Source organism: Trichosurus vulpecula, chromosome 3, assembly GCF_011100635.1.
Source record: "Trichosurus vulpecula isolate mTriVul1 chromosome 3, mTriVul1.pri, whole genome shotgun sequence".
Taxonomy (NCBI): domain Eukaryota; kingdom Metazoa; phylum Chordata; class Mammalia; order Diprotodontia; family Phalangeridae; genus Trichosurus; species Trichosurus vulpecula.
This window is the reverse complement of record NC_050575.1, coordinates 436096464-436238111: the sequence shown is the minus strand read 5'-3', so window position 1 is coordinate 436238111 and position 141648 is coordinate 436096464. Positions and strand designations below refer to the sequence as shown.

At 46.2% G+C, this 141648-nt stretch overlaps 5 protein-coding genes and 1 long non-coding RNA gene across 11 annotated transcripts; 1 reads left to right on the top strand and 5 right to left on the bottom strand.

Annotated features, from left to right (window-relative positions):
- The first annotated feature begins 3184 nt into the window (after positions 1–3184).
- RNF24 (ring finger protein 24) lies at positions 3185–28119 on the top strand. Its single transcript, XM_036748094.1, has 5 exons — positions 3185–3327; positions 9482–9524; positions 11843–11884; positions 23644–23723; positions 24897–28119. Exons 1-5 carry the CDS (start codon positions 3185–3187, stop codon positions 25033–25035), a joined length of 447 nt encoding a protein of 148 aa, XP_036603989.1. The 3' UTR covers positions 25036–28119.
- A 25819-nt stretch (positions 28120–53938) lies between these two features.
- LOC118841788 (pantothenate kinase 2, mitochondrial) lies at positions 53939–77337 on the bottom strand. 2 transcript variants are annotated; one of them, XM_036749409.1, is made up of 6 exons: positions 77253–77337; positions 64169–64422; positions 62927–63103; positions 61658–61781; positions 57050–57175; positions 53939–56672 (listed from the first exon to the last, which is right to left on the bottom strand). In XM_036749409.1, the coding sequence occupies exons 3-6, from the start codon at positions 63028–63030 to the stop codon at positions 56622–56624; spliced, it is 405 nt and encodes a 134-aa protein (XP_036605304.1). In that variant the 5' UTR covers positions 63031–63103; positions 64169–64422; positions 77253–77337; the 3' UTR covers positions 53939–56621. The 2 variants fall into 2 exon arrangements, with proteins under 2 accessions (XP_036605304.1, XP_036605303.1); XM_036749408.1 differs by lacking the exon at positions 77253–77337 and adding an exon at positions 67727–67867.
- Positions 68255–94515, bottom strand: PANK2 (pantothenate kinase 2). Its single transcript, XM_036750153.1, has 4 exons — positions 94502–94515; positions 79463–79564; positions 77722–78242; positions 68255–69775 (listed from the first exon to the last, which is right to left on the bottom strand). Exons 1-4 carry the CDS (start codon positions 94513–94515, stop codon positions 69384–69386), a joined length of 1029 nt encoding a protein of 342 aa, XP_036606048.1. The 3' UTR covers positions 68255–69383.
- A 7025-nt stretch (positions 94516–101540) lies between these two features.
- On the bottom strand, positions 101541–102630 carry LOC118844734. Its single transcript, XR_005009978.1, has 2 exons — positions 101989–102630; positions 101541–101646 (listed from the first exon to the last, which is right to left on the bottom strand). It is a non-coding gene; the product is annotated as an uncharacterized LOC118844734 (long non-coding RNA).
- A 3680-nt stretch (positions 102631–106310) lies between these two features.
- MAVS (mitochondrial antiviral signaling protein) lies at positions 106311–122241 on the bottom strand. Of its 3 annotated transcripts, none has more exons than XM_036749085.1 (8): positions 122108–122241; positions 121206–121255; positions 119700–119829; positions 119244–119418; positions 118023–118291; positions 116968–117118; positions 110320–110552; positions 106311–109352 (listed from the first exon to the last, which is right to left on the bottom strand). In XM_036749085.1, the coding sequence occupies exons 3-8, from the start codon at positions 119814–119816 to the stop codon at positions 108819–108821; spliced, it is 1479 nt and encodes a 492-aa protein (XP_036604980.1). In that variant the 5' UTR covers positions 119817–119829; positions 121206–121255; positions 122108–122241; the 3' UTR covers positions 106311–108818. The 3 variants fall into 3 exon arrangements, with proteins under 3 accessions (XP_036604980.1, XP_036604982.1, XP_036604981.1); XM_036749087.1 differs by having other exon boundaries at positions 118023–118288; positions 122108–122233; XM_036749086.1 differs by lacking the exon at positions 121206–121255.
- Positions 122242–124761: 2520 nt separating this feature from the next.
- Positions 124762–132599, bottom strand: AP5S1 (adaptor related protein complex 5 subunit sigma 1). Of its 3 annotated transcripts, XM_036749082.1 has the most exons (4): positions 132494–132599; positions 129484–129701; positions 127970–128357; positions 124762–126689 (listed from the first exon to the last, which is right to left on the bottom strand). In XM_036749082.1, the coding sequence occupies exons 2-4, from the start codon at positions 129657–129659 to the stop codon at positions 126528–126530; spliced, it is 726 nt and encodes a 241-aa protein (XP_036604977.1). In that variant the 5' UTR covers positions 129660–129701; positions 132494–132599; the 3' UTR covers positions 124762–126527. The 3 variants fall into 3 exon arrangements, with proteins under 3 accessions (XP_036604977.1, XP_036604979.1, XP_036604978.1); XM_036749084.1 differs by lacking the exon at positions 124762–126689 and having other exon boundaries at positions 126949–128357; XM_036749083.1 differs by lacking the exons at positions 124762–126689; positions 132494–132599 and adding an exon at positions 131694–132277 and having other exon boundaries at positions 126949–128357.
- Between the last annotated feature and the right edge of the window lie 9049 nt (positions 132600–141648).

The window sequence follows — 141648 nt, the reverse complement described above, 5'->3', positions numbered from 1 at the left end:
GTGAGGTAACCATTCAGTGAATAGGCCTCTTTAAGAAGTGAATGAAGGGATGGTCCCTTACTTAGAAAAAAGAAAAAAAAATCAAGCAGAGAGGGGAAGACCCTCAGGGTTGCTGTTCCAAAGAGAAACAGTCACCATTGATATTGACTGTAAGCCAAGGAGAGCCCAAATACAGCCATTAAGTGGAGCTTGGGCAGGGACCTACTGTGGTCCAATCTATGAGCTTCAAGGTGAAGTGGGAGAGAAAAAGAAGGAGAAAGGAAGAAGAAGGAGGGAAGAAAGGAAGAAGGAGGAGAGGAAGAAAGAAGAAGGAAAGGAGAGGAAGAAAGGAAGAAGGAAGGAGAGAGAAAGGAAGAAAGGAAGGAGGAAGAGGAGGAGGAAAAGAAAGAAGGAAGGAAGGAGGGAGAGGAAGAAAGAAGGAAGGAAGGAGGGAGAGGAAGAAAGAAGGAAGGAAGGAGGGAGAGGAAGAAAGAAGGAAGGAAGAGAGGAAGAAAGAAGGAAGGAAGGAGGGAGAGGAAGAAAGAAGGAAGGAAGGAGGAAGGAAAAGAAGAGGAAAGAGGAGAGGAAGGAAGAAGAGGGAAGGGGGAGAGGAAGAAAGAAAGAGGGAAGGAGGGAGAGGAAGAAGAGAGAAGGAGGGAGAGGAGAAAGTAGGAGAAGGGGGAGAGAAGAAAGATGGAGGAAGGAGGGAGAGGAGGAAGTAGGGAGGAAGGAGGGAGAGAAGAAAGAGGGAAGGGGAAGAGAAGGAGAAGAGGGAAGGAGGAAGGAAGGAAGAAGGAGGAGAGGGAGAGGAAGGAAGAAGGAGGGAAGGAGGGAAGAAGGAAGAAAGAGGAAGAGGGAGAGGAAGGAAGGAAGAGGAAGAGGGAGAGGAAGAGAGGAGGAAGAGGAAGAGGGAGAGGAAGGAAGGAAGAGGGAGAGGAAGGAAGGAAGAAGGAAGGAAGAGAAAGGAAGAAAAAGCAGAAGAAAAGGAAGGAAGGAAAGAAGAAAGAAGAAGACAAGAAAGAAAGAAACATCTAGCCAGTAACCTAAGTTAAACGGGCAGCTTCTGGCATCAAAATTTACCTTCTTTAGAGAGGAAAGACAAGAGGAGGGAGAGGGGAATGGATTAAACAATCTAATAAAACAAAATGTACTGATAGATTGGATAAGAAACAAAATCCTACAATCATTGCTTTAAAAGAAACATTTTAAAAATAAAGATATAATCAACATTAAAGGGACAGAAAAGAAATTTACTATTCATTAAGCAAATCCAAAAAAGCAGGAGTTATAATCATACTTTCTGACAAAGCAAAAGCAAAGATTCAAAAAATTAAAAAAGGAAAAATAAGGAAATCATATTTGGCTGAAAGGAACCCTAGAAAACAAAATTATATCAGTAAAATAATAGCAAGAGAAAAGAGAGGCCCAGGTCAGAGCATTGGGGGACACTCACAGTGTTTGTCACCTGAATGAAGATCCTGCAGGGGACACTTAGAAGGACAGATAGAAAGAGAACCACCTGAATCACAAACCAGCTGAATCACAAAAACCTGGAGAGAAGAGAATATCAAGGAAAAGAAATGATTGACAATGTCAAAGACTGCAGAGAGGTTACAGAGGATTAGGACTGAGAAAAGGCCATTAGATTTGACAAGAGGTCACCAGTAACTTTGGAGAGAGCAGCTTAAGCTGAATGCTGAGGCCTGATGCCAAGTTGGAGAGGGTTTAACAGAGAGTGGGAAGAAAAGTGGAGGTACCTATTGTAGATGGCTTTCTCAAGATTAGCCATGAAAGGGATGAAAAATATCGGATAATGTAGTTAGTGAGGACTGTTGGATCCAGTGAGGTTTTGTTTTTTTTTTGTTTTTTTTTTTTTTAAGGATGGGAAGGAGAGACATGAGCATGTTTGTCAGCAGCAAGGAAGCAGCAATAGTTGGGGAGAAACCAAAAACTCGTAAGAAGGAGGATGAGATAAGGGGCAATGCCCTGGAGAATTTGGATGAAACAGGATCACTTGTGCATATAGAACAGTTTGCCCTGGTAAGGAGAAGGACCATCTCTCAGGTGAAAAGAGTTGAAGGAAGAGATAGGGGCAAAAGGCATTTAAGTGATGGAAGATGAAGAGGTGAGGAGAGGAGGGATGGTCTCAATTTTTTCAGTAAAATATGTGGTGAGGTCCTCAGCTAAGAGGGTAGGGAGAAGGGATGCTATAAGGAGTTTGAGGAGGGATAAAGAGGTTTGGAAGAGCCACAGTGGTGATTGGGGTAATGAATCAGTTAGAGATATGTAAAAGAATTGCTTTGCTCCAGTGAGGGCCCACTTGAAATGTAACAAATTTGTAGTGGATCCAGTTAGCATGGTTTCCAGCTCTGTTCAACAGCAAATTAGTAGAAGCAAAAGCAGCAGATGGTGAGAAGAGTCTAGGGTTAATGCCTGACAAGAAAACGATTGGTGATAAGATAAGAGAGCAAGGGGATTGAGTACAAAGAATAGTGGAGAGTTGAACTGGTTTGCCAAGAGGTCAACATAGGGAAGAGAGGACAGTGTAGCCAGTGCCAAGGATGATGTCCTGGGAAAGAACTGAGGGGTAGAGGGAGTGGGGGTCACTGGGAGGGTGAAGAGTAAGAGTGAGGGTCATAAAGTAGAGGGAAAGATAGAAAGATAATTAAGTTTATAATCAGATAAAGGAATTTCAGAGTTCATGAAGTTAAAAGTGGAAGATTTGTGGGTGATGGCAAGATGAAGGGTATGCCCATCACTGTGTGTAGCCAAGGTGGACATGAGGAGTATTTTGTGGGAAAAGATTAATTTGAAGAACTGAGGAGTTCGTCATTTATTTAGTCATTCATTCATTTATAGTATCAAAAAGAAGATAAAAGATCTCTGGAGATAAGATGAATTTGTCTGTGATCCTTCCTATTTATTTACTCTCCGTATTATCCTCTCTTCCTGGTACATTACAGTCTCCCTCCCTCCCCTCTTCTTCTCTACTTCCCTTTCCAAAAACCCAGCCAAGCCTGGAGTCTATGTTATCAGTCTGTAACTACAGAAATGCCTAAAAAGAGTACACTAACGAGTAGTAGTTTGCCCTCCTCTCTTCTTTAATCTTCCTTACAAAGCTAATGCTGCTTGATTTTTGTCCTCTCCTTAATATACTGATGTTTTTCCCCCTTCCCTTCATTTTTCTTTTCCCTACAGCATGTCCATGAGCTCCGATTTCCAGCATTACAGTTTCAGAATGCCTAACATCGGGTTCCAGAATCTGCCTCTCAACATATACATTGTGGTTTTTGGCACTGCAATTTTTGTCTTCATACTTAGTTTACTCTTCTGTTGCTACTTAATCAGGTAAATCAACTTTGTGCTTCCTTTCCATGGCATTTCATCCTATTTTAAGCAATAAAATAAATACACTTTTAAGTGAAACCTTTTTATAGATAGAAGTAACACATTTTCAGAATTGATATTTGGTCACCAGTGTTTTCCATCTAGCAGTTCAGTTGTATTGAAGGATTAAGTGGTCTTTTATATGATATTCCTGTTAGAGACAGGGAGATCCATTCCCACAAGTTTCAAATTACCTACAGTCTTCATATGATAATTGAGAGTTACACAGAATCACTGTGCAGGAATGCGGGATATTGTCAGAGATCCAGAACTTCTGGAACTGCGTGGTGCACCTCAAAAATCACGTTTCTTTTCTCTAAAATATTTAATGTTTTGATTTCTTGCCTGACAGATTGAGTGTTTTCGACAGATCTCTCGCTAATTATAAGCCGCTGGATACCACGTAGACATTGTCCTTTCTGCAGCACCAGCTACAACTTAGTTATGTCTAGTTTTGAATTTCATTCAGTTGTTTCACCCTGGTGCCCTGGCTTAAAATAAAAAGTGAGTCCTAATTTCCAAATCCAAGAGCGAGAATATATGACACCATTAAAGTGTAATGAGTGAAAAGAGCTTTTTGTGGTAGGAGTGAAAAATGATCCACATGTTATTAAATAACCATACAATTAATATTTGTTTAATCGTAGCTTGGGATGGAGGGAAAAAATCACTATAAAATTGCTTTGATAATAATTTATTCTAACACTCAGTGGGTTCTTGTGGGTCCTTCTTAGGGCTGACTAGCACTCTTTGATGGTTCAAAACCAAAGAATCAATGGTACAATTTGGGCTTTTCTGGTAACAGTTCATACCATACAGAGAAAATCACAAAAATACTTGATTAGAAGCTGTGTGTAGTAAGTTAGTTGCTGCCCTCTCAAGTTCTAATTACACATAAACCCCTCTCTAAATGAATTTTTAGGCCTTGACTATAGATGTAACTGTGTTGTATTTTTCCAAAGTTAATTGTAGCTGTGCCGAGAGAAGATCCTTTGTGGTTTTTAAACCCATTTTTGGTAGAACCCTTGTTTTTCCAGGTTTCTTTAGTATAGTTCACAAATTGGGTCGTAATTGAGTTTATTGCAAAACAGTGTTTCTGAAAACTGCATGACACAGAAGTTGTAAGCCATCACATGGACGAGGCCTCAAAACAATTTGATTACCCAAAGCTGGTAGAGACTGCTAACACGTCTCCAGCAACATCATGACAGGCTGGACCATTGATCTGAATCTAATAAAATGAAGTGTAATAGGTATAACCATAAAGTCTTTCAGGGTGTCAAAATTAACTTCATAAGTACAAGATGGGGGAGTCATGGCTACAAAACAGTTTGAAAAGTATCTGGAGGTTTCTCCAGGCTGTGGCGCCTTGTTCTGGAGTGATACGTGTAAACCTAATCTGTAATGAGTCCAGGCAACACAGTTTTTTGCTTTTCTCCAGCTTAATTCACTAGCAAGCAGATAAAACAAGGGTAGTGAGTGCATGGTAGGAGTAATCCAAGGTTGGGGCTTGGCAAGGCATGGGCAGCGACAGCATAAGGGAACAAGGCTAGCACAGAGTGGGATGCCTGTTTCACCAGGGGCATTAGTTAGGGAAGGGAGTAGAGGAGAGCTAGTGTCTGCAGAATGGCCTGGGAAAGAACAGGGAGTGGAGGTCACCAGGAGGTCAGCGGAAGAATGGGTTTAGGAAAGATAGAATGAGAGACAGGCAATACAGCTTCATGTATGAGGAACATCAATCAGGCCCTTAGAGCAGAACCATAAATTTCATGGAGGGGAATAGTATCTAAGGAAATGGAAGAGACAGGATGGGGCCAGCCAGAACAGTTTGGATTTTCTCCTAGAGATAATAGGGGGGTAAGGAGCAGCTAGGTGGCACTGCAGTGGATAGAGCACCAGGTCTGGAGAACAAGAAAACTCATCTCCCTGAGTTCAAATCCAGCCTCAGGCACTTACTAGCTGTGTGACCCTGGGCAAGTCACTTAACCTTGTTTGCCTCAGTTTCTCATCTGTAAAATATGATGGAGAAGCAAATGGAAAACTACTCCAGTGTCTCTGCCAAGAAAACCCCAAATAGGGTCACAAAGAGTCAGACACAACTAAAACAACTGAATGACAAAAGAATATATTCAGCGGCGGCAGAAGAGGAATCTATGACCAGGCCTGTACCTTTTAGGAAAATCATTTTGTCATTTAGGAGGATGGACTTGGAGTGGGGAAAGGCCTGAAATTATAGACTGACTGTTTGAGTAGAGGGAAGGGGACATTTGTCCTGCATTTCTTCCTTTTGCAACCAGCCTCCTAGAAAAAGCCATCTATACTTTGTCACCTCCCTCTTGCTGTCCAGCTTCCTTCCTTAACTGTTGACTGAAACTACTCCTTCCAAGGTCACCTTTCTTTAGCTCCTTTCTTTAGTGGCCTTCACGGAAAGATTAGATGATGCTTGTGGGATACAGTTGAATACAGTTTGAACCAGATGGCCCCCGAGATCCCTTACAGCTAAGGTTTTGTGATCATTTAAATAGAACTACTTTCAGGACCACTGCAGTCAAAAGCAATATATGTTATAAATGGCAGTGTGTAGATTGTGGGCAGTTTGCCAATTTAATGTTTAAAATCAAAACTGTTAATAAAGATGACAGAATAAATTTCTCATGAAGCATAAGGAAAAGGAAACAATTATTAAGTGAGGCTTAGGAGAATAAAATATTTAACTTCACTCCAAAATGTATAAGGCCCTATTATAGGCTGTTGATTATTTTAAAAACCCACTAAGCCCTTAATCTTATTAAAAGAGTGGAAAAATCCTAATAACATCTACCGGTCTCTTCTATGTAAGTTCTTGAAAGCATGGATTTATGTGATGGCGGTGTACTTCATTGGATATTTTTTTAATGAGCCAACAAAGGAAAAAGAAAAACAAACAATTTTATTCATTTACTATGAAAACATAACCAGAGGAATAAAATCAGATTGTACACATGGATAATTTTTTTATTCTACAAATTAAACGCATTACATATGTAGGTTAGTTGATATTTTTAATTTTTCAGTTATGTAGAAACTGGAGGTTTTATTCCTTTTTAGCCTTTCAGATTCTAAATTTAAAAGAAACAAATGACACGTCAGTCTGGAGAGCTAAAATGCAATATCTTATAGTTTTAATGGAATACAGAAATTTCAGTTGTCTATTAAGGAATATGTGAGTGTTTGGGGAAATTTTGTGGTTTCATATTCATGTTTTTTCATTATTAGAAAAACTGTGTTTCTATTTATGGGCAGTAAACAAAAATTATATGAAATCTTCAAGCTAGAAAAAAGCTATTTCTTACTTGGTGGTGTGTCAAACATTACGTCTGAAAGCTCAGGGGGATTGTTAGATTTTTTAAATGTTATTACATGAAGAGTTATGGTCTGGAAATAAATATGGTTTGCCATAGCATTTATGTGATGAAGGCCTGCTCAGCTAGCACTTTAATTTTCAGTGTTCTGACCTTGAGACTGGCAGTTTTATTCATCCCTGTAAAATCTTTGGCACCTCATAAATGGAAATAACTTCGGGAAATAATATAGCTATTACTGAATACATGAACATTGACTATTTGCTTTTAAATAAATTCTTTGAGCATTAAGAGAGTTTTGGAGAGGCAAGTCATTCAGAATCATGGATCTCAGTTCTAAAACCCAGCCCTGCCCCTTACTATACCTATGTGTCTTTGGCCCTGATATCCTCACCTGTAAAATGAATTGGCTTGGCTTGCTTCTGAGGTCTCTTCCAGATCTAAATCTATGACCCCTTGTGATCAGTGTATTTTCAAGATTTCACAACCCTGAAAGATCCACATTTAGAAGAGGAAAAATGTAATGTTAGTAAAGCTACAGTTTATCCATTCAGCAACTTTCTTGCATAAAAGATGTCACTTTTTTAGAAGGCAGGTGTGAGCAGCTTCAGATCCCCCTGGAGGAAGCTACTATCAGTAGGTTCATTGAGATTATGATTAGAGATGCTGCATTTTTAGGTTGTGGTTCTTGCCACCAGTTTAATGATTATAAAGGGGGGGAGTTAGGAATTCAATGTAGCAAAAGTTTTTTTCCTTTTTTTCCCCTTTATAGCTTATTACCTTGATTCCTGAAATAAATCTTAGCGGTTTGCAGACTTTTAAAAAATGAAACACTTTTCTTATCCTTTTTTCTTTTTTAAAGAAAACTTAGTAGCACATTGTACAAAAAGTTCCATTTTAGCTAAAAGCTTACATGTGAAGTTACATATATTTGGCTTGTCATTACCCATGAAATACAAACTATACTTAGAATAAAATGTATTTAGGGTAAAAGCTGAATTCAGGATTTTGGGGCTTATCAATCTGTTCACCATTTTTCCCGGAAAAAAACATTGTGTGGTAAAAATTTTAAATCTAATTTAAATGTATTTATTTATCATTTTTGATTCTTATCCTACTAAGTAAATTTCATTGTCTCTAACTCCACAAGCATTTCCTAAAATACTTGTTGAGGTGAGAGGGTGATGTAATTCCAATGAAGCCAGTGCTAGGTGCTGACCATCGTAAGTCACAGTAGTACAGATACATCTTTACTTTAAGGAAATCCAGTCTCCAGAAATGCAGGCCAAACCAGCCCATTAAAGAGTGACTATTTGGATTCCAAAATGAGCCTTTGCCTTACAGAACAATTTCTTTCAATAGTGCATTTCAGGATTCACTGGATATTGCAGCTACAAGGAATCATAAAGACCTTTTAGTTCAACTGTTTCGTTTTACAGATGAGGAAACTGAGACCCAGAGAGAGGAAGTCATTTGCCTCAGGCCATACAACTAATAAAAATGATGATGATTCATATTTATGCAATATTAAGATTTACAAAGAAATTTCCTCCTAACAATCATGTACATAATACAAATATTGTACTCCCTAAGGAAACTGAGCTTCAGAGGGTCCCATGACTACTAAGGATCTGGGTCAGGCCACCACACCAAAGCTGCACTCCTAGTAGGTAGCAGAGCCAAGACTCTAGTGAGGGAGCTTCTCAGCTGGGAGCCTCACTTCTCCAGCGTGCTCTCTTGGTAAACTTATAGTCAGGTTGGTGTGTTTGGGACTCGACTCCCCACATATGGAATTTCAGGAATCTGGTGTGGATCTTATACTTTTAGAAAATTGTCAAGGAACACAGAAAAGCTCTACATTGAACCTGCAGTCAGGTTGATATAAGAGACATGTTCACAAAACAGCTAGAGTATTTACAGCACGTCAGAGCCAATAAATGGAGTCTCTCGGGCGCTCATTCTCCGTAAAGGGGCAGTCGGTTGTGTGAAATCAGTCGGGGAGGCTTTCTGGATTGGGGACATTTTTAGCCAAATTTGAAAGCAACGATAGGGTGATCCAGGGTACAGAAAATGAATGTAGTGTGTGTTCTGTGGGCAAAGAACTATCCATTGGCTGGAGAGTGTAGCGGGAGGAATATGAAGTCAGGCTGTAATGGTATTGATAGGCAGGGTGGGATCAAGTTATAGAAAGCCCTGAGTGATAGTCAAAGGTATTTGAACTTTACTCAAGAATCAGTAGTGAGCCACTGAAGATTATGTCTTTGTTACAAGGAACAGTCCCAACTTTTTTCTGTCGCATAGAAGAACCACCAGTAGGCACGCCCTTCCCCTTTGCCCTCCTTTTGTCCAGACCCCATCCTAGATCCTGGAGGAGAGACCTGGCTGCCCACATTGCTCGGAGGAGCTGGGGGTCATTACTGGAGCAATACATCCAGTGAGATAGAGGTCTACCAAGCCTTGCCATCTGCCTTGCTTGCTGCTCTGTCCAAAGGTCTTCTGAGCCTTCTAATCTGCACTGCCATTATGCCCTCCAGACCCTGAGGCACTGCCATCTGACCCCTGCTAATATACCCAAAGGGCCTTGAACCTTTCCATAGGCCCTGAAACTGAAATCTTTTCTTTGTGTTGTCTTTCCCACTTACAGGGTCAGTTTCTTAGGAGTAGGGACTATCTTGCTTTGGGGGTTTGTTTCCCCCACATTTAGCACAGTGCGTGTTTTGTTTTTTGTAATTCGAGACATGGAGAAGTCTCACCTTCTTCCTGTTTTCTTTTAGGCTAAGACACCAGGCCCACAAAGAATTTTATGCATACAAACAGGTAAGATAATAAAAGTAGTTTGTGTCTTTTCTTTCATTTGATTTCTTCCTTAAGAAGGAGAGCCAATCCTCTGAACTGCTGCTGGTGACTGTGCTGTCTTCACTGAAACTATAGAAAGTCATTGGGCTTCTCTCTTCCAGCGCTCAGCACTGAGGTCGAGGCCGAGGCTTCCATGGAGTAAGCCCCTTGTAAAGCCTGTCGATTGATTACTTTTATTTCTTTTAGCATTGAAGTTTTAGGCCACAGTTAGGAATAAATATATCCAGGCCAAGCCTTTTTACCTAGAACTTTGAGGCGACTGAAAACTAAGCCTAACATAGTGACATGACAGGAAATTTACCACAGCTTAGGATAAAAAAAATTGTTGTGCCAATTGGAGTGAGCTTTCTTTTCTGTTAAAGGTAAGGAATCCATTGTTCCTGCGTTTAATTTTTTTTACTGTTGCCATTTGTAGATGTTCCATAAATTTGAATCTGACAATAAAAATATACATTTCAAACAGATGTGAATATCTGTAATGAGAATAGTTAAATGTGGAAAGTTTGGGTTAAAAGCAAGAGGAGTTGAAGAAAGTATGAATAAACCAAGAAACTACTCACCTATAGCTGTTAATTTTATGTAGGTACATTTTAGATCTAATCTGAAAACATTTTTATCGAATGATTTATAAAGGCCACACAATATCATTTGTTACAGTATTCAGCTATCCCAATAAACTGCTTCTTCATAATCTTCCTATTTTATGATCACCCCCAAATCTAATGCATATGGATCAGTATCTGCCTTTAAATCCTTTTGAAGTTATTTGCAAGGAAGTATATAAATGCTGCTTTAAGTCTCTGTCATCCAAGAGTGAATTGACTAGCATTCGCCTGGATTTTTACATGGCACAGCATTTTCTGATTTTGTGAGTAGATATCAGCACCATAAAGAGTTGTTAGGCATCCCGTTAAGGAAAGCAGGGCAAAGGATGAGAGCTGAAGCTACTTAATGCGGACTCTGTGGTTTGCATTGATCATAATCACCCTAGAAGCTTCTCCGTTTGGAGTTAAAACGCCCCAGACTTTTAAATGGCAATTTTGCTAGTATCCATTCAATAAACCATAGTTTTGGCTTTGATTTCAGTGTAGCATCTCCTGGTAGGAGTGCTGTCTTCTCAGATGCCACACCCATTTATCCCCATATGTATCACTTGCCAGTGAAGTGACCTAGCCAAACACTAAACGGAAGTGTGTTAGTGATGACCTGTCCAAATGAGCCCCAAGCCCCAAGAAATCCAGTAGTTCTCAATTTTCTGTGTTAATGGTGATCACCAAATTTGGCCAAGTAAACCCAAAAAGCACTTTTGCCTTTGAGCAAGTCTCTTATGCCATCACCCATTCTCTTAAGGGTTCTTCAGAAATAGCCATTTTGAGTTCACAACTTTTCTTGTCTCATAAATGAGCAGTTAAAAGGCAGAAAGTGCAAGAAACATTAAGAGAGACTTCAGTAGCTGAACTGTTTCATTTAGGACTGGTTGCCCTTTACCTTTGGTGAGTAAGACAACACAGACATTGCATTTGGTTTGCCTCCTCCTGTATGGCTGGAACATCCACACACCAACCATATGTGGGCAGGCTCAGCTAGAAAGTGAAACCGGCCCCTGGCTAAGTCAGAAAGCAAAACTGCCTCCAAAGGGGAAAGTAAACTTGGCCTTGAGGGCGAGTTCAGTGATAGACTGCTGGAACATGAGCACAGTCTGAAGGCAGAGAATGGGAGGATGGAAGGATTACTTTTTTCATGTGACTTAGCACAAAAGTCATTTTGCTTCTGTGCTGGGAACAGGGAAGAGATCTACCTCAGTTCTAGAATTCTTATTCTTAAACGTGACTTCCTTGCTTTTTTGTTTGAAATTGAATTTTCATTCCTAAAACATAAAACCAGTTTTACCCCGGAAGACGTCCTTCCTGAACTTACTCTGCCCTTCTCTTTTGGCTTCTTGCAGGTAGAAAGGACTTCATCATTTTGACATTCCTTTTAACTGTTGTCCCTTTTATATATCCTCCAGTTAGAGAAGCATTCAGATTAATTTTTTTGATCAAACAGAGCATTAAATTGTCTTAGGACTGGGCAAAGGGTCTCTAAACATGACTCATAAAGTAATTAATCAAAATACCATGTGAGTTCATTTCAAACAAAAAATTCTGATAAACTTTAAACTTCCAGAGGAATGACCTACCTGTACAGAAGAAAAGCTGTTAAAAACTTATAAATAGAAGAACAACAAGGTCTGAAAACATAAACAGATCAGCATAAAAACTTCAGCTTTTGTTTTTCAGGTTATATTAAAAGAAAAAGTTAAAGAACTGAATTTGCATGAGGTGAGTAGTGAATCTAACGTGGCAGTTAACAATGAGCATTCTTGTTTTAAACAGAGCCCTGTTCTGGTGGCATGAATGGCAGTCTCTAATGGCTTCAGACAGCCGGGTCCCCTGACTTGCCTCTGAGAAAGCATTAGACAATTTGGGGGAGGTGTCCTCGAGGGCCAGTACCTTCACTGGGAGCCAGAGCTGAACTCAGATCTCTTCTCAGGCTTCTCATGGTTTGGTAGCGATTCCTTTGTGCAGTTTTGCCTGTGGCTGCTTATGAGCAAAGACAAATGTTGGGGTGGCGGACCTACACAAAGGGATGGATTTGGTGGCCATGGAACAGAGAGAGGTCAGCTGGCCCACGAGGGAATCCTCAGGCTTAAACTTATTAGCATTACAGTCCAACTACTCAATACACAGAGGAATTCCTGTCACTCCTGTATTCTACATCTGCTTTAAATCCTTGGTCCCTCAGGAGATAGCATGATGATGCACTCAACTAAAGAACTTTGTGAAGTTGACTGATTTGTGTTCAAGACGGGTAACAGCTGAGGATTTTCTCTATGCTTATTATACCAGAGATCTTTTTAAAAACACAAAGTAGTAGCTTTCTTCCCTGTGTAAACACTATAGAGCATAACTTACTTCTCTCATAACGGAAAGTTAGGCAGCCAAGTAGTACAATGCCCTGTCAGGATGCCCTGAGTCAGACACTGGCTGGACAGATCATGCAACATCTGTGGCCCCAAAATGGGGATAATGCTAGCGCCCGCCTCTCAGGATTACTGCGAAGTGACATCTGGAAAGTTATTTGCAAACCTTAAGATGTCGCAGAGACGTGACCTGTCACTGTCATCATCATCATCACCGTCGTTCTTGTCCTTGTCATTTTCCCAGAACTCTGCGCTCTCCTGCCCATCGTTGTAATGCAGGCGTATTCAGATAAACAACTGATTTTAAAAGCCCAGTTTGCACAATTCCAAAATTATCAAAGGTGGTCACTAGATACTTCTGGTGAGTGTGTTATCTCCTTTGAGATAAATTATTTTATATTAACAGAGAGCCCCTGGGGAATATAATAGCACCAGAGAAAGCATTTCAGTCAGTCAACATTAAGCGTTTCCTATGTGCCAGGCTCGGCGCTAAAGCATTTGGTACGGCTTTCTCATCACCCTAACTGGCGTGAATCACAGGGGGATTTCTAACTTTTTCTACTGTACACGTCTTGCTATTTTCCCATTATTTCATAACCAAATGTTACTGGTTTGGAAGCAAGATGGATCAAAAAGTAAATAAGGGGAAAGAGAATGGAAGAGAGAGATGGCTAAGAGAAGAGCCAATGAGAAAGAGAAAGGTAAATTCTCCAATTGACAAATGGTCAAAGGATCCGAACAGGCAGTCTTCAGAAGCAGAAATCAAAGCTATCGGTTGTCATATGAAAAAATACTGGAAATCTCTACTGATCGGAGAAATGCAGATTCACACCTCTCAGATTAGCTAACATCAAAAGGGAAATGACAGATGTTGGAGGGGATGTGAGAGCATTGGGACACTGATGTGCTGTTGGTGGATTGGTGAACTGAACCCGCCGTTCTGGAGAACAATTTGAAGCTGCGCCCAAAGGGCTATCAAACTGCGCATATCCTCTGACCCAGCAACACCACTATTAAGACTGTATCCTGAAGAGATCAAAGAAAAAGGACAAGGGCTTATTTGTACAAAAATATTTCTAGCAACTCCTTTTTGTGGTGGCAAAGAATTGGAAATTGAGGGGCTACCAGTCAATTGGGGAATAACTGAACAAGTTGTGACACGTGATTGATTTGGAATACTGTGGTGCTATAAGAAATGACAAGCAGGATGCTCTCAGAAAAACCTGGGAAGACTCGTATGAGCTGATGCAAAGCGAAGTGAGCAGAAGCAGGAGAACAACGTACACAATAACAACGTTACCTGATGATCAGCTGTGAATGACTTCGCTATTCTGATCGATGCAGTGATCTGTGACAATTCCAAATGATCCAGGATGAAAAACACTGTCCACTTCCAGGAAAGGAGCTGATGAATTCTGGGTACAGACCGAAGCACGTTTTCTTTCACTTTGGTGTTTTGTTTGTTTTTTCTTCTGCAACACAGCTAACATGGAAATGTTTTGCGTGACTTCTTCTGTATAATAGATGTCATATTTTTTGCCTTCTTAATGGGTTGGGTAGGGGGCTGAAGGAGGAGAGAATTCAGAACTGAAAATATTAAAAAGAAAGAGAAGGGAATGAATAAACTGATTTCAGTCACCTGGCATTCCATGGAGGGCCGTGTCACCTGATGGAATGAAAACACACCCAGGCAATGACCAGTCATCAAGAAACGGTTGTACAGGACAAGCTAGGGTTGCTTTTCAGCAAACCAGTTTGTGTCCTTCTACTAGCTAGAAAATCCCTGCCCATTACTTGTTTGATCCTAAATGTCTCAGTACTACCTCTGAAATCATAGAAGTTAGGAGATTCCAACATCATATTTTTTTTAAAATCTGTAACTCATTAGCTTCCTTCAAAGCACAGCTCTGGTGCCACCTCCTGTAGGAAGCCTTCTCTGATTTCCCAGTGGCATGCACTCTCCCTCAGCTCCAGAAAGTACTTTGTGTTTATGCTGCCTGTGTTCTCTATCTTGAGGACTTCATCCCCGGCAAGGACTCCTGCCTCAGGCTTGCTGCCGTGCTGCACTGGATCTCCTCCACAGTGGAGGTGAATACCTTCAGTAAGCTCGCATCTCACTGTTTTGTGCCTCATCTCATGTAAGAGTCATTCACGGGCTTCTTCTGTTGTTAGCTCTTCCGAGGGATGCTGAGTGATAACCCGTGTGGGTGTTTGCAGATGACATTTTGGCCCCCGGACATTGCAGATCCTCTTAGAAGAGATCTGTGAGCCCTCAGAGGAATTTGACCTGTCCCTCCCTACAGAACAGAACAAATGGATGAAGAATGTCTATTGCCCAGATGGTTTATGTATCTAGGACAGACCATACCGACAGACAATGAAGAGGAAGGAGATAGCAGCTGACCCCAAGCTGCTTACAAAACCAAGTTCTTCTATTCAACCCTGACATTTTACTAGTATTGCCTGTGTGGCAGTGGGACATGGTACACACTACCTCCAAAAACCCAGTGAGTATCCTGCACAAGGTAATGGAAGGAACCAATGAGAAACTCCAAAGAACAGTGAGCAGTTGAACTGGTCACATGACAAGAGGGAGGGGGGGCCAGTGGATAGCCAGAAAACTCCACCGGTCTCCTCCTGATGTCAGGAGAAAGCAAGGAAGTTTCTAGTTAGATGAATGATCTGCAGTGACCACTGGGCAGAACATGGGCAAGAGTCCCATAGCAGGGTTCTGATCTGCATCGTTGAGTCAAAGAAATCATAGGCCTTTTGGACCAGCTTGAGCGTGTCTTGTATAGCCTTAGCTGGGTACAGGGTGTTGTTTCCACACTGTGGTGTCTGGGCTCAGAGGGCAGGGACTTGTCTTAGCAAGACGCGGGCACCTGGCCCATGATGGACGGTCAGTGAATGCTTGTTGAAGTGAATCGTTAAATGAATGTAAAGAATTTACATGTTCTATTCAAATGCTTGTAGTCTGTGTTCAACTGAATTGTTTAACTTTGTAAAATGCAATTGATGGTTATTTCTTGAGGGTCAATTATGCGTCAGGCTCCACGTAGAATGAATGAATAAATGATTGTGCCAGGTACTCTGCCAAGTGTCTGAGGTGCAAAAATGCAAGCACAGTAACCCCTGCCCTCAAGAAGCTGACATTCTAATAGGGAAGACAGCACAGAAAAAAGTAAGAAGGGAGGAGAAAGAGGCTAGAGGCTGCTGCATGGCTTGAAGAATGGCCAGAGAGGCCCAATTCTGGCCTTGGAAGGAGTTGAGGACGAACGGAATCCAAATGGTCTCCACACTCCAGGAGTTTCCATCCGGCCCGTTGGGGGAAAAGGCACGTGGACCGAGCACCTGGAAGTGACTATGGGGTAGTTTTTGTGGAGAGGCGGTAGCACCTGGGAGGATTGAGGTGAGTGGAGGTGAGTGGGCAGGGCATGTCATGTCAGGCCTGAGGGGCAGTCGGTCAGAGACATGAGACAGGAGACGGAACATCAGGTGTAAGGATCGGTGAGTGACAAGTCTGCGAGACTAGCCTCAAATCCATGAAGGGCAGCTCCAGATCAGGTTGTGAAGAGCTTCAAAGACACCCAAGAGCTTGTATTTTATCCCAAGAAGCAACGAGGAGCCGCTGGAGCATATTCTAGGGTAGGGGAGGCTTGTTGGATCACTTTGGCAATTGTGGGGAAGAAGGATTAGCGAGGGGGAGACCTGAACCGGGGAAGCCAAGTAGGGGACGATTATGATAGTCCAGGGGAGGAGTGACAAGGGCTTGAGCCAGGCGGGTGGGCCATACAAATTGAGAGGAGGGGGCGCGTGGCAGAGATCATGGGGAATTCGAGCCAAGATTTGGCAACTGACTGGATATATGGGCTGAGGGAGGGGTCATACAAAAGCTCCTGGCTTGTTGGGTTGAGTTTTTTTAAGATAACCTATTTATGATACAATTTTGACCACAACTTCATGTTTGTAAAGATAAGTGAAATAACATTTGGAGACAGTTAATTTGATAATGCAGCTTATAAAATGGGCAGTCCAGATGACATGAGTGAGTTTTATAACTTTACAATGGGGTTTGGACTTTAAAAGAGTTATTACAAAGTGGCGGGATTATCTTCAGGATGTTTTGGGGGTTTGTATTTTGGGGTGGGGTCAGACCTGTGATTTTCGTTATGGTAAGAAGTTCTGGGGTGGGGAGGGGGAACTTTCCCTCCTAGCACAGATGGCTGATTCTTCCGCAGTTTCTATTTTTAGAGAGCTTTCAGGGCCTGGCATCACATAACCAGTAGGTGTCAGAAGCAGGATTTGAACCCAGTCCTTCCTGAGTCACCTAAACTTAGTCATGTGAACTCTGAAGTTGCCTTTTCCTTTACCCAGATTCCTTTCTCCAAGAGCTCTTCTTGCACAGTCATCTCCAGAACCTCAGACCTAATGCTGGGTAGAACCCATCCGGGTCTGAACACTGCACTGACCTTTGCCTGCGTGTGATGTTGGAGCCCTCTTTGAGACTGAGTTACAAGCTGTGATTTCAGACTTAGGCAGTCCCCAGGTTCTCTAGGAACGCCAAGAGGCTTGTTTCTTACAGCGCCTAGTGCTGTGCCCCGGATCCTGCTCAGGATCTGCCTTCCATTGCCTTCTGCCTGCCAACTACACCCCCCTTTCCTTTGCCCTACTGATGCTGCTGACCCATCTATGACTCAGAACTTGAAGCCCTAGCAGAGAAAAACCACCCTTGCTTTACAGTCTCTTCCCAGGGACCATTGTGCAGCTTCTTGACTTCCCTTGGCTCCATTCTCATTGGATTTCTTGGTGGCAGGGGTCTTGTACCAAAGTGTTTTTCTTTGTGCATTCCTGTAGCTTAACAAAACAATGCCTTGAACAGTGCTTGGCACCCTGTGGCTGATTAAATGCTTACCAACTGAGCAAAATAGTTACACATTGAATGTTGTTTTAATATTGATACTGAAACCAGTAAGCAGCTAAACCACAGTTCTGAAATGTCTGAGTCTGAGAGTCATCAGGTGACTTCAGCCCCAGGGCAGAGGAGAGCCGCCTTTACTCCATTTGGCTCACAAGGACAGTCTGTTTAGAATGCAGTTCTGTGGCATCTAGTGCACAGTTACCTAGGCTTTTTCTGGGTTCTCGTCTATGCCCACATTTTCATTTTTCACTAATATTTTCTACTGATTGCCTTTGAGCATTTCATTAAGGAGATGGCTGGTGAACACCCAGAAAGGGAATTAGTGGTTACACAGCCCAGCTTGGCTTCATCGAGAAGAGTTCAGGAAAAACTCAGCTCATCTCCCTTTTTGACAGAATTATTAAGCTTAATCAGACAAGTGGAATGCTGTGTATCACCTCAACTTCAGCAAAAGTTTGAGAAAGTATCTTATGCTTTTCTTTTGAAGAAGATTGGAAAATATGGATCCAAGATGGTAATACAGTCAGCTGGATTCAAAATGGGTTGGTTGGCCAGACTCTGGAGTCCCTGTTAATGGTTCAATGACCCCATGACAGGACGTCTCCAAGGGGGGCAGACCAAGGATCTGCGCTGGCCCCCCTGTGCAGCCTGACACTGTTATCAGTGACTTGGATAAAAGCACAGGTGTTACGATTCTCATGTTGGCAGAGACACAGAGCTGGGAGGGAGAACTAATACCATGCATTCTGACAAGCAGAAGCATGATGTGCGTGCAAGAAAATGAAGTTCGGTGGCATTAGATGTCAAGTTTTATACTTGGGCACAAAAAATCAACTTCATAACCATAAGATGGAGACATGGTTAGTTAAGAATTCTGAAAAAGATCTAGAGGTTTTAGTGGACTACAAGCTCCACAGGTGGCCAAGAAAGCATACTCGATCTTGGTCTGAATCAAGAGAGGCAGAGCTTCCGGAAAGAGGCAGGTGACTGTCCTACTGTTTCCTCACCTTATCAGACCTCACCTGGAGGGCTGCATTCAGTTCAGGGGCCTCTGTTAAAGAAGGCCATTGAAAAGCTGGAGGGCATCCAGAAAACACCGGCATGGGGAGAGAACTCGAGTCCACAACCTGAGAGGGTTGGTTGGAGGACTTGGGCACATCAGCCTGAAATCAAAGTGACACAGTGGGACGTAAAAGCTGTCCCTGAGCATTGTAAAGCCCACATTGTTGGGAGAAGTCACATTTGCCTTTACTCTCCATTCCCAACTGCCTTTCGGACATCTTGGACATCTCAGACTTGAATGACCCATAGTTGTCCAAAGCAGACATTATCTTTCTCACTAACCCTTCCCCCTCCTACCTCCCCTATAACTGTAGAAGGTACCGCCATCCTCCCAATGCCCCAGGCTAACAATCTGGGAGGCATCCCAGGCTCCTCACTATCTCCCCCCACCACCCCTGTCCATGTCCAAGCTGTTACCAGTGCCTGTTGATTTCACCCGTTCAACATCTCTCAAATATGTTCCCTTCTCTCCTCTTATCCTGCCCCTTCCCTGTGCAGACCCTCATCACCTCATGCCCAGACTGTTAAAAGGGTCTGGCTCCTTCAAGTCTCCCCCCCCCACTTCAATTCTTGCACCATTCAGCAGCCAAAGTGATGTTTTAAGGTGTAGGTCTCATCATGTCACACACTGCCCCCCCTCTGTTTGGGGTTTGAAACCCTTTAGAACCCAGCCCCCTTCTACCTTTCCAGTCCTCTTACACCGTACTCCCCAGTACATCTGCTTTGATCCAGTGACATGGGTCTCCCGGCCATTCCACAAACAAGACCCACCATCTCTCACCCTGGGCATTTTCTCTATCTGTCCCCCAGGCCTGGAATGCTCTCCCTCCTCTGCTCTACCGACTGTCCTCCCTGGAGTACTACCTAAAATTCCACCTTCTGCAGGAAGCCTCCCCCCTCCTTCTGTTAATTCTTTCCTAGTTATCTTATATATAGCTTGCTTTGTATAGATTTGTTTACACGTTGTCTCCACCATTGGATCATGAGCTCCTCGAGGGCAGGGAATGTTTTTGGACTTTTTTGTATCCCCAGCACTTAACACAATACCTGGCATTTAATAAATATCTGTTGACCCAGAAGGAGCAGGTAGAAGTTGCATAAGGGTACATTTCAACTTGATGTCAGGGAAAACTTGCACCCTCTGAGAGTTATCTCAAAGTGCACTGAGCTCCCCCTCTAGGCCTGCAGGCCTTCAAGCAGAGTCTGGATGACCACTTGTCAGGTGTGATATCGTGGGGATTCCTTCATGTCTGGCTTAGAACTGGCTGCTAAAGTCCTTTCCAACTCTGAAATGTATCCCTCACCTGCCAAAGGGGAGAGATCCTCGAAGTCTGGAAGACCTGGGTTCAAATCCTCGTTCAGGCACAAAAATAATGGGAAATGCCAGATAGCATGTGAGGGATTGCATGAAGGCCAGTTTGCCCGGGGCAACATTGAGTAAACTTTAAAAAGCTGTACACATGAGAGTGGGAAGTGGGAAGACAGCATGCCATGGGGCTGGCCTCAAAGCCAGGAAGACCTGGGTCTGGCCATGCTGGCAGCCGAAGGACCATTAGCACCAATGCTGTCCCCTCTGTGAGGGACCAGCCGCACTGGAAGTCCTCAGGGGGACTGGACTTGAGCTGTCTAGGCCAGCAGAGGGTGGAACCAATGGCCATACCCAAGAGGAATAAGGACACTGGGATGTCATTGGAAACCTGTCGTCTGTAGTAGACACATGCTGTGTTGACGTTGACTGCACACACAGACTTTCATCTTGTCATAGTCATTGGGAAAGACTTGTATTGGTTAAGAATACATTTATATCGGAAGCAGCATTTATAAGCCTGTGGGGTCATCTTTGATGAAGCCCACCACCCCTTGCTTTACTTGTGTTAGGCGTGTGAACGCTGTCTAACGCTGTTTGGGAGTTTGGGAGTGTTACTAGAGGAAGCCTTTCTGATCAGAAGTTGTTTAAATTCTTCAAGGGGAAGATCAGTTGGGGAATACAAACTGAGTGAATAATAAACATTTCATTTAAACCTTGCACCTTGTGATCTACTTAAATGTGGACTGAGCCTGGAGTCAGAGCGCATGCCTCTGGCACCGACTCTTTTGGACTGTGCCTCAGTTCCCTTAGCTGGCCTGTTCCAGTTCCCATCTATGACCCTGGGACCCTGTCACTTCAGCAGCTGTGGGCCTGACATGAGTCCTAAAGGAGGGAAGTTGTACATGCTCCAGGGTCAGGAGGAAACTAACCCTGTGTTAGGTCTGGGACTGAAGCCCCACAGGGGTGCTTTAGAAGCCCTTTGCCCCCTCTCACAGGCCAGAGGCAGCAAAGGAAGGATCCCTAGAGAACATCTGAGTGTTTGGGAGACTTGGGTTTTAGGGACAAAGAACTAGTTGAGGAACCAGAACTCCTCCAGGTGTGCGTAGAGTGTGGATGGATTCATTCCGATGTTGGGGCAGGTCTCTGAATCTCCCCACACCTTAGCATCCCAGTCAACAAAAAATTAGGGTTAGTAATAGCTGTCGTTTGACCCATCTGAAGTAACGTTTTCTCACAGGAAATAACTAACAAAATTGTTGTCAGTTTTATAAAAGGATTAGTCTATATGTCAGTAGTCCCGTGTACACATACATACATACATACATGTCCATACATGTACAGTGGAGGCCGCCTGGAAAGGTTTATGCCCTGCCTCTGATCCATCCTGGCTGTGAGTCTGGGAAAGTCTCTTCACCTCTGAGGGCTCTGAGCTGCAGAGAAAGGGCCTGCGTTGGGGAAGGAAATTCTTCATCTGGGAATTTTCTAGAGCAGTGATGTCATAGGTGCCATGCCACGTCCTGTAAATATAACAAGGGATTAGGAAGGTTCTCTCCCTTTCTTTTCAGTTGGAAAGGGTACTGTTATTATCATAAATCAGGATTAAGGTGAGCCGGAGTGTACCCAAAGAACAAGAAGAAAACCTGAAGTTAAAAAAGATTTATGCTTTTACCCCCAGAAACTTAAAATCCTCTTTGGTAGCAAACATGTTGCTGGTGTGATCAGGGCTTGGGGAAGCCGTCGAGTGGATGCCTCAATTAGAAGCTGGACATCTTTGATCTCATTCCTCGCCTTCCATTCATATCCTCCCCCTCCACCCAGTTTCACATGATCATAGCTCTAGAATTGGAAGGGACTCGGGAACTATCTAATCCAGTACTCCTCACTTTACAGATAAAGAAACTGAGGCCTGGTGAATGACTTGTCCAAGGTCACACAGGTCACAAGAGAGAGGTAGGATTTGAATCCAGGTCCTCTGACTCTGAAGTCAGCTACCTCATTCATGGAAGGTATATCCAAGCACTCACACTTCCTAACATGTTTCAGGGTATGTAAGGAGAATGTAGTTATCAGTACCTCTTCCTGGTCTATGATGTGAGCCTCTCCATAGCATCCCTCTGGGGCTGTAGGCCTTCAGACAGCAGAGTGGTTAGGGTTTATCCAGAACATGAAAGCCTCGCTTACTCTGAAAAGCCCTGGCATGAAAAAGCAGCAGCATGTGTGGCTGAAGATTTGACCCTTGCACGCGAACACTATTTTTAGAGGCCTGGGCCTCTTTCCTGACCTCGCAGTTGAGCTTTGGGGCCAGTCCTGACCCACAGAGAGGAGAGCCTCAGCCCCTGCTGGGCACAACCCAGGATGTTGCCTCTTCCTGAAACACATACTTCTGCAGAAACCTCCCATTTTCATGGTAGCCAGGCCTCACTTGGTGGGAGCTTTCCTGAGCATTAATTCAGCAACTTTTTCAAATACATTGGGGTTTTTTAAATGTCAAATGAAAATAGGTGCTGACAGCCCTTGAGTGATGCCAAGCTGGAGTGGCCAGTGTTATAAATAGCATTTTACTACAGGCTGACATGTTGTTTATAGTTTCCATGTCGCAGCAGAAGCAGCAGAAAGGAGAGACCGAGTCCATGTCCCTTCTGCATGAGCAGCCTTTTCCCATGAACCCTGTAAACCTCACATGCTGTCTTAAAATAGCACATGCTCCTGTGGCCTCAGCCAGCCTGCCCTCCATTGCATCCCCCGTGCCCGCTGCAGAGAGGTGCCACTGGCCTGCAGAGGAGCCCTTCCATGCAAGGCTCTCGGATAATCTTCAGTGGAAAGTTGGCATGTAAATTTAGAAGTTCTCTGCTGGGGCTTCTTGGCTGCCTTCCCCAGTGGGGCGAGAAGCTGAACTAAGGGGTCCGAGGAGGGGGATTGGGGATGGTGTGGGTCAGATTGGCACACTTAGCTTTTCTCCTCAGTGTATTTATGTAGCACCATCTCTTACGCCCCTGAGTGCCCCTGGTGAGGAAATGGAAGTGTAAAAAGGTGGCTTCACCAGGGGCCACAGTCGCAGGTGACAGAGCCTGGCTCTTTACTTCCCCATCAGAGAGCCTGACCCTCAAGGTTATCCCAAGAGAATGCCATAGACTTGCTGAGAAGGCAGCTAGTGGTCCAGACAGTTTGGCTTTTCCATTACCTTTTTCATGTTTTCAAAACTGCCTTAATCACAATGTATCTCAATTGAAGACTGTATAAATTAGCAGTTGGCACCATAGTGCCCAAGCACTGGGCCTGGAGTCAGGAAGGCCTGAGTTCAAATCTGGTTTTAGACACTTACTAGTCTGCCTCAGTTTCCCCATCTTACTAGTCTGCCTCAGTTTCCTCAATAGAAAAACAGGAGTACCTACACCTCACCAGATCATTGTGAGAATCAAATCACGCATCTGTAAAGTGCTTCGCCAATGTTCACAGAATCACGCTTTCAGGAGCCAAGAGGGGGTGCTCCTTGTTTCTGGGTCTCCCTGTAGTTAAGCTGTGGCATATGAACATCCTAGCCACGACCTCTCTAGGTACGCATGAGCAGGCCAGACACATCAAAGAATACAGCTCTGAGCCATCTCCTGGATGTTGTGTTCGCTGACCTGTGGGTGTCTGGGGTTTTGCTTTGCTTTCCCAAAACAACCACCCTGTTTGAAAGATGGTCACATGTGAAGGAGACGTGATGAGCTCCAACAGGTGTGAGGCCCTTGAGGGTATCACATCACCCCTGGCCTGGGCTTGGCTGTTTCACACGCTGGAGTGTTTCTAGCAATAGATTCCTCTCACTCAGGAATGTTTCTTTCAGATCTGCGCAGTTTGTTTAGAAGATTTCAAACCCAAAGATGAGTTGGGGATCTGTCCGTGTAAGCACGCCTTCCACAGGAAGTAAGTATGGAGCTATCTCAATGCCATGCTACATTTACCAGCTTACATTGGTGACAGGATAGACTGTTGTTCCATTGGAAATGAAGGTCCTGGGATGCCTATCTGTGTCCCTTCCACACTAAAGGCCTTGGCCAAGATCAGACACAGGTTGCCCCCTTTTAATCTGAGCTGTGTTTACTAAATCCCAGGAAACTCATTTACTATTAGAACCATCTTAATGGAGAATAAGGTGGGCATTGGAAGACTGACCAGCTCACTCCGTCTTGCCTCTAGTAACAAGACTTTTGTTTTCGTTGATTATCTCTTGCACTTGGAAAGGAAAGATTCCCAGCTCATAGTATTCCTCCCAATTAGAGTACAAAGTCAAGCTTCTAGTATGAGAGTGGACGGCAAGCATGTGTTGGCTAGTCTCCAGGAGCAGGTAATCAATCCAGCCACCAATGCCTCTGCCCTGCTTGGAGCCAGACCAGCAAAAAACCGTGTCGCTGGAGCTTTCCATTTTGAGGTCATATCTCCTAAAATAATCTTATAGTCAGAGTATGCTACATAATATGATTTTAAAGAAGAATCTGGAGTTTGTGCTTGGCAAGAAAGAATAATTTTCTTGCTACCCCCTTTCTTTCCTGGAAGCATCTCCCAGAGGTCCCTTTTATTAGTCCTAATAAAATTGTATTTGCTCCATTTTTCTGTAAGAAGAGTTAATTCTCCTACTTTCCCACCTTCCAAGACTGCATATCCCTTTAAGTAATGTTGACAAAGAACACCACCCACAGAGTATGGACTTTCACCAGAAGAGGTCCAGGGAAGGTGCCTCACTTACTGTCTGTGTGATGGAGCAGTCCTGGGCCTATCACTGGGGAAGCCACAGGGAATGTAGGGAGCTGACCTTGACCCCAAACTGCAGCCCTGAGAAGTCCTGCTCTTTGGCAGAGACAAGCTCAACTTCAGCGCTGCTGAGGTTGGGTTGTTACCTGTCGAATTCCAATAAGCCAAGACTCATACATTGTTCATTGTTCTCTTCAATGTAAACACTGTAAGGAAGAAATGTCTGGATTCTGAAGGGGGTCACCTGGACATCAAGGCAAAGACCCCCTCCAGAAATGGGCAGTGAGCTCCTTGGCATGATGACAGGTGACTGATGCCCCCCTTCCTTCTTTGTCTTTAACTTGCCAGGTGCCTCATTAAGTGGTTGGAGGTTCGCAAAGTGTGCCCCCTCTGCAACATGCCTGTTCTACAGTTGGCCCAACTGCACAGTAAGCAGGACCATGGTCCCCCACAGGGACCCCTCCCTGGAGCAGAGAACATAGTATAGCTCTTCCAGTGAATAGACTCTTGCACACACGATATCAGAATGAACCCCAGGCAGAGATTCTCCAGTCTCTGAATTGGCCGCTTCCTGCAGTGATGCACCAGTGATCCCTATGTCTCCCAATAAGCTCCTTGATGAGCTTGGAGCCCAGATGTTTGGATCTCGTCACCACCAGAACCCTCTGCGACCACCAGATGCCCTGGCGCCAAGGGCCCAGCAGTGCCTGAGCCTGCAGATGTGGGTGTCAGAGAGCACTGGTTTCAGGAGGGTCACCTGTGAGCTTTGTCACCCTACGTGTAGCCCAAGCACTTATGTCCAAGTAGAGTTTGGCTTTGCTAAGCAAGAGTGGATGATGGTAAGTGTGATAGAAAGGAGTATGGGCTGAGCCCTGGAGACTTGCCCCCCAACCCCTGGGCAAAGACATGTGTAGGCTATGCATGAAACTTTGTAGCAGCAGAATGCTTCCTGTGGTCCCCGAGCCAAGTCAGCCAACAGTTACCTCATGATGAACCAGTGGTTGGTGAGGCCAGCGGTACCAGCTCGAGGCTCACTGACATTCTGTTCCTTGAGGGAGGCTTTCTTGGAATCCTGTGGTTCTAATGAAAAATCATGAGCATCTGTGGGCCTCACGCCCAGTGGGCAGGGTGCATTTTCACCTGGAAACATGGCATATGCAACATGAAGCAAGGGCAAAAGGAATTTGTGACTCTATGTTCTGTAGCACTTCACACTGGATTTTTGCATCTGTTCAACCTCCAGGCATCAAATAATATGAAACAGATAAAGAATAGGCCTGGACAGAAATATTCATGTTCTCATCAGCACTTCCAGCCTGCCAGAACTGAGTAACCAGACATCTTCAGAAGTGACGGTGGGAGCCAGGAGACCCAGGTGGATGAGGGAGCTTCTGGACTGGGTCATCGTTACCCCGAATGACTCAAAGTGGGTCATAATCACACATCGTTCATGGGCTGGACCGCCAATGGATATACCAATGACCGTGTAGTCAGATTGGACACAAACTCCCCTGAAAATCAGCACCCTTAAAAGAACCACATACCCAAGACCGGCTGAGCCAACCTGGCAAAGTGAGGAATGTTGATCCCACAACGTTTTCCTTCCTTCTGTTCTCCAAAAACCTTTCTATTCAGCCCCAGTTCTACCCTTTGCTTCTTGTATCTCCTCTCTCCATCTCTTGTTATTAGAACAAAATGTCTGTTGTTGAGTTTCAAGTTAGTTCCAAGGCATTGTACTTAAAACATCCCATGGAGGGGACACTCAGTATTTAAAAAAATATTTGAACTTGTAAATATTGTCTTCAGCAGCACAGGGTTAAGGACCCATTGGTTGTGTGTTTAGTTGTACTTGGATCTGGAACAGTTTAAAGCATATTTATAGAAGAACCTTGATGGCTTTTTTCTCCTCAGCACTCACAAACTTTTGTAGAAAGTGATTCAAAAGCATCTGATACTTGGGGATGCCAGAAATTTTGTAAATTAATTCTCATAAAGAAGCAAATGATCTAATTAGCTATTTTCCAGAATCCATCCTACCTGCTTGGCATAATTTCCTGACTGCCCTCTTCATGTCCACATAGGCTGCTATGCCTTTAAGATGTCTCCCACCTGTGGGTGTGGGGCCTTTTCACTTTGGAAATGGCAGGTGCAAGATTGAACTAAAAGGAAGATTTCATCTTCAAGTGCTTCAAACTTTGTACCCCAATCCCCACCATCCATTAGAGATAAAAAAGGGAGGATTCAGTTGATTGAAGTGGTTAAGAGGTTAGAGAAGGAAAATTATTATTAGCTTGAAAAAACATTGAAGGCTGAGTTCGCTTTAGAAACTGCTGCCCTGGAGAGCCGTGATCGTTTCCTACATATGGCCTGTGTTATCGCAAGCTGTACTGTTTCCTTAACAAGGTAGTGGAAGTGAAGCTTGTTTTCATATTAGAGCTTTCACTTGTTCAGCTCCATGCTTGTTTCCTGAGCCAGTAATGGAAAGGATATGAGTTACAAGCACTCCCACCTCCCCTCTGACGTAGAATGTCTTTCCTTGTTCTGTATTTGTGGCAGTCGTTAAATGTTGGGAAACCAATAGATTTGCCTGAGCTTTGATGAAACAGGTTTACAGTAAAATATTTTTAGCGACCAATGTCAAGAGAGAAGGTTTGGCTTGTCTCTGGATCTTTACAGATCAGTTATATTGTTTACAGCCAGATCCTAGAATTTTCCAGGAACATGGAACTGCTTTGGAGTAAGTGCCATTTCTTCCACATAGGACTACAATCAAAATAGAAATCAAAAATCTGGGGCCTGGTGAAGCTTTTAGCTTGGGCTTCTCCTTCCCCTCCAAAGTGGTTTCTTCCACCCCAGCTGTCTATGGAACTGCATCCTTTGGGGCATGCTGTCTGACTACCCTGCTTCATTGGCTGGGGGACCTCACCAAGTGACTTTATTTTTTAAGGGCAAAACATTTTAGTCCAATATCCTGAATACTATTTTCAACTGCAAGCTTGTTCAGATGTTTACTATGTAATACCAACTGAACTCCTGTCCACTGAAGGCCAAAGCAGCAAAACCCAAATGTCTTAGTATTTGCAGATCAGAAAGTATCTGAACTTGGTGTCACAGATGTCCATCTCACATCTACGCTGTGGATATGTAGTTAGTTTCTAAGCAGAAAGTCGAAGCTGGCACCACAAATCCATCTTGACCCTTGTTAATATGCAGTGTGCACTAAGATTAAAAGAGAAGTTGATTGGTAGAATTGAGTTGGGGAATTACAGAAATCTGTGCTTTTCATTCTACTTAGTCATCAGCTCCTCTAACATAATATAAAGACACCATGCCAAAAGCCAGTCACATCTCTCAGTCTCTTAAGTCTTATGAATCCAGTGACCCTGACCCAATCAATAACAGAGGTATAGATTCCACAGAGTCCATGCCCTCCGGGAGGGCCTGGAGAGATCCCCTCGACCAAGCCAACAGGGCCTTGAAAGACCTTCACCAGCTGGATTCTTTGCTCTTTCCCAGCCTGATTCTTCACTGATGTAAACATCAAATGGGCTGTGTTTGTGTATTCCTTGAACTCTGGCCAAAACAATACAGAACTGTTCAGTTATTTGTAGTTACAGATTTAACACCAGTATTAAATCCAAGACAGAGAAAGAAGGAATGAGGAAGAAATCCCTTTGATACTTGCATCAAGCCGAAAGCCCTGATAAAGTCTCTGGTACCACCTGATCTTTCACTCTCCCTTGGTGAAGAGCCAGGGAGAGCTGAGCTGTTTGTTTAGATGTTTGGGGACCTTTGCTCACTTGCTGAAAGGTGATTTTTGTGCTCTTAACTGAAATGTGAAGAAGGAAGCTGAAAAGTTGGACTATATCAGCAGGCTCCTGGGTCATTAGAAAGACACTTTGCTGGCCATTCATTTACCTTCTCCAGCTGCTGAACTGGAATCTGTCGTATTCATTGGGATTCAGGGATAGAACACAGAAACCAGGGTGCTTGGATTCCAGGCCTGGAAGGCAGCACAGGCCTTCCCGGCTTTCTTAGCTGCTCTGCTTCCTGTTATGGAGTCATTTCCATAGCAGAGTCTGTTGCATTTTTTACTTCCTCAGACGTGTTGAAGGTAGAAAGGCTACCTGCTGGGAGGTGTTTAGGGATAATGAATAAACAAACAAGTGAAAAAGTACCCAGTACTTCCTACTCTGTGCCCGGCCAGCCATACTGTACTAGGCGCTGGGGACACAAGGCAAAAGTGAGATAGATGATCCCTGCCCTCAGAGAGCTTACCTTCTAATAACGAGACAATACTTGTAGAATCAGATTTTGAACAAGAAGCAAGCTGTGCTTGCATTTTCCTACTCCATTTGCTGGATCCCTCATACCTAGCACTAGCCTGTATCACTTGGCAGTGGTAATATCATTGGCATGATGCCATATTACCGCATCATAATACACTAACATGATCAGACCAGTGGGTGACCACCAGGGAAATGCTTTTCAGGCCAGCACCGCTTTAGTTACAATATGGAGCTCACAGAGTAGGGAGACTTCCCTGGGGCACTGGATTCCCTTCAGGCTTTGATTGGTTATTAACCCAGCAGCATTCAAAGGGCTGCCCAGGAACCAGTGGCCCCTGTATCTTCTCTTTAGGAACAGAGACCTCAGGCTATCCTCTGATCTTCTGGGGCTGAAGCCTCTCCCTGCTTCAGATGGCTTGCCCATTCATCGCTTTCTTGTCCTGCAGTGTTCATGACTACCTCAGATGCACTATCGCCTACAGCTGGGGTCGGGGAGAGGGGTGTCCCCCCTCAGAGCGCTCACCAGCTGCATCTTCACACATTACCCCAGCACAGTGATGGGTCCCCAGAGCTCATCCCTGGGGATGGCTGACTGGGGACAAACATTTCAGAGGGGAGCCCTCAGCCCTTCCATTGGTCACAGTTCATCTGGAAATACTGATTTCAGAATCACAGAACAAATGGACTTAACATTTTTTAAACACATTCCTTTCCAGTAAGGCATATGGTTGGCTTGGTTGCAACATAATGGAATTCTTTGTTTCTATACAAATGAGAAACTTTCCATTCCCTCCCTCACCCCTGCCACAGATGCCCTTGATTTGACCTTTTAAGTGCCCAACCAAACAGCGATCAGATCTAGGCCTCGTCAGAGTGTTCCTGGTGGCCTGAGCCAAATACGTGGGAGTGGCAGGTGCAGTCCCTGTTCTTAACTTCCCTTGGTTTAGCCAGATCTTTTCCATTGATTGTTAGAGCTCACTGAAACATTTCCCTCATCCTCAGCAATTCCCTAGTAGAGATGAAGACTCAGATGTGACAGAAGGTGGGTGAAAGGGAAGGAACTGCAAGAAGCTTCTTAGACAGCCTGGAAGCTCTCTGCTCCCCCCACCCCCGCCCCTTCCCCATCCAGATGAGGGTGGCTTGGATGGGGAGGGTTGTGGTAAGTTGGAAAGGCCCAGGGTCCTAGTGGCAGCTAAACTGGCTTGTAACCGTCCTTGGAATTAGCCATGTGTATTATTATGTGCACCGTGTTAATTCGTTTATTTTCCTTTCTCCCTGTATTGCTTTGAAGAGAAAACAAGAATTCCTTCCCTACGCAGCCTTTTATCCTGCTTTGAAACAAACTGCTGGGAGTAGAGTCTTCACTGAGCCAAATATGGCCCACCCTGGCCGGGAAAGGGGGACTTCTATTGTGAATTTTGGGGATCACTGATGCATTAGATCAAATTATCTTGATCCGGGTGTGGTTATATGGGAACACTGTCATAGTATCCATTTTTATTTTCATATTTGTTCATTGGTCAGAGGAAAGCATTATGTTAAAACAGAAAGAGCACTGAATTTGGAACCAAAAGAGCTGGGTTCAAATCCTGACTTGCTACTGGCAAAAACCTGGGCAAGTCCTTTCTTGTCTCGGGACTTGTGTGTGCTCCTTTGTAACCCAAGGGGCCTGCACCTCCATTCTAAATCTGCATATAGAAAAATGTGGGGTGGTGCACCACCCTCCCATGGGGCGGTCTCTGGTAGGGTCAGTAAATGAGCCCTCTCCAATGAACTCGGGACCACATCTCGCCTCCCCACACCCTAATACATCAGGTTGAAGGTTTGAAAGCCCTTTGCTCACAACTGTGAGGCAGGGATCCCAAGTATAATATCCCCATTTTACAGCTAAGTAAGACTGACACCCAGAGAAGTTGTTACTTGCCCTGGATCACAGAGCCAGTAATTATGGAGTTAGGATTTGAACCCAGATATATTTTGACACCAAGTCTAGTGCATGTCCCACTAGGTCTGGCTGCCTGTCCATTCACCCACAAATTGCACAGAGCTATGCACCATTTCTCCCCCTTGTCTCTTCTCACTCCTGGGCTGGGCCACAAGGCATTGGTTCCTCATGGCCTGCCAGTAAACTCGGGCTATCCTAACCTTGGGCCAAAAGCACTTGACTCCTGAGCCTTGGAACTGAAACTTGAAAGAAAAAACAATTCTAAGCAGAAGCACTTTTCGAATCTCCTCAGACTTTCTCCTCTCCATCGGTCTTTTTCAGATCCGCAGCCTGACTCTAAACATTTCTTTACCCAAACTGCAAGGGCTTGAGGAAAGGAAGGAATGTTGTGCCCTTAATTGCAATGAGCTTTGCCACTGACTGCTGTGTGGCTCTCTGGGTGAGGAAATCACTGTGTTTTTAATAAACAAAGATAAAAGTCTCAAAGATAAGTATAGATTGCCGAGGGGGCAAGAGAGCGGCACTCTGATGCTCACTCCCACTTAGAGGATGTAAAATGTCTTGAAAACTCAGTATTTTGAAGTTCAAATTTAGAACCTAGGTTTGTAGAGAAAGGTTGTTCTAGGCAGCATTATTTGCCAGATCACACTTTGAGTGGCCAAGGATCCCCAAATCTGAACTGTGTACCCTTCCCCCCAACCCCCTGTGAAGTATGAGCTCTTGATGCTGGAACAGATTTCTTCTAGAACTACATCCCTACAAATGTCAAGAGAACTAATTTCTAAGTGCACTAGGGCTACCTGCACCTGGGCCCCAGAATCAGCGCCCTCTCGTTAGCTGGGGATGAGGCTCAGGCCCCTACTGCTCTTCAGGAGAGCTCTCCCGAGATCCTTAGTGATCATTTCTTGACCTTTGAGATGGCTGCAATGCCATTCTCTCTTAACAGAATAGTTGCAAGGCAAGATGTTTAGTCTTCAGGAACAGACAGTGACCGTCTCCAATGAAAGAATCAACAGTTCCTCCCATTCCTGTGAAAGGGAATGTTTTTGTCACTGAGTTTGTGTCTTGTGGCAGTCCCCAGAGGTAATCTTTGTGCGGTGGTGCCTGTGGGTTATTCAAGTAGATATCGTGGAACTCCTGAAAAAGTTTATGAAACTCTGAGCCTCTGGTTTCATAGACTATTTGTACACTAGAAATTCTGCAGCAGAATATTTTTTAAAACATTCGCTGTTTTTGTAAGCTATATTTTTGTATATTTAATTGCTATTTTAAAATTCTAATGCGTCTTTTGCTAATCACATTCTTGTTTTAAAAAATAAAGTTTGCATGTGATTGACTTGAAATGTAAATAAAAGCAGATTTTGAAAATACGTGTTGTCAGAATGACATTCATTCTTTTTGTGGCGATCTTATTGGGGCTGCCAAACCAAGTTCCCATTTGTACAAAAGCCTTTCAACGGCTGGGGCATCTGTGAAGAAACAAAGTATATCATTACATGTGGGCGTTTCTCAGTGAAAGCATAGTTCATTCTGGAAGATTAACCAGCCATAGACACTGGCTGAGCCCTTTGTTGTGAACATCCCACGTACTGTATTAGACACCACGGAGGAGGCAGAAGAAAAGGAGGTGCTGTTTTCATTGGGAAGGTGAGGAAAAGCGATCTGTGCCATGGAGCATTTGTGCCCGGAAGGCTTGGAGAGCTTCAACTGTGCCAGATGGGAAGGCAGATGTTTCTTTGGAAAGAGCCAATTAGTGTTTATTTCTCTCATTTCACATAATTCTCATGTTTGCCTCTTGGTGCACAGTTATTGGGGTTTCCCAGTGTACTTTGGACAAGGCCTTGGGCAATGCCATAGTGAGCTCAAGAGGGCCATGGCTGCCCAAGGCCTTTTCTGTAAGGAAGGAGGGCAGGGAAGGGCTGGGGAGTGATCATTCTACCTACCCCAATACAACCCAGCCCAGCACACCACCACAGCCACTGTGGTTACCGAGGCCCTGGAAAGAGAGGGACGTGTCTTCTCCAGACCTGGCCCAATCCTCTCCCATGCCTGGTACCAGAACTTCCACCCCTGGGGACAGAAATAATTGTAATGTGTTCTTGAGAATGTGTTCTCACATTCATTTCTTACCTCTTCATTCCTAGCCTGATACCCCTTGGCTTTTGCCTTCAGGACTTACTTAGGGGTCCAGTTATGTGACAAGGGCTAAATCTTAGTCCAGGATTCCCTTTGAAAACAGACCAGTATCTCCTGCATTTAGCCAATTGGTGGTGATGACAGAGAAGAGTATTCACAGTGCTAGGCCCTGGGGGTGCCCAGAGGTGGTCCTAGGAAGAATAAAAAGGTAAGATGGCCTCCGCCCTCAGGGAGAGGCTCTAGAGATAGGCACAAATAACTAATACCTAATCAATAAGGGCCTAAGGGGATCACAGATCCAGAGCTGGAAAGGGCATTAGCAGCCATCTGGACCAACCTCCTCATTTGACAGATGAAGAAATGGAGAAGGAAAAGGCCTGTTCCTGAGTTCTTTCTCCTATACCATGCCAGATGAAAGGTCTGCGCCCACCATTTTGTACATGAGTCTCTTTTGTCTCCCAACTAGACGTAGCCAATCAATGAGCGTTCATTCAGTGCCTTCTGTGTGCCAGGCTGACTTGGTAATTGATGAAATGATGGTAGGCATGCCTGGTGCCCAGGTGACAGGGGAATCGAAGGGTGGAGGGAGGCAGGCAGTGTGAGGAAGAGGATGGCGAGGGGATGAGTCGCATCACTTCAGATCAGACTTGGGAGCCTTGAGCAGCATGGACCCTTAGAAGGTGGAGGAGTAATCAGGGGTCAGGAGGTTGAGGTGTCATTTTATGGGTTCTGGGGAGAACAGACCAACTTCTATGCCTTTGGGGGGTTAGCTCATTAGCATATCCAAATCATCTCAAAACTATCATTCAAACTTTAGAATTAACATGGCCACATCATCTCAGTTTTCTTCGTGTTTTTGATGGTCTGGAACTAGGGAGGTCTGGAATGTGCCCGGGATTTATGTATCATAATATCAAGAACCCTGACGACAAAGCCCAGACGGCTTCTGCACAGATCCCCCGACGTGAATCTTGGCTAACGTGGGATACAGTTTGTAAATCCTGCTCCTCTGACCTTTGGGACAGTTTTGGATGGCTTCCAGATTCCCCTTTGCCATCTCGTTTCCTGCTATTGCCCCTTTATACTGGCTACTCATAAAACGACCATCCTCACTGGACGGGCTGGGGATGGACAGGGAACCAGAACATACAATTTCAGCACACAGACACCGTGCTAAGCGCTTTACACCCATCCCCCTTCATCCCCGCGACCACCCTGGGAAGTAGGGGCTGTGCCTCCACAAGGCAGCCAGAGGCGCAGTGACCCTGGCCCTGAGCACCTCCTCACCGCCTCCCCCTCCCCACTAATGCATCGGAAATGGCCCGGCCTCCTCCCCTGTGGTTCTCCCTACACTAAGAGAGACACAGGGTGAGATCATGGCAATGACTCACACGTATGTGGCTTGAAGACTTACAAAGCTCTTTTCATACCCTATCTAATTTAATCCTCACAATGACCCTGTTGGCAGGAGCTACCAGAGAGGTTTCATAAGCTGCTCAGGTCACACAGCTCACAAGGATCTGAGGAAGGACTGGCATCTCTTTCTTCCTGACTTCAGCCCCCTCCCCAAGGGAGCTCATACACCCTACCTCTTGTGGGAAGCAAAAGGATTCCAATCCGTCAGGTGGCATTGGCCTCCGGCAGGCAGGACCCCCAGCTCTTGTGACCGCAAGGACCGGACTTCTTTCTGTCCTGCCACGCTGCCTCACAAGTGCTTTCTGCCTGGCCCCCTCCCTGGATGGGTATCTGCAGTCTTCCAGAAGACGGTGGGTGACAGGAAAGGACCAAGGGAAATTCAACACGAGATCAAAGTGAAGAAAGAACTTGGCCAGAACATGGACTTGGCGATAAGAAAGTCTGCGCAGGCAGCTTCCCTGCGCGCTAGGCCCAGCCCCTCAACCAGCCAGTGGGGTGACCCTAAATGAGTCACTTCCCAAACTGGGCCCTCCTGGGCTCAGCCATAGAAGGTGGGGGTGGCGTTAGACCCAACACCCTCTCCATCTCCAATACTCAGGGATTCCCTCCCTCTTCAGATCTTGAAGCACTCAGCAGCGTTCTTCAGAACCTGGGGAGCAGAGCTTCATCTGTGCTGACCTCAGTGATGAGCAGGGTCTCCAGAGCTAGGTGGGCTCCATTTACCCCCCAGGATTCCAAGAGGAACACTGAGGGGGGAGAGAGAATTCCGGGATGTCATTGGCTCATGCCCACACTCGTGAGTCTCTTAACAGCCAGCCATAAGCAACTTATAGAAAGAGGTATTTACTAAGGCCATACAGTTTATACAACCCCGCCAAAGTAGGTGACAGCTGTCCCTCAAATACAGAGTCAAGTGTACCCAGGCACTATAGCTTACACTAAGTGCCTATACACTTAACACACAGTAGGCACTTAATAAGTGTGTGTTCCATTCCCCTCCCTCACCTCCCCAGGGTTACCATTTAGTACACCAATGGGAAGGTGGGAATACTCCACTTCCTCAGTGGAGTGCTAGAAAGCCACACACTCCAATTTCTGTAATTCCTCTCCTTTCTCCCATGCTGGATAATTCATAAATGATCCCTGGAACTTCCTTGGCCTCTCAGAACACAATTCTTGTGCATCATGTGACAGCACAGGCTTTTTAACACTTGGTCTGTGGCCTATTCTTGATTGATCACTGATTGAGACATATTCTCATGTAGATAAGGAATCAAGCTAAAATGGGGTGGGCTGGTTTGGACCTGTACTCTTACCCCGGTTAGACCACACACTACACTCCGTTGCAGATGAACCTTTTAGGAAGGGGTTGTCTACACTTGTGGCTTCTATTTCCTCACCTCCCACTTCTCAAATCCCTTGCAATCTGGCTTCCAACCCTACTACTCAACTAAAGCTGTTTTTTCCAAGGATCCCCACAGGCTTTTTCTCAAGACTTCTCCCTCTCAAGGAGGCCACATCCTCTTGGCCAATCTCACCTCCCTTGGCCTCCACTGATTCTCTTCCTATAGTAGTTCATCTGACCACTAATCCATTTCCTTTGGTGGATCTTCATGTCACGTCCACTAAGTCTTCCAAGGTTCTGTCCTATCCCTCCCTATACCCTTACCCTTGGTGATCTCTTCATCTCCCAAGGTATCAAGCATCATGTCTACACAGATGACTGCCAGATCTATATATATAACCCTAAACTCTCTCCTGAGGTCCAGTGCCATATTACTGACTGCCTGCCATACATCTCAAGACTCAAGTTCAAATCTTATCTCAGACACTAGGTGTAACCATCTCTCTCTGCCTGTTTCCTCATTTGTAAGATGGAATTGGACTTGGTGCCCTCAGAGGTCTTTGTATGAAGCATAGTCAACATGTCCAAATCAGAACTCATGTATCCTTTCCAATGAACTCATTTTTGTTGATGGCACCGCCCACCTTGTAGTCACCCAGATTCGTGACCTTGGAGTCACCTCAGAGTCTTTCTTCTGCTTCAAGCCCCAGGTTCAATAATTCTACCTAAATTAATCTACTTATTCAGTGCCATCCCAATTAAATTACCAAAAAAATTATATCAAACTGGAAAAAATAATAATAGAATTTATTTGGAAGAACAAAAGGTTAAGAATGTCAAAGTAACTAATGGAAAAAATGTAAAGGAAGGAGGCTAGCAGTCCTAGATCCTAAAATGCATTATAAGACTGTAATTATCAAAACTTTCTGGTACTGGCTGAGGAATGGAATGGTGGATCAGTGCAACAGAGTAGACATACAATACACAGTAGCAAAGGACTTTAGTAACCTTGCATTTAATAAATGTAAAGATTTAAGCTTTAGGGATAAGAATTCACTGTTTGGTAAAAATTATTAGGAAAACTAGGAAGCAGTCTGGAAGAAACTAGATATAGACCAATGTCTTACACCATTTACCAAGATAAGATCAAAATGGATACATGACCTAAATATAAAGGGTGATACCACCATCAGATCTATGGAAAGGAGAGTTTATGAATAAACAAGATATAAAGCACATTGTGAGATATAAAATGAATAATTTTGATTGCATTAAGTTAAAAAGTTTTTGTACAAATAAAACCAATGTAGCCAAAATTAGAAAGAGGGCAGAGAAATGGGGGGAGGGGATTTTATAGACAGTTTCTTGAATGAAGGCCTCATATCTCAAATATGTACAGAACTTTGTCAAATTTATAAGAATACAAGTCATTCTCCGATTGATAAATGAACAAAAGATATGAACAGACAGTTTGTGGAGGAAGAAATCAAAGCTATAATATAGTCATATAAAAATGCTCTAAATAATTATTGACTAGAGAAATGCAAATTAAAACAACTCTGAGATATCACCTCACACCTATCAGATTGGCTAAAATAAAAGGAGAAAATGACAAATGTTTGATGGGATGTAGGAAAGCTGGGACACTAATTCGCCGCTGGTGGAGTTGTGAACTGATCTAACCATTCTGGAGAGCAACCTGGAATTATGCTCAAAGGGTTATAAAACTGCGTATACTCTTTGACCCAGCAATACCACCATTAGGCCTGTTTCCCAAAGTCATCAGGGAAAAAGGAAAAGAATCGAATTGTTCTAAAATACTGATAGCAGCTCTCCTTGTGGTGGCAAAGAAGCGGAAACTGCGAGGATGCCCATCAGCTGGGGAAGGGCTGAACGAGTTGTGGTGTATGACTGTGATGAATACTACTGTGCGATAAAAAATGATGGGCAGGCTGATTTTAGAAAAACCTGGAAAGGCTCGCATGAAATAATGAAAAGTGAGATGAGCAGGACCAAGAGAACGTTGCATACAGTAACAGCAATATTGAAGGAAGATGCTAACCACCTCCAGACAAAGAATCGATAAATAGAAGTTACGTGCCACCAGCGGCTGTGGTGCTGAGATGGCGGCGGAGAGTGAAAACAGGGCCAGGCGGAAGAGTGAAGAAAAGCTCCGTTTATTTAACTGAGGGACGGGGCTCGTACCTTTTAGGCAAGCAGAATCAACAAATCCATGTGCGAGGCGTTTGCATAATGCATGACTTCCTCTTGTTTTTGTTCCCCTTTTATTCCTAAACAATAGTTAATAGCCCACAGGTGGTATTTAACATGTGTGTGCTGTGGGGGTTTGGAGAGAGCACCTGTGTACTGAGGAGGCTTGAAGAGCCTTCATCCTGAGCAGCGCGTGTATGCTGAGGGCGGGGTGGAGAGCCCACATGCTGAGTTATCAGCCCAAGCATAAGAACAGGCCTCTGGCCTGTATCTTATCCCAGGATGGACTTTCTCAGAGCTGGCCCTCTACAGATATGTATTGTATGATTGTGTGTGTGTGTGTGTGTCTGTCTGTCTGTCTGTGTGTCTGTGTCAAATGTTGGTCTTCTCTATCATGGGGTTGGGAGGGAGGAAGGGAAACATCTTGGAACTCAAATATAACAATAAATAAATAAATTGATAAAAAGAAAAAAACAAGCCAACCCTGGCGATGATCTCTTCAAGGGGCCAGTGGAAACGAGGGAATAGGTAAATGTGAGAACACTTCCTCTCTAGAGGTATGAAGGAATTGACCAATAATTATTTCTTTAACATCAACTAGGTGATCACTGTAGCCTAGGGAAGAGAAAGGAAGGATGATTGAAGAGAAATATGTGGAGCTGAAGACGGAGGTGGGCAGACAGCTTGACCTTCAAGTGTGAGTCCTGTCTCACAGCAGACCAGGACCTCCCTGAGGGCAGGAACCGTGTCTCCATTGAGTCAGGAGTTCCTCCCATTGAACTGAGATCTCCCAGAAGGCTGAGCCACAGAATTCCGGAATCGGAAGGGCCCCCAGGAGCCAGTGAGTCCACTTCACGTCATGTCTGACCAAAATCCCCTCCACATCATACTCAAGTGATCATCCAACTTTTGCTAGAAAATCACTTTTATTGTTCAGTCACGTCTGACTCTCCATGAGACCTTCCATTCTGTCCATGAGGTTTTCTTGGCAAAGATACTGGAGTGGTTGGCCATTTCTTTCTCTAGTGGATTAATGCAGAGGTTAAAGGACTTGCCCAGAGTCACACAGCTAGTGAGTGTTTGAGGCTGGACTTGAACTCAGGTCTTCCTTACTCCAGTCTCAGCGCTCTATCCGCTGAGCCACTTGGCTGCCCCAGAAGACCACTAGTGAAGGGAAACCCACTAGCTCCTGAGCCAGCTCCTTCCACTTGAGCACTGGTGTCATTTTTCAGAAAGTTTCCTTTTCAGTGAGCCTACATCTGTTTCTCTGCCACCTCCACCCCTTGCTCCTAATTCTACTTTCTAAGGCCCTGAAGCCCTGCTTAGACCATCCCAGTATCCTTTCTGTGGCCTCACTGCAGCATGTCAGTCCTTCCTAAAGTAGGCCACTCAAGACAAAGCACTCTGCTCCAGACGTGGCCCAACCAGGACCAAGGACAGCAGGGCCCTCAGACCCGGGGCTTCCAAATGCAACCTTAGTAGAGCATTCATTTCTTGACTGCCCTATCACACTATTTAGTCATACTGAGTTTGCAGGCCACTAAATCCCCAGATCAGGTGGGGGCCATGTCTTGTGCTTCCTTTGTCTCCTCCCAGTGTCCAGCATGGAGGTCACTCGGTTTGGGACAGGACACAGAACCCTGGGATAGACCTGGAAGTATAAGGTCTATCCCTTCGGCATTTCACGGGAGGTGCCAGAGCAGATCAGGAATACTGGGAGGAAACTCTGGAGAGTACTGGCTTCCTAGAATGATTGGTATCCTTGGGAGGAAAAATCTCCCTCATTTCCTTCTCTTCCCCAACATAGGTTTCGAGAGCCAAATTACTTCAAAGTTTCACTTTTTGTCCTTCCTCCCGGAGGGCCAAGATTCCCAGCACAGGGAGTTTAAAGAAACAGAAACTATCCCTCCAGCACACACATCTGCCTCTGAGATAAGTGATCAGATGGCAGAAGCGCAACTGACCTGGGGAGGGGGAGCTGACCCCAGGGATCATCCATCCAGCTGCCTCCAGTCTGGAGCCTTTTTGGGGACGAGTGACCCTGTGCTACATTTTCAGAGATGGCCTCCAAGAGATGTGATGTACAAGAGAATGAGAGGGAACCTATGTCTTTCTCCCCAGAGAAACTACAGTGCCTGAGTATCCAGGGCCTTGGGCTCATCCAAAGGGCCCACCAGATCAGTTTGTCGCCCTTTCCGTAACTATTCAGATGGACTTCTCCCTTGGAGGTCAAGGCAGACTCCCTCCCCGCCATCAGAGTCCCAGGCAGAGAGCAGGACTCCAGCCCAGGTGCCTCTGTCTAGTGTCCGCTGTTCCTATCCCCACAAAGCACTTGAAAACAGGTCATCAGAGGGCGTAAGCCATGTCAGATCAGGAGTCGGAGGGCCTGGGCTCAGATCCCAACTTAGCCATTAACCTATTTTGGGTTGGGAAAGGAAGTCTCTTCATTTCTCTGGCCTCAGTTTCCTCATCTGTCAAATGAGGAAGGTGGCCTAGATGATGGCTGAGGTGCCTTCCAGATCTACATCAATGTTTCTATGAGGAGGGCCTGAATGAAGGGGCCCCACTGCCCTGTGATCCATCTGCCTCTGAGAACCAGGGTCCCCAGGACCTCTGTGTACACTGTCATGGGTATTCAGTCTTCTCCAGGACTAAGGTTCCCAGGTTCTTGGCTGCTGGCATGAGCCTGAGGCAGGGGCAGATTCACTGGCAGTGCCCACTGTGGGAGCCAGGCTTTGGGGGCAACTCCCAGGGACTTTAGTCACTACCAAGACAAACCTTATCTTTGAGCTGTTCCCCAGGGATCCTAGGGGTTTGGCATGGCCGGGAAAGCAGGTGAGAGAGCTGTGAGGGTGGGTGGCATGGGAGGACATTTGTAAACCTAAACACCATGAACCAAGATAGGAGGTTTAGAGCTGGAAGGAACATTAGAAGCCCTCTGATCTGACCTCATTTTACAGATGAGAAAAATGTGGCCAGGTGAGGTTAAGTGACTTACCCAAGGTCACACAGTGATGAGTGGTAAAACTAAGAAGGCTAACAGAGGTCTCCCAAGGTCAGGGCTCCTTCTCAGAGGGGAGCAGGTGGGCTCCCCTCCCCATACATGGCTCCGTTCCACAGCACCTGGTCGCCTCACACCCTGCCCAACACCCTCCCCAACTCAGTGCCTTCTCCCTCTTCTTTCATGTTCTGTGGGTGCTCACACAAGGGCAGGAAACCACAACCAAGTCCCTCTTCCCCAGGGATGATGGGAGAAGGCTGTCCAAAGGGTCCTCAGCTGTGCAGTCAGGGCTAGATGGAGAGACTTGAAATGAGGCGTCATGGTATGGCAGGAAGAGCATTAGATCTTAGCTCTGACTCATCTGAGGACCAGTTTTTGACCCTCAGCTCTTCAACCTCCATCACTGTGCCCTGGGACAAGGCATCGGCCCAGTCTCCACATCTGTAACAGGAGGGGCTATGGCTAAATCCTGACCTTCCTTAGGTCACAAGAGAGAGCTCTAAGCGGGGTAGCCCCTTCCCAAAAGCTAGAGAGACCAATACTCCTCTTCACCACCACCCCCAGGGAAACCAGGCACAGAAGCAGGCATTTTCCGACAATGCTAGGAGGGCCTGCCCTCCCAGCCTGGGCTGGGCTGGGGATTTTCCATCCCTGTTTCCCATGCTCTGTTGGTTGGCCTGCCCCTGAGTCACCACCCTGGCTGGAAAAGGAATAGGGCGGTGGGGGCAGGGGAAGACAAAGGCCAGGATCTGGGCTGGCTGGTGCCCTCCACACAGCTGGGGACACAGACAGAGGTCTCCCGCTCACAGAGCAGAGGCATGGTGTAGGGGCCACAACCCCCAAGACACTGCTTGACAATAGTCTCTCATCCACCCCACAAGACAAGCCACATTGGACCAGTGTGGTCCATGCACAAGCCTAGCTGTTCCACGCCTGGGAGACAGAACCTGGACACTGGGCACTGGGATCCGTCCCATGGGGCCACGCCGCCCCCTGGTGGTAGCCGATGCCACCAACCCAGAGACTGAAGCATTGATACTTTGGATTGCTTTTCCAGGGGCTCCATGACAACTCAAGGGTCCCAGCTTGGGTTGGGTTAGTGGGCGACATGGGTGGGGTTCACATGAAATGAAACCGAACAGGGGTGGTGGTGGTGCTGCCGCTGCTGCTGCTGGCACTTAATATATGCCAGGTTTTACATTTATCTCATTGGATCCTCACAACCTTAGGATGGGAGAGTGCTACTATTATCCATCCGTATCCTCATTTTACAGATAAAGGCAAAGAGAGGTTAAGTGACTCGCCCAAGATCACACAGCTAGTAAATGTCAGAGACCAGATTTAAGCTCCAGTCTAGGTCTGGTGCTTTCTCCAATGGGCCACTAACTGCTGGATTCAGAGTGAGGAAAACCTGGGTTCAAATCCTGCTTGTCTCGCATGTGCCCCTGGGTAAGTCACTTGACCAAATCGAGCCCTCAATTTCCCCATCTTTAAGAAGAGAGGGTTGTACTGGACGGTCTCCAAGGTTCCTTCCAGCTCCACAGCCAATTCTTACCTCCGCTCGGTGACTCTGGGCAAGTCACTTAACAGCCTCACTGAGTCTGTTTCCTCATCTCGTCAACAAAGTACATATCAAGCGCCTACTATGTGGCTGGAACTAGCCTAAACTCGGGGAACACAATGACAAATATTAAACAATTCCTGGCCTCAAGGAGCTTACAGTCTAATGGAGGAGACTGTGTAACAAGTAGAGAATATACATAAAATTAATACAAGGTGATGTGGGGAGGGGGGATATCAAGAAAGACTTCACATAGAAATCGATGCTCAGGCTGTCTTGAAGGAAAGTAATACTCGTGGTCACTCCCTTCAAGACCGATCCTCTGCTACGACCTCTGTCATCAGCTTTCTGATTCTGGGTAAGGCACGACCCCTCGGGGCTCCCAAGAACTTCTCTAAAACTAAATTACAGTCTGCTGCAGATCCACATTGGCAAATGAAGTTTTCTCTGTAGGATTTCACTACAGTCGGACAGGCATGGTGCAAAAAAAAAAAAAAAAGTCACTGCCTTCCTGGGCTGCTGGAGGTGGAATGGAATAATGTATAGAAAATGCTCCGGAAGCCTTAAGTTGGTGTATAAATTTGAGTTATTAAGAAAAATGTCTTCTCCAAGGAGGCCTTTGCCTTGTGAAAGGGACCTACGGTTTAAGACAGAGCCAGTTTCAGGGCAGCCAAGATGGACACGCACCTGGGACACACCACAGAAGGCCAAGCTAACCTTTGGGCCAAGCCATGCTCTGGACCATCCACTGGGGATACGGCATGGCCAGCAAGGCAGGTGGGGAGAATGGTCAGGACGGCTGGGATCGGAGTACAGTGCCTCCACTCCGACAGGTACCTCTTTGGCTACAACCCCAGCAGCATGTGCCTTTCATGCAGTCAGTGCTTGTGTTTATGGAATTGAAGCAAATGGATTAGAGGAAAAGCTCCAAGCCTCCAGGAGCTGATGGGAAAGGGGCTTTATCCTCACATCTCTGGCAAGGGCCCCTCCCCACAAAGGAGACCACAGAAATGCTCCACTACAAGCCAGACTGCCTTGGGGAGTCTGTAGGCAAGGCAAAAGAAGCTTCCACATCTAGCTGTGCTGAGTGGCGCCAGGATCACAGAAAGCAGAGCAAACCGTTCTCATCGATGGCTTCTTTGAAACCTTTAAAAGAACATGGCACCGTAAGCACCAATCGACTTGAAATCATCGGATCTCCAAGACAATCCTTTTTACGCAGCTTATGTTTTGAGGATGGAGAGTAGAGTTCGTGTTAAATTTGTGCTGTGGTTTCACTGGTATCAAGAACTGGAAGATGGGGGAAATCCTACTGATATAGATTAGCAGGCCCCTTCTCTACAGCTTAATCTTGGAAATTTGGGTCTCATTATAATTCCCTTTCAATAATTGTTTCTATTCTGTTTCTCTGACCTAGTCACTACTTAGGGTTTTATTGTTAATTCTGCTTTTGAGTCTTTTGTTTGCACTCCCTGACCTGATTACTATTTTTAGGTTATGGTTTACAAAGGATATGTTTACTATTTCTGCTTTTTTTTCATATTTGTTTGTAATAATCTGTGCCCTAGTACATGGTCAGCTTTTGTAAAAGTTCCATGTGCTGCTGAGTTTTTCATACACACACACACACACACATTAGCAGTCCCCATTTTAAAGTCTTTTAGCCCTAGTTTCTCTAATGACTTAATTTTAAATAGTTTTCCTATCTTTCTGTTAGTTAGACTTATCTAAAACTGAGAAGAACATTGAAATCTCCTGCTAGTATATTTCTACATATGTCTTACAATTCTGTTAGCTTTTATAAATTTAGATGCTAAGGCACTTGGAACATAAATATTGGTATTGGTTTGTTGTCTATGGTTCCTTTCAGCATAGTTTCCTTGTTAATAATCCCTCTTCATGGTTTGATTTTTTGTTTTGTCTGATAAAAAATTACCAGCCCCTCATTTTTATTACGTATATCTTTGTTTTTCAGATGTTTCATATAAACTGTTAGATTCTAGAGTTTTCTTATCCCATCTTTCACTTTTTCATTTTATTAGATTCACAGTTGAGGCCGGGGCTTTAAAAACTAAATACAGCTTCTACTGATCCTCAGGGTAAGAGGAAGTCATTTGTGCTGGTTTAGTATGGGAGCTCCATGGTCAGATTAGTACTTGGGCAGTGGTGTGTAGAAAGGACCGGCGTGTGGAATGACTTAAAGCAGGGAGAGCTATTTGGAGGCTGTTGAATTAATTTAGGCAAGAAGGTTTGAAGTAAAGCGGTAGCTACGTGAGAGGGGCTGGATACAACAGATAGGAAGGTGAAACAGCAAGATTTGGCAACCGGCTACATGGGGTGCAGATTGAGGAATCCAGGATAATGGCAAGATTAGGACCCCGAGACACTGGAAAAGAGGGTCATGCCTTCATAAAAACAGGAAAACCCAGAAAAGGGAAGGATTAAGGCAGTTAGATTTCAGTTATAGACATATCAAATCTCAAGATGTCTCTAACACTCAGCTTGAAGTATCTAAGCTCAGGGGAGATTTTGAGGATGGCTATGAAGATCTGGGAGTCCCCTGCATTGAGTTAATAGTTTACACCTATGGCACCTGAGGTATATAGAGGCAGAAGAGGACCCAGGAAAGAGGCTTGGGGAGCTATCCAGTTAGGACACATGACATGAATGAAAAGCCAGGAAAAAGACCTTGAGAAGTAACAGTCGGACAGGTAAGAGGTGCACCAGAAGCCAATCTCACAAAAACCCAGCAGGAAAGGGTCACCAGTCAACAGGGTCAAATTCAACAGGTAAGTGGAGAAGGATTCATTGGGACTCAGTGGAAATCAAGAAAGCATGCATAATTTTGGAGACAGCAGTTTCAGTTGATGAGGTTGAAAGCTGGAATGCAAAGGGCTGGGGCTGAGACGCAGGGGGAGAGTGTAGAAATCTTTTCCAAGGAACATGGCTGAGAGATATGGGAAAGAAGCTCAAGAGAACGGCGGAATCTAGTGAAAGGTTTTTTTTTAAAGGGCGAGGGAGCCTTGGATATATTTGACAACAGAAGAGAAGGAACCAGTTGACAGGGAGCAGCATCCCACTAACCTGGAAGGGGGAAGGAGGAAGGTCAATGTACTCCAAATGGGAAAGGATGGAATCAAGCGCACATTGCAAAGATAAGGGACACCTTTTTGTCAGAAACTTAAAGGAGAGAGTGGGAGATATCAAGGGATTTTTGAGATGAAGGGGAGAAGAGGGAACTCATACTGAACAGCTTCTGTGGGGAGATAGGGCATCAATTAATGAGAAATGAAGCCCCATTTGTAGTTGGATAGTATGAAGGCCATGGTCATGGGTTTCTTTGACTTCAATAAGAGTGGAAATAATCCAGGGTTGATGTTCTGCAAGAGAAGAGTGGGTACAAGACAAAGGGCCAAGGATTCATGAGCAGAAAACATACTGAAATTGAAAGGATTAACTCTGGGGTTGAGGATTGAGAACAAAGGGGAATGACCTGAGAAAGTGCTGGAAGATGTCGAGAATGCAGGTCTACACGGGAGCAAAGAGTCTAGGGGGTTCAGAAGGAGGCTGAAGCATGGGAAGGGGAATGACAGGTTATGGTCAGAGAGGAGAAGAACACCGGCAAGATTAATTGGGCAAATGGAACACTTATGGGCGATGGGAGATCTAATTGAGTGAACTGTGTGTGGGGATGAGGAGGAACTTAAGATTGAGGAAATGGGACATTAGAGAATTTGAGGGAATGCCTATATGAATCTATTAAAATCCCCTTGTATAGAAGATGGCGGCTAGAAAGCAGGGACTTGCATGAGCTCCTGCTCCAGGTCCCTCCAAAAACCTACAAAATTGGCTCTGAAAAAAATTCTAGAGCTGCAGAACCCACGGAATAGCAGAGGGAAGCAGGGCTCCAGCCCAGGACAGCCTGGATGGTCGCTGGGTGAGGTCTATCCCACAGAGCTGGGAGCACAGCAGAGCAGAGCCCAGCATGGGCTGTGCCTGGACCAACCAGACTGGCAGCCGGGCAGAACAGGCCCTAGCCCCCTAATCAGTGAGCTTTGGCAGTTACCAGACTTCTCAACCCACAAACACCAAACACAACAGAGAAGGTTAATGGGAAGAGCTGTGAGGGACAGAGTGAAAGGGGTTCCCGGTTCGGCCACCACCCCAGGGGCAGCGGAGGTGGTGCAGCTCTGAGGACAGAGCTGCAGTTGCTTCCGGCCCCAGACCCACCTGGTAGGAGGAATTAAGTGGCTGATCAGAGCAGGAGTGCAGAGCTTGCTTAAGATCTGAGTCTGGTCCGGATTGGCGGTTCTTGGGGAAGGAGGAGTGCTAGTGTGGCAGAGGTGTGTAGAAATAGCTCTGAAAACAAGAACGCAACCCCTCAAGCTTGGGACAAAATACTCTCTACTCTACAAGCAGTCATACCCCAACAACAAACTCAAGGGTCAAGTAGTTGGCTGGGAACATGGCCAGGCAGAGAAAACAGACTCAGATTCAGACTCAGACTTTGGAAACCTTCTTTGGTGACAAAGAAGATCAAAACATACAGCCAGAAGAAGTCAACAAAGTCAAAGAGCCTACATCAAAAGCCTCCAAGAAAAACATGAACTGGCCTCAGGCCATGGAAGAGCTCAAAAAGGAGTTGGAAAAGCAAGTTAGAGAAGTAGAGGAAAAATTGGGAAGAGAAATAAGAATGATGCAAGAAAACCACGAAAAGCAAGTCAATGACTGGCTAAAGGAGACCCAAAAAAATACTGAGGAAAACAACACCTTAAAAAATAGACTAACTCAAATGGCAAAAGACCTCCAAAAAGCCAATGAGAAGAATGCCTTGAAAGGCAGAATTAGCCAAATGGAAGAGGAGGTCCAAAAGACCACTGAAGAAAATACTACCTTAAAAATTACATTGGAGCAAGTGAAAGCTAGTGACTTTATGAGAAATCAAGATATTATAAAACAGAACCAAAGAAATGAAAAAATAGAAGACAATGTGAACTATCTCACTGGAAAAACTACTGACCTGGAAAATAGATCCAGGAGAGATAATTTAAAAATTATTGGACTATCTGAAAGCCATGATCAAAAAAAAAGCCTAGATATCATCTTTCAAGAAATTATCAAAGAGAATTCCCCTGATATTCTAGAGCCAGAGGGTAAAATAGAAATTGAAAGAATCCACAGACTGCCTCCTGAAAAAGATCCCAAAAAGAAAACTCCTAGGAATATTGTCGCCAAACTCCAGAGCTCCCAGATCAAGAAGAGAATACTGCAAGCAGCCAGAAAGAAACAATTTGAGTATTGTGGAAACACAATCAGGATAACACAAGATCTAGCACCTTCTACATTAAGGGATCGAAGGGCTTGGAATATGATATTCCGGAGGTCAATGGAGCTAGGATTAAAACCAAGTATCACCTACCTAACAAAACTGAGTATCATGCTCCAAGGCAAAATATGAACTTTCAATAAAATGGAGGACTTTCAAGCTTTCTCAGTGAAAAGACCAGAGCTGAATAGAAAATTTGACTTTCAAACACAAAAATCAAGAGAAGCTTGAAAAGGTAATCAAGAAAGAGAAATCATAAGTGACTCGCTAAAGTTGAACTGTTTTGTTTACATTCCTACATGGAAAGATGATGTGTATAATTCACGAGACCTCAGTATTAGGGTAGCTGAAGGGAATATACAGATTATATATATAAATATATATATATATATATATATATGACAGAGGGCACAGGGTGAGTTGAATACGAAGGGATGATATCTAAAAAATAAAATAAAATTAAGGGATAAGAGAGGAATATATTCTCCCGGGTAGAAAAGTGTGAGTGGAGAAGGACAGAGCAGCTGTGGAGGTGCCAATATTGAAGAAATGAATCTGGTCTTACAAAGGAGGACCCTTGGGGTTGCAAGATAAGCAATATTACCCCTTTCTTTGGAATGCTTCCAAAATACACGACAGAGCAACCAGCCCTAAAAGGACATTACTGGATTTGTGGCCATACTGCCTATACCCACCTCCCTTTAAACTGGACAGGGGTGTGCTATATGGGGTTGGTTAGACCAAAATTTTTCTTCTTAGCAGGACAAGAAGGGGACAAATTGGGAATACAGCTATATGATGACCTAATGCCCCTACATGAGAGGCTCAAGCAGGGGACTGATACTTCCCCAACAGTCACCAGGGATGCCAATGGGTGGGGAGATGAGTGGCCCCCACAAAGAATTGTTCAAACCTATGGGCCTGCTACATGGACCCAGGATGGGAGTTGGGGATACCGAACTCCAATCTACATCCTCAACATGCTTATAAGATTACAATCTGTAGTAGAGATTATCACCAACCAGACTGCCGAGGCATTGGACCTACTGGCTGATCAGGCTACCCAAACCAGAGAGGCTGTACTGCAACATAGATTGGTTCTTGATTATTTGCTAGCAGAAGAGGGAGGTGTTTGTGGGAAGCTCAACCTCTCTAGCTGTTGCATAAAAATAAATGATAATGGACGGGCTGTAAAAGAGATCACTAATAGTATCAGGAAACTAGCACATGTCCCAGTTCAGACATGGACCAGCCCATTCAGTCCTTCTTGGTTTGATTGGTTCAAAGGTTCCTGGTGGAAACAAATTATTGGAGTCCTTCTACTAGCACTATGTGGTCTAATCTTGTTACCTCTATGTATACCCTGTATCATACAATTGGTTACCAGAGCTGTACAGAGTGCCATTCAGGGTATGGGGGCGGTATATTTTAATGGAGGAAAGGTAAAAATGTTGATTGTAAAAACAGATGATGGGGAAAATGATGAAGAATGTGAATTAATGGTAAAACAATTTGAGAATAGGAGTGATGAATAGGAAGTATGGGAGCAAAAATCTTATTAAAAAGGAAATGGAAGGAATTGTAAGAAAAGATAGTATGTTATCTGGTTTTGCCCCCACAGAAGCTATCCATATAGCTGAATTAACACCTATTTGTCAAGTCAATGGCCATCCTGGTGTCAGGGGAACTAGAGGCCAAACCAGTTGAACCAGTTCAAGCTTATCATGTCAGTTCAAGGGTCTGGTCTTGGTCGAGGGTCCAGGCCTACTGATTTGCATAATTTACATATGTTAAAGAGGGAAGGTAGGGGAAATAAAGAATGTAGATTAATCCTAACTCAGACAAGGAAGATCTAATTAACTTCACTTCTGCTTCTGTATCCTTATTATCCTACCCATATAAACTGTATAACCTAGGAAAACTATGTAAAAAGTAAAGAATGTAAACTAACCATAACAAACAGGAGTGGAGGTGTATCACTCCTGCTGCTGTATCAGTGAGTGTTCCCAGCGAGCACTGCACCCGATCTCTCGAGGAGTGTAATAAATGCCTTCCTCTGCCCAAAGAAAAAAAGGAATATATTGAGAGAGGGAGAAAGGGAGAGATAGAGTGGGGTAAATTATCTCACATAAAAGTGGCAAGAAAAAGCAATTTTGTTGGGAGGGAAGAGGGGGCAGGTGAGGGGCAATGAGTGAATCTTGCTCTCATCGGATTTGACCTGAGGAGGGAATAACATATACACTCAATTGGGTATCTTACCCCCACAGGAAAGGAGGATGAAGGAGGAAAAAGGGGGGACGGTAGGAGGGCAGGTAGGGGGAGGAGGTAATCAAAAGCAAACACTTTTCAAAAGGGACAGGGTCAAGGGAGAAAACTAGATAAAGGGGGATAGGATAGGAAGGTGCAAAATATAGTCAGTCTTTCACAACATGAGTAATGTGGAAGGGTTTTGCATAATGATACAGATGTGGCCTATGTTGAATTGCTTTCCTTCTTAGGGAGGGTGGGTGGGGAGGGAAGAGGGGAGAGAATTTGGAACTCATAGTTTCAAAAGCAGATGTTCAAAAACAAGTTTTAAAAGCAGATGTTCAAAAAAAAAGTTTTTGCATGTAACTAGGAAATAAGATATACAGGCAACGGGGCATAAAAATCTATCTTGCCCTACAAGAAAGTAAGGGAAAAGGGGATGGGGGGGGAAATGGGGTGACAGAAGGGAGGGTTGACTGGGGACTGGGGCAATCAGAATATATGCCATCTTGGAATAGGGGGAGGGTAGAAATGGGGAGAAAATTTGTAATTCAAACTCTTGTGAAAATTAATGCTGAAAACTAAAAATATTAAATGATTTTTTAAAAAATTAAAATAAAATAAAATCCCCTTGTATAAAGCAGGAGCTAAGCAGAAGACAATGGTGGACCAAGTGGTGAACTCCTTGAGAAAGGGGAGGGAAGGAGACAGGTGGTACTAAACAGCTATCACAATAGGGCATTAAGTGTTACGAGCACTGCACTAAGCCCTAGAAATAAAAATACTTAAAAGGGGGTAGAGAGAGGTACCCACACAAGGCCAGAGATCAAGGGGACCAGTCATGGGCTAAACCAAGTTTTGACTGGGTGGAAAACTTTAATTGGGTGGAATTAAAAAAAATAATACTCAATGAAGAAGGAAAAGAGTCTGAAAGTGAAAATGGAGAACAGGATTATTCCGACTCTCCCCTCCAGGACCACTGTGAGAGAAGATGCACTCTGCATTGGAGAGGGTGGTCAGGGATATGCAGGTTTCTGGGAGAACTATTGTGTGAGAAAAAGGTCCAGGATAAAGAAGTTTGCTCAACATGTCTAACCAGCTAAAAGAAATCTTTACTCCTATCTTATGAGGTACATCTGACAGGCTTCCAAATCACTAGTAAAACATGGTAAGTAGCACAACAGGTTCTGTCCTGTTGAACAGGACCAACGACCCCTGGAACACTCCATTTTGGACCAAGTTAACCCTGAACCTCTAATGATTTCCAGACATTCAATCAGTTCACATCAGGACTGCCATTTTTGTTTACAATGTCATTCAACTGGTAGGTCGGGAGATGTAGTCGTAGTTATCACTTACTGAGGATTTTCCAAAGCTTCTAATGAGGTCTCTCATACTATTCTGGTAAACATTAAGTGGGCTCATAAACAATAGTACAGGCAGGTGGATATAAGTAGGTCCTCAAAGTGTCCTATCAGCAATAGAACAGAAAGATATAACCCTGCAAGACTAGGAGTCTATATGAAAATAATGCCTTAAAAGGCAAGTCTCTAGGCAGCTCTAGTATACATGGAGAGCACAGCTAGGCTGGAATCCTGAAACTGCCACTTACTAGCTGTGTGATCTTAGAGGCAGTTTCCAGAAATATGGAGATGACAGTCCCTCCCTACTCTGCCCTAGAGTCAGACTTCATCTGAAGAATTATATTTAGTTCTAGATGCCATATTTTAGGAAAGGTATTGATAAGCCATATTAAATCCAGAAAAATGTAATGCATGGAAAAGGGCATTCTCATGTGAGAATTCATTGAAGGAATAAATTTTAAGCTTAGAGAAAATTTACTCAAGGTACAAGCTAGGTATATTTTAAGATCTGAAAGATGGGCATATCAAAGGACAACACTTGTTCTGTTTAGTCCCATAGGGCCTAAGCCAAGAGCAATGGATAGAAGTTTTTAAAAAAGGCAATTTAGAATTGATGTCAAGAAAAGCTTAACACTTAAGAGTCAACCAAAAGTGGAATGAGCTGCTTTCAAAGGTAGTGGTACTTCTTCACTGGAGGTATTCAGAGACTTGTCAGGTACCTTATAATGGGGATTATTTGGGGGTATGGACTGGCCTCAATGACTGTTGAAGTTACTTCCGATTTTAAAATTTTGTGATCCTAAGTTTCAGTTTTCACTTTAGTAAAATAGGCACAACACTTAAGCTGTTGTTGAGGGGCTCACAGTAGATTAACATAAAGTGCTTTGTAACCCACACAATAGCACCAAACTGCCAGCTCTTGCTGTTCCTCAAATGAAATAAAGCTCATCTGTGTTTCCACACTTTTAGGTGGTGTCACCCATCAATGTCCTCCTCCCCTAGCTCAGTTCAATTCTGCCCATTCCTGTGAGGCCCAGGGCTAGTACTCCAGGAACTACTTGACCACCTCAGTCTAAGGCTGATCATTTGGCAATTGGTTTTATGTTTCACATGAGTCTTTTCTACCTATAACTAGATCACAGTTTCAACGGTATGGATCATGTCCCCCTACAGCATCCAACCACAAGGATAGGGGCAGGTTACACAGCAACATCTTACAGAGTTCAGTAATTCTTAAAATGTTCTATTCACAAAAAGCCAGTGAAGTAGGTCACATAAGTATTACTAGCCCCATGTTCTAAATGGAGCAGATGAGGCTAAGAGGCAGCGGCTTCCTTTTTCTTCTACATTTTGAAGACACTGCTTTCTCTTGGCACTCCTTTTAGCTACCCAATCCCTCCCTTCCCGGTCCCCTTAGATGGATCTTCATTCATAACATGCCTATTCACCTGAGGAATCCCCCAAGACTTTGTCCTGGGCCCTCTTTTCTTACTATACTCTCTCACCCAATGACCTCGGCTTCCATCATTCTATTACCTCTACATAGACTACTCTCTGATCTCTAGATCCATCCCTAATCTCTGCCCTGTCTCAAATCACCAACTGCCTTTTAGACATCTCAAACTTGACTTGTTCCTAACACACCTCATCATTCACCCAATCCCTTTCATCTTCCCAGTCACCCGAGTTTGCCACTTCCGTATTCCTCTCATACATCTAGCCCACTGCCAAATCTTGTTTCTACCTTCTCAGCTGTCTTTTGTTCCCTTCTCTCCACTCATACAACTACCACCCAGCCTACACGTAGGTGTATGCAAATAATAAAGTCCCTTAAACACACTATTTGATGTTATAATTATGCAGAATGTTGAGTGGCTCCGGCCCAGTGGAAATAGGTAATGTGAATTTGAATTATTTGCACCAATCTGATAACTAGTTGCCTCAAGTCTCTTTCCCACACGCCAGTTCTTTTCCTAAAGTGCAGCTCAAGAGCTATCACCTCCAGGCTCAAACGCTCTCTCTTGGCTTCCTTTAAGTCAGTTCAAACCCTACCTTCTGAAAGAGGCCTTTCCCAGTCTTCTTTCAAAGACTGTTCCTGGAAAATCAGCTTCCACCCACCTAACTTCCCTCCAACTAGTTATGTTTCATGTCTCTTTCTCCCATTAGAACAGAAACCCATGAGGTCAGGATCCTTGGCTTTTCTGCATATTCCCAGTTCTTTGTCTGGTGCCCAGCAGCCAGGAAGCACTTAGTGCTTTTCTACTGCTGGGGGTTAACTTCTCATAGACCTTGTGTTGGAGGCAGGATCCATTCCAGGCCAATGCTCTTTCCACATCAGGTTACCTTCCCAGTAAAGATTTTACAATTCCAACTGAAGATGATCATGGTTAGTTGGCTTGAGAAATTATCTTTGGTTTTTTTCCTATAACGGTAAATATCCCATGATTGCTCACCCTCGCTCCCATGATAAATTCTTTCCCCTCAGAGATAGATTAATTCAACAATAACTTAAGAGAATATAAAAAATAATTATAATATTATCCACAGTGAAATTTTAAAAGCTGCTTTACAAAAAAAATTTTAATACATCATGCATACATAAATTAAATGTTCAAAATAAAGAGGCCAAATTCTTGGCCCTCTCCAAAACTTCTCAATATTCCAAGGCTGTGTGTATACAGGTCTACAAACACCAATGAAGCAGAGAGAGAAACAAAGGGTAAGAGGAGATGGTGAGGGCAGGCTCAGGCTTTGTGATCCTTGCTCAGAACTGCTGTGGTCTGAGTAAAATACATAATCGCACCAGGCCAAACTACTAAAGAATTTACATGGGCAACAAGAAGATGAACGGGCAGAAGAAAATAAGGCATGTTCCCTGAGGTGCATGGTCAATTAAAAGATTGCAAGCCATTCTCTGGAGTCTTTTTCTGTGTATGTCCTAATCTAATGCAAATGGCAAAAAAATTTCCAATAGCTCCAAAGTTTTCTGATCACTGCTCGCTCCCTTTAACCACTTCCATGACAAGGCATCACTACTTCTGTTGATCTTTAAAAGTTTCAATAAATAAACAAATATAGATAGATAGATAAAAATTTCTGAAGAGGCCAGGAAAAATGGGTTTGCAAATGAAACTCTCTTAGAAGTTGGTGCTAAATGGGACAATTGCTGAGACTAGCACAGATGTAGCACCAGGAAATCCCAACTTGGGTTTCTAGAGACTAAGTTCTCGGGAAAAGGGAGTGGGCTGTTTCAGCACACTGTTGAGGAAGCTCAAGGATAAGAATCAAATTGATCAATAGCATTGTATATTGTCTCTCTCTCTAGTATTCCAGAATAGTACTTGGTAACAACATAGTGGCCATGCTATTTGATGAGACACCAGACTAAAAGCTAACTACAAGAGGTTAGGTTAAGAGTTAATAGATTGTTATCCATTCAAATACAAGCAGAGAGCAGATCTTTGTTCCTTTTTAATCCAGGACCTCAAAAAACAAAGTTAAACCCAGCGCTTGGGGAAGTCCTATAGGGGACAGGGAAAGGAAGGAATAGTGAATGACTCATTAAGAAAAGCTAAAAAAATTCCTAGTCAGGAATATTTGCTCAAAGTCCTTTGCAACCTAAATTGAGGGCCAAAACTTCCTCAGCCTGAGCCCTTTTGCAGTTGATGCATTATTACAGCACCAGCATCAATGAACTAAAGCCAAGGTCCCACTCACATGTCTGTCAATTCTAGGAAGATCAGTCTTGGACTCAAATTTTATAAGGGACTAAGATGGAACATTTCCCTTCATTCATATAAAAGAACTCCCCAATCTGACTTACCTGGCTTCCTACTAGTGCCCAAACACCTTCCTTTAGAAAGATTTTCCTCAACGGGGGAGGGAGAAAATGCCATGCACGGAGTCTGACAAGACAGACTAGAGGAACGGGAACCTGAGTGAGGACAGCACTTTGTGGTTAGAAGGAACCCATCAATGCCCTGCTGGTCCTAGGCTAATAAAGGGCACAAGTGGTCATTGCCTCTTACGCAGAGGTGTTAAATGTGGTTTTGCTTTATTTTGGGGTGGGGGGTGGAGGGGAATGTGATCCTTCAATTTCAGTTAATTCAGTGTTTGAACTAATTAACTTGTTTAGACCCACCAAGCCTTAATATAAAGTTGCAAATTCAAGTACGATTTAATATTTTTTTTCCTCTGCCAGACTCCAAAATAATTTTTCTTCTGATTATTCTCCAAAGAACAGCAAAGTATATATTTTCACAGCTTACAAAAAATATTTCTCTGAGGTTAGATTTGCTTTTGGTGAAATTCAAATAAAGCCTCCAGTTAATTTTCTACTGAATCTGAAGTAGTCGCCAAGTGCCCACCTCTTGACAACCTGTCGATTTTATTAGCCCACATTAGACTTGGCTTTATCCATTAGTTCATTAACATACAAACTATACATACTACACAAATGCATACAAGTGACTGAGAGAGTGTTTCAATAATCTAATCCATAAAAAGGGAAGGAAACAGTGCCACTCTAAAAGAGGAATGCGTTCAAAAAATATTTTAGCCCAAGATTAAGAAATTATAATGTAATCTGACAAACTGCCTTTTTAATACATACTAGTTTTTAAAGTTGAGTAAAATAGTCATTAAACCCCCAGGATTGACTATACAGAACCTTTCAGAATAAAACACTTTTAAAAAAAGACACATGCACACACATCATAGTTACGCCTTGACATTCTCATCAACACAAAAGCCTGAAAACCAACATTTCAGTAATAACATGGAGAGAAAAGACTCCCATGAGCATCTATACAAAAGTTGTGATTAAATTAGAATGCAGACAAGGTGACTGACATTTAACATGCTGGATGAGACACTGAACGGCTGCCCGCTGAAGACAAACCAGCTTCCCTGAAGAGGCTTCGTTAAGTGACACTATCTCCCACACTGCAAGTTTAACGTGGCTTTACTGAATGAATTTAAACTGGGGATACTCAATGAATGGGCAGAGTCCACCCCTCTACAGACATTTCTTTTAGAGGTTTCTCTTGGCATAACTCAAGATTTCTCTTCACAACTTAAAAAAATACTTCTGTCCTTTCTTGCACTTTGATTCAGGTCATACGCTATTATAACAAAATCCACTGGAATACATCTTTTTTTTTTTTAAAGGGAAAAAAGTCTGCATATTCCGTTGTGGTTGTGGAGGCTCTGGTAGTAATTTCAGACAAGAGATCAGGGTAATTTCAGAAGCTCTAGGAGAGCGCCCACGGCTCCAAAATAACCCTAGAAAAGCAAAAAAGCCAAGATATTTATTAATAAGGTACACCAAGACTTAAATGCATGTTCTGACATAATTACTAAACTACAAGCAGGGTACTCTCTACAGGATTTCTCTATTTCAGCCAAAAACTGGGAATTTTACTTTTCAATATAGCAAAACAAAAAAACTACCACTTATAGCTTTACAGCCGCATACCTTAGACTAGCCATTGTCCCCACGTTGGGGCCCTCCTCCCCAAAAGAAAGAAAACATTAATGCTCTTTATTTTACTTTTACTTTAAACCAATGAAAAACTCACAACTAATTTGTGCCTCAAAAAATTAACAGAAAAATATTAGGCATGCAATTTAGTTTATTAACTTTTTTTGAATAGGCTTACCTCATGCTCTGAAAAAAGTGCTTTCAACTGCCCCTTGGACCAATAATCCAAAGCATACGCAAGAAGTCTCATGGAGATGGTGTTAATTCGCAAAAAATTTCCAACAAATACCACCTGGTTAATGTTCTGAGCACATTAAAAAAAGGCAGTTAGATTTCAACGTGGTTTCCATTCCATTTTAAAAACCACACCCAAACAGCATTTTTTTGGTCATCTTTAAGACTATTTAATCAGCTAAACATTTTCTTTGGGGGGGGGGGGGGGGAGGGTAGAAGAGTTAAAAGCATTTGAAAGAGCCAGGCTGATAGAAGTTCATGAGTTCATAAGTTTCTATACTATTTATGAAGCTTTCCCAATTCTAAGCCCCCATTTCACAGCATGCCAGAAATGAGATACCTCTGCAGAAAGTGGCCTTGTTTAATATATATTGCATACCTAAATTCCCAAGTAAGAATCTCCATCTCCTTCCCCTTATCTATAATAACAAAGGGTGTCAGACTAAAACGATCTCAGATACTTCTCTCAGCTCTTATACTACTCTAAGAATAAAGAATTAAAATGAGCAAATTTCAATTCACGATCAAAGGACAAAAGAATCACTGATATAAAATGGGTTTGTTCTTGTTGGTTTTTTTGTTTTGCTTTGTTTTTGGCAGAGGCAATCAGGGTTAAGTGACTTGCCCAGGGTCAGCACAGCCACTAAGTGTCTGAGGCCAGATTTCAGCTCAGGTCCTCATGACTCCTGGGCCAATGCTCTATCCGCTGCACGACCTACATGCCCCCCTAAAACAGAATTCGAAGCTCACATCTTTAATAAATATGTTGACATAAGGGAGAAGGTCTCATGAAGGTACGTTAGAGACATTCTCAAATACAGGGTATTCATCCTTTTAAAAATATCTACCTCTCACTTTCCAAAGTAAAAAGATGCTTGGAAGGGGTGGGCTTCCTTAGTATTTTACAGACATAGCCACAGACTCCCAACACTAAACACTGTTAGGTTAGCAGCCACTAAAACTGAAAAGCAACTTGTGCAAAAACAATAAAACATCAAACATGCCTCCTCTGTTCACTTCACCAATACGTCTCTATTCATCATCAGGGAGGATTCACTCTTCCAGTGACAAAAGGTCTTGGACTATTAGGATCGCAGCATTTGAAGTCAGGAGATCCTCATATGCCAGTCTTTACTTTGTTGAGAGAATAATTGCAGGGTGGCTGGAGTCAGTGCTTCCCACCAATGATTTAATAATTTGAAACATTTTGTACAAATAAATAAGTTTTTATAAAACCTATCCTTCATCTGGTTACAAATTCTTTCCTTATCCACAGAGATCAAAGTTATAACCTCCCATTCTCCAAGTTATAACCTCCATTCTCAAAATTTTATTTTGGTATGACTTGCAATATTTGGGGTATTATCTATTTGGAATTTGTTGCAACATATGGTAAAAGATATTGATCCAAGCCTATTCTCCATCAAATTGCTCTCTCCCAGTTTTTACCAGATAGATTCCCTTGCTTAATGGACAGTGTCCTTGGGGTCAAACACTTGTTGCTTATCTAATTCATTCCAGTGATCAACTTTTCCACTCTTAATACTCATTAAAAGTAAAAAGTAAGTATCGCATACAAGGCAATGGAGAAGTATGCTCCATAAAAGACCCATTAGAACAGAAAATGGGTCATTCATTGGGTTTATGCCCCCAGAACCCAGTAAAGTGCCTGGCAGAGTTAGCACTTAACAAATGCTTGCTGATTTATGGTAGGTTGAGAGCAAGCTGCAACGTGTAGCCAGTAAGAAAAATATGTTCCTTCCCTGGAGCACCCAAAGCAAAATTCACAGGGCAAGTATGAGGGATGACAGGTGAACTGGCGGGGGCTCTACTGGAGCAGGAAAAGAAGATATTCTGTCCACTAAGTTGACACCCTGTATGCAGTGAAGTTATGGGAGGAGACACCCAGGATGGGCAAACATGGATTAGACTGTGACCTGCATAGTTAGAGAGAATACACAAATGTCTTCCCCCATTAGAATATAAGCTCCTTGACGGCTGCGACTGTCTTGCTTTTTCACTTGTGGCACACTGGATAAAGTAATGGGCCTGGAATCAGAAAAATCTGAGTTCGAATCCAAGCAAATCATTTAACCTCCAGGGTTATTGTGAAGATGGAATGAAATCCTAACTGTAAAGTACTTGGCACACAGTAAAGCTCTATATGAACGCTGATATTATCACAATAAACACTTAGTAAGTGCTTGTTGACTGATGAGTTCACAGATCCATCTTAATATATGTATATGACATTAGTCCCTCAAAGCTTACATGAGGAAATAGCCAACAGTAGAATATTAGCCATGAGGAACACGTACAGCCCCTACACTAGCCCTCTGTAGGGCTCTTTCCTTATGTGTGCAACGGACTCAGCAATTTCAAGAAAGCAAAGATTTTCTACATACAATGAGCAACATTGTTTGGAGTCCAAAAGCATAATGAAAAACCAATGGGAAAAAGACAGGGACTATAAGCCCAACTTGATGCTCAAGTGAGAAGTTGCTTTTAATGTGCACAAGTAAATCAGCAGACCCTCTGTCCAAGGCTCTCCTAACTTCTCAGGTAAACATATACTCTTGGGGCAAGACACAACCTCTCTACCCCTCACTTTCTTCACCTTGAGAGGGATGAAGGGCAAAGGAATTAGAGCTGGATGTGAAAATCTCTTTTAAGGAGTCTTCCAATTCTAAAAGTCCATGATGTTAATAAATAGCTGGGTCCAAATTTCCTTCTAATTTTAAAGTTGTAAGAAAAGAAAGATTACATTACATGAGCAAACTATGAAGCCAGAGTGTACCAAAACAGCCAAATTACTGAAATAAAATTTACATACTTCATCTGGCTACATCTTAATGGGATACGTAACTGCCACTGTGCAGCGGGGCAAGGATTTCTAAAGCTGGCTAGAAGGGGAAGGTCTAGAGAGAAAGAAAGCAGAAGAGAAAGCCCAGAGAGGAGAGATACCCATTGCTGTTTCCCCTTTCCCCAATATTAAGTGTGAGGCTAAAAGACTGAGCCAGGGTCTGGCTGGTCTTGAATCAATCCAATTTCAGGAGGCCTGTGCCAAACATCTTAGTTCCCAATATTAGGAAGTGGGCATCCAACTCTCAAGAACAATGGGGCTTCAGGTACCCTCTTTTCAGTCCTTATTAAAAGAAAATGGATCACTAAACCTGTCCCCAAAGGGAACATTAGGACATCTAGGGCTCATTAGGAAAATAAGGTAACGAATGCCATGAGCGGAAAATTTGTCTGTAGGGCCTTTAATTAAAGCCTACAGCTACTTAAACTATCAATTGGCAGAGAAAGGGAGAATAGGGGTTAGCAAGCCAAAGAGCAGAACACTAAAAAAGCAGCACGGTCAGTCCCAGGCAGCAACGCAGTTACATCAGCAGGCTGCTTTCCTCACACCAAGCACTAAAGGAATGGAGACTCTCAAGGTGGAGGGAAGTGGATAGCACAATACTAGGTCAATTCAGGAACACAGGGCACTATGAAGACAGGAAAGGCCTGAGTGAGGCCACGTAAAAGGGATTTTTGGACAGCCAGAGGGGCCTAGACAGGAGTATTAATATATGGGAAGGAAGCAGAGAAAGCCAAGGTGCCAAGAAAACAACTTTCCCTACTTGGACTCAAGCTTCCACCCTCCCACCCCTGCAGGGCAGTGACCATTTGCCTTCTCTAAAGTTATCACCCAAACCTCTTCTCATCTACCCAGATATGTTCTGCTTTAGCACAATGTAGCAAGAATAGGTGTGGCTGGTAAGATGAGACCAGAGTCTGAGTGACAGATTCATTACCAACAAGCTGCGGCAACACCAGCCTCTCCTCCACCCTCTCACACCTCTCCCCATTGGGAAAAAATAAGCTAACGCAGGAGAAGAAAACAACTGACATTTAAGAGCACTTTTAAGGTTTTTTGATCCTTACAACAGCCCTGTGAGGTAGATACTACAGGTATCAATCCCATTTTACAGATGAGAAACTGAGGCTTTGGAGGATTGTAAGCGATTCATCCATGATCACACAGCTAGTATGTCCTGGAATTCAAACCCAGGTCTTCCTGACTCCAAACCCACCCACTTTATCAGATTAAATGTTGACTTCAAACAGAATTCTCAAATGTAGGAGGCAAACCCTAAAAGACTAAGCCCTCCTTCAATGTTAAGCTACAGAACACTACCACTGCCCAAATGAGGTGAAGATCCGTCTTGGTTCTTTCATAGCCCTGTACAATGCTGCTTGACATCAACGCAACAAGGCAGCACTGTAAAGAAGCTGAAAGCACCAAGAGAGAGGCCGTCCGGAGTCTCCCAGGGGTGATCGACCCAGTTTCCCGTGCTCCTTTTCTTCCTTCCCCTCACGGCAGGTTCTTTCCTTCCCTCCGCCCCCAACACCCAGAGCACCTGCTGACTTCTTCCTTCTCCCTCCTCCTTCTTCTAAATGTCACTTTCAATCTCATTAATGCCAGGATCTGAAAAATGCCCCACAGCATGTGGCAAGTCTTCTTTGTTTCCCAAAGTATCATAAAGAGATTAGTTTCTTTCATTACCTCGTTAAGAGCACACATTCGTGCTATTGAGCCAATATTGTTGGTGATGGTGATTAAAGTTGCTCTGGCCAGGTCCTCTTTGCTGACGGCCTCTCTTTTCTCCTTGCTCATCATGTTTCCAAAACTATAATGAGAATATTGAAAACCCAGCACTACATGAGGGGAAAAACAAGGCAGTGCAAAGGTATTGGAAACTTAGTACAGTCAAATTTAATTTTGAAACAAATTAAATTTTTATTTTAAAACTATGGGGAAATTAGCCAAAGGGAAAAAAAATATGTGTTAACTAGAATACGAAGGTATTCTAAACAAATAGGCAGCTATGTAGTACAGTTGCATTAGAATTTTAATAATTAGCAGTAGAAAATCAAGATATTCAACTGGGTCTTTTCTTTGCATATCATCTCAATCTACTGAAGTTCATTAGGCCTCCTCAGGCGAGGTCTGAAAAGAAAATTCCTGGCCCTGAACCACTTGGGTTCAATTCCTTTCCTTATTCCTCTACCATCCCCAAACCCAAAAGAACATGTTTCTTGACCTACACAGCTTTTCCATTTAGATCATCACAGCAAGATGTGTGACACAAACCTGCTGGCCAGAAAGAAGCAAAAATGGCTACTCCCTCATCTCCATAAAGAAGGCTTAATGAATACAGGAGAATCATCGTTTCTATAGAAGTCAATACTTCTGAAATTCCTAAAAGTCAAGGTATTTAAACAGAGAATCAGCTTTCTTGGAAAACCCTAGAGGAATTAAAACCAGTGTGATGTCTATAACTCTTATTCCTTTATTATATGTATTTTTAAATGAATTTTTATTGATATATTTTCACATCATCTAAATTTCCTCCTAGTATCCTTCCCCTTCCCTGAGACCTAGCCAATAACAAAAAATGTTTTATTCAAGAGAAAAGGACAAAAAAAGAAGAAACAATGAGAGCCAAACTAATTAATATATTGAAAATCTGAAAACATATACAATGTTCTGTGAACTTCCCACCTCTGCAAAGGGATGAGGAGAAACCTACAATTATAATGGTACCAGAAAAAGTAAGTGGACAACTGTAACTGCAGTAATACAAATTCAACACTGCAAACACAATAAAATCTATGATGTAATCACATACCAGAAAAATTATCAAAAATGTTGCTTAAAGAAATGCTACGTGACCACATTTTCAAAGTACATAACTCTAGTCACAAAACTGACATAAAAATATTTTATTCCCAAATATTTTGGGGTCCCCATCTCCCCCACACCCAATCTTACCTAGAGGCTACAGCCCAGCCTGGCAATGAAAATCTCTCGTAGTCCCCTCCATAAATGTCTCGTACGAGTTTATCCACCTTGGTACTATCTCCACGAGATGCCATTTCAAGAGCCTCTTCAAAAGTGGTGCAGCCAGTCAGAAGACAGCAAAGACCAAAAAAGGTTCCTCCCCCAAGACTTTGATTAAAAAACAAAAAACAGAATGTCACACGTTGCATCATTCTCTCTATACTTCAATGGAGACTGAAGTAGAATAAGAACTTCTTTATGTAACTAAAAAGACCACCCCTACTGGCGCCACAAACCCCCACACCTCCATTTACCCAAAGAATTCGGAAACAGAGATGCCAGTCACATCTAAGGGCAAACCACACAAAAATACTAACGTCTAAGACAATTCACCTCCATGCTCACCATTTATTCGTTCAAGCCAACAAGTAAAGGAAGGAGCAAGTATCCCAGCTGGCACACTGACCGATTACATATTCTGCCAGCTGAACAATCTTTTTTTTTTTTTTTTTTTTTTTTTTACTTTATTTATTTTTAGTTTACCACACACGGTTCTACATAGTTTTGAGTTCCAGTTTTTCTCCCCTCCCTCCCCCCTCCCTCCCCAAGACGGCATGAAGTCTCATATAACTGTCATGTATAACTTCGCATTGAATTAATTTATGCTCTATTCAAGTCGTGGAGAAGAATTTTGACCAATGGAATGAATCATAAGAAAGAAGAAACAGAACCAAAAAAAAAAAAAACAACAAAAACAAAAAAAAAAAACCCAAAACCAAAAACAAAAGAGAAGCAGAAAAGGCGAGCATGTAGTGTGCCTCAGTCTGTATTCAAACTTCGCAGTTCTTTCTCTGAATGAAGATAGCATTCTCCATCGTGAGTCCCCTGGATTTGTCCTTGCCCCTTTAGGTTGCTGAGAGAAGCGCAGTATGTCAGGGTTGGTCCTCACGGAATCCACATATCTGTGGCTGTGCACAACGTTCTCCTGGCTCTGCTCCGCTCACTCCAGCTGAACAATCTTACAAATCTTGCTTATCATCTCAAATGAAGAGCGTCAAGAGAATGGGACCTCTGAACTTTTAAGAAAGCTCAACAAAAATGTTTGGGCATCAACCAAAAAATGAATCTATTCTATGATGAAATACTTTAAAATGTTCTCGAAAGCATACTTTTCAGTACCTTAAAAACTGAGCTAACATTATGTTAGTGACTATCTTTATTAATGGACCTTACCTGGTACCAGTAACACGCTTATAATTATCTTTGGAATATACTGCCAAGATGCTAACCCCAGAGCCGATGTTCACCAGAAGAAGAGGGTATGGATTTTTCAGATCAAAGGGTAACTTCTGACATTTTACAGAATCAGCTGGGTTTTCAAAGTAATAGCACTGTGACCGTCCGTTGAATCCAACAGAATCAATGTATAAAATTCCTTTAATTAAGCAGTCTAGTTCATCAAGTTTGCAAAGCTGAAGATCACCTATCTGTAATGAAATTTTAAAAAAATTAGCTACATTTTTTTAAATACTAAAGGTAAAATCAAATTCTTCCAACAATAGCTCTTCCCCTGCCCCCCCAGTGAAACCAAGACTAAGTCACGAAAGTCTGTAACTTATGTATGTTTCATAGAAGAGAAAGGGCAATCTGTCTGGGGAAGGGACAGACAGACTAGGCAGTATGATGAGATCTAAACATCTCGCACACCTAAATATACTCTGCAAATGGCAGCTCAGGCAGGGCTGTTAAGCTGTTTTTCTTCAGCCAAAAGCAAATGGGTCTTTTATCAACTGGACAAGTAGAAAACAAGTCATTCCCTCACATGAAAAATACATTTTAAATATTACTAAAGCAACACGTCTATTAGAGAATACCCACAAATAATTGCATTTATGAACAGAAGAACGAAATTCCACATACTTCAGACCAAGGGTTTAGTCAGGCTAGAATATTTTCACTGAAAAGGGCATAGAGAGGCAGAAACCAAGGGACAGTTAAAGCCCCATTAAGTATAATACTGTGAAGTCATCCTCAAAGGTTAGGAATGGGGCCTGATGCTACTTAATTTATTTCTAATAATCTAAATAAAATGTTTCCAAGTTTCAAAAGCATATACCAAAAGCATCTTCAACAAATGTACAAAACTAATAATTGGGATAAAAAGTGACTGAAGCAGGCCTCAGCCTCTAAGTCAGAGGAGAGCTGAATTAAGGGAACCAGAGGATCCTACAAGGCACTTGGAGGAGATGGACCTTGGATGGGCTTCTTCCTAGTCATCAGCTAACAACCCTGCCAGACAGGAAGAATACTTAAGGCGTGTCACTCCTCCGGGGATGATGGCCAGAAGTGAGGTGCCTGAGAAGAGATGAAGAACTGGAGAGCAGCTAAAGCAGAGTCAATGCCTAGCAGGGAATAGGGCCAGCAGAAAGCAATGGTGACAACACCGTCACAAGATACAGGGAGCTCTGTGGCATCTTGGGCAGGAATTGCTGTTCCGTGTCTCACACGTGATCCTTGTACATGTCCCCTCTTCACAGGAAGGGTACGTCTGTTTGTGGGAGTGAGCTCAAGGTTTATGGGGAAAACGTTTTATTATTTTTATTACTATACTACTTCATTAAATGTCTTTGCTTTGGGGAAAAAAAACCACAGATGATCTATGTTCAGAATAGGCTAAGATAAATGAAGGGTCATTTGTCCTATCGGTCAAAATTCCCGTGATTACTTAGTTCCTGACAACTAATACTTGAAAATTTTTCTTATACTTGACAGAAATTCATTTTGTTGACGTTTAAACACCTTTATTACTGTTTGTGGAGACGGAAAACGTAATCAGTGACTTTTTATGTTTCTTCACAGTCTTTGCTAGACCAAACCCAACTAACTATCCTTCATTAGGACCTAGAAAGCCATTGCTTTTTGAACCCTCAATAATACCACGGACTTTATTTTTTTTTTTTAATTTTAATTCTTAGCTACCAAAGAGCAAACGTTTCACTGTTAAGAGATTACATGACTAACTCCCATTCTGCTCAGGGTCCACTATGATTTTTCTGCCATGTTGTGTCTAAGCAGTCTTTCCCTATTTTTTACCTTCCTGAAGTGAGAAGGCTTGTGCTTATCTCTACTGAACTTCCTCCTGTTTCTGACAAACCAATACTATTCTGGGTCATTCAGCAGTCGGGTGAGTGACTCACACTTTGAATTAATTCACTAATCCAAGTTTTTGAGAATATAGGCACATCCCCCTAATGAGCAAACTCAAGATGGTATACAAACATCTCTATTTACACAAAAGGTGTATGAGGATTTATCTATAGAATTCACATTTTTAAAATTATTTGCTATAACATTTTATTAACTAACTCCCTTTCCATTAACAATTTAAAAGACCCCAATTCCATCAGTTGAGTACCAGGTCCCGGTACGTGGTCAGACTCCCACCTTGCAGCTAGCCATCTGGTGATGGGCCTCGAGCCCCTTTACTGCCTTTATTACAGAGTTTCATACCCTATCATTACTTCTTCACATTTACCATACAGGATATGTCCCCAAACCTCAGTGTGGTTAACTGCACAAAGACATTTGGAACACCCTATGGTTTTTGAATGACAAATCTGATTTCCCCATAATTTTCCAGGAAGGCAGCTATTGTGTAAAATGAGGCACACTTGTTCCAAATAAAATCAGCCCCAGGATGAATTCCTGTGGGGTTGGCTTTACACAGACCACCCTTTCCAGATGACTGAGACATGACATCGTTTCAGATGATTTGGACAGCCACATGATGAATACCTTAGAAGAGGGTTATGGCAAGCATGTGACATCTGCCCTCTCCATTCTCACCTCTCAGTTTAAGTATGCATATTATGAAACAAACAAGAAAAAAATCACTTTTAAGTATTAATGGGATTCTAACACCTGAAAGAAGGGATGGGAGGACCTCCAAGGGTCACTAAATGGGGCAAGTGGGAGGGAAGGGGAGTGGGAACAATGTAACTAAAAGACAATTTAATTTAGGATTAACTATTTTAGCTTTTCAAAAGAGAAATAATTCATTTTTAAGGTTAGATGCTGGAGAGCTAAAATCCCAAATCATTTTTTACCAGTAACAATAGAGATTTAAATGTCAAGGTAAACCATTTTCCTACCCTTAGGTGACTCAGAAGGACGGTTAATTCAAAGTAGGCCTTAATAACTTTTACAAATGCCGTTAATAATCTAAGACAGTCTCCCTGCCAAAAGAAAACAAACATACTCCTCTATTTAAGAAATGTCACCACTTGGGTGCTTCTTTGTGTCCTTATAATAATTTAAGGCACTTTCCACCTCTTGATGAGATACTCTGTTAAGACAGTCACTTTATCAATGGAATGAATGGTGTTGCAGCAGAAAAGTGCTGAATCTGAAATTCAGGGATGTGGGGTTTCAATCTTGGCTCTTGAGCTTTTACTACCTGTGTGACCTTAGGCAAGTCCCTGTCTGGGACTCCGTTTCCTCATCTGTAAAGTAAGAGGATTGCATTAGATGTGTCAGATGACCTCTGAGGTCTTCTTCACCTCTAAATCTATTATCCTGTGATTCCAAGTAAAAAAGCTTTCCAATAATAAACTTTTAAAATTAGGTTTCTTTTAATTAGTATAGAGTCTTTCTTTTTATTTTAATTAAAGCAGAGATCAAGAAAGAAAACAACAAAGACAGACCAGAGAAACAAAGAAACCTGCTATAGTGTGTTATAATCTTTCAGAGCACGACTACAAAAACATGACCGCTGTATTTTTACACCTTTACCAGCACTTGCGCCAGTTCAAACAGGAGACCAGTGCTAACACGCATGATGTCTGTAAGAGGCAGAACTGGACAACGGACAGAGAAGCGGACTCAGCGTCCACAGTGCCCAAGGTCCAAGTCCCTTCCCCTCATCTGTAAAACAAAGAAAATCCCCACAGACCCCAGTCCACAGGGCTGTCGGAAGGAAAGAAACAAGCATTTACTTAGGCCCCTGCAAAGTTCCAGGGAGTGTGCTAAGCACTTGACAAGTATTGTCTCATTGGAATCTCACAAAGACTGGGGGGGGGGGGGGGGGGTTTGCTATTATTATCCTCATTTTACAGAGGAGGAAACTGTGGCAGCCAGAAGTGAAATGACTTGCCATAGGCCATCTATATCTGAGGCTGCATTCGAACTCAGGTTTTCTTGACTCCAGGTCTTGCTGCATTATCCACCACACCACAGCTGCCTCCAGGTACATAAAGTGTTCTGTGAATGTCACCCACTATCATCATTATAACACAGTAGAAGGAAAACCAGAGATAATTATATTCTCCATTTTGAGTCTTTATTTCTCCTCTAGAAAAGCTCCAAAGTTTTAGACCAATGTTACTCTGTGGCAGACCTATGCCAATCCAACCCCACAAATTTTTGTTTTTCAGGGGGAATGTAAGAAGGGAAGAACAGGCATCTAAGCCACCTCCTCAAACCATTCACCTCCTCACTCCTAACCTCCATTACATTTGTTTTCTACAGAATCAGAATACTGGGAACTTGGTAGGTCCTTAGAAACTATCCAGTCCAACACTCTCATTTTACAGGTAAGGGGACCAAGTGTGAATAAAATCCCCAAAACCTAAAATCCAGATCTCCTGATTCTGTTTATTGTATTTTCTGATCTCTCTTCCCCCCACCATCAACGCCCCCCCCCACAAACACCTTCTTGTCTTTACTCAGATAACAGAAAATAAAACAAAAATAAGTCCCAATTGTCTAGAAAGACTAACATGCCCAACCGCACTCACTGAGAACACTGGTCTAGTCCAGTACTTAGATGCACAGCATTCAGGGAATCAAAAGGAAAAGCAAATAAATCCCCTTTTCTTTGTCTGCTCTAACTTAAAAGACATTAGTTTCAAGACTTAAAAATGGAGAAGGTGTTTTAAATGGCAATTAAGTTTGCTACATTCTTTTTAACACAGGACTTTGGGCTGAGTAGGCTAATGTTATTAAGATACTTGTTTGTTTGAAGACACAGGCAATATTCATCCTTTTTCAATTAATATTTGCCTTTCAATAATTTTTTTTAAAATAACACTGAGTCATTTGGTAATGATTCTAGAAATAACCTAGGAAGCATGGATTACAGATTGATATATGGTCTGCTTGAAAATTGCTTTTCAAGTATTTCTTTTCCTGTTTAATTTTTCATATGTTCACCAGAGACCAAAGAAACAAGACAGTATATACATTAATGGCTCTGATTCTTGCCATCACACATGAACAAAGCCAAAAAGCTGCATTGAACAATCCCACTTTTGCTATTAGTTTATTTTCATGTCAAATTTTAATTTTAACTTGACTTGAAAAAACTACATTTAGAAGACTAGGACCTAAAATAATTAAACAGATGGAAATGCTTCCACCATCACCTACGGTACTATTTTAAAACAAATTATTAAACTATAAATTGTATATAATCTAAAAGAATGCATACTGTAAGAAAATCCTGCTCAAATTTGTATGCTCCACCTCCAGTGGCACAAAAGACAGTGTGGAGACTTGAGAAGTTTTTATCTCTGCCCATTTGAATAAAAGCAGGCATGTCATGAGTAGGAAAGCGTATAAAGTGCAGATTGCCTTTGCGTCCACACAAGGTCAGATCCTTCAATTCAAGGTGGACATCCCGAATGCCAGTGGACCCATATGCCACATTTGAGGTTAGGTATTTCCTAATGCTTTTAAGACTTTCCACTTCCTCCTCCTCTTCTTCAGCAGTGATATCTTTGGGTTCGAAATAAACCAGCTTGACCAGGGTTCCACCAATATCCAAGCCAAACCACGGAAAGACTAAATGGGAAATAAAAGGGAAGAAAAGAAAAAAATTCTTATTTTTCTGCAGCTGCAATAACCAACAACGATAAACTGTAATTCCTGCCTTTACTAGGGGACTGTGGATTGCAAAAATTTTAATTGCCTTATTTTCAACACGATTGTGGAAAATAGTCTTGTTATGCTTATTATACTCTTAGCATAGGCACTATGGTGAATGCACTACTTAAAAAAGGTCAAAACCTAAAATACTTCATTAAATGGAACCTCTTGCACTATCCATATTTTTACATCTAAATTGTAAGGTCCTCTCATTTTCATATCTAACTGGCAAATCAAGAAAACATCAAATTCAAAAAGTCACGTTCAGATCAAACAGAATGTAGACTTTAAAAAGTCATCTCTGAAGGCAGCTTTTTGCTAACTATTTCCTTAATAACTTTTAACAGTCAAGAAGATACTGAGATTCTGAGTAAGACGGTTAAAATCCATTCATCAGGACTTAGTCTAAAAACAACTAAACAGAAACTCATTTCAGAGTACAAGGAAAAGCACATGGTGAAATGAGATCTCAGAATCACATGAAAGCAAATATAACTAGGACACAGGTCAAATTTAGAAACTACAACTAGTACTTCATACCCGTATGATGATTTAAACAATGTTAAATTTCATAGTCAAACAGTTTCTATAAGATGTCTAAAATAATGAATCACAAATATAAACATTTGGAAAAATGGATGGAGAACAGTAACTATTGTTCCTCCTTTTCCCTCTCAGTCTAAGGGAAGATCTATATAGTTCTGTTTTAACCACAAACTAATGGGAAGGAAGGGCAGTACTAAAATGAAGTTCTAGCACACTGAATTGTCCTCTCAGGTCACCAGGAGACATCAAAAATGTCATGGCTTAAGTTTGCAGAGTCTAAGCAAAAGCTTACTAGTAACAGAAATTGAATTTTGATCAGGCAGGCTCAGTTTACCTAAAAAAGAGTTTCAAAGTTGAGTGTGAAGACTAGGGAAAAGCATCTATATAGTTCTATAAAGTATCTATATAGTATATATCTATATAGTATCTATAAAGTATCAAAGCTTTAAAGCCAGAAGAGATCATTTTACAGATGAGGAAACTAAACCTGGACAGCCATGAAGCGACCTGGGAATACAATCCAAATCTAGCACTCTTTCTAGGACATGCAAAGAATATACTTGGAAAAGAGTGAATACAGAAAAGAGAATCAGCCCAAAGGAACGCAGCACACACCTTCCCCTGTATCCCTCCAAGCCTGCACAACACTCTGGCCTCACCCTCACTGCTCAGACAATAAAAACAACAACAAATATTTATTTAGCTCTTACTAGGTGCCCAGCACTGCACCAAGTGCTTTACAAATATTATCTCATTTGAGCCTCACAACACCCTTGGGGGCCATCATCATCTTCATTCTACAGATGAAGAAACTGAAGCAAATAAAGGTTATGAGACTTGCTGAGGCCAAATTTGAACTCAACTCCAGGCCTGGCACTTTTATCCACTGTATCACCAAGCAGCCTCATTAAAGCCCCACTGATTGTAGCATCAAAACAAAATGACCTACATATGCAACGTAGCATTGCCACAAAGGATTAAAATCAAATCCATCAACAAGCATTCATTAAGTATCTACTATGTGCCAGGCCCTGAGAAAACAAAAATGAAACTGCCCCTTCAACTCAAGGATCTACATTGACATTACATATAAAAAGGTTAACAATGAACTAAATGACACACTGTGGTTTTATTTATCAACTTTTAAGGAACATACAAAAGTTCTGTTATTTTCTTCTCCCATCCTCTGAAACTTCCTCAAAATCTAGCCCAATTCACATGGTAGAACAACACCTGCTATACAACTTCTCCAAAATACTCCATTAATATGGTTCAAGAAAAAACAATTCTTACTTGACCTCAAGTTTAATTGAGAAACTGGTAATTAATTTAGGTCCAACCCAAAAGAAAGTTGCTGTACAAAATTAAATCTGTCTGAAAGTATTAACAGAACTAAGAGGAAATTTAAATCATTCTAAAGGCTTTGGGTCCCCACTTGCATTCCTTTAGGCTAAAGATCGTTTTTTATTCCGAGTTATTCACCTTTAAAGTCCATTTTCCCACCTTGGAGTAAGAAAGAACATAACCAATGTGTATTTTCAAAAATGCATATTCTGCAGTCACCACATGAATAATGTTCTGAAAGTACAGAAATATGAAATGTGGAAAAGCTCTATCCAGGTTTCCCTTCCATATATGTAAAACAGAAGACTAGAGATTTCGCGTTGTTAAAATTCATCCTTGCTAAAATTCCAGAATTTTATTCACCTGACAAATGGATCTCAAAGTCCGACTGCTATTTACAGCAAATGTGTAACTTCTAAAATGTCTGTTTAATAATACAAGGTATCCCAAACTGCACTGGCACTTTTGGGACCTCCCATATTTGTTAGGTACACAAAGCACACTAATTCCTCCTACCTTAAGTTTCTATGTCCAACAAAACTTTAAAACACATACATTATTAGAACTTGTTATTCTTTACCATTTGAAAATGGCTACCTACATATACCTGAGAACTCAGAAATAGCTGCACCCTGGCTTTTGACAAATTAAATGTCAAAATAATTTCATATGTGCATTTTCTCAGAAAAAAACCTAAAGTAGAAATACTTCAGTATCAAAGGGAAAAAAAAATACTGAAAGGAAGAGGCTAGATAATAAGCAAGTTACTATATATGCCTTTTCATGGTTTCTGACCTTGACAATGGGTCAAGCTGTTCATCTCACAAGAAATGATATGGTGAAAGGTCTATTAGAAACTAAGTTTCTTGATGGTTAAAACTTATTCTGTTATATGACCTATAGTTTGATTATTTCCTAATGTTTTGCCAGTCAAAGGGCTCAAGAAGTATTATTAGCTTTGTAAGGTTAAGTCAAAACAGCACTAATAAATCTATTAGATTATTCATATCTCCTGAGATCTAAGCCAAAGCTGTCACAATTGTCCTTGATAAGCCACTAGCTGCAGAACTACAGAATAAAAACAATTAATCTTCAGTTTTATCTCCCTGAAATATTTCCTTTTAACTTATTAAGTGTCATAGCTGCTCTTCCATTAATTTTTGTAGAATTTTAGTGTATTTTCACACTAGAATTTTTTCTTTGAGACAGCTGAGTTTCTGAAATGAACTAAGGCCCTCATATTCCAACTTGTTTCTCAATGGAAAGTATGGTTTATCACACTGAGTTAATTCCCCAGTATTTTTAAAAGCGTATCTACCATCTTTAGGGAAAAGGTATAACCCATACACATTTCCATTAAGTTTCAATATGCAACATATAAATAATGTAACCAAATGCTGAGAGGTGCTTATTTCTGTTTCCACAAAAGGGGTAATAAATCAGGGTAATAAACGTTTATACAACAATGCATGTGGTATAACACAGGTTTCCAATAAGCTTCTGTTTGGGGAAGAGAAGAGAAGCACCATATAAGAAACAACGCAATGAGTTTGAGAGTATACTTCTTAACTTCCAATTACTAGCATAAGCACATAAAGCAAAAAAACGCTCCCAAAGACTCAAAAAGACACTTACTACAGAATGATAAGGAGACAGAAAGTTATGAATCCTGAGAGACTCTGGATTAAAGCTTTAAACATCTTTACTGCTTTTTAAAGAGACAATTTGGGAAATCCCTCCTGCTGCTCCCCCACCTCTTACTGACTATAGTACCAAATTGGGTTTTTTTCTCTTCTCTATAATTTAAGTAAGATGTGTTTGATAACATAATTTACAGTTCTTTTTGCCTGTCCTCTCTCCAGATAAACAAGAGGGCAGAGATACTGAAACACAGAACCATATTATTACCCGAACGCATGATTCATATGTGCAGACCATTGAAGACCCTAAAATACAATACACTGCACCATTTTACCACTGCATAATTCACTTTCCTTACGACTATATTTAGATACTGTCAATGTTTTATATTCCTAGTTTTATTTCTATAAGATGACAGGTCATGTTTGCTTTGGGTTGGTGTACATTTAAAGTTGGCAAAACACTCCACTTAAAAGAAAAAAGCCTCTTTAACACACCACTCATTTTGTCCCAAGTGCTGGCTAGAGTTTTCACTTACACTGGAGCCTAGCAAGACAATGCAAAGGCCCATGGCATCTCAGCACATCCACGCTGCACTGTGTTCCTCTTTGCCCCAATTCAACAAACATGTTATAACTTGGCGCAATTCCTGGCTTTGTAGTGATAGCCAGATGAGAAGACAAGGGTCTATAAGTCAGCAAGTTCAAGCTTCACATCAACTTCCTGAGGCTCACTGCCGCCATCCCATGAGGAGTGCACTATTTTAAAACCACGTCATTAACTGAACTGGCATACTGCAACAAGCTGGGCAACCCTGGAGCTTCAGCTCCAATCTAGGTGCCACGTGCGCCTTCCTGCTTGCCTCTCATCTCCAGCCACACAATTTCTTTCCTTGCTCTCCTAGAATCAGAGGCTCATTAAGGATTTGCCTCAGTATATCTAACCTAATCTCCATACCACATGAGCTTCACGGTCTTCTCTCACTTCTCACTGCAAAGACTTACACCCTTGGACAGTCATTTTTATCAGTGAGTAGGCATGAAAGCACCTCCTAACCCACAGTATGCTGCAACAAATTCTCAAACAGAAGAGTGAAAAGTTGGTCTCATTATCATCCCCTACCTAAACCATGCTGGTTCCCACCCTGGGCTTTTGTTCCTTCCATTAGCTACTCTGAACATCCAAATCCCACTCATCTTTCTGGGGGCAGCTTTAGTCCTATCTTCTCCCTGAATTCTGTTCAGACTATCTGGGTAAACACTACTCTCTCCACTCCTCAAAACTCCAACAGCATTTATAAGTTTTTATCATTCACTTTGGCACTTACTTGTTCTAATTATTTCACATATATTAGTTTTTTCTCCCCAAATGAACTGTAAACTTGTATGACAAAAGCCCTATTTATTAATATTACATAGTGCCTAGTGCATACACAGGACCTAATAAATACTGAAGAGCAGGTGGCAAAGAAGTTACCAAGCACCTAGAAGATACCAAAGGAGAAGCACTCAAACTAAGAAAGAAAAATTAAAATAATATATGGTTGACGGTCCAGAATCAGACCAAAAGAATTTTAGAGCTAGATAGTACCTCAGAGATATTCCATTCATTTTATGGAAGTAACTGAGGCCTAGGTAGATTAAGTGACAACTTTAAAACATAAAGTTAGTGAAAAATCAGGAGTGGTAGCAAGGTACATCATACTCCCTGAGCAAACAAGGTTTCTTATTTAACACTGGAAAAAAAAGGGTTAAGAAATAGTGCAAGGTCCAATTTAAAGGGAAAGATAAACTAATTTATTCAGGGAAAAAACTATATAATTCAAGTAATTTGAACATTAAAGAGGTAGGAGACAGAAAATTAAAAGTCACATATTTCACCCAGTGAGGACAGGGAGGATGAGATCAACAACCTAAGGAAAATTTCCCAGTCATTTATCTAGCAGAATAAAATCAGCACCATTAAATTCAGTGTCAAACCCCACCCCCACATATACTTCCAACACATATGATCGTGTAGCTCTACAAAGTTTCAAATGTCAACAATTCTTTTAGGCTACGTCTTTTAGTAAGAGGAAGCCTGCAACATGGCACAATCTTCTGCGATTTTCCTGTCGGCTGAACAAGGTAATCTGATTTATCACTCAGGTAAGGAAAGAACATCTGAAGAAATAAACAAAGCCTTGTTCTTCTCCTGGGCATGACTGGCCTGATCTAGCTGGAGAGAAACACTAGCTTGGTAAGTCTATCCTCCAGGACACATGCAGTGCAGTAGCCCTGAATTTCCTCCCTCCTATGGGATCAGGAAGTCATTTTCATACACAAGAACAAATACTTCAACTACAGACGGCAGGCACTTCCTACAACATTAGTATGCATAAACTCACTGCCTAAAGTCACCCCACAAATCTCCCAACATTCTAACCTGCTTAGGAACTTTCATCAAGAGGGCATCATGAAAACAAATGTCCACACTGCTTACAGGGTTTGACCAAAGTATAAATACCTAAGGGTCCCGGTGCCCTTCAAAGCAAATGGCCACCAAACAGTGGGCCACCAGGCTATTGTTTAACCTTCTGAGTCCTTAAGAATCCATACCCAGAAACAAACATAAAAGCCAGTTAGACCCGAGTTCAAGTCCCAACTCGGAAACATACTATCTGACCCTGGGTAAATTATCTAAGCTTGTGCTCACACTAATGAAATCCCAAGTCCAGACCCTATCCTTACAGTAACGCTGTTTCTTCTCCATATGGACAAGGGACTCCACAGCAATACAGAATCTTTAAGGAAATAATTTATTTTTATCACCCAACTGGAGCCACAATGATTCTTCACTCCTAGGACACGGGGCATCTTTCAGAATCTGCATTATTAAGATAAGCAAGCGAAAAGACTAGGGAAAACATTTAACTTCACAATGCAAAACAGACTTACACTCTCAGAGCCAACCTTGGAGATTAAATTAAATTTAATGTGCTTGATAAAACCACAGCTCCCGTAGACCTCGTTAAATGGATACTTTTATCTAAAGATCATGGAGGACACTTTTCACTCCTCCCGCACACTCTGCGCCAAAAATCTGGTCATGACAAAGGATCCTGAGTAATCGACTGAGAAGTTAAATTGTGTGCGCTGAAATTAATTAAAATGTGGTTACTCAGTTTAACTAGTCACTCTGCTATTAAACATTAAGCTTCTAATTAATCATTTAAAAATATGAAAATGTAGCGTCCTGTAACGGGCTTACAGCCCAAAAATTCACACCACGAGGCCACTTTCTGTTGTAAATACAAGTGAACATCCGAGTGAAGAGCCGGCGTCACCAAAGGAGAGACATACAGAGAACGCCCCCGGCTGAAAGAATGAGGAAGCCGGGGAAGGTTCTCCACGAGATGCCAACCAGGGTTAAGGCAGCGAAGCCTCGTGGAGGCTCAGGCCGCCGGATGAAGATCAAGGCTCCGGGGGCGGATGCACGACAGGAAGAGCTTTCTCGGGCCCGGAGAAGACTTTAAACTCTCGGGGAAGCGCGATCCGCCCCAAGGAGGGGGCCCAGGACCCCAGGAGCGGCTCGGGGGCGGGGGTTGCTTCCCAGGGAAAGGGTCTCTAATGACCAGGGGGTGGCGGGAGGCCCTGGGGTCCGTGGCCTCGGAGAAGGGGAGCCCGGCACCGCCCGGAGGGGAGGAGGCAGCCCCCGGTCCTCCCCAGAACCCAGGCCGGGATCGCGGGTGCCCACGCGGGGCGGGGGCCGGACTCGGCCCAGCTGGCCAAGACCCCCACCCCGGGCGCTGGGGATGAGGTTTCCCCCCCCATCCCAGGAGAAGCGAGGTGCAGGGGATGCCCGGCGGCCCCGGGGCACCCACCCCTCTGGAGGCTGCACAACCGCGGCAGGGACGGCGGGGGATGCAGAGACCGGAGCTCCAGGTAAAGGCATGCGGGATTCTTCGGAGAGGAGAGGAAAACGGGAGGCGGGGAAAGCTGGGGAGGGGGAGAGGAAGGGAAAGAGTGAGGGAGGGGGGCAGGGACAGCGGAAGAGGAGTGGGGAAAGCAGGGGAAGGGGAGAGAGGGAGGGGGCGGGGACAGGGGTGGGAGGGGAGGGGCGGGACGAGCAGGAGAGGGCGGAGGCAGCCGGCGAATGGGCGGGGCGAGAGGAGTGGGCGGGGCGAGAGGGCAGGGGAGGGAGAGGCGGCGCGCGGGCACGCGGGCGGGGGCGCGCCCCGTCTCCGCCGGCCTCCGCAGTGGGGCGGGGGCGCGCGCGCGGGAAAAAACGGCGGCCTGGGGCCGGAGGCGGCGGGCGGACCGGAGGGCGGGGGCCGGCCGGGCGGCACTTACGCGGCCGTTTCTTCCGGAGGCTCTCCAGGCGCTGGCGGGTGGCGTGCGTGGCGCCGCTGTAGGAGCCCGGCCGCTCCCGGTTCATGCCGCCCGCCGCTCCCCGGCACTGGCTGTCAACGGTCGCGGCGGCGGACGAGGGCAACGAGGAGGCGGCCGAGGTGCTGCTGGCCCGGCGGCGGGCGGGCTCCCGTTTCCGTGGCTCCAGCGCCGGCCCCCCGGGCCCTGGCTCTCCGGACGAGGACGACGCGGAGCCCGGCGGCCCCGGAGGGGTGCCGGCTGAGGCGGCGGCCCTACCTTGGTGCTCCATGGGCGCCCCGGGCCGGCCCGCTCCCATCAGCGGCAGCCTCCGCCTCTCCCGCCCGAGCCAGCCCCCCGTCCCCACCGCCTCCTCCTCCTCGGCCGCCGCTACTTCAGCCGAGGCCCCGCCCTCCGTGGGCCTCCTCCCCGTGCGCCGGCGCAGAGCGAGCCAATCGCGGCGGGCCGCCCAATGGGCTCCCGCAATGGGAGAAGAGTGATTGCATCTCCATCCAATGGGAGAGGCGTAGAGTGGGCGGGGAGGGGGGGAAGGGAGGCAAACCAGCGGGCAGGAGAGGAGGGGGTGGGTTGGGGCAACTGAGAAAGGCGCGCTCTTGTCCAATGGGCTCTGGAGACTGGAGACTGACGGAGGGGGAACCCAATTGAAGCGTGTCCCCTCCTCCCATCTTCCCGTGGGCGGGAAGACGGCGGTAAGGGGAGGAGGTGGAACTCGGCGCTCCCGCCTATTCCAGGCTCCCTCCCCTAGGCGGCGTCTGCCCCGCCCCCTTCCCGCCAGGCGCCGGGTCCCCCAAGCTCATCCCCCCAAATCAAGTCACCTGCCAAAAATAACTTCGACCGCCCCCTGAAATAACGTCACCCCAGAACTTTTAAAACCCCAGGACTCCCGCCAAAAATAACCTTCCTAACCCCAGCCCTTCCACAGCCCCCCGAATAATCCTCCAAAATCCAGCTCCTGTATTTTCCAAACTCACCCCCCTCAAATGTGCCTCCTAAAACCCCGGGTCCCCATGAGATCACCCCACAAAAAGAACCTTGGAGAGCCCCAGAACCCCTCCAGAAATAACCTCCCGAACCCCACGGCCCCAAGATCAGCCACCAAACGCTAACTCGTTTGATAAAATAACCTCACCCCCCAGAAAGCGTCTCCTAAAACTCCACAGCCCCCCAAGTTCCCCCTCCCACAACAGAACGTGGCCCTCAGAAATGAACTCCAAAAGCCTGCCCTTTTATGACGTAACCCAACCCAAAGGGTAGCTTCCGGAGCAGGGCTGGGGAGCTGTGCGGTGGCCCCCAAGCCGCGGGAGCCCCCCGGTCTAGACTGACCCAGCTCCTCACGACACAACGGCCCCCCAAAACTTGCACATTACCAGCCTCCTGTAACCCAGTCCCTCCAAGCCTCAGCTCCCCATAACATTGACCCCCAAAATTAACTTCCACAACCCAGCCTGTCCCCAAAAGTGCCTTCTAAAACCTCAGCTCCCCATGATAAAACACCCCCAGAAAACCTGTAAAACCCAGCGCCTCAAAAACAGGCGCCCTTCCAGACCCAGCCTAGCCAAATCAACCACAAAAATCCCAGTGAGACTCGATCAGCTCCGCGGCCGCTCGGACATCTCAGAATTCTTTGCATCTCTCAGTCCGCGCTCATGCCATGCCGGTCACTCGGTCCCCGGTCACGCCGGTCACTTGCCAGGAGCCTCGTCACCTTCCCTTGGCAAAGTAAAGTGCACGCTCCCGGAGGGCAGGGGACTGGTTGGCCTTCACTTTGGGGGCCCCGCGTGGAGCACGGTGCCTGATGCAGAGGGTCCTGGTTTCAATAAACAGATATGTCACTGAATTTACGGGAGTTTTCTTCTCTGCCCTCCTCCACAATCCACCCGCCAGCTTCCTTCCTCGGTTATTGTCCTGCCTTTCCTACCACAAGCAAGGAGCCCTACGCCTTTGCCCAGCCCATTCATTCTCCAGAGAAGCAGCCGGGCTGCCAAGTGGATAGAGCCCTGGAGCTATGGGCAGGAAGACCTGAGTTCAAATCCAGCCTCAGACTCCTACTAGCTGTGTGATGCTGGGTGAATCACTTCACCTCTGCCTCAGTTTCCTAAAAGGGGCTACTAATAGCACCCCTTTGGGTTGTTGAGAGGATTAAATGAGATATTTGTAAATTGCTTAACCCAGTGCCTGGTACACAGTAAGTGCTTGATAAATGCTTATTTCCTTCCAGAGGAAAATGGGAGCTGTTATACAGACAAGGAGACGTCTGGGAGGAAGCCTTCTTTAAAGGGCCTGACCAGCAGACTCCCATCCCTCTGGGTCCCACTTTTATGTTATTCAAACGTTTCCCTCCCTGACCTCCATTTCATGGGAAGATCCACCTCCCAAGGCCTAATCCCAAGGACCCCTAGCTAGACAGCCTCCAGCCAATGGCAAACCACCCAGCCCCAGGCAATCATTTGTGACTGTGCTTTGAAACAGCTGCTGGAGTCCAGGCTTCCTCTCAGCAGGCAGTCCTAAGGCTTGTTGGCTGTAAACACCACAGAGGGGCCCCTCTTCCTATAGTTTGCTTTCTATCCTTTCTGCATTGGTGAAATTTGCTTGGCACTGGGAGAGAATAAACGGACTTAACTTAGTCTCTATGGCAACCACCGGGCAAGAGGTGGGTTAGAAATCCTCCAGCCTCCCGGGGCAGGAAAAGTGCCGTCCTAGTTTTTTTGAGAGTTGGGTGGAAAGAGAAAATAAAAGTTTCTTTGCCTAAAAGAAGCATAAGGATCTCATTGACCAGCTTATCTGCTCCCTTCCCCAACAAATAGGCACCATCTCTCCATCCACAGGAAACACAAAGACACTTAAGTTAGGCGAGAGCTGAACAAATGGTGGTGTATGAATGGAATGGAATACTAGCCACCAGGCCATGACAAAAGATGGGTACGAAGAATTCAGAGAAAGTTCAAAGGATTCGTATGAATTGTAACGGAGTCAAGGGAACAATGCACAGAGACCACCATAATATAAAGGAAAATAACTTTGAACATCGGGAGGAAGATCAGTGCAAGGATCAGTCTTAATTCTGGAGGACCGATGATGAAACATTGAAAAGTGGAGCACATGCACAGGATGAGGGATGCATGTGCTATCAGACACAAAAACCATACCAGTTTGTTGTTTTGTTTTGTTTTTTGCTAAGCTGACCTTGTTTGTTACAAGGGAGAGTTTGGTTGAGCATGGTTGGTCAAGTCATTTCACCTCACTATGACTCAGTTTCCTCATCTGTAAAAGGAGATATAGACAATTCTGAGCAACCCTGCCTTCAAATTCAGGCCTCTCTGCCCCTACAATAGTAGAGGAGTGGCGCTGTCTACTGAACATTCTCACACCTGCTCATACTCGTCATATCCCAGGGACTCTGAACTCCTGTAGATTGACATCCAAACCCACCTCTGCAGTCCCTACTACCTACCATCTGAGTCCTCATTCTCATCCTCCTCAACCCTCGAACCCTAGAGTTTCATCTTAATTCTAGCCAGACCTCCCACTATTCTTCTCCCACTCCTTCCTTCTACTAGCTCTTACTGAAACCTAGCTTTGCCCTGATGGCTCACCCTCCCTTCCCGTCCTTTACAATACTGGTTGCACCTTCACTCATTTTGACCTACTGCTTGGTCCTGGTTGCACTTCCAGGTTTTCCCACTTTATCACTCAGTAAACTCTCTTCCTTTGAGGTTCGTGTTATTCATATCTACCATGCAACAAAATCCTGGTAGCCGTTGTCTACAAACCCTTCAAGTCACTCCTCTTCCTTCCTTCCTCAATGTGTTTGATATCTGGCTTACAATCTTTCTTCCCTAACTCTTGCCCTCCCACTAGGGGACTTCAAACATACATATTAATTCTCCCTCAAATACCTTAACTACTCAGTTACTCAAACTTACAAGTTTCACAGATAACGCCTGGGAGGCACTGGAGTTTCTGGAGTCCAGCCTCTAACAGGTTCACTCTTGATCTGGTCAGGCAGGAAGACAGCTTCAGAGGGGTTAATAATAAGCTTTATTCTAGTCTAATCTTCTCAGATGGTTGCTGAGAATCAATTCCTACAGCCTTCCCTAATCAAGCATTCCCTAATCACCTTTCTCCCAGGGGCCAATGAGAAGGGGAGGGGGGCAACTTCCCCTACGTCTTGATGGGCTCAATCAAGACAAGCGCACCTCGTGCTCTCCCCTAAATCCCCTCAAGCTTCAGTGGGGGCCAGTTGAAGCAGGGACATGCATTCCTCTATGCATTACCTGTGGATTCCCCCATGGATTCCCCAACTCACTGACCAATGCCCACCTGTTTTATAGGGCAACAGTCAAAGAAGGCATCTTGCCAACATTAAGCTCACAACTTTAGCAATATCATCATTCTGCACAAGCGTAGTAAATATCGATGACGTCACTCCCACATCTCACGGTGCAGCCTCAGTAGGACTGTCTGTCACTATGATTCTAAGAATTACTATCCAGGACCTTGGAGACTATTCTGGGAGTTATTATCTAACACCTGGAAATCAGACATTGCCATGGTCATGGATCCTGAGAAGTTAAACTCTAAAAGGATAACGAAATCCTCCTTATTGACACTTCCCATGAGCTATTCCTCCACCCCACCTTGGTCATACCATCATCCATAACTGTACCACCTCCATGTTCAAGAATTCTAAAATCCCCTTATCCAATCATAATCTATTGGCATTTCACCTCTCTCTCTCCCCCTCTCTCTCTCCCTTTCTCTGCCTTCTCTTGTATAACCCTACACTTCATCCCTCAACTCCTCAGTTCTCTCCCAAGCCATCTGTCCTGCACAAGCCACTCTCTCTTCTCATCATCTTGACTCCTTGATGAGCCAGTTCAACTCTACACCATCTTTCTCTTTTGAATCCTTGTCTCGCTTATCATATTGATTGCACCCAGCCAAGCCTCAGCCTTGAATCGCTCCCACCTTCACACCTATACATGTGCTGCTGAATAAAGGGGAAGAAAATCATGCAACAGTTTTGTCCCAGACCACTACAAATTTATGTTAAATAACCTCAAATGGACACTCATTGCTGCCAGGCAATCCTACCCTACTTCTCTTATTGACTCACTCTCACAGCAGCTCTTCCAAACATTTTCATCCATGCTCAAAACTCCCATGGTTCCCCCTCCCCCCACTCTCTCGGCAGAGACCCTGCCTTATATCTCATAGAAAAATATTGAAGCCATTCACCATGAACTCCATCTTCTCCCCTCTTCCTCATCTCCTGTCACTCAGATGCTTTTGGCCGCTCTCTCCTCATTCATTCCAGCCTTGCTCCTGATCAAGGCTGATGCTTCTGCTTGTCCAAGCTATCCCATTCCACGCTATCTCCTCCAACAGATTGCCCCTTCTGTTATCCCCATTCACTGACTTACAATCTCTCCCTGTCTATTGGACATGCCCAGGTCTCCCCCATCCTGAAAAACCCTTCCCTTGATCCCTCCATCCCTGCTGTCCTCCCACGTCTCTTCTGCCCGTTGTACCTCTGCTATAGGTACCTAACTCTCCTCTCACTCTCTTCTCAACAGTCTGGCTTCCAACCTTATCATTCCACCAAAACCGCTCTCTCCAAAATTACCGGTGGTCTTTTCATTGCCGAACGCAAGTGCCTTTTTTCTCTCCTTATTGTCCTTGACCTCTCTGTAGCCCTTTGATCATTCTCTTCTCCTCCACCCTCTTTTCTCTCCTGGCTTTTGGGACACTGCTCTCTCCTTGTTCTCCTCCATCTATCCAACCCCTCCTTCTGTCTCATTTACTGGATCCTCCTCCAGATCACACCCTCTGCTACTTATGGTGATAGGTGTCCCTCAAGGATCTGTCCTCACCCCTCTTCTCTTCTCCCTGTACGTGGATTTAATTACCATCTCTATGTTGATGATTCTCAACTATACCTTTTCTCCCCCAATTCTCATTTGTTTCCCTGTAGCAGTTAATGTACTTCTATGTTATACTTATGTGATTAACCTTCCTTTGTCCTTTTTAGATGAGAGCAAGATTCATCTGATCCCTGCTCTCCCTACCCCTTCTTCCATGACTGAATACTCTTTTCACACAATTTAATTATGAAAAATAACAAGTTTCGGCCCCTTCTTCCTCCTTTCTATGTGTGTGTGTATTCTTTTTATATTCCCTTCTCTTTTTTTCCTAAAACCCTCAGAATAAAATCAACTCACCCCCAACACCTTAGTTTTTCTTGTTTAACTCTCTCAGTAAGGTTCTGAAAGGATATGTGTTTCTCCTTCCCCTATTATTCTGCCCTCTCTGCCTCCAACTCTGCAGGCTGCATATGTCTCTGGTCCATTTCTGGTCCCACTGGAAAGCTGTGGGCTTAATTGCCAGAACTGATGCTAGCTTGCTAGTGACTCCCTTTCTTATTGCTCCTGGGGTTCTGGTTAGCTATTTGTGTAGTTCCAGGCTGGAATAAGTCACTTACTGTAGTTTCTCATTGGATTTATCATTATTTGGTCTGGCACAAAATTCAGGATTTTTCTGGAGTTGGTATGTGCAGACTGGATAATCTGACCATCTATTAGCTTTTACAACAGAGTATTTACTGAGAAGGTACAGCAAAAACAGTAATTACAAAACAGTTCCAACAATTCCAGACCATACTCTCCCCTTACACTCAAAGTCCTTGGGAAAAGGGGGCTCAAAATACAAAATACAAAGGCAGTGAGACACACATGCAGTAAACATGTGGGGCCAATGGCTGCCTTGTGACTCCTGAACCTGGGAGGCCATTCCTCTCTTCACAGAGTCCCCACCAAGTTTAGTTTAGAGTGAGGCTGTGGGGACGGGGGAGTCATTTCATTGCTCCGCTAGGATGGCCTCTTGCACGATATGTTACCTCAGCTCATGAGTCGAACTATTGCTGGACTGGCCCCTCCCCAAACTTGGCTCCTTTGGCTATAGATCCAGTATTCTGGTCGTCAGTGGGACCTGGGATGGCTTTGAGACATCTCTCAGTCTCACTGGTACCACCAATCCTTCTGGCTCTTCAGCCAACCAGAAGACTCTTCATCACTGTACTGTACCCTTGCCTCAGGCTTGCTAAGCTTCCATGTGTTGGACAGAAGCCAAGCCAAGGTTATTGCACATGCTCTCTCTACCCAACCAGGAAAGACAGATCTGAGCATGATCTAAAGACTGGATGCTCACTGGCTATTCCTTTCATTACACCTCTTTTTAGTGTCTTTCACTGGTTCATTGTCTTACTCCAGCTGGGTCTGGGCAGAGGTCCCTCTGGTTCTAGACAGTCTTGGCTATATTGTCTGACCCTATATACCAAGGGTCTTAACCCTTTTTGTGCCATGGTCCCATTTGGCAGACTGGTGAAGCCTAGGGATCCCTTCCCAGAATAATCTTAGTTGCCTACATCCATAGTTGAAGGAGATACTAATTTCAGGTAGAGGTGAGTGAAAATAAAAATGTAATTTTCTTCTCATCCAAGTTCATGGATCCCAGGTTAAGAACCATTGCTAATAGCTAATAGCTAGCATCAATATAGCTCAAAGGTTTGCAAAGAATGTTTCAAATAGGAGCTCACTCCATCTTCACAACAACCCTCATCTTCTTCATGTGAGTCCCCTCCTTCGAAGTTGCTATCTAGCCCTGCCACTGATCGCTGGAATCTGTTCAGAGCCATTCAGCTAACTTTCTACCCCCCTTTTCTTGCTTCTCCATCTTCCTGACCGTGGACTCTGCCCCGGATTACTTGGTTCCACTCGGTGAGTTTTCATCTCATCTTTCTGATGACTAGGCCTCCGCAGCCTTCCCAGGCATCTTTACACCATGCCATGCTGCCGACTGCAGACTCAACATGATCTTCAGGCCCTCTTTATGTTTTCTCATCCCTAGTTAAAATATAAGCTCCTTGAGGGCAGGTACTATTTAGTTTGCTTGTGCCTGTTGTTTTTTAAGTCATATTTATTTTAATTTCAGTTCCAGATTCTCTCCCTTTCACCTCCCTTACCTATTGAGAAAGCAGGAAAAACAAAATCCATTACAACGATGTACAGTCAAGCAAAACAAATTCCTGCTTTTAGCCATGCCTGCATATATTTATGTATCCATGAATATGCATTTATGAATGTTTATGTGCATACATATGCATTTATACAATACATGTGCATACACATGTGCCATTCAATCTGCATCCTGTGTCTGTCTATCTTGAGGTGGATAGCATGTCTCGTCGCGCATCCTTTGGAACTGTGGTTGCTTCCATCGTCTTGATCAGAGCTCCTAAGTCTTTCAAAGCTGTTTGTCTTTGCAGTATTGTTATTATTGCATAAACTGTCCTCCTGGCTCTGGTCATTTTGTGTTGCATCAGTTCATACAAGTCTTCCCAGGTTTTTCTGAAGGCGTCCCTCTTGTCATTTCTTACATAACTTCTTCAGCCATTTCCCTATTGATGGACATTCTGCTTGTTTGCATTTGTATTCCTGGTGATTATGACAATACCTGAGACGTAGCACTTAATAGATGTTCACCCAATTGATATATCTTATCTATCTATCTATCTATCCATCTATCTATCCATCCATCTATATCAACAAAGAGTCCAGTTGCACAACAGGCAATGGGAGGTTGCTATATGTTGACTACACAAAGTTTTGACCTTTCTCCAAGCCTATCTTATGGAATGGAGAATATTTCCACTGCTTGGTATAGGATAGCTATCCATTGTTCCACTCTCGTGCGTGTACCCTTCCCACTGAGGTTTTTTTTAAATTTTATTCTGAATTTCAGAAATAAAATAAGCATTTCCATAACATAGTAGGATAGAAAAAGAGATAACACATGAAACTGCAAATTTGTCATGTCTGACTTGCTATTCCTTTTAAGTATATAATAAAGTTATCATATGACTTTCTTTTTTCCCCTTTTTTTCCTTCTCCTCTCCCTAGAGATGGCTACCATTAGACACAAATATGTACGTTCTATACATACTTCTATTTATCAGTTCTTTCTCTGGATACAGATAGCTTTTTCCTTCTTTGGCAGCGAACTTGAACATCATATAAAGCTCTCTCCTTCCTTTCTATTACAACCTCTGATTGCCTTTTGGGAAGTTAGCTGGACTCCCTAGTAAATAGGAAGACAAGAAGGACAAGAAGCCAGTTGGGCTTAGAGATCTCATTCAGCATTTGTAGAGCTCATAACAACTCTGAAGAAGAAGATGCAGATGAAGAAGAAGCTAATTGTGTCTTAGTGTAATGGGCCAAAGAACTCCACCAAAGCTGTCCCAACCCACAGGGTTGGGACGGTAGGAGAGGGCAGGGTTAACTTTCTCTCAAGACAATGATAGCCAGCCTGGGCCATCCACAAGACAGGAAGTCGCATGAGCAATGACAGGACTTTTTGGCCAGTGATGATTGAGTTAACTTATGGTGCTTTGGGAACAATGGAAGAAGTGGTGACGCAGGGAACCGGATGAAGCCCATTTCTGGAGGACATGAAACAAAGGCTTTATATGTAACTGCAACATATGGTACACGTTATCAAGCATATTTGTGCTTGACCATATACTCTTCTAATTGAATTATTCTTTGTCACTATACATGCTGATATGTTACTGCTTTACATGTGTGTGTTGTGCTTCTTCGCATGAGCTACGTGTCTGATTCACGCTGCCACCCTGTAATGCCATTTTGAGTGAGATGTACGTTCCTGGTCTACCATATGCAGCATTGTCATGCACACTGCTGCATAGTCCCAAAGCACAGGGTGGGGCAGCTCTGGCTGAGTTCCTTGGCCCCGAACACCAGACCGTGCATATGTTCCGTGCTCTCCTCTGTAGTCTGGATAATTTTCTGTGGCTGCCGTGTGTTCATTTGTGATGTTTATATTGCATACTTAGGGAAGCAGGGTAGTGTTTTTACTATGTATGTTCATAAAAACAACATGGTGTAGTAGGTAGAGAGCTTACCTTGGGTCAGGAAAACCTGGGTTTGAGTCTAGTCTTTGACACCTACTGGCTGATTTTGGGCAAGTTCCTAAACATCTCTAGGCATCTGTTTCATAGGGTCATAGATGTAGAGCTGGAAAGGACCTTGGATGTACTCAATTCCAACCCCCTTATTTTACAAAGATATCAGTCTACTCTAGAAATAAATAATATATGCTACAGAGGCACCAGTATAGTCATTCAGTGGTACCCAACTCTTCATGACCCTGTAGACTGTCCATGGGATTTTCTTGCCAAAGATACTGGAGTGGTTTGCCATTTCCTTCTCCAGTAGATTAAGGCAAACAGAGGTTAAGTGACTTGCCCGGGGTTACACAGCAAGTAAGTGTCTGAAGCCAAAATTGAATTCAGGTCTTCCTGACTCCAGGCCCAATGCTGTATCCACTGAGCCACCTGGCTGCTTTCTGGTCCCAGTATACCCCTGTATAATTTTCAGGGACTACAAATTTTCATAAGGGGGAAGATGTAAGAGGAGCATTCTGTCCCCTTTGTTAAGAGTCTTCCATAGCATCTTCTGCCCTTTTAGACTCTTGGGTTGATAATGGTTAGTGAAAAGAGGATGCTGACTCCAGACACAGGGACATCACTTGACAAGAGGACTATGGCAGCTGAACAGAGGGACCGAAAGACACCGTGGCATCTGAGTTCCTTCTGTCCTCCTGCCACTGTCCACGACAGATTTGTGACAGACAGATCAACACAGCCATTAACTCCTGGCAGATTGAACATGCCCTATTGCAGGCTGGGTTTTGTGCAAACAGACAGGAAGCTGAGCAGACTCGGGTGAATGAACTGGTAGAGTGAAGAGCCTTGAAACCTGAAGGAGAGATTCTCTGTTCCCATTTGCCCATTTGTCAGCTGCAGCCATGTGAATTCCCAAGGTTTCTGCAGAGGTCTCTGATCTAGTCTTGGTCTTAGGAACATAGATGAGCAGCTAGAAGGGCCTTACAGACCACCTAGTCCAACTCCCTCATTTGACAGAGAAAGATGAAGTGATTGAGAGCTCTGATCAATACAAGGACCAACCACAATTCTAGAGGGCAGATGATGAACCACGCTACCCCACATTCTGACAGAGAGGCGATGAACTCAGGCTACAGAACAAGACATATGTTCAGATATGGACAATGAGGGAAATTTTGTTTGAATATGAATTTTTGTTATAAAAGCTTTGTTTTCCTTTTTCCTTTTCCAATGGAGATGAAGGGAAGGTGAAGTGAGCATCGTTACAGAGCAGGACTTCTTAAACTTTTTGCACTGGAGACCTCTTTTCAAATTTCTGCAGGATTCATTGGCACTGTGTGCCCTGAGGGCACGTGCAGTACAAAGCGCACCTGCTTTGTGTTCAGAACCAAAGCTGCAGTGACGTTGGCTGATGCAACACAGGAGAGCACTGCCAGAAATACCTGGATTTATTATGCGTTTGAGTTTAAATTCCTGCTCATTGCGTGTTCAGATGCCTTTTACTGTTGCCAAATTTTTTGCCACCCCACAGTTTGAGAAGCGCTGTATAGAGTAGCAACTCTCACACAAGAAATCTCTCCCTGGTCATATCTTGCACTTCCCTCACATTGAGGCTTTGCTTATTCTTTGCCCTCTGCCTGGAATTTTCTCTCTAACTCTACCAGGAGAAATTTCACTCAATCTTCAAGGCCCAGTTCAATCGGCATCTCTTCTACAAAACCTTCCCTATCTATCCCCAGGCAGAAGTGATTCCTCCCTCATCTGAGCTCCTAACTTGTTCATGCCAATTCATGACAAGACAGCACTGAACCACATTCTGGCCCTATTTCACTTATTTCTGAATTTTCTTGTCTCTCCAACTAGACTATTGGGTCCTTGAGGGCAGGGACCCTTTTCTGTTAAAATCTCTGTATAGCATGTGCTCTGGGTGACTACCCCAATTCCCACTTGTACTGACAAGTTGGATAACTTGTGTCTACCCCATTTCCCTTTATGGTTCTAGGGATAATCCCAAAGGGGTCGAAGGTATCTTTTCTAGTTTTATAGTTTGAACCCCCACCACTACACTCCCCCACTCATGATTATCAGTTGATATCAATTGATCAGCCAGAATTAATTAGTTTTTAGAAAAGGGTATTTGCATAGGCAGTATAGTAAGAGCAATTATTAAGAACTTCCCCTCACACACACACACACACACACACACACACACAAATAAACTCTGTCACGCACACTCTCGTGAGTACATAGCTAGAAATCATAGGGGCAAAGGGAAGGAAGGAAACAAGCATTTAGTAAGCACCTACTGTATGGCGGGCACTATGGTAGATGCTAGTGTGAAATCCACGAGCCCCTCTCATAGAGTTGCCGTAGAAATGGAGAGAAGAGAAATGGGTACAGCAGAGGATGTTCCTAAAGTCCCCATATTAGAGAAGCCCCGACAAGCCAGGGTATTTGAGACTCCAAGCCAAGGAAGCTTTGGACATAGAATTTGGGATTGTGTTATATAGGAATTGAGCTGAGCTGGTTATTATAACTTATTATATCTTTGAATTAAATATTTCTTTGTAAAAGCTAATTTGACTGTTAAAGAGCTAATGAATTGGAGTTCAGGGCCTCCTCATAGCTGAGGGCACACCTCTGGATATGGATGCTGGAACCAACGTAGAGCGTAGATACCCTAGGATACTGGAGAACCCTGGGGGAAGGGTGAAATTCAACATACCTGGCCTTCGGACAGTGGGAGCCACAGTAGTTAGTGTTACAATAGTAACATTAGAAAATGCTATATTAACAATAAAAGGCCCAGCCATTGTCTAGTGCTACCACTTCAAGTGTTCTAAGATAGGGTTTTGTTTTCTAAGGGAGGAGAGTAGATGGGAGCTGTGCCTTGGTTCAAATTGTGACACTCTGATCAGAGGCTCTTCTTTCTTTCAGCTTTGCCTGGAAATGAAAACGGTGTTGCTAGTTGTCATTTCTCAAATTCTCCTTTAGAAAAGGATATTGGTCTGGGCCTGGAATTCCCAATGAGATAGAATGCCATATGCATTTGAAGACCAACTTTAAAGACTGAGTAACTGGGATCAGGGAGCACCAACGAGGCCCATGAGAAGTGAAATTACAGAATTTTAGAAAGGCCTTTAATTTTGAAAAATCATTTTCTAGTATGTTTGTAGTAGATTCAAATGAGTATTCTTCAAAGATTCACCAAGAAGAGGTTCTTAGGGGACCTGCTTCAATGAAATGACCTTTTGCCCACCTTTTGATGGTTCTAGGCTGATAGATGTTGTTCAAGACCTTGGAAGAATTTTGTTCTTTTAAATCATTCAGATATTACACTTGCCATCTCATTCTTATAATTAATTGGTTGAACAGAATTTTTACCTTGCTAGTGTGAAGAAAAAATAAGCTTAGTATCAATGAGTTATTTTTAATTTTCAGATGTTCCAAAACAGTTCATTTCAACAAATATTTATAAAATACCTGCTATATGCAAGGAACACCAACCCTGCTCTCAGGGTGTTTATTGTCTAATGTGGGGGGCGGGGTAGACAAGTCCATTCAGGACTGTTATGTAATATTTGTTAGACATGGTCAACATGGGAATTTTATTTGCCTGACATTACATATTTGTTCTAAAAATTTTCTTTTTCAGTGAGGAGGTGGGAGGAGAAGAGATTTATAGATAAATCAATAAGCATTTATTAAGCACATTCTATGTGCCAGGCACTATGTCAAGTGCTGAGGATACAAAGAAAAGCCAAAAAAAAACCAGTCCCCACTCTCCAGGAACTTACAGTCAAATGGGGGAGACAACATGTAAACACTTATGTACAAATAAGATATCATCAGAATAAGTTGGAGATTATCAATAAAGGGAAGGCACTAAGATTGTGGAGGACTGGGAAAGACTTCTTGCAGAAGGTGGGACTTTGGTTGAGATGTGAAAGAAACCAGGATGCTAGGAGGCAGAGAAAAGGAGAAAAGGAGTTCTAGCCATGGGGAACAACCAGGGAAAATGCCCCAAATTGGGAGACAGAGTTTCTTGTCTGAGGAACATCAAGGAGACCCATTTTACTGGAGCATAGAGGATTTAGAAGGGAGAAGGTGTAAGAAGACTAGAAAAGTAAGAAGGGGCCAAGATATAAAGGGCTTTAAAAGCCTGTAAACAGAAGGTTTCATGTCTGATCCTGGAGGCAATAGTAGTTTATTGAATTGGGGGATGGAGTTTGATGCAACTGGGCCTACATTTTAGGAAATCAATTCAACAGCTGAGAGGAAGATCCACTACAGTAGAGAGACTGAGGCAGAATTTAATTTTTAAAAAGAAATGTTATGTAAAGGAGTGAGATACAAAGTCTTGGGAAAATGCTCCAAGGAATTCTAGAAAGGAGAGATGGCCTTTACCCAGAGGGGGCACAGGGAGGGATCATGAACGAGGTGGCATCTGAGATGGACCTGGGAGGAAGTCAAAGTCTCCAGCTTCAGCAGAGACAAAATAAAGTGGTTTCTTCAAATCCCTTCATAGTGGTGATAAAGGGCTAGGCTGAAATTCACTGGACTAGGCATGTGATAAGAGGAAGCATCTGTAACAGCATCATGGGAGGAACAGGTGACCTCATCGCTGAAAAATACAAGAAATGCTTTAAAGCCACCTTGAAACATGATGTGATACAATGTATCTTCGAGGCTTTAGGGAATCTACCTGTTTGAGACACCTCAAGGGCATGTGATCACCTCTACAGAAACATCCCCAAGGAAGGAAAACTTCCAAAAGTCCTCATCAGGAAGTTCATAACTACTGAAGAGAATGAGCAAACCAAAGAAGGGCCCCAAGAGAATGAAGAAACATGGCATAAAAGAAGAAACAAAAGTATTCCTTACGGAAACCTGTATAATTACTGATAGATTAATTCCTCGTGGTTAGGCCAAAGCCATTGAGTGAAAGTAACAATACTACCTGAATTCATTTCGTTATTCGGTGCCATCTCAATCAGACTACCAAGCAGCTACTTTACAGAACCAGGAAAAATAATAAAGTTTATCTGGATGCATAAAAAGGGTCAAGAGTCTCAAGAGAAATAAAAAGAAAAAAGTGGGAAGGAAAGGAGTACAGGTCTCAGACTATTCTGCAAAGCAGCAGCCATCAAAAACTATTTGGTAATGATTAAAAAGTAGAAAAGGTGATCAGATGTGATCAGATGAGGTACAAAAGATGCAGAAACAAATGAACACAGTAGCATAGTGTTCAACAGAACTCCAAACCCCGATGACTGGGATGAGAACCTGTTATTCGACAGAAACTGCCGGGGAAAGCGGAAAATAACATGACAGAAATCAGATTTAGAAAAATCTCTTACACCATTAGCACAACAAACACCAAATGGATACATGAGCTAGATTTTCAAGGTTACATAATTAACAAAGTCGAGGAAGTGGGAAGGATGTATCCTTCACAGCTTCAGCTAGGGGGAAGAGTTCTTGACCAAATTAGGGATAAAGAGGATCACAGAACTAAAATGGACAATTTTCATTTCATAATATTGAACATGTAAAAGAAAAATACAGGAGTGATATAGTGTCATGGAGAGAGAAGTGGGCTTTGAGCTCAGAAAACATGGGTTTAAATCCCACCTCTGACAAACACTGGCTGTGAGATCGCCTTAGACAACTTCCTTAACATCTCATTTTTCAGGGCAGCTCTCTAAGATTAAATTGCAGAGGTGTTGATCTAGAGTTCCCTTATCTGGGAGTTCTCTCTGTCAATAAAGTAAAGGTTCAGTTCCTCTCCTAAAATTGAAAATTTTTCCACAAAACAAAATCAATTTAGTTAAAATTTGAAGGGAAACAGTTAACTGGGGAAAGGAGGAGGAGGAAAGTTTCTCTGATAAAGGTCTGAAATCCAAGATATATAGGGATGTGATTCAAATATATGAGAACAAGAGCCATTGCCCAATAAATAAAAGGTCAAAGGATATGAACAACCAGTTTTCAAGGAAAGAAATACAAGTTAACAACTATATGAAGAAAAAGCTTCAAATCACTAATAATAAGGGAAACACTCATTACAACAAACCCAATTCTGGGTTTCTAAAAAGGAAAGTCACAACTGATGGAGAGTGTATGAAAACCAGGCATATTAATGCACTATTGGTGAAGCTATGAATTTGTCCAGTTATTCTAGAAAGTTATTTAGAACTATACCCCAAAAAGTCACTAAGTTATATATACCTCTTGGCCCAGAAACACTCCCTAGAGATAAAAGAAAGAGAAAAAGGATCCATTTATACAAAAATATTCATAAGTACTATGTTGTAAAAAAGAATTGGAAACTAAGAGGATGCCCATCAGTTAGGAAATGACTGAACAAATTATGGCATCTGAATGTGATGGAATACAATAATTCTGTAAGAAATGATGAAGGCAATGGATTCAGAGAAACTTGGGAAGAGTTGTATGAACTGATGAAAAGCAAGCTCAGCAGGATAAGAATTTATACAATGACTATGACATTGTAAATAACTTCGAAAGACTTAAGGATTATGACCATGCAAAGACCAACCATGACTCCAGAAGACTGATAATAGGCAGACAGGTAAACAACAAATATTTAATAAGCATTTAACTATGTGCCAGGCATTGTGCTAAGCACTTGGGGATACAAATACTAGCCAAACAAAAGACCATGCCTGCCCTCAAGGAGCTTATATGAGAAGATAAAGGCAAAAAACAGAGGTGAAAAGGATGGGGAGGAGAAGGTACCTTCGAGGGGACATGGTGGCAAAATCAGGAATGTGAGATTTACAGCAGAGGGGAGCAGAGAAGCAAAGGACTACAAGTCCAGAACAAGACATATTTTCAGAAAAAGCCAACATGGATTTTTTTTTGCTTGACTATGCTTTTTTGTCCAAAGGATGAGGTGGTGGTTGTGATTTTTTTTTCTCCAAATTTGGGGGTGTGAGAATTATGTGGGAAAGGGAGTTAGTAATCATGATGGCAAAAACCAAGGAAGAAAAGAGTATAATTGACACAGTTTTTTAAAAGACCAGAATGCTTTGAGAGTTCTTTAGGGGAATTTCTCCTCAGAGCATGGGAATCTCTTTGGATTTACCAAACAGCTTGGGAAAGGGGAATGAAAAACCATGTGAGTGGTCCCCATGCTCAGGCAGTTTACAGTCTTATAGAAGTCCAGAATACTGAAATTAGTGCAGGATTTCGAGTAAAGAGACTGGGGTTCAGATTTCCCATCTTATCCTTACCACATTTTACTAGGACTTTCCTGTCTGGAAATTGGGGGTTCAATTCAATTCAGTGAGCTTTTATTAAACACCTACTAGCCAGGCACCCCTGGACCTACAAAGACAGAACTGAAATAAGCTTTGTCCTTAAAGAGTGTAAATTATACTAGGAGCAAGCAACTTGTATGCAGATAAATTAATTTAAAAATACAAATGAAGTAGTTTTGTTATTTGAAGCAGGGAGCCCTGATAACTTGGGGCAGGGGATCAGTAAAGGCCTTATGTAGTAGCTGAGTTGTGAAGAGACTGGGCTGAGAGTTGGAGGTGAGAAGGCAGGGCAACTAGGTGGCACCATAGTGCATGGAGTGCCAGAAAAACTCATCTTCCTGAGTTCAAATACTGCACTAGCTGTGTGACCTTGGGCAAGTCACTTAACCCTATTTCCCTCAGTTTCCTTATCTGTAAAATGAGGTGGAGAAGGACATGGCAAACCATTCCAATATCTTTGCCAAGAAAACCCTAAAAGGGGTCACAAAGAGTACGACATGGGGCCGGATCTGGTGGGGGGATTCGGGGAGAGTTTGGGGGGGTTCCCAGAGACTGTATCCCATCAGGTTTGGTGGGGGTGCCCAGAGACTGTGCCCTCATCAATTGCATTCACTGGGCTTCCTTTAGAGGTGATGGGTTCCCTCTGGAGGTCTTCAAGCAAAGATTGGATAATCATTTGCCCACGTTATAGAAGTCTTTCCTTTAGGATTAGATGGATGCCAAGTTCCCCTCCAACTCTCATTCTGTGATTCTGTGGGTCCTCATTTGTAAAGTGGGGATAATACCATCAGTCCTGCCTGCTCCCAGGGTTATAAATGTAAAACATCATATTAAAAAAAAAACAAAAACAAAAAGCACGACATGACTGAAAAAGGACTCAACAACAACATGGAGATCGTATCAGGTATGGGTGATAGCCCATGCAAAGTCCTGAAAGTGGGAGATAGAATAAAGTCAATATGGAACAGCAGCAAATAGGCTAGAGTGTGTGTGCGTGTGCGTGTGTGTGTGTGTGTGTGTGTGTGTGTGTGTGTGTGTGTGTAGGAAGATGGGGGACAAGAATACTTGCATTACTGAGGAAGGGAAGGAAGCCTTTCCGGACCTTAATTTCTTCTTCTGCAAGATGGAAGGGTTGGACACTGACATTCTACGAGGGGTGAGCCTGCCTCCCCAAGGCAGGCAGTACAGGAGTCCCAACCCACCCCCCACACTCCCATGTCTCACAAGCTCCGGACCAAATGACCTTGAAGCAGGAATAGCATCCTTAAAGGGGGGCCCATCACTGTGCCTGACAGAAATGAATAACCATTGGCTCCCAGGCTGGTGACGCCTCAGACCAAAAGCCAGTGAAATCGGAGATTTTGAAAAGCCACGAATTCAGCAGTTACTGTAGTTTCTTTCTTCCTTGGTTTCTTCTGGTTAGGTCTCTGGGAAGATGCCGAGTTCCAGCCAGGCATGGTGGGAGGGAGGAATTTTTTTTTTCCTTTTTCCTTTTTTCTTTCTTTTTCTTATGCTCAGTACAAGCAAATTGATTAAATAAAGGCAGAGCGTGATTGCCAGGAAATTGCCAATTCAGACTGCTGGGAGGTGACAGCTGGGGACTGAATGCTGTTCTTCCAAGCTACCCCCTTCTCCATCACACAGGCTGAGAGCAGGATGCTGGGGGGAGGGGGGAGGAGGGGAGGAGGAAGCCTCCAGCCAGATCCCCCTATCCTCAAATAACTCACCCCCAGCCTGAGCTGAGGGCATCCAAAATCTAGAATGGTCCCAGCATGGAAGGACCTTGGAGGTGATCATTATCATCGTCTCACATTTACATAGCATTTTAAGGTTTGCAAAGCACTTTATAAACACCATCTCATTTGATTATCATGATAACTCTCTTGTGAGAATGGACGGAGAGCAGAAGTTGCAACAGTAGCTACTGCCTCTGTGTCTTCTTTCACTCTCATCATCCTGAAAGGGTGACCACCATTGTGCCCATTTCATGAATGACAAAACTGAGTATCAGAGAAGGGAAGTTACTTTCTCAGGGTGACACAGCTTGTAAGTGACAGCGGTGAGGTTAGAACTCAGGACTTCTAACTCCAAACTCTGTGCTGTGATAGAAGCCTCCCCTATAGTCCAGCCCCCTCACCTTGCCCACGAGGAGGCAGCTGGGTGGTGGATGGAGTGCTGCGGCTGGAATAGGGAAGACGACAAATCCAGCCTCAGTCATTTACTGTCTGTGTGACCCTGGGCAAGTCGTTTGCCCTCTGTTTGTACCCCTTTCCTCAACTGTAAAGTGGGAGTCATGATAACACCCTCCAGCATTGTTGGGTAGATCAAAAGGGATCCCATTTGTAAAGCACTTTGCAAACCATGAAACACTTTCTAAATGCCATTTTGCTTTCCTGTGCCTAGCATTTGTCTGGCACGTTATTACTGAATTAAACTGAATTGAATCAAATCACGTTTGGGGGCACTTTGACTACAGGGTTACAGGCTTCCCCTCGGTTTTGTAATGTGTGTGTGTGTGTCTCAAGAGTATGAACTCTTCAAGGATGAGGATTTTGTGTTCTCTCCTTCCCCGTATGGGAAGCCCCCGGACAGGAACTATCTTAATTAATCTTTGCGCCCCTCCTCAGGCTTAGACTGTTCTCTGCACCTAACAAAGGCTGAAGCGCTTTGACTTCAATTTGCAGCTATGGAAACTGAGGCTCCAAAAAGTAAAACGATTTGTGATTTAACGTGAAAGCCGGGACAAGAACCGGGACTCCCCCAACCCCAAGCTTCCCTCTCGTCCCTTTCTGGTCGATCCACGTCCATCGATGTGATCTAGGGAAAAGAGGACCGAGCTCAGAGTCAGAGGACTTGGGTTTGGGTCTGACACTTCGCAGCCGTGTGATCTCGGACGCATCACAACTCCACCGAGCCCGAGTCCTTCTTTGTTAGATGGAATAATGTTTGCATTTCTCCGCATTGCTTCTGGGACGAAAGGCCACTGAAAACCTTAAAGCAGCTTAGAATTTGCAACGAGCTTTACATGCAGCAGCTCTATGGGGCTGATTATGTACAGGTGTTATTATTCTACAGGAAGGAAACTGAGTCCTGGAGAGGTGAAGCGGGTCCCCCAGAGTTACATGGCTGGTGTTAGGGATGGGATTTAGATCCGTGTCTTCCCGAGTCCAGCTCCAGTGCCCTACCCGCTAAGCCTTGTTTCCTGTAAGTGGAAATCGGAGTTATTATTGCTAGATTATGGGATACCGAAGGAAGGTGAGAATGGGAAGGGACGGTGTGGGGACCTGCGCGTGCTGGAGCCAGCTTGAGCCAGGGAGAGCCGATTGTTAAATTTTCAGTGTGAGCGTATACACTTTGGATATTCAAACTACCAATCAGGGCTTGATTTAGTCTGTGGATTGTTGGAGGAAGAAAGCAAGGAAAAAACAATGCAGATTAAACTTTCAAAATGTGCTGTGCTTATACTACCCACCAAAAGCTGGTTGTTAAACATTTACCAGCACACCGCTGACTGGAACTCAGCCTTGCCATGAAAAGATGTCAGTTGTCTAGAGCAGTCAGGAACAGAGCTGAGAGGGTTCCCTGTAGGAGGAAATTAGCTGGGGCGGGGGTGGGGGGGTGCTGTGCCGGGAAGATCACGTGATTCAGATATCAGGCGGCTTTTTTTTTTTTTCAGACCAGATCTTCCTCGTCCTCCCAGGGGAAGTCACTCAGTTGTGAGACTATCTGCCAGTGGACAACCTTTACGGAGAATGCTCTTCATGTGGGGCGCTCTGAAGAAGCTGGGGAGGAGAGGGGAGGTCACGGTTCCTCGCTTTCTAATGGACGATTCATGATCCTTGTCCTCAGGAAGTCCATGGGGGGAAGGAATCAGAGAGCTAGAGGGTTTAGACTTAGAAAGAAACTGAGAAACTGGTCCGGTCCTTCTCATTTTGGAGACAGAGAAACTGAGGGTTTCGACTGAAGTACGAAGGAGAAAAGAATGGATAGAAAGTCAGCTTTAATCCAGTCTCTGACACTAATTCCCTATTCAGCTTTGGGCAAGCTGCTTGGGGTCAAGAGGTGTCCCGGTGGATCGAGTGCTGGGCCCGAGGTCAGGAAGACCTGAGTTCAAATGTGACCTCCGACACTTCCTAGTTGTGTGACCCTGGCCAAGTCACTTACACGCCGCCTGCCTAAGTTTCCTTAGCTACAAAATGGGGATTATGCTAACACCTACGGGGGGGAGGGGGCTGTTGTGAGGATCATATTCGTAAAGTGAAGCACAGCGCCTGGCACACAGTAGGCGCTTAATAAATGCTTGCTCCCTGGCCCCTTCCCTTCCCTGGGTCACCCATCTGTAGGGTGAGGAGACTGGAAGAACTAGTAAAGTCACTTCCAGCTCTAAGCGCGCCCACATTGTTGGGTCTTCCGCAAGGTCTGGATGGATGGCGCAACACCCCAGAGCCACAGAAACACAGAAATGTGTGACCGGAGAAGGCAAGGATCCAGGAAGGCAGCGAGGGACAGAAGTGGACAGCCGTGGGGCTCGCAGAATGGCGGAAAACTTAAGGAAGTCGTGCAGCACGTGAGGTAGCACCCCCCCCTCCCCCGCCCCGTAGAATGATGATCCGGAGCACCGCAGGCTGCGATCTGCACCAACGGAGGGAATCCTCACATGCTGGAAGAGAAGGGGAGGATTCCGCAGGCTCATAGCAAGTCTTGACGATCCATTTCACAAGATCCACAAGGCACCAAGGGACAGGATAGGCCGGGGTGATCGGCTCGGTGCAGGCCATCTCCACTGCTAGGGAAATAGGTCTGAGCCCACAGTCCAGGGGTGGAGGGAGGAGGGCCTAGTAGAGGGAGGGTCAGAAGTGTTTGGAAGGATGACAGGAAGCAGCCTATGTTAGGGATCCTTCGCCTCTCACCCTGAGCCACTTGATTGCCTCTATCCCTGGATTTCCACAGCCTTGTGGTTTGGAACTGTAATTTCTGTGCCAAATAAACCGAATCCTTCACCTTAGAGTAATGGAAAGAGACCCAGAAATAGGGGAGACCTGTCGTCAGTCCCAGCTCAGTCTCCTCCCTCAGGGCCTTGGTTTCTGATCTCTAAATTAAGGTTTATGATACAAACCTGAAAGGGTTGCTTTAAGGATCAAAGGATAGAAGTAAATGTCACTTACTATCACTTCCGATCACTCAGATGATCCTCAAAGGTCCTTTACAACTCTTCCATATTGCTCACTAGTGATAAGGGCTGCAGGGGTGGGGAACCTTCAGCCTCAAGGCTACATGAGGCCTTCTAAATCCTTAAGTGGGGCCTTTTGGGTTCAGTCAGAAGGTTGCACTTAAGGATTTAGAAGACAACACTCCCCCCCCCTGCCCCCACATGGCCTTAAGGCTAAAGGGTCCCACCTTAGGGAATGCATAAGGTTGGATCTAACTATTATTCTCTAACTCAACGCTCAGGGGCAATTTGTGCCCCCCCCCCCCAACCTTAGTAAGAATAACAGCTGACCTTGACAAAACAGCGAACCTGTAAGGTAGGTGCGTAGATAGGTAGGTATCATTGGCCCACATTGTAGATGAGAAGACTGCGGCCCAGAGAGGGGGAAACCCAAGGCACCACAACATAGCAAACAGCGGAACCAGGCTTGGTCCTCAACTCCAAACCCTGCGTTCTTTCCTCCAGTGACTTTGGGTGGGCTGTTGGAATCCTGGCACTTTAGTCTTGACTTGCTCTCCCTGGCCTATCATGAGGCATGAGTCTGACTGGGCAAATGTATATATATTCAACCTTTGGACCAACAAGACATGAAGGGGCTGGAGTAAAAAGAGGTGGAGAGCCAGACAGGTTATTAATTATGCTCAAGCATGGTCTGGTGTTGAGCGGTACCCACAGAAAGGGGGGATAAGCTTTTGACTAGATGGCACTCCAGCGTTCTCAGCTGGGTCAGGTCCTGCCCATCACACTCGCCAGCTGTTACATCTTTATTAATTCAACAAATATTTATTATATGTCTCTGATGTGCCAGGTACTGGAGATAAGGAAAACCAAAAATGAGGTCATCTCTGTCCTTGAATTTACAGATATGAGGTCGTGTGTGGAGGGGGAAACGTTAGGGCTTCAGTATTATCAAGGAGATGGCATCTGGGCTAAGCCTTGAAAGGAGACTCATCTAAATTGGAAACACAGGCAGTTTCTGGGTACATGGTGATCAGAGCCACAGGATTCCAAATGGCTTTGATGACGGTGGCAGAGAATAGCAGGTTATAATAACAACTGAGTCGGACTTCCTTCCTCTTTTGGCCCTCCCTCCCTCCTAGCTGCAAAGTTCAAACAAAGATGGGAGCCACGTATTGCTCAGGAGCTCTTTGTTAGGGGCATCACATTGGATGTGTTTCATCGTTCTGGAACACGGTGACCGAAGGGAGGGCTTCTTTTGAAAAGGGGATCCTTGCCTCCAAGGACCAACGGCTCAAGAAAAAATAAGGCAAAGAGGCGATGGACATGGTATCGAGGTGGAAGAAGCCATGTGTGTATGGTATTTTATTGGTAGAAATAACGCACTGAGTGGTTTACCTCGGGAACAGTCTTTTTGAGCAAGACCACTGAGGACAAGATGTGGCTGGGTCCTCCTGAAAGATAATAACAAAGATAGCAGCGATAGAATTATGGACATTTTCCAAAGCACTTTGTATACATTCTTACCTTAAAACCCTGTAGGTACTGCAGGTATTATCACCCCCATTTTACAGATGGGGAAACTGAGACCTAGCAAGGCTAAGCAACTTGCTCAGGGCCTCACAGTTAGTAACAAATAACATTTAATTAAAATTTAAAACAATAAAATATAAGAGGGTCCTAAGCGTTCCTGATTCCAAATCCAGCATGCTATCCACTACACAGCCACCCCCTCCCCCATCCAAGCTGCCAGCCTGCATCCAGTCCTGAGGAAGGAGCGGAGAAAAGGGAAGCACCTTTAGGTGCTGGCCAGAACGTCCTAGGCAAGAGGCTGGCCCTCAGGCAGAGTTCTTCCTCCTGCTCATCTCTGCAGCCTGGAGCACCCACCGGGAAGCTGGGACCATCGCCAGCGGAACCGTGCCTGTCGCACCACCTGGAGACGTCTTTCCCAGCCAGCCTTTAGAGCCGGGTTTACATGAAGTCTGTGCTCGGATTTCAGGGGGGTTATGAATTTGGTTTTTAGAAATATTTTGATAATTCTTTCCATACAGTTGATTTCCTTCGTCCTCCTACAGATTTTACTTCATGCATTTTAAAACATGACTATGAGAATGGGTTCACAGGCTTCCCCACTGCTAAAGGGGGTCTAGTAACACAGGTTGGGAATCTTAACTTTTAGAGTCTGAGGCCAGAACCCTGGAAAAACGGTAGAGCCACATTCCCTAGCCCCTCCCTCACCATCCAAAGGCTTTGTAGTCCATGGCAGTTTAGAGCAAGAAGCACAGGGTTTGGAGCTGGGGCCTGGCCTCCAATCCCACCCTGCGGCTTATCCCAGAATCTCAGAATTGAAAGGGACCGCTGCAGAAGCCACTCACTTGAGGTTTCTCCTGCTCGCCTGCTTCGGGTTTCTCTTGGCCTGAAGAACTTTACGAACCCCAATTCTGTCCAGGACTGGTGTGACAGTCTGGCTTGAAGGCAGAGGGCTGGACCGAATGACCTCTGATCCCTTTCAAACCAGTCACAGAAACTCAGAGTTGGAAGGAACCTCAGAGGCCACCCAGTCCAGCCAACACTGATGCACCTGAGCAGCAGCCATCCAGTATCTGCTTGAAGACTTCCAGGAAGGACTCCCAAAGCAACCCATTTCACTTTTAGATAACTCACTGCTAACCCTAGGTCACACCTTAATCTGCCTCTTTGTAATTTCCACCCTTGACTCTGGGGATGAGCAGAAGTCCTTTTCTCTTCTCCTCATCATGGCCTGTCATATATCTGAAGATAGCTATGATGTGCCCCACCCCCCCCAATGCCTTCTGCTGGTCAGGCTGAACATTTCTAGCTCCTCCTTGATGAATGAATTCGTCTATCTTCATTAGGCATCCAGGCCCTACATCACCTTCCTACATATTCAGCCTCCCACCCTTAGTGTAACCCACCCCTGGGGCAAGGATTACTCACATAGAGTGCAGTTAGGTGCCAGTAACAATGTAGGTGGCCCTCCCTTCCAAATACCTCTCACTACCACCCTCTCCCAGTCCCTGAAATGCACCATTTTAGATTCATTTCTCTGTGTTAAGCACTGCCTTCCCCAGGGTCTTCTTATGAAATGCAACCATGCACCAGTGGGGAACATTCCACGAATAACAAAGAGTGAGTGAGTTCATCAGACCTCTTCTTGCAGAGAGAGAGGCTGGGGAGAGCTGTGAGGGCCATGTGCTCCTGAAGGAAGGGAAGAAGGATCCTGAAGGATCATGGGATCATAGATTTAGCCCTGGGAGGGGCCTTTGAGGCCATCAAGTCCACCCTCCACACTCCACCACTGTGTCAGGTCCACAGCTAAGTCTAGGCTGGAAAGAGCCTTGGATTAGGAATCAGAGGTCCTGGGTTCAAATCCCAGCTCTGCCTAATACCTGGGCAAGTCACACCCTCTCTGGTCTTGGCCCAGATGATCCTTACCATGCCTCCCAGATCTAAATCTAAGATCCTTCTCGAAGACGACTGGAGGTGGAGAAAAGGGGAACCAGAGAACAAGATTCTTTCCATTTTTACAGGATTGAAGGATTTAGAGCAGGAAGGACAGTTGAGGAAATTGAGGCCCAAGGTCACACAGGTAATAGGACCGAGACAGGATGTGGACCAATCCAGAACCTTTCCGACAGCTGTGAATTGCTGAGGACCAGAATGATGTAGAGAGGAGGCTCAGGACGCTGGCCTGGTGGTGTGAGGACAGACCTAAGGGCAGGGTCCCACCTTGGCGCTGCCCTTAACTCCAGGAATGTCCCTGGGCCAGTCATTTCCTCCCTGTCCTCCAGCAGCCCTGGAACGCCCCTAGAGGGCATGGCCCTTGGGAGCCCACGCACACATAAGTCGCACCTCCAGAACCTGCATTCTATGAATCTGGGGTGGGGTCCTCCCTCCCCCACGATGGCCAGGGCCCTGGGGCCAGACTGCAGACGACTCCTTCCACCTCCCACCTCCATCCTTAAGCCTGATGGAAATACTTTAGAATCTCAGAATACTGGCACGGAGCGCCCAGCCCCAAAGGGCGACAGGCGTCGGAGGAGGTGACAGCGAATGGCCAACGCTCTTGCCTCCAGTTTCTGGGTTACGTAAGGAAGGCCTCCTCCACTCCTTCGCTGGGGACAACAATGAGTTAACTGCGTGCGTCACCAGTGGCGTCACCAGTTACCAAGGAGGCTTGGCATCTGGTTTTTGCAGCCCCCAGGACCCCAGGGATGGACGCCCTGGGGAGCCACAGATGGAGAGTCCTAGGTCGGGAGGGCCCCTCCCCCCCTCCGCTGGACCCCCTCCTCTCTCCAGAGGCCTCTGATTTCCCAAGTCTTCCCCCTCCATCCCCCGCCCTGGCCAATGTAACTTACCATCTGCAGGAGCCCCCTCCGGGCTCGGACCCAAGCCCCTTCCCAGACCCCCATGGAGAAAGCGGCAGGAGGGTGGGGGTGGGGCGGGAGACCCCTCCCGCAGAAATCCAAGCCGAGGAAGCCGGCGGGGGTGGGGGGAGGAGGGTGCTGCAGCCGGACGGCGAGGCAGGGGGAGCCCCCGGCCCGAGATGGAGGGGAGGCAGGGCGCGGGCCAGGCGCCGATGGCCCACGAGGCAGAGCCCGCACCGGAGCACAGGCAGCGAGATGCCGATGCAGAGGCAGCCGCGAGAGAAAGGGGAGGCGAACGCAGGAGAGCTGGACAGAGGGGGCGGAGGCAGCGCTTGACTGCGGGCCAGGGGCGGGGGGCGCCCGTCACTCAGCCGGGCAGCCCCGCTCATTGGCCCGGCCGGCGCCCGCCTCCGGCCCGCGGGGAGCGGGGGAGGCCCCGGCCCCGCCCCGCCCCGCCCCGCCCGGCCCCGCATCCAGGGAGAGCGCAGCCTCCCGCAGTGCGGGCCGGCCTCGCTTTGAGCAGCCTGGTCGGGACCGCCGCGGGGGCCTGGCCCAGCCTCTCCCAGGGACCCTGCGGGGGAAGTCCTTTGTAACGCGGACCGCACCCAGGCCCCCTCCCCCTTTAGCCCGGCCACCCACCAGCTCCAGGAATCCAGCCCCGCCCCCAACCTTCGGTGGAGCCCGGGTCAGGAGTGGACACTGTCCGGCCTGCGAAGGGCAAGGTGGAGAGATGCGGGGGCTGCCGCCCGCCCCCTCTTCCCTGGCGCGGGGACAGCGCCTAAATCGAGCCCCTTCCCACGCCCAAAAGAAACACTCGTGGCCTTCCCGGAGGTCTGGGGCCCGGGCCTGGACCCTGCCGGGCTCAGCTTCTTCGGGGACATTCCCAGGGCGAGAACGGGAAGCTTCTAGGCTGGATGGGCCGTGCATGGCTATGGAGATGGAGGGGGTGCTTAGGGGTGGGGATGAGTCTGAAGGGGGTGAAGGAGGAAGCAGACATAGAATGCCTACTACGCACCAGCACTGCGCCAGGGGCTCCGCAAATAAACGGGGTGGGGCGACATCAGAGATGGAAGACAGCTCAAGTCTTGGATCCTGTCCAGACTCTCCAGCTTGGATGAGGGACCCGAGGCACAGAGAACTTGCACAAGGTCGTACTAGGAGAGTGTAACAATGCGGGGCTCGAGCCCAGGCTGGCTGACTCCAAACCCAGTGGCTTCCACTTAATTTCTACTCCCCTTGGGGTACAGGGAAGCACCAGTCACAGTGGGAAGGGCTGTTCTGGGGACCTTGTTCAAGTCACCGCACCACTGTGCCTCAGTTTCCGCATTTGTAAAATGGGAAGGCTAGCCCAGATCGTCTGTGACAATTCCAAACTATCCCTGAGGGCCAGTGCTACAACCTAGGCCTCCACTCCTAACTGGGCCCAGAGCTTGATCTTGGTGGAGATGGGGGTCAAAGGACCAGACCATCCCCTTTCTGGTTCTGTGGAACCCTCTAGTGGCTCAGAATTAAGGGCTGAAACAGTGAGGTGACCTGGCAAGAGAACAAGGAAGCTCTGAATAATGGGTCTAATATACTCCTTCCAGCACATGCTGCCCACCCTCTCCTTCTGTGTCCTGACTCAGGAAGGGCTGTGCCTACCCCCAGCCTCCCTCCCCGGCCCCAGGTGGACTGGGGCCTTTCCAGCCACCCCTCAAGTTCTGGCAGCCAGTGACAGTGTCCTCTCTTGCTGTCGATTTCTCCAAACAGCTTTATTGTAGATGCTGGCAAGCAACCGCAGGGTCCCGGGGGGGTGGGGGTGGGGGTGTGATGGTGGGCACAAGACAACCAACTCTCCTGTAAACCTTTTTGCTAAACTTGTGGGGAAGTGGGCCCAGAGCAGGGTCCTGGGGCGAGGTGCTAGGTGTCTACACCATGAGATCATGCTTCCACTGCTCTCACCTAAAGGTATTTTACTGGAATGGGTTGTAGGAAAGGAACAGAGGACCCGTGGGGTTCTCCACGCATTGGGCTCCTGTCAGGCCCCAGGGTGTCCCCTGTGGTGTGTTAGACCAACAGTGCTAAATTCCAGGCTTAATCAACACAGCATAAAGCAGTGGCGTGAAGTTACCGGGGAATGATCCATGGGTGAGGGGCCCAAGCTGTGGAAGAGTTAGAAAGCCAACAGAAAGCCCACCTCCCAAGGACCCGCTCTCCTCTCCCCTCCTCTGTCCTCAAGGACAGCAAGGCATGCTGGAGAGATGGCACCAAAATCCTCCAGATGGCAGTTTGTCACCCGCTCCAAGGAGGGCCATTGCTTCACTTCTCCACAGAGCAAGCGCCTTCTCTACGTCCATTCGACAATGGAGAGCGGCGGGCCCTCCTCTCACACACTACAGGGTGCCCGAGGAGACGGGCTGCCACACTCAAGGCAAGCTTCCTGGAGGTGGGAAGTGAGGAACAAGGCCTGAGAGCCTGGAGGGGGAGGAGGGGGGGGGTCACAGGACAGCACAACTCCAAACAGAATGTGCACTCCCAGAGGGCAGGGCCTGGTTTCATCGGGGATGCTGGCCTGTGGCATAGCAGACACACTAAGCGGCTTATTCTGGATGTCAATTCCAGCTCTATTCCTTGCTGCCAACACGGCCTTGGGTGTCATGGAACCTCGCTGACTCTGGCCCCTAACCTGGGCTACACGGAGCTTGGACCAGGGGATCCCAGGAAGCCCTAAGATGTGAGTGACACCATGACAGGTCAGAAGCAGGGCCCCTCTTAGGGAGAGAGTGCTGGCTCTGATGCCAGATGAGCTAGACTGGATCCCCCAGGAGATGGGACTAAGGACAGAGGCAAACTTTGGAAGTGGGCGGAAATTACACAGGCTACAACCGCCCTGCCCTGAGCTGAAATCCAGCTGGCCTGCACATGGCTCCCAATCCGTAGCACTTAGAGCTGGGAAGGACCTTAGCCATCAACCAATCCCCTCACTTTACAGTTGAAGAAACTGAGGCTCAAAGTGGCCTGCCCAAAGGCACAAAGAAGCAGCTGAGCCAGGATTTGAACCCAAGACTCCTCATCCTGTAGCCTTTCTACCACGTGCCAGTGGTAATGAGACGGGGAAAAGGATGGGCATGAGCTGGTTGTAGATGAATGGGATGGTGAGGAGTTGGCAATGACATGGAAGTTCTGGGGGTGGGGGACAAGGAGCCCCTGGAGGAGCCTGAGGGCAGCTGCAGAGAAGGCCTCTTTTGCCTGTCTCGTGACCAGCTTCTGAGGCTGGACTCCACACCAAGAGGCCTCCTTGGGAAGGCACAGGGAGAGGGACTGGGCCCTCTCAGCTCCAAAGGCATGTGGGCAAGGCCACGAGGTTTCATTTTCTGCCAGGGACTTGGGCATGGGCTTGACCGCTTGGTCAAGGCCTGACATGTTCTCTGTTTCCCATGAGTCTCTCTTCTCTCCCCAACCTGCCCCAGCTCCTCAAGATCAGGGGCCCATCACCTCTTGCTTCCTTGGCAGGCCTAGCACTAGTGGTCTCAACGAAAGACCCGAGTACCAGTGGGAAGTGGGGAGGAGGTGGCTGGGGTGGTCAACCAACATTAACAGGGCCTCCCAGATCTGCCTGGTGGTGGGCCTCTCTCTCACTTTCCTGAAAGACGGTCATTCAGACTATGCCAGGATACCCTCAATGCCAAGGAAGTTGTTACTTCCCAAGGCAGCCCACAGCTCAGAGGGCTGTAAAGTTGGGTCTTCTGCTGCACCTCCTGTCCACAAGAGCTCCAGTTCTGAGACAAATCTTGTCTGCTTCCTCCACAACCAGGGATAAGTCAGATAAATGAATGCTAGACCTTGACCAAGGTGACGGTTTCACTCTGGGACCCGACTGCTTCCCTAACTCGAGTGTCCCACAAATGCAGAAGAGTGGCCACCGGCAGCCCGGCCCCCCTGCAGAAGCTACAACACAAAGCACGTAAGTGGGACGGGACAAATATGCGCAGACTACGTTCAGGCCTCTCTAGGCCTCTGACCCCCTACTTTGCACAGAGGAGGAAGCAGGTGCATGGACACAAGCATCCCTGGCCCTAGGAGCCAGCCCCGCTGGTCATGGTTAGATGACCCCATGAGCATGGGGGCATCTGGAATGCTCCCAGAGCCTCTCCCTCCAACCCAGCCTGCAACAACTCCTCTCCCCAGCCCCTAGATGGGGGGCCAGCCACAGGATCTAAGGCTTGAAGAGAGGGGAGGGAGGGGGCCCGTCAGGCCCCTTACTTTCGGATGCGCTTGTACAAGACAGCCAAGGCCACAGAAAAGAGCACCACAGCCACAGCAGAACCTAGCCACACTCCCCAGGAGTCGTCCCCATTGGGACCAACTCCAGGCTGGGCTGCAGTGCCAGGTGTCCGGCCCAAGCCGGGACTGCTCCCAAGGAGGCCCTCACTGGGCCCCTCGTCAACATGGAGCTCAAAGGTTCCCAGGGAGGGGCTCTTTGAGCCCCCTTGTTGTTTGGGGGCTTCTGGTTTCCCAGGGGAAGGCACACTGGTGACTGATGAGTAGTCATTCTCCTCAGGGAGATTCCTAGAACTGGAGCTGATGTGGAGGGACCCCATGCTCCCAGAGTCACTGCTGATCATCAGGTCCTCAGAGCCACCGGAGTAGGGCTGGTCATCACATGAGTGAAGCACCCCAGGTTTGCTCACCTCTGCCTCTTCCGCATGGGGATGGGGCGCCCGCACTGAGGGGGCTGGCCCAGGGGACACCCGGTGGGAAGGGCTGGGGAACTTTGGGGCCAATGGCAGCACCTGCAGGGAAACAGAATCTGGGCTGTCACTGGGATGCTGGGGCTAGATATCACCAAATTGGGGGGGTGGAGGTGACCAGAGGTAAAGGCAGAGACTGCATCAGCAGACCTGAAGTCCCCAAGCTAGCTCAGCCTTCAGCCTTGATCATCAGATCCTCTTGGGGATTGTGGCAAAGCCACTGGGAGTTTGGGGAGGGCAGAAGGATGTGCGAGTGGAAATAGGAAGAGGGTCCAGGCCAGGGTCCGACGGAAGTCCTTAATGTGCTCCCCCCACCTTCCCCTTCCCCCCACTTCTGGCACTCTCCAGGCACAGAAATCATTCAGGGTAAAGAATTGTGCTCAGACTCTAGGACAGATCCTGTCCTGAAAGTCAGAACCACAAGACCCACAGGGAAAAAGGATGTCCTGGTTCCTTCCTGCCCGAGACCTGTAGAGTCAGTGGGGCTAGACCCCCAAACTGTTCCTGGTCTAGAGGCCAACAAGGGACCCTTAGACCCCAAATCTCTGCACGCTCAAGAGATTGAGAGGCTATGTAAAGTCAGAACAAAAAAAAAAGTCCTCTTCAGGCTAGGCAACTGAAGGCCCCTGGGGCCTTCTGAAGGAGCTGGACTGGGGTGCCATTCACCCTTGTTCCACAAACCCAGAGCCAGAGAGATGCTGCAGGGAGCCGAACCTCAGCTACCCCACCTTCCCCAGCAGGGAGTGACCACAGGGGATCCATTCCATGAGGAGGACCCAGGCTGAGAGGATAACCAGGGTCAGGAAAGGCTCAGAGAAATCCCTGGAATGGGATCCCCCCCTCGTGGGCCACTGAAGGGAGGCAGAGAAACGTGGGGGCCAACTTTGCTCTGTAAGGCCAGTGTCAAAGAAAGCAACCGCAGATTTCTCACTTAGGAGGGCTGAACCCAGAACCACTAGCCCCTAAAAGAACCTGGGACACTCTTCCTACCGGGGGAAGGAGATCTCACCTTCTGTGACCCTTGCATCCTGGTGGTGGGCTCTCTACCCGCAGACAGGCCTGTGCTTTGGATGGCGGGGGCAGCTATTAGCTGGTTCTCATTACCCTGTGAGGAAGCTGTGGCTTCAAGTGATGAAGGCGGTGACTGGGGTCCAGATGTTGGGCCTGCCTTCTTAGAATAGGGCACAAAGGAGACAGATGGAGACACGGGGCCTCTGGAAGATGGTGGGAGAGAGGCAGAAGCTGGGGGTGGAAAAAAGGGGGTAACACTTGTAATGGTTGATGCTTCTCCCAGAATGTCAGGCTAGCCCAACCTAGGCCTCTAGGCCATCCCTTCAGGCCAGTTGTCCTTCTCTCACTTCACCACCATTCCCTAGCTGTCTTCTCACCCTGGAAGATCCTGCCGGTCCTGGGACCGTCACACGACAGCCCCTTGAAAAATGCTCAGTGACTGGCGGATTGGGAAGAGGATTTGGGGTGATTCTCCATTGGGATAAGAAGCAGGTGGCTCACACTCCTGGTTTTGGCTTCAGAGGCCTAACCGCTGACCCAGTCCAGACATCTCTAAGAGACTGAGCTCCTTTGGGTAAGGCCACAAGGAAGGCAGATGGCCACCACCAATGCCACCCATCCCACTGATACTTACCAAAGTTCACTAAATTTTAAAGTTGTAACAGAACTTTGTGGCCTGCCTGTCCAATGCCCAAGTGGCCCCCTCTACTTGGGGGCCACTCACCCTGTTTGCATCTCCCCACTCTGGGGCCAGACAGAATCAGCCCCATCCCTCTTCTATCTTCCACTCCAAAATGGCTCTCGCACCTAGCATGGTGGCCAACACCTCTAATCCTCCCTACTCTTAAGCTTGAGAGTTCTGAGCTGCAGTGGGCCAAGCCAACGATGCCTGGGAATCCAAAGTGCGGGCACCAATACGGTGAGCCTACTGGGGAGGGGAGAGGAAGGAAGGTCTCTAGGTCAGAAGAAAGGGAGCAGGTTAAAGCTCCCATGCTGATCATAATGGGATGGGCCCTCTAAGTGGCTACTGCACTTCCAGCCTAGGTGAGATAAGGGAGACCCAGTTTTAAAACAAACAAAGCCAGCTAAGGTATTCCCCAAGTCTTTTCTTCTCCAGGCTCTTTACCATCCTGGCCACCCTGCTTTGCCCAGACTAAACAACACACTTCCCCCGATCTGTGCAAAGCAGAGGGAGAAGCTCTGCCTCTTCATGCAGCCCAAGACTGCATGTACTTTCTCTCTGGTACATCCCACTGCTGCCTCAGGGTGAGTTTATAAGCCCCTAAAACTTCCTAATTGCTTCCACCATCTAACCAAACATCCCCCATCTTATGCTTGCTTGTAAAGCTGGGTTTTGGAACCTTTATCCCCATTGGACTTCATCTTATTAGATACAGATCGAAGGGCCTGTCACTATCTTTGTTTGGGGACCTCACCATCTGTTGTATTAGCTCCGTGTCATCTTCAGACTGATAAGTACACCGTCTGCACTGCCAATGACTGACCCAAGTTGCTGATAAACATGCTCGAGTATGCTGGGTGGAGCACAGATCCCCTGAGCACTCCACCAGAGACTTCTGACCACTCAGTCTCACCATTCAACCATCGCCAATTCTCGATGCAGCTTCTAACTGTATCACTGTCCAGTCCACAGGAATGCCTCCAGGGCGGCTGAGGGTTCCCTTGCTATCTCCTTACTTGTCTGGAGGAGCCACTGCTTATTAACTGTTTTTGTTTTGTCTTTTCCAATGCAAAGGCCACTCTCCTTGAGAGAGAAAACAGCCACCAAAAGAGTGTAGCATCCATCATTCCATCTGGCACGAGCAACGTCCGATGCTTCATCGACTCCTCCGTGTTCTTCCCTTTTTTAGACTAGATTTGTGAATCCATCAGTATAGGGAGTCCCTCTGGAGGAAACTCCTTCTACCGATGTTTGGAACCACCTTCTCTGCCTGGAGCACGCAGGGGTAAAGTGCCTTACCCAGTCTCATACATATAGGGTGTGTATGTAGGACTCAAATCCAAGTCTTCCTGACCCTGAAGCTGGTTTTATTCAGTAGGACTATCTTGTCCTTGACTTTCTTCGCTAGCCTTCAGGTCTTCTGACATTACTTTTACCTAACTGTGCCACACTCACCATCCTCTTGCTACCTGCCATCTTTGGTGCCAGGCTCTGTTGGTCACTGAGTTTCCTAGGGATCCACGTCAGTCTCTTCAAACCATGCTAGTGGTTTCCCTTTGTGTCTTCAGTTTCATTTTGAGTGTTTCCCATCCTTCCTGGGCTGACTTCCCCTACAGAATTTTAGTCCATGGATTCTACTTATCCTTCCTCTGAACCCTTCCAAATTGATTCTCCCCAAATCTAGGTTGCAGGTCAGCCTATGCTCAGTTTTCCTCTCCTATGCTACCACAAATTTTAGGAGGAAGAGGTCACTTCCCTTTAATGTGCCCCTCATTTCTATCCCCACAAATTCTTCCCTGTGAGAATCTATACAAAATAAAATTCCCTCTTTTCATTTATTATCCTTCCACCTCTTGCAGAATTGAAATTATCATTAAGGCAAGCCAAAAAGTGCAGCACCAATATGGCAAGCATAAGATGGGGGAGGTTTGGTTAGATGGTGGAAGCAATTAGGAAGTTTAAGGGGCTTATAAACTCACCCTGAGGCAGCAGTGGGATGTACCAGAGAGAAAGTACATGCAGTCTTGGGCTGCATGAAGAGGCAGAGCTTCTCCCTCTGCTTTGCACAGATCGGGGGAAGTGTGTTGTTTAGCCTGGGCAAAGCAGGGTGGCCAGGATGGTGAAGAGCCTGGAGAAGAAAAGACCTGGGGAATACCTTAGCTGGCTTTGTTTGTTTTTTTGAAACTGGGTCTCCCTTTTGGTGGAAAGATCTCCAACAGATGACTTTGAAAGCTGGTCTCCCATCACTAACTGTATTGTATCTTGGTGCCAGGGGTATGGCCTGCTTCCTAAAGTCCCCATCTATTTCCCCTTCCTGTTGAGGTGGCTGATAGGTCAAATCTGCTTCTGTTTCTTGCCCCACTGACCTTCACCCCAATGCCTTTCACCCCAATTCTTTCTCCAACCCCCTGGTTCTTGGATTTCCTCACAAATATACACTCTTCATATACAATGCAGTCATCCTCTCCAACCACTCTAACTTATGGGGTTCTTCTGAATATGGTGCTGCCTCCTAGAACTGGAGTCAGGTCACGAGTGTCATCTCGTACCTCTTCGACAAGGTGGAATTTGCTTCCTGGGTTTGGACCTTTCCATCACCTTGTCCGCTACCTAGATCCTTGGCACCTACATACTGACACCTGAGACCCGAGTTCTACTGCTAGCACCTTTCTTGGATTTTGTCACCTGGGTGGAGTTTTCACCACTCTTCTCCTTCCTTCACCATGGCTCTTCTCTATGGTGCAGAGTTTGGCGGAGGTGCTTACGCAGTCTTCTCCCCCTCTGATCCTTTTCATTCAAAGCCCTTTTGATCAGGCTTTCAGAACGCTACAAAAATTTATTCTTCACATCCATCGGCGCCCTCCATTCCTGGCCACGCTTCAGGATTCCAAATACCACCCTCAGATGTCATCTTCTGAACAGGTTTACTTCCCAAAACAGTTCTTCTCTTCCATATTCCTTGTCTTCCCTGAGTACCAGTGTGGAAAACACCACCTGTGTCCCTAGAGTCTTCAGTTTCTTGCCCAGGGTTCCATGATCTTTGGCACACGCATGCATAAACGTGTATATATACACACATACAAATACAGTGTTATACATCTGTATGCATATATGTACCACTATACGGGTGTATATGTATATATACACTTTACAAACATACATATTGTGTACACACATTATGTATTCACACATGTGCATATGTATATAAATACACACATACATTACAGACACAGACACACAGACACACACACACACTGCAGCAAAGTGGAACAGTGAATAGAACACTGGGCCTGGAGTCAGGAAGACCTGAGTTCAAATCCAGCTTCAGACACTTACTCACTTAATGTCTGCCTCAGTTTCCACATCTGTAAAATGAGGATGATGATAGCACCCACTTTCTGGGGCTGTTGAGGATCGAATATTTGTAAAACTCTTTGTCCAGTGCCTGGAACATGGTCAGCACTTAATAAGTGCTTGTTCCTGCTCTCATATACGCACGAGTGTCCTGAGATACCAAAGTAGGCGTATAAACAAGTCACTGTCAGTCTCCTCTCGGGGGCCTTTTTGGAGGCATCAATGAAGCTTTTCCCACATCTCCTCTTCAGCGACTGGGTGAAGCTGTCCCTAACCCTTCCCCGCCGCCCCCTTCTCCAGGCTCAGTTGGCTTGAGTGCAGCTGCTGCCCCCACTGTCCTTGGGAAGCATTCCTGCTTCCTTTCCTGGGCCGTCTGAGCCCGCCGCACACAAGCGGGAGGCTGTGGGGTCCCAGAGGGCCAGGTTTGCCAGAAATTTTTTTTGCAGCTGTTTTGTCCTTCCATTTTTATCTTCAAAGACCCATGGGATGACTTTGCTCAGCTGGACCTCTCCCAGATCTTCTGTTCTTTTATGGAGAGATACAGTTTCTATTCATCATCTTTTTATATATTTTTACAAGTTTTATGTTCTAAACCTGTTACGGGAATAAATAATTTAATAAGTTTGTATTCTAAACCGCTATCGCCTTGGTCTCTTTCTGCTCATTAAGGCACTTTTACACTCACTTCGTCTCCTTGCTAAAGCAACTGATTGACATTGGTGAAATTCCTGCATGATGTGACTGTAACTGGTGTCAATATCTTTTCTTTCATCTATTCCCCGTTTTCCAATAATTTGTTTGAAGAAGTCAGGATTGCATTGTCTCCATTACATATGCTTATATTTTTCTCATTTTTATTTTTTCACCTAGTTTTTTACTTTTTTGGATTTTGGATCTTTTCTCTAGCAAGTCAGTGGTCTGATTGTACACACAGAGCTGAGAGAGCACTGACTCTCAAGTTAGTCAGTAACCTTTAGTAAGTGCCTACTGTGTGCCAAGTGCGGAGCTAAACACTGTCATGATGATCAGCATGACAATACCACCAGAAGACCTAAGTGGGTATCCCTAATTACATAGTTTTCATGGAGAGACAGAAATCCCCATATTGCAAAGAAAGGTCTCAAAATACGCTGGAGATCTTGACCAATATACTGGGACTGACCCATTATCACAGATTGAATTATCCTCCGCAATCTCCTGGATGTCATTTAGCCAAAAAACCTTATAAGCAGGAGGACGGAAGACCTGAGCCCCAGACCGGTCAGACCCCCTGCGTTCTCCAGGAGGTTCTCCAATGGCCAAAGTCTGAAAGACAGCTACAGGCAGGACCATGGTGAGTCACACCAAATGATGCTCTCGACACGGAATGGACCACAACAGTGCAAAGCATGCTGGGAATGCTGCCAGAGGCCCTGGGCCCAATCGTGGCTCCACTGCTTCCTTTCATGTGATGAGCACATTCCTGCACTTGTCATTTGGGGATCCAGCCCCAAGTAGTGGGGTACTGCACAGAGTGACACAGACAGCATCCCCACCAAGGAAATGGAGAAGGCCGTCACACCCTCGGGCCATCTGTCAGCCCCCACCTGATGGGGTGCTTGGGTGCTTGTGCTTGGACCCTAACTCTAACAGCCTCTGCTTGCATGCCTGTGCCTGAACCCCAATTCCAAAACCACATCCAGTTCTAAAATCACATCTCTCCCTAGCCTCCCAATACTGTCTCAGGCAGTTTCTCTCTAGCTCAAGGGCAGCATGCCCCAGCAACACACTTATCTCCACTCCTTTCACAGTAGGCAGCTGTGCCTATCTATAGACTGACACCCTGTGTACTGATAATTGGCTGTGCACTGGGTCACAGCAATATTTACTACTGACCTTACTGATATGTATCCTACGTATAGTCAAATGTATACTCTCTTACATTTATTTTGTCTCCACCTAGATATTCCCAGTCAGCCCTGATAGCTAGTTAACTTAGTGTCTTTTCAGGGTCAAAACCACACCCCCTGGTCGAAACCACACCCCCCAGTAGCCCCTGCCTTGGGCTATTTCCCAGTGAACTCTGGGTAATACACCTGCACAGTAGATACAAAAAGTGCATGTTCCTTTAAGAACATTCTTTAACCACACCTTAATCACTCCCTAATCCTACCCCAAAACAGCTAATGACAAGTTTCACCCCTAAATCTCTTATAAAAGCTTTTCCTGCATCTCTATAAGGTTGCAGGTTCCCTAAGAACTCTTGCCCATTGTAAAGCATAATAAATCTTTGCCACTTTGACTTAAAAAATGCTTGAGATTGTGAATTAGTTCTAGATGGCAGTACTTGGGTCCTTGAGGGGTACTCCCCCTCAACCACCCCGTCTGGGAACTCCAGTCTTGGAAACTTTAGTTTTGGGATTCCTGAATCCCTGGGTTTTTCTCCCTCAACACTATCAAAGCAAGGATCCTAGGCTAGGGAGATCATGGTGGGGATACTGACCATGATATACTGGGAGAGTCCCAGAGCTACTCCCTTCCTCCAGAAAGGCTGTCTGTCACTCAGTTTGGGGGAAAGAATGAGGTCTGCTCAGTGGGATTTTAACCTCCAGAACTGAAGAGCTATCCTACCTGGGGGGCTGTCACCTGATCCTCCGCTTGCCTTACGGTGTTTTCCAGTGACTGTGGGGGCAGGAGTTGAGAAAGAAGAGTGTCCAGGGGAGCTTTGGGGGTTCCTGGATGTGTCCCCAGAATGGGCAGGATTCATGGTTGCCCCTGGGACCTAAGAAAGGAAATATGTTAATAATGAATCCAATCCTTTCAGAAGCCAATGATCTGAGACAGTGAAAAATACACTGGACTCCAGAGGCAGGACCTAGGAGCCCAACTCTGAAGCTTGCTAGAGAACCCTGGGCAAATCATTTTATCTGAGTCAGTTTCCTTATCTTTAAAGTGGGGAAAGTAGTTGTACTCTTGACCTAGCATCAAGTTCTGTGTAAATGTGAACTCTGATAATTGAGAGGCTCCAGGGAGTGTGGTCATGTCCATGTGTGCCTCCCTCAGCCCTGCATCCAAAGAAACCATAACAGCAGCATGGAACTACTTCTCTAGTTCCCAGTTCTGTGTCCTCCACACTAGGAATTAAAATTTATTTAATTATTCTAAACCTCTTTAAAGAAATGTAGATCCAGTGTCTGGTCTAACTTTTTATCCTAGTAGATAAAAACATGTGCCTCCCTTCCCCCACCTTACCCAAACATTTCAGGAATAAATGGAGAATTGGCTTTCCCCCATCCTTTCTGACCTTCCAGGGTCGGTTCAGATAGACCCCTCTGCTAATGTCTTTTCTGACCGTTCCAAGGCATACTCATCCCTCCCTTCCTGGAACACCCACAGTTCTCAGCTGAATCTGGACCCCAAGTCTAGCATCTAGAATGTTCTTTAACTGTTCCTAGTCTTCCCAGACCATCAGCTCCTGATGGTGTAAGATTCTGTTGTACCCATAATCTTACACAACACATATACTTCTAAAGATACTTACTGGTGGATTCCCAAGAGATCCTCCCAAGCCTTCCAGGCTCGGGTCTTCATGGAAAGGTGAGAACAAAGACCTTCACCTCAATGGTCTGAGATCCCACCCTGAAGACCAGAAGCCATCATCCCAACTGGGGAAGGAAAAGGCGTACCTCACTCTTAGAGTCTGGTGGCTGTGTGTCCTGGATGGGGGCAGTGTGGCTGTCCTGTGCTTCCTTTCTCTCCAGGTCTGGGTAACCATTGTAGGTGGTGTCAGGCAAAGGGGCTGACTGGGTGGCTGGACTCCTGCTGGCAGGCGGACGAGGCCCTGGGATCCCAGCAGAAGGGCGTGGTGGAGTGTTCAGGGCCGCCTGCTGGTTTCTGGCTGGGGCACCAGATGGAGCAGGGGCAGTGATGGCTCCAGGATGGTTTTGGAACCCTACTGGAGGGCAGGGGGGGTGGGAGGGGAAGAACAAAGAGGCAGGTTGAGTTACAGGCATGTCAGGACTAGGTCCCAAAGGTCGCACAAGCTATGCAGTAAAAAGCAGGCCATCTTAGTGGTCCCAACCTGCTCTACCAAACGCCTTTATTTCCGCTGAGCAAAGACAGAGAACCGGGGAGTTGGATTAGCTCTCCAAGCTCTCCTGTGGCTTCCTGTTGCCCCCTGGCTCACGCACCCATGATGCCTGGGTCTGGCACCAAAGTGGCTTCCAAGGTGGGAGCCACAGCCCTTTTTGGGCTCATCCCGCATCACTGCCCTTCCCACCTTCCAGCCAAGGGACTCCTCTGGGATCCCAAGCTTCCTACAGACGAGGTTCTTTGCACTTTATGTCCCCAATAGAAAGTAAGTGCATTGAAGGCAGGGATTGCCTACTACAATGTCTGGTACGTTTGTCGTTGCCGTTCAGTCATTTTTCAGGGGTGTCCAACTCTCCGTGACCCCGCTGGGGGTTTTCTGGCAGAGACACTAGAGGGGTTTGCCATTTCCTTCTCCAGCTCATTTTACAGATGAGGAAACTGACGCAAACAGGGTCATGTGACTTGCCCAGGGACTAGTCATGTCTGAGGCTGGATTTGAATTCAGAAAGATGAGTCTTCCTGACTCCAGGCCCCGTGTTCTATCCACTGTGTCCCCAGCTGCCACGCCTGGTCCATGGCAGGTGCTTAACAGATGCTTGTGGAATGAAGAGGAGGACAGACAGATGTGACAGACAGAGATGATAAAGAGACAGAACAAACACACACACATCTACACGGAGGTGTGGAGAGAGAAGGCAGAGAGGAGGGGATGGGAAGCAGGACAGGTGCTGGGGCACAGACACACCAAGTCTATGGAAGGCGACACATAGCTAAGTCCCCCAGTGGTGCAAGCATACAAAGGCCAGGGTACTCACGGGCCTGGTTGGAGGCATAGACGTTGGCAACAACCTCAGCAAGCTCCATCTGCTCACACTCCTTCAGGGCCGTGATGAGGCAGGTCACCCAGCCCGTGCGCTTCCGGAGGTGATCGAAGAGCTTCCACACGCTGTCCCGGTTTCCATAACGGTCAACGTAGGCACGGAGCTTGTCCTTGAAGAGAAGGTGGTGCCCACGGCCTGAGAGGGCTCCCCTCCCAAGCTAGGATCAGGGCAGCCTTTGGGCCCCCAGAGAGGACAGAGCAGGGACTGACAGGTAATGGAAGAGCTTCTGTAGCTAGGGTTCAAGTCTGGGATTGGCTAGGGCGGGGTGGGGCACCCCGGGCTAGGGTGAGGGGCCAGGGAAGGGGACAGAGGTGTCCTTGAGGGTGTGAGCACCCTCCACATCTAGATAAGGGGAGGAGAGGGGAGGAAGCTGCCTGTTATCTCACCTACCTGGTCAGCAGCAGTGAGGCAGGGCAGATGGGACAGGATCTCCAGGACATCAATGCGGAAGAAGTCGCTGAGGTGGAAGCGAATGTACTGCTCGGTGCGGTCCTCAGCCAGAGGCATCGTCGCTCAGGTCCTGAAGGGGAAAGGAAGGGGCTCTGTGGTGTGGAGAATGTGGAGGGAGAGCCCAGGTCTGACTCCTGGCTCTGCCACTTGCTCTCAGTGTAACTGTGGGGAACTTCATTCTCTTCTCACTCTTAGTTAACTTGAGCTAACTTCCTTTCAGGTTCTAAATCTGTGATCTTATGGAAAGTGAGTGAGGAGAGGGTACTGGCCCAGTGATGGCCATTGATGAGAGCTCCAACAGAGACAGAGAATTCTTCAGAAGATGTGTAGGAAACACTGTGAGGCCACAGAACCACTGAGGCTTCCTGAGTTTGGAAAGGTGGAGGGTGAGAAAGGGTTGTTGCTGTCATCTGATGTACACCGGTGAGACGTCCAAAATCAGGCTGCCCCTTTCCAATGAGCAAGGGCTGATGATCGGGGAGACTCTGCTTTTCTCTTCTCCTGAGGAACTTCCATAATCCAATGCAGTCCAGGTTGGCTGAGAAGTCTAGTTTGGAGGCAGAGGGATGGACCAAATGACCTCTGATCCCTTTCAAACCAATTACAGAATGTCAGAGTTGGAAGGAACCTCAGAGGCCACCTAGTCCAACCAACACCTGAACAAGAATCTGGACAAGGTGTCACCCAGCCTTCCCTTTGAGACTCTGGGTAGGGAGAGCCCACGAGGCAGCTGAGGCAGTCTCTTCCACTGGCAGACAGCTCCATTAGCACAGTTTTCCCAACATCAAATCTAATACTGCTTCCTGGCAATACGGGCTCCTCATTCTGAGTTCTTCCCTCTGGGGTCCGTAGGCGGTGCCCACCAAGTCTCCTCTTTGCAGCATGGCCCCTGTTCCTTTGCAAGCTCCTCCCTTGCCATGATCTTGGTCACCTTCTCTGGACTATCACCCTTCCTAAAACATGGCCCCCGTGCTCCCCCCAGGGATATCACCTTCTTACTCTGGAACACTACATGAGCTTTCCTAGCTGACACATCCTGCTGCCAAACCCCTGTATGATGACCGGTGAAACTCTCGTCCAGCCGGCCATCTCCACCTCATCTTGGGGTTCTGTAGGCATGAGATGTGTATCTTTCCTAGGTCTGATGTTCTAGCCTACCCCCATCCCTCCCGGCATTGTGTCATCTGCAAGTGTGACGCTAATCTAACCCTGGCCCAAGCCAATGGTCAAGCCAAGGTCTGGGGGCCCTGGTGACCTCCTTCCCTTCTTCTCCTGAGACAATGATCACTATTCTTTGTGCCTGGTCATTGAACTAGCTCTGAATTCACTTCACTGAGTCATCATTAATCCATAACTCCTTTTCCACAAGAACAGCATGAGAGAATTGGTCAGCTGTTGCAATTCACCATTAGAGCTTCCTTCATTTGGGGGTAAGGTCCTAGTTACCTTGGCACAGAAGGGCACATCAGATGGGCTCCAGCAGAGAGCACTGCCACCTAAGGAGACGAGAGAAGGGGATATTGGGGGGCTGCAGAAAGCACAGAGAATGCTAGGACGTCAGGGCAGAGTCACCCTGGGGCACATCTCAGCTGCCGGAGGGGGAGGGACCTGAGGACAGGAAGCTCCTTAGAATCGCTGTTTCCAAGAGGGCAGCTATCAGCTCCTGGGGAGCTGCTGGAGTCTTAAGGCTGGGGGCCTCGCCTGGCATTGGAACCCCCAGCAGAAGCCGCTGCCCGGAGCGCTCTGCAGCGTCTCCGGAGTCTGTTCCTGGGCCTGACCCTCCTGGGACAGGGGGGAGGGGAGAGTGATATGGGGGAAAGGTCACCGGACCTGGAACCTTCCGGGAGACCTGGGCTCACGGCCGGGGGGAACAGCGACGGGACGAGGGGCGGCCCGGGGATGGGGCGCGATGAGCCTGGAAGGGGTAGTCACTGCTGCCGACCGGCGGGCACGAGGGTCAGTGTCCACGTCCAGACAGGAGGCGTCACTAAGCTACCGCCGCAAACAAACACTCCCTGTCCTCGGGCGCCTCTTCCCAGGTCAAGGCCCCCTCCCTTTGCAGGTGCTCAGCCAGGGGCACGTGGACCGGCCGGCCACCCCACCCCCACGGGAGGAAGTTCTTCCAGGCCGAGGCTGCTTTTGGTGCCAGGCTCGCAGGGAGATCTGCCTCCTGCCTCAGTTTCCTCCTCTGTCCACCTGCTGCACTCCGAGGCTCCCCCTCCCCGACCCAAGGACCATGGTCAAGGGCAGACGGGTCACACCCCCCCCAGCGACGCCCCTGCCCTTGACCTCCAGGGCGACCCACGGCGGGGAGGCGGACGGCGGACGGGAGGAGAGTCCCTGCTTACCTGCGGGCAGACCCCCAGTCCAGTCCGGCCCGGCCCGGCCCGGCGCGATGGAGGTTGGCTATGGCGCAGCCGCCCAGGCTCCTCCGCCCGGGTAGACGCGGAGGCGCCCGCAGCGCCCGAGCGTAGCCGAGGACGGGGGCGGGGGCAGGCCCAGGCTCGTGCCCACCCTCGCGGCACCCGCCCATTGGCTGGCGGGACGAGAGGGCGGGGCCTGGGAGGGAGGAAAGGGGAGGGGAAGAGAGGAAGGGAGGTGCCTAGGGGGCGGGGCTGGAGGAGGGGCGAAGGAGCGGGAGAGGGGGGCAAGGGGCGGGGCCTCGAGGGCGGGGTGGGAGGAGGGGCGAAGGAGCGGGAGAGGGGGGCGAGGGAAGGGACCGCAATGATTTGACAAAATCGAGAAAGGGAGCCAGCGGGCACCGCCAGGCACAAGTTACCCCCAAAACGGGCGGGGAAGGCGGCCCTTGGGCGCAGCACACGGCGTGGGGGCGGGGCGTCCCTGTGGCTCGCCCGCTAATAATTTGGGGGTAGGAAGGCCAGGTCTGTGTGTCACGGTCGGGGTGCGGGGTGTGCCCGGCCGCTCCCGGTGGGAGCAGGCAGAGAAGGGCCCAGGCTGGTCTCGGGGGCTCTGACTTAGCCGAGGAGGTTGCGCACCCCTCCCCCCCGGCAGGGCTGGCACAGGCCGTGCGAGTTCTAAACACACGTGCGCTGGAGAATTGAGAGTGAGGGTCCGAGGTGAGCCACGAGCCCCTAGGTGGCGCCAGAGTGCACGCGCTGGCCAGAGTCTGAAGACCCAAGGTCAAGGGCGTCTTCAGACACTTGGTGCTGGGACCCTAGGCAAGTCACCGGCATGAGAATGGCAGCCCCCACTGCCCAGGCCTGCTGCGAGGGCCAGAGGAGATGATGCTTCTTTCCCTGAAAAGGGGCCTAGGGTTTAGCTCCCTTCTCAGACCTTCTGGTCTCAGGGCATACTGACACTCTCGAAAAGTGCCCAGGCCCCCAAAGAGCTTTGGTTATCAATACCATATCCACTGATATTTACCACAGTAGGCAGGCAAACGGACCCATTTAAAAATAATAAGCCTGTCACATATGAATCACTATTTTCCAAACAAGAATGATTTGTGAAAAGTGGCGTGGTTCGATTGCTGCGAGTCTCTCTAACGTGTGTGTGGCTGAAGAGTCAGGAGTCCCGCTTCTGCATCACTAGGTCTGCCTGGACTGAAGGATGAGGAGAGAATCCAGCCTCACGCAGAGATGTTGTTGGACAAGAAGCATTTCCGTGGGAAGAAACATCTCAGGACAGAAACGGTGACCTCGAGGGACCCAAAGGGTCCAAGGACCACACTGACAACCAGGACTGAAGAAAGGCAGCACCAGAAGACACCTTAGAAATCAACCAACTTGGCCCTTCCCTTCCCCTTTTCAGCGATCACAGAGATGCAGGTTGTTCAGTCGTATCCGACTCTCTGTGAACTCGTTTCTTGGCAAAGATACTGGAGGGGTTGGCCATTTCCTTCTCCTGTTCATTTTACAGATGAGGAAACTGAGGCAAACAAGGTGAAGTGACTTTTGCCTTAATGATATACTTGCCCAGGATCACACAGCTAGAGGCTGGGTTTGAACTCAGGGACACGAGTCTTCCTGACTCCAGGGAGCTGAACTATTATTCAAACCCAGATCCTCACCTTTTTTGCACTCCATCACGCATTAGGAAAAGACTACTTGGAGTGGTGAAGAACGTGGCACGGTAACATCCAGCTGGGGAAGGGAGGACACAGGCCTGAGGTCAGGCTCCATGCTGGGAAGTGCGGGTGAAGATCCCGACTCCAGAGCAGACGAGGCCTCAGTTATCCAGTCCAGTCCCTTTACTTTTTGGGAGAGGAAACTGCAAACCAGAGTGGGAAAGTGACGAGCGACTGTCTAGGGTAGGCCCCAGTCCCCTTTTCCTTGGCCCACAGTCACCCTGTCCTCCCCGGGCTCCTTGCTTTGAGCATCTCCGTGACTGTGAGGCCCAAACACACACTCCTCTGTTCGGCGTTGCAAGTCCTTCACTCACTGACCAAGAATGGACTTGGCAGTTAGTAATAATATTAGATACATTCTATCCATCACTAAGTTTGCAGAGATCTCACTGAATTCTGTGAATTCAGACAGAGTCCTTGAGGAGGGTACAGCTATGGGGGAGAAAGAACACATAGGGAGAAAATGAAATACACAACACTGAGTCATTTTCTGGGCAAGGGCCCTCACATCCGAGAGGGCCCAGAGGGGCTTCCTGTACATGGTCTCTCTGGAGAAGAGGCTGTGAAGGAAGCCCAGCATTCTCCAAGGTGGAGGAGAGGCCAGAGGACACGCCAGGCTTGAAGGACAGACAGCCAGTCCAAAGCCAAGCGGATGCAGTGTCACTTCCTGGAAGAGCCAGCAGAACACCTCTAGAATCGTGTTCAACAAGTCTAGACAGCTAAGCTGAGGCTGGGGTGTGAAGGGCCTTCAAACACAAACAAGAAGTCCATTTTTTTACTCTAGATTAAGAGGGAGCCACTTGAGTTTATTCAGCAGGGCAATGACACAGTCGGACCCATAACTTAGGAACTCGACTCCCAAAAGTGTGGAGGCCAGACTTGGGGTGGGGGGGAAGGGGAGGCTGGAGGCAGGAAGACCAATTAGGAGGCGAGTGCAACAGTTCAGACCAGAGTAATGAGGGACTGAATTAGGGGCTGGGGGGGGGGGAGAAAAAGAAACATGCAAGAGATTTGGCTATGGACTGGAGGTGGTGATGGGGAAACTGAGGGAAGTGAAGTGACCCGGCCAAGGTCACATAGCTAAGTAAGGGTTTGAGCCAGGATTCAACTGTTTCTGAAGCCCAGTCCAGTGCTCCATCCACCCCACCCAAATAAAGAAAAGGCAGGGTTTGAGATCTAATAAATGGGCTCTGTTCTGGACATTCTGTACTGGAGATACCTCAAGGCCACCCATGCACTTGAAGGCCACATGGGGAACATGCAGCTGGGGCTGTACATAGAGATCTGGGAATCACTGGCAGAGGGAAGAGGTCATCAGAGAGCCAGGGACATCGAGCGATGAATGGAGAGGAGCGATTGGCCTGAGAGAAGCCCAGCACAGAGCAGCCTACCTCATCAGGCTTCCGACACTCAGCTCCCCTTGCCACCCTCCTTAGCTGGCACACAAAATTCATCTCCCCTCTCCGGACCTTTGAACAAGCGGCCCCTCAGGCCTGGAATGTGCCCCCTTCCTCACCTCCACCACTTGGGATCTCCAGCCCCGATTCAGAGCCCAGAAGAGCTTTTCAGGAATAGCCCCAGCCTGGCTGTACCTCACTTCCTGCTCTCATTTCCTCATCTCGTGAATATGTTCTTCCTTCCCTGATCCTCTGCAGTTCTGGAGCCATGAACTATTATCAAATTCCTTCTGCCACTGTCCCAGACACAGCTTTGTTTCTGCATTTGTAGCTTGGCTACTCACAGAGTAAAGGCCTCCAACACAGTAAGTGCGAGCTAAATAAATTCGTTCACCCCTGCTGGAGGCTTTTCCGGCTCCTCGGGACTTCTTGCTATAAAGGCCCTCCTGCCTTACAGACACATCAATGCACAGGTTTTTCCTCCTCAGAGGAGCCCCAGTGCCTGGCATGGAACCTGGCACAATCAAAAAGCACTTATTAGTTGCCTAAAGATCCAAAGTCCCAGGAGGCTGGTGGCATCGGAGCAGTTTGGGACAAAATGCTGAGCAGACACTGTAGTTCATTTCAATCATGAGGGCATCTTGGGCCCCCCAGCCCAGTCTCCACAGTCTCTTCTTGGGCCTGTTGCCAATGTGGAGTGGAGTGGACCCTGCATCCCAGAAGGCCAGGCTGGCCAGGGGAGGCCAAATGCTGGCAGGATCCGACAGGCTGGAAAGCCGCCATCCAGGAGCTCAGCTCTGGACTGTCTCTGAGGACCTGCTGGGGCTAAATTTAGCAACGATCCTCATTGGACTGGCTACACACAGACACATGCTTTGGCCACTGCCCCCCAAGACCCTTATAGTGTCTAGAGAGCTGTGGTCTGGGGGGGTAGGGGATGCACCCACACACATGAAATCACAGGCCTTTACATTTGAATAGATCCTACTACTAGGAAAGCTCCAGGTGCCCAAGGCTGTCCTGTGGCCTATGGAGTCTATACCTGCCAGGTTGGCAAGTGTGGAACAATCGCCCCAGGTCCTTGGCCCCGTTCCTCTGCAGGGAGGGACCTTTGTCCTTCTTGTTGTCTCTTCAGGGGCTCTTCTCCCCCTTAGTCTGAAGGGCAGCCCTCTGCCTGCACTTAAAATCACGTTTCTGCCAACTCAGCAGTTATGGAAGCTAAAGCCACTCCTTCCTTCCCTTCAAGAGTGCAACGAGGCAGACACCAAACTCGGCTCACGATCACTACCAGAAAGTCCAGGCCGCTGGCTCAGGAGAGGAAGCCGGGCAAGGGTCAGAAGGAATGCGGCACTGGGGGCCAGAGCAGCTCAGCTTGGGTTCATCTCTGCTAGGCACTAATTCTGAATCTGGGCAAGCTGGTCCACCTTTGTAAGCATCAGCTCCCTCCTGTGTGAAATAAAGACACGAACTGATGGGGGCTTCTTTCCCTTTTCTGTGTTCTGGACCCCTGGGCCGGTCAGTCTGGTGCAGCCTGGGGCCCCTCTCTCAGAATGATGTTTTTAAATGCATAAAACCCACAGGGTCACAAAGGGAATCAATTATACTAAAAGTCAGTTATAAAAGTTCAGAGCCCAGGCTAAGATCACTCAGACTCCTGGGATCCTATCCAGGCGGGAGAGGCCAGACCTTTGATGAGGACACCCAATCAATCCACAAACTTTTATTAAGCGCCTCAATGGATGGGCCAGGCCCTACGCTAAGCACTGGGCATCCAAAACAAACATGAAATCATCCCCTTCCCTCAGGGAACTGACATTTTATCAGAGAATACAACATGTACACAAGTAAGCGTAAACAAAATACAAGGGGTAAAAACTGTGGTCTCCAGCCTACCTCCCTTCTACCACTGGCCAGACCTTACAATCAGCCCATGCTATGGCCTGAATGGGATAGGAGAAGGGTGTGGGAAGTCACCTCCTAACACTTACAATGTGATCTGGAAAATCATTGGGTGATCTCTCCCTAAGAGGACTTTTGGGCAGCACAACATAGGAGGCATAACCTGGTTACTTTCTTTGTGCCCGTATTCTCTTGGCAACGTCAGAGAGCTTCAAATCCCAGAACCTTGTATTGTCATAAAGGCCACAATTAAGGGGGACTCAAAGCAATGGAAACGTGTGGTGGACACAAGACTTAAAAGTGTCACCCATGATGGCCTGCACAGAAGGGTCTAAAAGGCATCACTGAAGCGGGGTCAGAACAGGAGGTGGCCCAGTCATCTTGCCACAGTATCTACAGCTGCCTCCATGAGACAATAAAGGAACCATTTGGTGGCTTCGGTCTCTCCAATCAATCGCAAGCCCAGAGTGAAGCAGCCTGAGTGGGAATGAGCCAGCCAAGACCAGCATGGGGCTACGAGCCATAGAGGGCCAGAGAGGAGAGTTTTCCTCAGGAGGCAGAGTGAGTGGTGATAGAGAATCTTGGGCTCTCAGTTACATCGCTTCTTCTGACACACCAGACACGGTGGTCTGTCCTCGTGGGGGCCCTTAGCGCAATGTCATCTTTTGCACCCCAGACACTTTGTCTGTGGAGGGAGGGGCCAAGCAGCAGAAACCGAGCAGGGTGCTCTGGCTCAGCGGGGGCCCCTCTTGGCCCCAGGCCCAGCCTGGCTGGCCCATGGGAGGCCCTCACCTGGACAAGCTGGCACTCAGTTCCTTCTCCAATACCTGAACAAACTGGTCATTGAGGAAGAGCAGCTGGCCCTGCGGAAGGAAGTGGTTGAGGATGATCTCGATGCGGTCCACTCTGAGGAGGATGTCACTGCCTGAGGACAGCAGCTTCAGGTGGTGCAGGAGGAGGCGGGTGAGCAGGCGTAGGGTGCTCTCAGCCAGCAGCAGATTCTCATGAGGTTCACAAACCAAGACACAACCCAGGGACAGGACCCCAAGCCACACGGCAACCTTGGCGTCCTGGAACGGGTCCCCAGGCTGAAGGCGGAAGACCCCAGAGGGGGCATCATGCAGAGGGATGGGCTCATCAGAGGACTGGGGGAGGAGATCCATGGGAGGCCGGCCTGATGCCTGCTGCAGCAGCTTACATGCTGACTCTGCCTGTCTGAGGAAGGAACAGAATTCAGGCCCACAGGAGGGGGACTGAAGAGAGTAAAAGGCTGGCAATGGCTTCGGAATGGAGAAGGGCAAATATCCTGCTGCCTTATTTCATAGTCACCCCCTTCTGGGAGGCCTCCTCTGAAAAGGAGTAAAACTGTGCCCCTCTCACCCTGGTCTGAACATGTGCAAGTGTGGTGCCAAGAACTCCCACCCGGGAGTCAGGAAGTTTGGGCTGGAGCCCACCTCTGCTACTGGCTCAGTCCCTTGGCTCACCTAGATCTCAGTTTCTCCATCTGTCAAATGGAAAGAGTTACCCCTACATACTCAGAGGGCTCTTCTTAAGCCCAAACGTGGGGGATGTTCCTCCCCCTACCTCTGCATCATATGCTTAGTGTGGTCCTGGCATTTTTCCAATACCTACACGCCTGACTCTGGGAGGCCAGCATGGGGAGACATCAGCACAGCCGCCTGTGCTCCAGGGGCTTTCAGGGGCTGCTCTGGGAGAGCAGACAGCACCCCAAGTTCTGAGGCCCTCAGAATTTGGGGCTCTTGGCTGGTGGCCACGCCCTGATGAAAAAGATGGAGGAGACAGGACAGGATGAGGCATGCCTGCCTCCACAAAAGGTCCATTCATCCCACAAAGGCTGCTTTCCACCCCTGGGTCTCCCTAAGATCTAGCTGGGCTTGGGTACAATTTGGCCCTGTCAAATTGGTTCAGACTAAAAATAAATAACCATCAGACTGCCACTGGATAATCCCAAAGAATCTGACTCTGGAAAGCATCTTCTCACTTTTCTCGAGGAGGGGTTACCTTCCTAGTTGTCCTAAACAATAGAATCGTCGAGTGGAAAAATCCAGACCTTGCAATGGGCAGAGCTGGGTGAGGATGCCAGCGAGTCACTTCGCTGCTCCAGCCTCTGTTTCTGGATCTACAGAATGGGCACAATGATTCCCGGAGTCCCCACCTGCCAGGGTCATTGGGAGGAAAGTGGGGGACAAGCAAAGCTGAGAGGATTGTGTCAGCGTGAGGTGCTCCTCTCACAATGCCAAGTGGGATGAAAATGGGGGAGGGGGAGGACCCAGAAATGTGCCGTGGACCACGGGGAAGCCCACCTGGGTTTGCCATTTACCTGGCCACGGCCAACAGCTGCTCCTTCCTGAGCAGCCTGTCCCTCTCTGGACCGTGAGGCCGGGGGTCACCTGGTGATCTCTCTGACCCAAACACTCGAGAGTACAACACTCGGCACAACGCACCATCCCCGGTGGCCTGGGCACCCAGTGTATGGATCAGGAAGGCATGGACCATGGTGCCTGGAAGCTTCGCCCTGAAAGGGGAATCCGGGGCAATCTGGGAGAGAGAAGAGGCGGGCAGCAGTGAGACTGTGGAAGATGCATGGGGTCAATCTTATATCTACTGCAACTTAGCTCACCTAACAGAGCCTTCCGCTGCACAAGCTGATAGAAAAATCTTTGTCTAAACTGATCATGGTGCAGAATGTCTGTAAGCACAATCGAAGGACCTGGGCTAGTAGTAAGCAAGTGGTTAGAGCCCAGTTCTTACGGGACCCAAACTACATACAAGAAGCGCCCCAAACAGGACAAGATCCAGGGTAATTTGGGACCATTTGTTTATGCCGTCCAATATCTAACACAGCTCCGTGGGAGTCAGAGGCCCTGGGTTTGTCTCCCCCCACTGGATGCTTACTCCCTGACTGCTGGGCCTCTGCTTCCACAGGGGGCTAGAAGAGATGGCCTCCAAAGCCCCTCCACTCTGCACCTACAATCTTACAAACCGTGTGCAGACCCCTGGGGACATCCAAAGTGAAGACAACTCTGCCCTCTGACTGTGGAGCTCACAGGTGAGCAGGCAGAGGAGTCCCACGCTGGAATCTGGGGCAGAATTGGCTGTCTTTCCTGTTAAAGCATTGTTGGGCTACGCAAGGAGTGGAGAAAAGCCCTGTTCCCCGGCTGCAGGCTGACTCCTCCAGCCCCCGGCCAGGATACAGGGGCACAGCACTCTGGATGGTCCCAGGGGACTGCGGCTGGGATCAGGGCACTGGCCCATTGGCACAATGCCATCTCCCTGAGGCCCAGCTCCCTCGTCAGAGAAGCAGAGGGCTGGGATGTTCTAGGGGGAAAGTATATCTCACACTTGCCTCTTTTTCAGGCAGCAAGAAGAGAGACTAGGGCAGACAGTGCGTGTGTCCCGAGACAACATCACCCACTTGTCTTGGCTACACTGGGTATTTTGGTTACAATGAGGGTTTTTGCTTCTGCGGCACAGTCACCATATAGGCTGTTTTTGTTTGTTACCAGGAATAGTTCAATCTGGAGGCAAGTGAGGGAGAGCAGAGAGGGGTAAGCAGCCTGTCCAGAATGCTGTGATGTTCAAAAAGAACAGGCATCAGTGAGATGAAGGGAAGGGTCGTAGCCTTTCTTTCTGAATCATGGAACCCTTTGCTGTCTGGTGAAATCCACAGACTCCTCTGAGTATTTTTTTAAATGGATAAAATATGGCATTACAAAGGAAACCAAAGGTTAGCAAAATAAAGATGTATTTTCCCCCTGTCCAAGTGCCCCCAGGTAAAGAATTCTTGAACTACACAAGAAGTAAAATGGTTGATTTTGTTTTGCAAAAACAAAATCAATTTAGCCAAACGGGAAATGACCCGGGGAAACGGGAAAAAAATCTTGCTAAATGCCTGGTCTGTAGGAACCTGATTCAAATTTACGCAAATAAGGGAGAAGGAAAGGGGGAAGGCAGCATCAAGAAAGGCTCCCCGTGAGATGAGCTAAGCCTAAAGGGAAAGAAGCAGGAGGCAGAAGACGGGAGAGAAGATGATCTAGGCGCCATTCATTTCCAAATGCCCCTGCCCCCCTCAAGCCACCTAAGCCACCTTCCAGGCCGTCCCTCCCTGCTTCAGACAAAGGAGAAAAGGGCATTGCTCCCATCTCCAGCCCCGGGTCAGGGTGTTCATGCAACTCTGGTGGAAAAGAGGGAGATGCGAGCCGGACCGGAGGACAATCTGGTGTATTCAGAACCAGTCAAACGATTAAATCCAAAAAAGGAGTCACTGACGGTTCCCCATCAACTGGGATGGGCAGCGAGGTGGCTCAAGGGATAGTCGGGAAGCCCCGAGTTCAAGTCCTGCCTCGGCCACTCACTAGCTGTGTGACCCTGGCCAAGTCACTTAACCTTGGCCTCGAAGCAGAGGAGAAGGACCTGGCAAACCCTCCAGTATCTCTGCCCAGAAAACCCCAGGGTCCGGAGTGTCGGACTGGACGTGGAACCACACGGGGGCTATCAGACGTGCTGATCCAACCCTCGGATAACACAAACCTGGGGGGGAGGGGGTGTCAAGGCTTTGGAGGCCATCGAGGCAGGGGCCTGCCCGGGGTCGGCCTGGGGATGCTCTCGCCTAGGACCCCGGGCACAGAGTCAGGAAGAGGCGGGTTCCAATCCTGCCAGCTGTGCGACCCGCCTGCCTCAGGCTCCCCGTCTGTAAAATGGGGACGGCACCAGCGCGGGAGGTAAAAGGGGCCGTGCAGCGCCGCTTAAATGGCCCCCTCTGTTTTTGTTATCATTGTGAGGCTCCCTGGGGCAACTACCGGGCGGGCTCTAAGTGTGGAATCCGAGGTCCCGGGTTCGAGTTCGGGTCCTGCCAGTTTCTACCCACGGGCGCCCCTTCACCCCGCCGGGCCTGCTCCTTCATCTGCACGATGGCAGGTGTGGCTGGGACGGCCTCTAAGGCCACTTCCGGCTCTAAGAACGTAACCCTAAGGCCTCGGCAATCTGAGAGGCCCGACGCAGGAAGCAGCCCCGCCCGGCAGCAGGGGGATGGCTAGGGTGACCCGGGGAGGGGCTTCCTGGGTCAGCTGATCCTCCCCGCTCCCGCCTAGCCCCGCCCTCCCCCCTTGAAGAACAGTGGCTGGAAGCCGCGGGCGCCCTGACGTCACGTCCGCACATGCGCCGCTCAGCACCAAGTGCATCCTGGTCGTTGTGGTTCCTCCCCTACCACCGGCTAAGCGTAGTCTTTCTCAGGACAGCCTCCTCTACCCATCCCCCTCCTCACCGAACCGCCCCACTACGGGCCCCCCGATGCCATCCGGGAGAGAACCTGCTGCCCTCACCCCTCTTACCGGGCCGGGCAGCTTCGGGGGGCAAGCCCCTGACGCGGCGGAGCCGGGGCTCAACGGAGACGCTCACGTCAGCGCGCATGCACGGCGCGTCGGCGACCTCGAGCACGAGCACGCACGACGCGGGGCGGGGCCAGAGAGGGATTGAAAAGAACTTTGCGCGACTGTGGGGGCGGGGCTACAGAGGCGGGAGGGGAGGAGCTTAGAGCGGAGGCTGGGGCAGGGAACCCGGCCAAGCCCTAAGTCGGCCCGCCTCCCCTCCTGCTCCCAGGCCCGCACTGGCTCCCTATTACTCTAGCGTCCGAGCCCACACCCTGCAGGTTTCCACGTGGCTCCCTTAAACCCCGAACCCCTGTGTTCCCTGGTCCCGCCCCATCCCCAACCATTGGGCAGAGAGCCTCTGTTTACATCCTGCCTCTGCCTCCCACTGCGGCCCGCACCTTTCTTCCCCAGGTCGGTATGGAGCTCTGTGCGTCCGGCTAGAGAACAGGCTCAGGACGGGCCCTCCAAGCACAGAATCGCTGCCCCTGCCTTGTTCCGTGCAGACTGTGAGCCCTTGGAAGGCGCGTGATCTGCTCACGCTAGGCTCGGTGATTGCGTGTCAAACCTGGGTGAATTACCCGCCGTATCATTTCTGAATTTCTGAATTATCCTGCATTTGGGCTTTTTCTTGAATAGTATTTTATTTTTTCCAATTACATGTAAAAACAGTAATTAGTTTTTTACAATTTTGAGTTCCAAATTCTCTCCTTCCGTCTCCTGCACCCTCCCTGAAAGGATAAGCAATTTGATCTAGATTATACATGTGCAATCATGCAAAACATATTTCCTTACTAGTCATGTTGTGAAAGAAAACACAGACAGCCCCCCCCCCCACCCAAAAGCCATAAAGATAAAGTGAAAAATAGTATGCTTTGATCTGTATTCAGCCCCCATCAGTTGTTTCTCTGGAGGCGGATTTCATTTTTCATCTTGAGTAACTTTGGGATTGAATTAGCTCAGGGTATTGCTGAGAAGAGCTGTGCGTGTCATTCACAGCTGATCATCGCACGGTATTGCTGTTACTGTATATAATGTTCTCCTGGTTCTGCTCACTTCACTTTGCAATGATTCATGCAAATCTTTCCAGGTTTTTCTGAAATCATCCTGCTAGTCACAGGGTACCTAGGTGGTGTGGTGGATAGAGTACCAGGCCTGGAACCAGGAAGACTCCTCTTCCTGAGTTCTGCTTTGGCCTCAGCCACTTACTAGCTATGTGACCCTGGGCAAATCACTTAACTCTGTTTGCCTCAGTTTCCTCATCTGTCAAATGATCTGGAGAAGGAAATGGCAAACCACTCCAGTATTTTTGCCAAGAAAATCCAAAAAAAGGATCATGAAGAGCGCAGTTTGATTGCCCTTTGGGCATAGTTCCAAATTGCTTTCCAGAATGGTTGGATCAGTTCACAACTCCACCAACAATGCTTTAGTGTCCCAATTTTCTCACATCCCCTCTAACATTTGTCATTTTCCTTCCTGTCATATTAGCCTATCTGATAGGTGTGAAGTGGTACCTCAGAGTAGTTTTAATTTGCATTTCTCTAATCAATAGTGATTTAGAGCATTTTTATATGACTATAGATACCTTTCTATATTTGATTTTTTTTTAAAAAAGTACAGAACTTCAGAAACTGAAGAACCTTCCTTAATTTCTTCTCATTAGATTTAGCCCGTTGTTGCAGCTTGCTGAGTTTCTGTCACCTAACACACTAGCTGCCCTGTTTTCAATTAAATGAGATCCTTAGAGTGCTCCATAGAGATTAGCTGTTAGTATTGGGACCTGAAAATCTGACAATCATATGCTCTGTGCTTTCATTCGAGTCATTCATCAAAAATATTGAACAAGACTGGAGCAGCTAGGTGGCACAGTGGATAGGGCACCAGCTTGAGTTCCAATCCAGCCTCAGACACTTCTTAGCTGTGTGACCCTGGGCAAGTCACTTCACCCTGTTTGCCTCAGCTTCCTCGTCTGTCAAATGACCTGAGAAGGGAATGGCAACCACTCCAGTGTCTTTGTCAAGAAAACCCCACATGGGATCACGGAGAGTCAGACACAACTGAAATAGCTGAACAAGGGTGCAGACTGAAGGTGAAGGTGAAGACCTCTTCGCCTCCCAGCTTCCCTGGCTTTCTTCAGGTCTCAACTAAAGACCATCTCCTACAAGATGTCTTTCTCCGTGCCCGTTAATCTGAGTGTCTCCCTGAGTATTGGTCGATTGTGTCCGGCTCCATCTGAGGTTTTCTTGGCAGAGATGCTGGAATGGTTTGCCATTTCCTTCTCTAGCTCATTTGACAGATGAGGAAACTGAGGCAAATTGGGTGAACTGACTTGCCCAGGGTCATGCAGCTAGTAAGTGTCAAACTCGATTTGAACTCAGCTCCTCCTGACTTCAGGGCCAGAACTCTCTACATTGCGCCACCTAGCTGAAACTCTCTGGAAGGAGTCTGTGGATCCACTTGGATTTTCTGCACTCTTCCATGAAAATATCAAAACCAAACAGTACTTCTAAGATGGAAACTTCCTTTAGTTCAGCCCGACTTGAGATATTGGAAGCTGTAAAACAGGCCCAACCATCTCAGCCTGTCAGTCAAATAAACAAACACACCTTCTAGTGGCTAAATAAATACTCTCTCCCCTAAACAGATGTTGGACTTTTTTTTTTCAAATATCTGTTAACCAATAAATTATCAGTTCATTTTAAAGTATTACTGAATTCATAGTCGCTTATGATGTGACATGATCTACATATTCTCAAGGAGCAGATACCACTCAACTCGATTCAATTTAAGAGGAGGCAGTTTGCTTCAGGGGAAGGAACTCTGGCTTAGGAGCCAGATGACCTGCATGAGGGTGGGGTTTAAACCACCCCATTTAGCCCTGGTGATGGGGCTAGGAAAGAGCACCTTTTGACTGATGCACACAAGAGCAACTGAGTGTAAACTGGGCCTGTATACCTCCCAGAATCGATCAAAGCCATTTTATGAGAGACTGGATATACCCTAAGCAATTTGTATAACAGGGAGAAGCTATCTCAGAAGCAAGAGGGTCAGCGTGGAGAGGAGTATCTGGACTCCTCAAAGTGGAACCCACAAGGATCAAGGGAATGTCTGGACTGTGCCAAGCAAAACAAGGCAACAAAAACAGCAACAAACAAACAACCTTTGAGGAGAATCTTTAGTTCTACGGATACCTCAGGGAATAACTCAGATGGAGGAAAATCTCAAGAAAAGACCAGCTTTCTCCTGTTTATTCCTAGACAACGCAATATAATTTGCTGTTTTGTTACCTAAACTTTTGCCTCAACCACAAAGAGACAGGGGTTAACTAGAGACAGATATAAATGAACGGTTAGGCTGAGAACCCAATGGAGTTAGCAAATAGTGAGCTCACTTTAAGCCTGGGGGACAATAAAATATCCCCTTTTGATCCACTTGGTTTTCTCCTCTTCAACCTTAGGAATTTCCAATTTTATTTTAAATGAAAAGTTCTGTGTTCAGTTATGATCACTCCAAACCCTCAGTGAGGAAAATTCCTAACATGTTGGCAGAAATTGGATTCTCTGCCTAACCTTCCATTTATATCTACCTCTACCAAAGCCCAGGCTGAGGCAAAATTCGGTTTACTGGAAAACATTTGGGTAACAAAATAGCAGATTATATTATAATGTCTGCGAATACATAGGTATTGGGGAAACGGGGAAAGAGCTGACCTTTCCCTGTATCCTCTCCGACCCCCTCACACCTGTCAGATTGGCTGAAATGATAGAAGGGGAAAATGACAAACATCGGAGGGGATGTGGAAAAACTGGGACTTTTATTCATTGTGGGTGGAATTGTAAACTAATCTAACCATTTTGGAGAGTAATCTGGAATTATGCCCAAAGAGTTATAACACTGTGTACACCGTTTGATCCAGCAGTACCACTATTAGGTTTGTTTTTCAAGGTGATCAGGAAAAAAGGGTAAAGAACCTATATATTCTAAAGTATTTCTAGCAGCTCTCTTGGTTGTGGCAAAAAGTGGAAACTGAGGGGAGGTCCATCCATTGGGGAATTCCAAACAAGTTGTGGTAGATGATTGTGATAGAACACTACGGTGCTGTAAGAAAAGATGAGCTGGTTGAGTTTAGAAAAATCTGGAAAAACTGGCATGAAATAATGCAGAATGAAATGAGCAGAAGCAAGAGAATGTTGTCTATAGCAACGGGAATATTGTTTGAAGAATAACTGTAAACAACTTATTCTGAGTATTATGAATACTCAAATCAACTACAGAGAACCTATGGAGATGCTATTCAACTCCAGAGGAAGAACTGATAAATAGACGTATGCGTGGTATGGTTTTACATATACACACGCATACATGTGTATGTGTGTGTGTGTGTGTGTGTGTGTGTGTGTGTGTGAAATGGTGGCCTTCTCTAGTGTGAGGCAGGGAGGGAAGGACGCAGTTCAGAACTTAAAATGTAACAAAAAACAATTTAAAATTAAAAAATCATCGACCCTCCTTAATATCTCCCACTTCCCTCTTGACAGCATCTACAAGGCCTATTGAATATCTTGAGCTGTATGTCTCATAGACATTTCAAACTCAACTTGTCCAAGACTGAATTTGTTCTCTTTCCCTCTAAACCCTCCCCTCTTCCCAATTCCCTTATCACTGTTGGGGCTCCACTGTCCTCCCAGGCACCCAATCTCACAAAACCATGTGTCATCATCCCGATATCCAATCTGTTATCACCTTTGTTTCCACCTTTATAACTTGTTTGTTTCCACCTTTATAATTCCTCTAGTAATCTGTCCGTTCTCTTCTCAGACAGTCACCACCTTGGTCCATGCCCTCATCACCTCAAGCCTGGATAGTTACAGCAGCTTGCTGCTTGGTCTCTCTGCCTCAAGTCTCTCCGTACTTCAATCTGTCTGCTGTTAGCTTTTTATTTCTTTCTGATCTTTGTAAAGCACAGCTCTGACCATGTTGATTTCCTATTTAATAAACTCCCATAGCACCTCATTACCCCTAGAATCAAATAAAAAATCCAGCTTGGCTTTTAAAAACCTTCATAGACCTGCATCCTTCCCAATCTTCTTACACCTTACTCCCCTCTACATACTCTGTGATCCAAGGACACTGGCTTCCTGGCTGTTTCTCTCTTTCCCAACTCTGAGGATTTTCGCTGGCTGTCTGCCAAGCCTAGAACTCTCTGTCTTCCCTGTCTCCTAGCTTCCCTAGGTTACTTCAAATCTTAGCTAAAACTCTACCTTCTTTAAGAAGCCTTTCCCAGATTCCCTTACTGCTACTCAGTCAACAAACATCTACTGAGCACCTACTGTGTGCTAGGCACTGACAAAGAAAGGCGAAAGACAGTCTCTGCCCTCAAGGAGTTCACAATCTAATGGGGAAGACAACACATAGAAAGAAGCTGAAAATGGGCAGCAGGTAGGAAGGGAAGGTACTTCATCACAGGACATAAAAAAGTTCTGCAGCCAGGTGGAAAATGATGAGGCATCTGCCCTGGACCCCTTCCTTAAGCAGAGGGTCAGGGAGGATCTGTCCAATGTCCACCCTCCACCCTCTCCAACCATAGGGAGGGAGGGACCCTAAGGATGGGGTGCTCATGAGGTGTGAGTGTCAGAGCTAATTTTATCTTGCAGGAAGTTGAGTTTCTGGAGACAAGGATGGAGTTCAAGTAACAGCCATTTGGGAAGTGATGAGAAGTGATGCTACTGCCTTTCCTCTGTGATAATTTCCAGTTTATCATATGTGTGTACAACATACACCCATATACATATAAGTGATTTACAAAACATGTACATTATATAATAACAAGACGTGCGTGTTTTATGTATGATATATTTCTTATTTGTGTGTAGTTGTTTGCACGTTGTCTTTGCCGCTGGACTGTGAGGTCCTTGAGGACAGGCTTTGTTTTTGCCTTTCTTCGTATTCCAGGGCTTAGCGCCGGTGCCTGGCACGCAGAAAGCACTTAATAAATGCTTCTTGACTTGACTTGACTTTCCGAAGCTCAGATCTTCCTTTGCTCTGAGCTTTCTCCATCCTCTCCCATTCAGAAGCTCAGATTCTCTCCCCCCATTCTAGGAAAGGTCCCCCCTTTTATACAGATTGTTTCAGGCGCTGCTCAGTCTTTCACAGGATTACTCTGATTGATTTGAGGTGTACAGGCCCATTCACTCTCGGTCCTAATTATCTGACTCAACCAAAAAGAGTTGTCTCCTATTTAAAGCACCTGAGCCAAATGGGGTGGTTTCAACCCCACTCTTACACTTGGGTTCAAATCTAGGTCCTGCCACTTATTAATCTGTGTGACCTTGGGCAAGTAACTTAACCTCTAGATCTTAGCTTCCGCAGCAGTAAAATAAACGGGTTGGACTACGGCCTCTGAGACCCTTTCCAGCATTAAATATATGGGCCTATGATCTTCAGTCACTCACTTCCCTGAGATTCTATTCCTACATCTGCAAAATGAAGCAGTTGGATTAGCTCAGCTCCAAGGTCCTCTCAAAAAGAGGTCACCATGGCCCAAAAACAATACCAACAAAGATCCTCTCGAGCTCTAAACTGATCATGTGAAGTGCTTACCACTCGAAAGGCATCATGCAGAGAAAAAGAAAAGTCTCTGCCCTCAAAGAACTCAAATCCTTCCGAAGGCTACAACATGTGCACGAATGAGTAAATGTGCTGTCCCTGAAAGAGGGAGAGAGTATTAAGGGATCTGGTTGGGGGTGTCAGGGAAAAGCTTCCCTAAGGAAGAGGTGCCTGAGCTGGGATGGAAAGGAAGATGAGATGGAGAGGAGGGCGAAGGCACTCCAGGCATAAGGGAAGGAAGGACTGGACAAACTCAACGCTAAATGGACAGTCCAGGACATTGTGATGTAGACCGCAGCTATTCTCGCACGTAGGGCTTGCTAACATTTTTAGACCTTAAAAAGGGGTCTTCAGAGTTGGGGTAAGGAGGGGGGAACCACTGCTCTTTCCTCTAGGGAGAAACCTCCATGCCAGTCTTTCTTCGGCCACCAGGGGGAGCGCCTGCATTGGGCCAAGGGATGCTTTACCCTCCGATAAAGTCTGATAAAGCTTCTTAGCACGAACGACTCACATCTATTTAAGCCCAGTCACAAGGATTATCATGTCCATTGTACAGACGAGGAGAGTGAGGCCCAGAGATTTATACCAGGTATATTATACTGGTAGGGCTGTACCCAAAACTGGGATATGGACCCAGGCCTTCTGGTCTGCAGGAAGCTGCTAACCCACAGAGCACCCCAAGTACCCTGAGATTCTTAGACATGGAGCTACAACAAGGCGCTTGCTATCGGTCTTCAGAGATTGGTTTAAGTCTAAATTAGATTTTCGATTTATCTCTACACAACAAGAATTTATTACAACCCCTTTAATGGAGAGGAAATGATAGCTCTCTTGAACGATCCTGGAAGAGTAATTAGATTAGGAGCAAAGGCAGAAGTCGTACAGAGGTAAATGCAGTCTTGATTTACGGAAAAGCTTCTTAAAATGAAAGTGGAATGCACTGCCTGCTGTGAGGAGTGGTCCCAGAACGGTGGGATCAGAGATGCAGAGGTGGAAGGGCCCGCCCAGGGCACCTAATCCAATTCTCTTTTTTATGAAGACAAGGAAGCTGAGGGCCAGGGGATATTGTCCAAGGTCTCAGAGTAACAGAGTTGAGATCTGAACCCAGGTCCTGGGACTCCAAAGCCCTCATGGGAGATTCTCAAACAAAAGCTAGATGACCATTTGTCAAGTGTAGCGTAATGTGGATCGTCTGGGATTTCCAGGAGGAATTCTATAGCTAAGACTTGCAGAGGGCTTTACTGTGTTAAACCCTGTGAGTACATGCTACTATTATCCCCATTTTACAGAAGAAGAAATTGAGGCCAAGAGAGGTTATATGACTTGTTCAGGGTCACAAAGCTAGTAACTATCTGAAATAGGATTCAAACTCGAGCCTTTCTGACTCTAATTCCTTCCCTCTATCCAATGCACTCCTTAGCTGCCTCGTAGAACCTTCTGTGGCTAACCATAGCCACAGCCAAACTGGTGTTAGTGGCACAAATATTAGTGTCTACTCTGTGCAGGGAGTCCATGCCAGGGGTTAGGCATAGAAGGTAAGTGCCAGCTGAGGCCTTCACACAGTAGGTTGCAGGGGAATTCAACGGAGGGAGAGATCATTGTAGCATTGAAAAGTAAGGAGATAGTGACCACAATAGGCATTGGCAACCCCCTAAGCCTGGAATGCTGTCCCTCCTCATCTCCATCTCCTGGCTTCCTTCAAGTCTCTGCTAAAGTCCCACCTCCTGCAACATGCCTTTCTCAGTCTCCTTTCCCCTTTCCTCCTTCTCTCTGTTGATTATCTACAATATACCCTGTCAATAGCTTGTTTGTACAGAGTTGTTTGCATGTGACATCTCCCTAGACTTGAAAGCAGGGACTGGTTTTTGCCTCTCTTTGTATCCCCAGGGCTTAGCACAAGGCCTAGCACAGAGTTGTTTGACCTTCGTTCTTGAAGAGGACCATGACATCAGGAAGATGATGTCATGACTAGCAAGTGAGCTGGATTTAAATGAGGGAGGGCTGTGCAAAGTCACTGGTCTCACTCTCTCCTCTGGAGCCATCTGGGTCCAGTAGCGAGCTATAGATCAGGACGACTGGAGATGGCCTTCCCTGGCACAGAGGAGGTACTTACTAAGTGCTTGTTGACTTTCCCCAGGAGACTTTGGAAGCAGGGTGAGAACAGAGCTTCCCTAGAAAGTGATCTGGGTGCACTTGTGAGAACCAGGCCAAGGAGAGTAAACAGGCACCGAAAGTTCAAGCACTCAAAGGCATGAATAATCCTTGTGTGCTCCAGATGACAAGGCCAAGAGATTAGAATCTTATCAGAATGGGGGCAAAACTATTCAATTTAATTATGAATTCTGATGACAGAAAGTCCACCTTTGGATTAGATAAGAGCTCAGGAAAAGGCCAAAAGCTAGAAGATTGGGGCCCAGAAGGGTCCCAACCACACATGCCCAGAGGGACTGACAAGGGTGTCAGAGCCAGAATTTGAACTCAGCCACACCCACTGCCTGGACCACAGTCTTGGGCTC

Bases quoted from the DNA above. Each gene is read 5' to 3' on its own strand.
- RNF24 (XM_036748094.1), top strand. From the start codon at position 3,185: ATGAGCTCCGATTTCCAGCATTACAGTTTCAGAATGCCTAACATCGGG. The intron at 3,328-9,481 runs GTAAATCAACTT...GTTTTCTTTTAG, and splicing joins TTCTGTTGCTACTTAATCAG to GCTAAGACACCAGGCCCACA. The intron at 9,525-11,842 runs GTAAGATAATAA...TTTGTTTTTCAG, and splicing joins AATTTTATGCATACAAACAG to GTTATATTAAAAGAAAAAGT.
- PANK2 (XM_036750153.1), bottom strand. The intron at 78,243-79,462 runs GTGACGAGGCTC...CATTGGATGGAG, and splicing joins CTTTACTTTGCCAAGGGAAG to ATGCAATCACTCTTCTCCCA. The intron at 69,776-77,721 runs GTAAGTGCCGCC...TTTCCCATTTAG, and splicing joins CCTCCGGAAGAAACGGCCGC to TCTTTCCGTGGTTTGGCTTG.
- AP5S1 (XM_036749082.1), bottom strand. From the start codon at position 129,659: ATGGTCCATGCCTTCCTGATCCATACACTGGGTGCCCAGGCCACCGGG. The intron at 128,358-129,483 runs GTAAATGGCAAA...TTCCTTCCTCAG, and splicing joins CAGCTGTTGGCCGTGGCCAG to ACAGGCAGAGTCAGCATGTA. The intron at 126,690-127,969 runs GTATTGGAGAAG...TATTTCACACAG, and splicing joins TCAATGACCAGTTTGTTCAG to GAGGGAGCTGATGCTTACAA.
- MAVS (XM_036749085.1), bottom strand. From the start codon at position 119,816: ATGCCTCTGGCTGAGGACCGCACCGAGCAGTACATTCGCTTCCACCTC. The intron at 119,419-119,699 runs GTAGGTGAGATA...CTTCTCTTCAAG, and splicing joins GCCTCACTGCTGCTGACCAG to GACAAGCTCCGTGCCTACGT. The intron at 118,292-119,243 runs GTGAGTACCCTG...CCTGCCCTCCAG, and splicing joins CTATGCCTCCAACCAGGCCC to TAGGGTTCCAAAACCATCCT.
- LOC118841788 (XM_036749408.1), bottom strand. From the start codon at position 67,771: ATGCGTGTTAGCACTGGTCTCCTGTTTGAACTGGCGCAAGTGCTG. The intron at 64,423-67,726 runs GTAAAGGTGTAA...ATTTCATTACAG, and splicing joins TTGAACTGGCGCAAGTGCTG to ATAGGTGATCTTCAGCTTTG. The intron at 56,673-57,049 runs GTAAGCCTATTC...TTGCTTTTCTAG, and splicing joins CACTTTTTTCAGAGCATGAG to GGTTATTTTGGAGCCGTGGG.